Source organism: Medicago truncatula, chromosome 1, assembly GCF_003473485.1.
Source record: "Medicago truncatula cultivar Jemalong A17 chromosome 1, MtrunA17r5.0-ANR, whole genome shotgun sequence".
Lineage (NCBI taxonomy): Eukaryota > Viridiplantae > Streptophyta > Magnoliopsida > Fabales > Fabaceae > Medicago > Medicago truncatula.
The window spans coordinates 44,636,943-44,762,986 of record NC_053042.1 but is presented as its reverse complement, the minus strand read 5'-3'; the positions used below and the strand labels follow the sequence as shown (position 1 = coordinate 44,762,986).

Here is a 126,044-nt window from a genome sequence, read left to right as displayed (position 1 = left end):
CAAGCTTTTGCATTAAAAAGAAGGCAAATCATTACAGTAAACTGTTAAGCACCTATCTGGAATACAACCATCCACATCCCACTACCAACAGACTTTGACAATTGAACAAGGCTATGAGCCACTTTATTACAATCTCTACTAATACTATAAACAGAAACATTAAACTAACTTAGAAAGATGGTCTAAACAATCTAGAATCAGAGGTTCAATTTCAGCTAAAACAGGTCCGCCATACAGTCTCTTCACCGCAACTTCGGCATCAGTTTCGATAATGACATTGGAGAACTGTTTTTCCAAAACCTAAGCAAGGCACCATCTCACGCCCATTTTGGGTCTGCCATTTTGCAGAAATAAATTCCTCCACAAGCTTAGAAACCTGCTGAGACACAAACAGCAGATCAAAGTCGACATTATTAAAGACTTTTTTATTTCTATACTTCCAGATCAGCCACAAGGAGGTACCAGAAAGTTGTTTTACTCGCTGGTCAGGGAAAACCAACCATGATAAAGAGTAAAGAAAATCTTATTATAGAAAATTAATTACAATGTTTTATCCATGTTTCCGATCATACTTATTGCCTGTTTGATTTGGCAGTGCATGAGTCACACATGCGTTTCTAATATCAATTGTCTGAAAAAACATAAGCTGGAAAACATAGCTACTACTGTAACGTAATTTTTTACCGAGATTTTACATATGCCAACGTCATACCAAACATACTGTTAGTGGAATAAGATTTTGTTTTTGTACATATTTGATAAAAAAGTAGAATTGTTTCATCACTACTTCACCTTGTTATTGTTTTTTTCTTCGACAAATGTTAGTTAGTATGTTAATTGTTATGTTATTGTTTTTCTCCTAACTCAAACTTGAATTCAAGATCACCACAACTAGCTCAAACAATTTGAGCTATGGGACCCCCGCTTCACCTTGTTATCGGTAAAGTCTTTTAATGATAGAAAAAACTATCAATTGAGTTATCTAATGTGGCTAGATTCACACACCTTAAGTGTGGAGAATAATTGAAGAATCGTGGGTTCGACCTAGACATCTGCAAATCAATGTCTTTAAGCTATCAATTGAGTTATATTTATGGGCACAATATATATGATTTTTTTATAGTAACAATTTATTGGATTCTAAGTAACAAAAATGGTAGTTATAATGTAAAAAACAATAGTATCCTGCAAATGCACTGTTAGACACTTCTCTTATTGAATTTTTGGAAAGGAAAATTACTCTCTCCTCTCTTAATAAGTTAATATCTCTTTCATTTTAATTCATATTAACGTGAATGCCGGTTTTAGCAGTAACATTTCTCTTAATATTATTATTATTATTCCCAAATGCATTGTTAAATAATTTTAATGTTTTCACAATCAAAATAGATAAAAAAAAAAAGTTTGAAGTCTAATTCCAAAGTCTAATTTTAATGTATTCAAACATGTGATTTTTTATGTCAAACATGTCGTATTTTTCTCTCTCGTTGATTTATACATGACATGAATATATAGATACATAAATAGAAAAGGTGTAAATCTATCTCATAGAAAAAAGGTTTAGATTTTTTAATTTTTTTTTTTATAACATGTTTTTTATAGGGGATATATATTTTATAACATGTTAGCCTTTCTAAAATATCTCCTTTCAAAACAAAAGCTTTTCTAAATTTTTTTTTCTTTCGGTTGATTATATTATTGTTTTACTTATCTTATTTAGTTTTTTTTTTGTTACAAGGGGAAATAGAAACGAAAAGAAAAAACAACAGAAGACAAAAAAGAAAAAAGAAAAAGAATAGAAGCTAGCTAGCCCCTAGGGAAGAAAGTTCCCTAAGCATCATCTTTAATCAGCGGAATTATCCCATTAGAAGGGGAGGTATGAATCGCCAACACAGAGTCTGAAGCCGCTCTCATCTTAGCTAGAAAATCTGCACAGTAATTTCCCTCATGGAGAGTGTGAAAAACAGAAGCCTCGCTGGTAATGATTAGGTCCTTTATGTCTTGAATGAGAGTGGCATAGACATGAAACTTCATGGAAGGGCCGTTGATGAGGCTAACAAAGTGGAGAGAGTCGGAGTAGCACACAAAATCATATATTCCCATTGTTGTAACCATGCGCAGACCATGAAAGATGGCGTGAAGTTCAGCTGGAAGAATGTCAGAAGCGTTGGCAATGTATCTGGAGAAATCAGAGATAAATAATCCCGCATTGTTCCTAAGGAGGTCGCCGAATCCGGTACGCTAAGGGTTGCCAAAACAACTCCCATCAACATTGAGAATGTAACAAGATTGGTTGTCGCAGTTCCATTTAACCATAGTGTCGGCGGCCTGAGAATGAGAATTATGCAGGAAGGATGTGCGGTTAACATCAATAGAGTTATGAATATTGAAAGCAAGCCGATTAAGAGACCACTGCTCGTTGTTGAGACACATTAAACTGCAATGACGCCAAACCCACCAAACACCTCCTGAGAAACTTATCTTATTTAGTTATAGAGGCTAAAAATTCTAAAATAATTTGAAAATCGAGGTTGGATCTATAGGAAAGAGTGAGCATTTCATAACATGTTGAATTAAATATGTTTATGGAATAAACTATAAAATTTGTCTCTAACTTTGCATAACACTCTCAAATAGATAATTGACTTTATGAATATTTAAAAAACATCTTTAACTCTAGTAAATTATCAAATTGATATCTATATTTAATCACTTATTATCACTTAAGTCCATGTATTTTAATAACTTGATGTTGTTTTGGTCTTTAAATTTATCCACTTACTATCAATTTAATCTCTAACGTATACTTACAAAAACTAACATGAGAAAAATTTAACATATTTTAAAATATTCATAAAGTGAAAGACTTATTTAAAAACGTATCACAAAGTTATAGACTAATTTAATAATTTAATGATTTTTTCTGTAAAGATTAATAATTTAATTTAATGCATGTTTATACATAGTGTCAACAATTTCTCATATAAAATAATCTCGAGTAGAGGATATTTATGCTAAAACAAAAGAATTTCTAAAATAGCTGTACTTTTCAGCTTATACTACAATTGAGTAAACCTTACTTGGTTAGCTTTTACTTCATACATAGCTCAAAAAGGACAATCTTTTACCTTCAGTGTGAGTGTGAGATATGGTCCCTCTGTAAAGTCATAAAGCTCCGTCTTTCCAATTTCCGTTTAACATGTTAGATTTAGATCCGCATGTTCTCATACATGTTTTTTTTTAGTCACTGATGAATGTTTTTAACAATATTTTAATTTCACAAAAGATATATATTTTTTTTTTTTTTTTTTTTTTATAATTCGGACGGGAGATTGAACAACAGAACAAGCAAAAACTAAAAACTGAATACAGTGAGATAGTTTATCGTTTAATGTTTTTAAAATAAAATAAATAAACGATATTTATTTATCCTACGCGTCAAACGAGCTCTTATAGTACGTCAAAATCTAATACAAATTCAACATCAATAAAAATAAAAAGTATGAATTTGTGAATAAACTCACAACATCCAAGTAAATAAGATAAAATCGAGAAAATAACTATAAATAATGTGACAAAATAAAAGCGACTAGAATAATTCTGTCTCTGGATTTGCAATGTTGAAAATCAAGTCATTTGATTGAATTTAATAAATAGAAATCCTCGTGAATTTAACTCAGTTGATAATGACAATGCATAGTATATGCAATCATGAAACAAAAGTTTAGAACTATCTGACAACCACTTATTTAAATTAAAAGAGGGGAAAAACAATGAAGAATGGTGATTTTGGATAAAAAATTACTTAAAAGTTAAAACCATTGATTTAATGAAAAAGTTCGATTTAGTGGTAAAAAATACACACCTTAGATTTTGAGGTTTCAAATGTTATTAGTATCTTTGAGGAAGATAAATGCAAATACAATTGTAATTATTCTTTGAATCATAAAGTCTTCTATGCCTTAAAATGAAGCTCCATCTTCTTAACCTAATTTTTTTGGACCGATGCTACAATATTTGACTACAAAATAAATGATGATGTGCTTTCATTTTTTGTTTTGTTTTGAAAAGGGACGTCTTGCTTTTCTTAAATATAGGTTTATTAAATCAAGTGGTTGCTTTCAAGTAGTTAATAAACTACATCAATAGATGAATTATTTAGGTGAATCTGAGTTCGATCCTTTGATAAATAATTTTTTGATCAGATTGACATACTTTACGACCGAACTCTAAATTATTAGAGCACTCTTCCTCTTTGAAACCAAATGATTAACATAGATGTGACTCATATTTTCATTTAAAAAAATATTTGTTGGCACGTCAGAGATCAAATCTTCAATCTTAATGGTTTCAAAAATACAAGTGTAAGACGTCATTTATCAAAGACAACAATTAAGAAATATAAATTTTATATAAAATTTGTCAATAAGATACCTTCATTATCCTCTCAAACACAACTTACATATTTTATCCAAACTATTCTTCAAAAAACAAGGATGTAATTTACATGCACCGCAAGTGAAAAGTAACTTTACACGTACATCATCTACTCAAAAGTTGTCATGTACTGCATTTAATAAATGGACGTGACAACACATGATTGAATGCATGTGTAAATTGGTAATTTAATTCTCTATGTAAATTTTTATTTTTGGAATAATAAAAAAAATGTTTTTATGAAAGAAAATAAAAATAAAAAAAGAAATGACATGATGAAAAGGACATACTCCTAGTTTTTTTGTGTAACACATGGGACATGTAGTAATAAAAATAGAGAGAATCTGGTTGACAAAATAGAGCATTCAGACGAAGATAGCAAGACATTGATAAAACCAAACCAAATCTTCCAAATATTAATTGATTCATCATCATATTCATATTCATATTCATACAATAAATCAATGCTTCACTCGTTTTCATTCCACTCTCCAAATCATCAACAAAAATTTTCCCTCACTTTCCCGGGAAAATCCATCCACCACTAATTTTCTATGGGACTCTCTCGCACCTCCTCCTCTCAACCGGAGATCGACGACACCGGCGGCACCGACGTCGCATTCTCCTCGATCCGTGGTCGATTTCCTTTCAAACGAAACCCTAGCCACCACCGACAAAAATCTCTCTCTTCCGATCGTCAATTACCTCGCTCTTCCACTCGATCTCATCTCCATAACCGTTTCTCTCGCAAAAGCTTACTCTCTCTCTTCCCTAAGTCCGGTTTCTACGCATTGATCTTCGCTGTTGTGTTTCTCTTCGCGTTTGCTTCTATGGTTATGCAGAGTTCTATTACGTCCGTTTTTCGACAGAGGAATGAGCGTGGAAGGAATCTTCGTGAAGGTCTTGAGTTTGGTAGTACGCTTAAGTTTGTTCCTGGGAAAGTTTCGCAGAGGTTTCTTTCTTGGGATGCACTTGATCGTTTGAGGTTTCAGCCTAGGATTGGCGTTCGTGCTCCCAGAATTGCTCTAGTGAGTTTTCTTAACTTTCTTCTTTTTCGAATATATCTGCAAGAAGTGATATCAGGTGAGATAGATAAATTAAGCGTAATTTCCATGAAGATGTTGCATTGGATGTGTGGTAAGATTAGACGAGATAGGATTAGAAATTACAATATTAGAGAGAGAGAGAGAGAGGGAGTTGGGGTAACACCTATAGTAGAAAAAATATCGGAAACTACTAGGTGTAGACGATTTGGGCATGTGGAGTAGACTTTTAGTTTCCGAAGTAAGGCGAGTGGATCAGATGCAGGATAGTCAAAAATTTCTAGAGGTAAAGGACGTCCTAGAAAAACTATAAGTGAAAATAAGATCTAGAGATTAATGAGTTGGATAGAAATATGGTATATGATAGAATATTATGGTGTCTTTTGATTCATGTAGTCGACCCCCACTTAGTGGGATCAGGTTTGGTTGTTCTTGTTGTTGTAGCATTCTTTCCTTTGTTTTTAGATAATGACTGTCCATTTCTTTCTTTAGACGATATTTATTTGATAAAAAGTGGTTTTTTCTTCTGCTAATTTTGTCAGATGTAAAAAAAGAATGGATTTAATGGGCCAAAGTTAGTTATTGAGAAATATATATATTCACTTCTCAATGCAATTTCAGTTATCAAATAATGTGTATAAATAATTTAAGGGAAATGCTAAAGAGTAGGACATTGGTTAAGAGGATAAAAATAGAAATATTGCATTGAGAAGTGGTGAAAAGTGTGATTAATTTAACTTTTTAAAAGTTAAAATATTGTTGAATCCAATGCAAATCCACTACTTTTGGTTTCCTTAACAAGTGTTCGTTGTTAGCATAACCCATAATTTAATTGGCCAATGAGCATAAATAATTTGCATGCCCCTATTATCAACTAAATTTTCCATTTCAATTAAGCCTAAGAGGAACAGAAATTGTGCTGACATGTTGCAGAAATTGAATATCTTGAAGAATTCTAGGGTACTTAGTTCACTCAAACAGGGGGAAAGAATCTTCAACATTCAGTTTCCATGCAACATGCTTTTAAAATATATAATTTCATAGGTGTTATAGTCGATGTTTGGAAATCTTTATGTAAAACTAAAATGTCAGACAGAGAAGTGAAGGTTTGCTTCAATAAACTGGTGGTCCTGTAATAAAATATGCCACAAACTTCTTTAAAAAAAAATGCAACAAACTTCTAGTTTTAAGTTTTTTGTTGAGTTATTAAAAATGGATAATTACAAAAAGAATGGATAAAGAAGATTTGCTATTTTCTATTAGCACTGGATTCCCACAGTTATGATGTAATTCCACGACAAAAGTGCAAAGTCTATCTGGTTTTCTTATACCAACTTTCATTAGGGAAATCCTTATTCCTCTGTTGTTCAAACTGAAAAAAGATGAAATGTTACAAGTTGTTATTCAGAGAGAAGAATCCCTGCATATGAACTTGGGTAGTCATCTTCGTGATTATGGGTTTGCTAATTGTTAATTAATTGAGTAATGAGCACAATCACTGCTCAAAGAAAAGACTGTTTGCTTTTCAAAAACATATGGAAAATCATAACTTCTTTGCGGCTGTGAACCTGTACTGTAGCCCTTGGGCAAAAAATGCAGGCCCTAAAGATGTGGGCTAGCCAATTAAACTTTTTATGCAAACTATTTTAAAAGAAAGTTAATGGGCGTCACTTAGCATAGTATCATGTACGTAATACATCTTATTCACATTTGTTTGAATGCTTTATGTGGGATAAAGATTGGTTATTTTTCATGTTAAACGCTCTTAGTATAACTATATGCACTTGTTTTGTATGTCAGATTTTAGGGCACATGACGGTAGATCCCCAATCATTGATGTTGGTTACTGTAATTCAGAATCTACAGAAGTTGGGTTATGTTTTTAAGGTAAGTCATTTGTATTTTTTGTATGATATTCTCTTAACTTCTTTGTAGATGCTGCTTTGCTAAAAACTTGGGACTTAGATTCAACTCTCATAAAATAAGTGTACTTGAATCATTGTAAAAATATGTTTTCTCTAACATTGATGCTGTTGCTTGTTAAAATATTTGTCTGGTGTTGTAATAAAGTAAACATTTTGTAAGGCCCCTGATTTTTTTCGGCGTCTCTTGCCAGATTTTTGGAGTAGGGCGTGGGAACGCTCGCTCCATATGGGAAAACATAGGTGGTGGCCTTTCTCCTTTCAGTACAGATCAGCAAGGCCAGATTGATTGGTCAAAGTATGTGTCTTTTACTAAATTTATTTTTTATGTTTTATGTTGGGGGCAGTACAAGTTACCTTCCCTTGTGTCATTTATAATGTCTTAACATGTTTTTTCTTATGGTAAATCTGCTTTTGGCACAATTTCTTGTTTTAACTTGTTATGGTGTTTAACTTTTTCCCCCGGCAGCTTTGAAGGTATCATTGTTGACTCCCTAGAAGCAAAAGAAGCCATTTCAAGGTGGGTTTTCTTTTATTTATTAAACTGTGATCTATAGTTGCGAAATCTTTGAGCTTTGGATTAGCATGTTAGGCTCTTGGTGGGTTCCTGATTTGGTCTCCAAAAGTTGAAGCAGTGTTGCTATTTTTTGGTTGTTTTCCAGTAGTTTTTATTAGTTTGCCTACTTTTTACTCGGGAGTAAGCACTTGAAGTTGAAAATTTGTTGTATGAACTGTATATAACTCTGGCAGGTAGGTTTAGCAATTGAAATTATTCCGCAGATACCGTGAATATGTTTTTATGTTGATGGGTTCAACTTTTGCACTTAGTTTGAAATGCTTGATCAATAGGGATGTATTTTGTTTGAAATGGAAATTAGTGATCAATGTTTGTTTACTTTCTTTGGAAACAGAAAATTTGATATGAGTGAAATAAAACTGGACGAGTAATGTAATAGGATGAACAGATAGATTTTATTGTCGATACAGCCCTGATCAGTGTCAATGTGATGCTTAGGCCAAGAATGATTCAATGAAACCCTCTTTGTAATTCTCAGGTATTTGAGAGACCTGGTTTTCTCTTTCCATAAAGTCTAATTTTAATGCTGATTATATCGTTGTCAACTTATTGAACCTGTTCAATTCTAACTAACTTATTGCTGACCTATGAAGCACGGACAGTCCTCGGATTAGGCGTGTCCCGGTGTCGGACACGTGTCGTGTCCAACACCGACACGACACCGAGACTTGTAATTACACTTAATTGTGATTTTTTCAAATTATTAGCTGTGTCGGCGTGTCAGTATCCGTGTCGTGTCCGGTGTCCGTGTTTCATAGTTGCTGACATTTGGGGCAAATATCCAGCCGAATGAAAATTTGAAGATTTGTAGTTTCCTGCTTTCACTCCCACAACTTCCGTTTCTCTCTGACCATTTTTTGCGTGAAATGTTTTGATTCTACCAATGCCTAACATTTTTACGATAAAAGTTTGATTCTGCTTATGTCCTAATTATATGCAAAAGAACGAATGAATTGTTAGCTTTCTTTGCTTCCATTAGGAGTTAGGTTTTTATTTTTCATTTTAATGTTGATTGTTATAAGTTAAAATTCTTGGAGAGGCTTGTAAACAGAGTGAGCTTTTTATCCACGTCTTGATATGTAGACCCACATTAGGGTGTATGTTAGGATATAGAATAAAGGGGAAGTAGAGTAGTTAAGCGTTGTTTGAGACTTAGACAAGTTAGTTAGTTTGTTATGCGGTCGTTCTGCCTGTTAATAGTGTATGATATTTCTGTTGTTTTTTCGGTTACTCTTAGCAAGTCTTTAAAAAGCCCTCCATTGGTACGAAGGAGGATATCTCTGAGTAATTGACTTTTATGACTGGTTAATCCAGTGTGAAAGGAGAGTGCTCCTTTGAGAGTCTTCTGTACTTTCTTTCCCTTCTGCTGTTGAATAAAGAGTTCTAGTCATTCTTTTGACTACTCAAGACTGTTCTGTTCTGGGAATTCTTTCTTACTCAAAGAAACGGTCCTAACAGTTTCCTTGACCTTTTTCTTTGCTGAACCTGATTGTTTGAATTTTGCTGTCTCAAATATGCATTCTTGTTTTTCTCCCCTTGTATGTATGAGTACACATATGAAAAAAACTTATTTTGAGCAATCAGTCTGAGAAATGAATTAGAAATGCAGGATATTTTATTGGTGGTTTAGGTATTAAGAAAGGTAGTCATATGCTTTATATAATTAGGATTTGAACAACGAAGCAGTGAGCATTATGTGGCATCTTTCTGTCTCTTCACTTTGGTTGTAGGAGATTCTTCTTCTTTGAAGTTTTAGATTCTATGATTAGTGAGTTTTATATTTGTGCAGCCTTATGCAGGAGCCTTTTTGTTCAGTACCATTGATATGGATTATTCAAGAAGATAGCCTTTCAAATCGTCTTCCAGTTTACAAACAAATGGGTTGGCAGCATCTTATTTCTCACTGGAGAAGTGCTTTTAGCAGAGCCAGTGTCATTGTCTTTCCAGATTTTACTTATCCGGTAAAGATGTAGTTACGTTTGCACAAAAACTTGGACATTATTAGTATTAGGAATTAGGATCTCTTCTCAATAAGATCTGTCTCAATTGTTTTGAAGCTAGTGCTCAAAATTTGTTTTTCTTCATGTATCAGATGTTATATAGCGAGCTTGACACTGGAAACTTTTTTGTGATCCCTGGATCGCCAGTAGATGTATGGGCTGCAGAAAGCTATAGTAAAACCCACACCAAGGATCAGCTCAGAGAACTTAGTGGATTTGGTAAAAATGATATGGTGGTTTTAGTTGTTGGGAGCTCAATCTTCTATGATGACCTATCTTGGGAATATGCTGTTGCAATGAATTCCATAGGGCCTCTGCTGACAAAATATGCAAGGAGGAATGATGCAGCCGAGTCATTCAAGTTTGTTTTCCTTTGTGGCAATTCAACTGATGGTTATGATGACGCTTTACAGGTAGTCTCTCTTTTTAAGATGTACTGTGCATCATATGTTATTTTAGTGCTCATGCTATCAAAAGATAACATTAGGCTGCCGTTATTATCAATTTTTTATAAGAACTTTTAACCCTATCTCTAAGAAATAATTGAGTACAAGAAGAATTTTCCATTACATGGGAGGTAACAGTAAGAAAAGTGGTAGGATAGGAATAAGTCGGTAATGAAAGGACAGAGAAACTAACAACGAGAGCAACATAAATCTTATATATGGTCTATGTAAATTATACTGATGACATTCCTTTATTCCGTTGTGTTCAACTTGTCTTTTGCTAATTGTCTCAGCCTTCAGTATGTTGTATTTGAATTGTTTACTGATCTCATATCCTTTGGTGTAGGAAGTTGCTTCACGTTTGGGACTTCCTCATGGTTCTATAAGACATTATGGCTTGAATGGTGATGTGAATAGTGTGTTACTGATAGCTGATATTGTCCTATATGGTTCTGCTCAAGTTGTACAGGGTTTTCCTCCATTATTAATCAGAGCAATGACTTTTGAAATCCCTGTCATTGCACCTGATTTTCCTGTGTTAAGAAAATATGTAAGTTTGTTCTTGTTCTTCCTTTTGTCATTCACTGATTTCTTTAACCATAGCCATTGCTTCATTTTCATTTAAGTTTTTTTCAACTCTCAGATTCTTGATGGGGTTCATGGAGTTTTTTATTCTAAACACAATCCTGAAGCTTTGATGAATGCTTTTTCGCTTTTGCTTTCAAGTGGAAGACTTTCTAAATTTGCTCAAGCTATTGGATCATCTGGAAGACAATTTGCTAAAAATGGGCTTGCTTTGGATTGCATAATTGGCTATGCAAGACTTCTGGAGAATGTACTAAGTTTTCCTTCAGATTCTTTACTACCTGGTCCTGTTTCTCAAATCCAACAAGTAGCATGGGGATGGAGTTTTTTCCAGAATGAAATAGAGCTAGATATTGACTTGCTAAAAATGGATGATGATTTTTCTAATGGAAAAGCTACCGTTGTCCATGCCGTTGAGAAAGAGTTGGCTAGTCTTAATTATTCAACAAACTTCCTTGAGAATGGAACAGATGTTCCAATACAAGATGAACTGACCAAATTGGACTGGGACATTCTGAGAGAAATTGAAATATCTGAAGAAAGTGAAATGCTCGAAATTGAACAGGTACGAAGTAATATTGCAATTGCTGCAATTGGTTTCAACTTTTATCTTCTATTCTACCCTTTTTACTACCCCTTTATTTATTTCATCGATTTGGAATTCATGATCAGTTTATTTTAGAAATACCTGGTTCTAAGAATCATTTCTTTCTGTTATAGGTTGAAGAGAGGTTGGAGAAAGATGTTGGTGTTTGGGATGAGATATATCGTAATGCTAGGAAATCTGAGAAACTGAAGTTTGAAGCCAATGAGCGGGATGAAGGGGAGCTTGAGAGAACAGGACAACCTGTGTGCATTTATGAGATATACAGTGGTGCTGGAGTGTGGCCATTTTTACACCATGGATCTTTATATCGTGGGTTAAGCCTTGTGAGTATCTTTCTCTGAACTTATGATAATTCATAACTTTGTTCTGTTTTAGTCTTATCCTTCCCCCCTTCTTGCAAGTATATCTAAGATTTTAATCTATATGTCAATCCTGTCTCTAAATAGAGTACTGTTACAAAAGAACTGTAATTCAGAGTACTCATCTTTTATTTATCTGCCTCTTTTATCCCTTAAAAAGCAAGAGAAAAGCATGAATTTGCTATTATCTTACACTACCTCTGTCCTTAATTATAAGGTCATTTTGTTCAGTGCAAAATGTTACTTATAAAAAGGGACAGCGTGGTACATAGTTCCTTTCAGATATTTTTTTCTCTATTTCCCTTGGGGGGAGAACCACATTGTTTGAATTTAAGTTTGCTTTTATTACTCTTACATGTTAATCTGCTGGAAACATTTTTTCCATAATAATAGTAAAATATCATTTGTGGCAGTCTAGAAGATCCCAAAGACAAAGCTCTGATGATGTGGATGCTGTTGGTCGTTTGCCTCTTCTGAATGACACATATTACCGTGACATTCTCTGTGAAATGGGAGGAATGTTTGCAATTGCAAATAGAGTGGATAGTATTCACAGGAGGCCTTGGATTGGGTTTCAGTCATGGCGTGCTGCTGGTAGGAAGGTATTCCTTATGATATATTTACTTTGAGATGTATAATAGATCTGTTTTTATGTTAAACCATGTAGGTTTCAGAATTTAAAATTTTAAATAATCTTAGTTAATATAGCCTTCAGATTTAGATTAGTTTTCTATACAAAAGTTACCTCTTTTGATTCCTTAATCAAAGCACTAAGCGCACTTGTTAGCATTCTCCATATTATATTTTTTAAGTTATTATGCATCAACTGACGCACACAGATTAAGTTTTGTTTTGGGAAAACTTGGTCTTCATTTCTGTTTCATTTTTACCCTTATTGCACCTGTGTTGCTTGATTTGAGTCATTTTGGAAAAGCAGGTAGCATTGTCAGTGGAAGCTGAAAGTGTTTTGGAAGAGACAATGCATGAGAATGCTAGAGGAGATGTAATATATTTTTGGGGACGCTTGGACCTGGACGGGGGTGCCATAGGAAGCAACAATGCACTTACTTTTTGGTCAATGTGTGATATCTTAAATGGAGGGAACTGCAGGTATATAATATGGAACATAACAATATACTCTCATTTTGTCCATTGCTATCTTTCCGCTGCCTGAAAATTGCAAGCATCCCAGCCTTCCCTGATACATTCTATTCTATTCTAAAGTTGCATCTAGTGTTCTTCCTACGCATTATAATGTTTGGAATCAGTTGGCTTAATCAAGTAGAAAGTTTATGTTGAAAATATGAGACTTTCTCTATATTAGATAATGTTTGGAAGTCGAAAACGGAGTTTCTGGATGTTGGTCTTTGAGTAATATGATGTGTTTCAAACTCATCTGATATTGTGATTCCTATTGCATTAGGAATGTTTTTCAAGATAGCTTCCGCCAGATGTATTCATTGCCCCCCCATGCTGAAGCGCTGCCCCCTATGCCTGAAGATGGTGGTTATTGGTCAGCACTGCACAGTTGGGTGATGCCAACCCCTTCTTTTCTGGAGTTCGTAATGTTCTCTCGGTAATTAATTAATTAATATATCAATGTTTGCTTTCATCAGTCAATTAATAATTAAAAGCACTTCCTTGAAGCGAATGAAACTATAAACCCACAATGTTATCAATTGAATGCAGGATGTTCGTTGATTCCATCGATGCTTTTCACAGAGACTCTGGTAAATACAGCATGTGCTTGTTAGGCTCTTCAGAGATTGAGGTAGTTAACTTGCTTACTGCTTGAGGTTTCATAATTTATTGGTTTTCTTACTTTTGCTCGTCCTACACAGGAAAAACACTGTTACTGTCGAATGTTGGAACTTCTTATCAATGTATGGGCTTATCATAGTTCACGAAAGATGGTATATATAAATCCTAATACTGGTTCTTTGCAAGAGCAGCACCTAGTGGAACAACGGAAGAGTTTCATGTGGGCAAAATATTTCAATTTTTCATTGTTAAAAAGTATGGATGAAGATCTAGCAGAAGCTGCAGATGATGGTGACGATCCAAGGGATAAGTGGTTGTGGCCAATGACAGGAGAAGTGCACTGGCAAGGGATTTATGAAAGGGAGAGGGAAGAAAGGTACAGAATAAAAATGGATAAAAAAAGAAAAACAAAAGAGAAATTATACGAAAGGATGAAGTATGGTTACAAGCAGAAATCACTTGGACTATAACAAAGCTGAGACTTGAAATTTACAAACACAAGCACTTATGGACCCAATTTTGCTTCATTCGGGAAAATTGTCTTGCGAATTGGAGAAGCTTTGAGTCTAACATTGCCACATTGGCACATATCATAGAGACAGTATTCTGTTTCTTTCTTCATTAACTTAATACGTATACTCAACCTCACGTCTCAGAAAAGCTTGAGACAGAGAGCAAAGGAAATGAGTTTGACATCTGCTGTTCACTAGTTTCATGACCATTTTTCATGGTCAATTAAGCAGCATGGAAGATGCAGGTACTTCTGCTTCGAAGTGTACTCAATAGTCTATAGAAATCATTCATCAATTACATTTGATTTAGCTCAAATTTTTATTCTTTCATTTTTGTATAGTCAGGAAACATTAGTGGCAATTTTGAGTAGAATAATAGCTGGTTTTCACATGAGTAGTTTAATTATTTTCATTGTTATTATTTTTATTATTGTTGTTAGAATTGTTATTATTATTATTATTATTATTATTATTATTATTAACAGTATTACCTAATCAGTGTACTCTTGAGCTTCATTATCACTGGAAATTGAAGGAAGAATCTTGAGTTTTTTTTATTCAGTGTTGTTTTTTTAGAAATTATATCATAAGGCGATTGTAGAAGCTAATTCTCTATAAATAAATAAATAAAAATATTTGATGATATCATTTGAAAACAGTCTGAGTAGAGTAAACGAGAAAAGGCGTTTGATAAAAATTTGTTTAGAACATGCTCCCTCTGTCTTATATTAATTGACATAATTTGACTCTTACATATATTAATGCACAACTTTGACCAATAATATCTTTAGTTATTTATTAAAAAAATTGAGATAAATCGAACATATGATATACTAACATTCGTCTTGATAAAAAAAAAAAAAAAAAAATCAAAAGTAGGTTATGTGGATGTTGTGCATGGGAGGGAGTGTTTTAATATTGTGGTAGACGATGTTAGCAAAGCTTGATGATGGCAACATTGATGGACGGTGTTAGTGTTAAGATGGAAGCAAAGTAATTGTATCAAATGTTGGAGGGTGTTGATTAAGCAACAACTAGACTCTCGACCCGTGCTATCGCACGGGTCATACCGAGTAAAATAACAACAAATAAGTTATAACGCATTAAATATATAGAGTATCTGATCGAAGTAGTACGATAAAGAATGATCTTGGATATTCTACAATAATGATCTAAGCAAGAATGTAGTTTGATTGAAGGCATTTATTTAACTATCTCTAAAACAAACCAAAACCAACTACACTAAAGAGACAAATACAAATAGCAGGAGACAAATTTATGTAGTAGCCATCCAAAGAACCCAAGATTGAAGAAAAGCAAAAAGCCAAATCGAAGTTTTAGATATATCATTCAAAACTATTGTTTACTGCTCTAAAAAAACTTTAATTATGCTTAAAATAGTACATGGAGGAAAGGATCCATTTACTACATTCTTGCTTAAGGTACTGCTGACACAAAGATAAGTATGTGCATCAGTTGTAAAAGAAGTTAAATATGATCTGATACAAACAATGAAATATGACAATCCACACAAAGCCTCATTGGTGAAATCATGAATGGTTTATCAATATGTTAGTAATCATGTTATCGAATGGTTCATTTTTTTTTCTCCTAACTAACCATACTAAATAAATTGAACCTTAACATACAACACTGAGGTTGCTATTAGTAAATAGAACTCAAAATATACACATGATTTTAAAAGAGCTGTACAATTACATTTATTAAGAATTGAATTTGTTAAAAATAATCACAACATTTATAGGTATAGTTTAATCAAAACTTATGAATGATGAAAGAACATGTACTATCAGCCTTATCACAAATCATAAATCTGGTTTACGTAGATCAATTTCACCACACTTCTTTTAGCATGTATCTCAATGAACTTGCAGCAAACACTACTCAAGAGCTAATGTTAATAAATATAAAACTAATAGAACTAAAACTTATTATAATAGAGTAAGTTTGAGCTTTCCATAGGCATCTGATGCTCACAAACACACAACCCCTTGTGAGGAGATGAGAAATAAAAAGGAGAGTAAATTGAAATTCAAACAAAGGAAGAAACTCTTCAATTATTAAGTTAATTTCAAGTTTCAGTTAATAATCTCTATTAAACAATAGCCAAAAACCATTTAAATCTGAGATATGTAGCCATTGTTTGCTCAGAGAGAATGCAGTTAAATAGCTACTATAAATCTGAGGTAAGTAACCTTTAATTCTCAAACCAAATGAAAGTTCCTCTTGCATAAGATGTAGCTGTTCCAATTAAAGTTTGTGCACATGTATGTTAACTCCAATAGCAGTTTCCTTATTCTCCGCCCCTAAATGAATAAAGCAGAACACCAAAAATTGGACATCCTTGTAAGTAACAAACCAGAAGCAAATTAGCAAAAAACACATATGACAGGGGGGCACAAAAAGCAGCTCTCAAAAACTCAGCAACAAATAGTTTTTGACACACATTAGTTGATTTATATTAAATAATGATACTAATGAAAAATAAAAGCCAACATCAACCATAAACCTGAAAAGGATGAAGCAAACATATTCCAAAACATTTCAATTAACACCATTTATCTCAACTCCTCACACACCAAATCAAAATTTAACTCAATTAACACAATTAAACCTTTGAACCATTTCCAAGTATATCAACTATATGTTTAACAATGTAGGCAGACTTATGCCTAACTAACAAAGCATAAAAGGAAAGCAATTCAATGTAAGTGTGTGAAGCATTTAAAGAGAAACTAAAAAAAAAAAAAATACATTTAAGAGTGAAGACTACGTTGAAGAAAGAGATATAAGTTAGTGTTATTGAAAAAAGTTTCAAACAACAAAATTCAAAGAACCCCGTAACAGGAAAAGAAAAAGACTCAAAATAAAGACCTAGAAAAACTCTCGGTTCAGGATTAATGTCAAGTATTTAAGAGAACGGCTACTTTTAAACCCTTTTTGATTCAGTAATAAAAGAATATTCAAGAGAACAACAATCTTATGTCATTGACATTTATCCCTGTAAGAATAATTGCAACGGTATTTCTAATTTCTCATTTTCACATATAGTCAGCTTTTCATAAATCTAAGTCCAGTTATTATAGGAAAAAAATAAGTATAATGACATACTTATAACATGGTAGAAGCCCTAGTTCAGAACAATAAAAACTAAAACAATGAAATCAAACATAAAGCCATGTAAGCCATGTCACTATTTAGTTTCAGAGCTGTAAAAACAAAAAACAGTAAATAAAATAGACATCAAACATAACATACATATAGGTTAAAAAACAAAATACTAAAAACCCTAAAATTAGAAATGGTGAAAGGAAGAAGAAAACAAACCAATAACAATTACCATAAGAGAAAGTAGTGATAAATGTTCAATCTATAGGTGACACCGTCAAAGAGGCATTCAATTTCTCTTGAGAGTGAATCATGCACAGAAAAATGGAGAAGTGAGAGGATGAGGGGCGATTGTTGCAAAGAGGAGAGGGTGGAAAGGGTGTGGCTGATTTCGTGGAGGTGAAGAAGGGATTCACTGTGAGAGAGAGATAAAGAGCCGAGAGGTGAAGAGAGAATTTGGGGGAATGGATGGAGTGATGTTGGTTCCCGAGTAAGTGATGAGAGAGAGGGAGAAATCTTGACATAAGTGTTTCGCTTTAGGAAGATGAAAAGAGTTTGAATCATAGCGTAAAAGCAAATGTTCTGATTGGTTTATCTAAATACATGAAAGGTCATGAAAGCAACGGCTGAGATTTAACGTGTGGTTGGCAGATGAGATTAACATTAAATTCATGTTAGGGAGGGAAAATGAGGGATGATTAGGGCAACACTGCCAGCTCATCAAGTCTGGCTTTTATAGTAAAGGATATCGGTAGTGGAGAGTGTTGATGATAGTGCATTGTGTGATGTGAATGAATTTTTTCATATAAATATGTTAGAGAATTACTTTTCACACCATATGCTTTTTCTCGCGCGCCCTTTTTTTTTCTTTTCAAAATTACTCTCGGATCATTCCAGATTTTATAATCCGAAATGGTGTTTTCTTTTGTTAAAGGGTGAAAAAATGAGTAACGGATTTTTTAGAATTTTGCAATCCGGAAACTTCAAAAAATTGGGCGTGCTACATGATGTTTTCGGATTACATAATCCGAAAACCCCCTAAACACCCTTTTTTTAAGGTAAAACAGTTCGGATTATATATCTGAACTGTATCAGCACAAATTCTAAACATGTTTGTAACATGGATAATCATTTTAGAGACAATATTAATCTTCCTAACTCCCATCTTTCTGCTTTGGGTCATTGTTACCTGTTGTTAGTAAAAAATCGGGTTTTCGGACTACTTGATCGGATTGCTCCGAAACTTCCCCAGAAAATCAGAAAAAATTCAAGGATCATGACTCTCATAAAAGGGACTTCTTATGGGACTCCGCCCCTCAAAATCCAAAATTCCATCGTTTAGACCCATTTTTAATTTTTTTTTAAATTTTTCATATTCTCAGAAAAATCCGAAATTTTTTTTTGCATTGGTTTTATTTGATTTTTAGAATTTTTTGGGGCTATTTTTATGATTTTATTTGATAGGTTTTTAGCATTTTTTTACTTAGTTTTATTGTTGTTTTTAAAAACAAAACTCAAAATTGCTGAAATGTGAGAGAGTCTGATGACTGATTATACATAAAAATTGTCCGGATTATAAAATCTGAAATAGTAAACATGAATCCGGATTTTAAAATCCGGAATGCACAATGACATTTTTGAAAATTTTACAGGGCGCAGGAGAAGGTTATAGGGTGGAAAAAGTAATAGTCAATATGTTACATAGTGATAATTGTGACCTCGCACTATACAATAAGAGATACTCCCTCCGTATTTAAATATAATCAAAATTGACTTTTTAGGTTCATTCAACTAATGATGTATGTGATCCATAATATGAACCACATACATCATTAATTAAATGAACGTAAAAAGTCAATTTTTCTTATATTTAGAAACGGAGAGAGTATAAATGAGTGATAGTGAAACTGAAGAGTGTCAATTTACTTCAACAACGGAGATGAAATATACGACGGTGGAGATACTAGTAAGCGTTAAAAATAATTTTTATATTAATTAAAAATCGTATAGGTATGACTTTTATATATGTTTGGCCAAAAATTTATTTACATTTTTTTGGCTCGATTACTTAACAAAGTCATACTATATTTCATTTTATTAATTTCGATAATTTGTTCTTAATTATAAAAAAAAAGATGTCTCCCGCGCCCTGACATGGACCAATCACAATCGTAAAGGTATGAAACATTTCATTTCACCCCTTCTTTTTTGTACCGTCCTTGAAGTTGAAAGAAGTTGAACAACGTGACTACTACTATTGTCGAGTAGCGTAGCGTAGCGAGGGTTTGGGTTTTTGGGTTTAACCTTCCTTCCTTCTTCTCCTTCTTCACACTGATTTCACACTCTTCCCTCTTCTTCTTCTAGGTATGTTTATCAACACTTTCTCTTCTTCATTTCAATTTCCCAATTTTTATTTATTTTTTATATTTTTTTTCGCTTTAATTCTTAATAATGTATCCTCAAATTCATCTGCAGTACCCATTTTTTCTTTTTAATTCTTATTATTATTACAAACAAACCTAAGTCCCGGATACTTATTTAATTGAATTTCACTGTTTCTATGCTAATTATTATTAATTGTATGCAGGTTTGTATCGTAGAAAGTCGTTGTTTTCAAAATGATGCATTCTATTGTAAAAGGTGGTTGGAGGCCAACATTTGCTCTTGCCAAGCAAAATGATTCTGAAGGGAGAAAGACTCGGATTCGACGCTCTAAAGAGGAACGAAAGACAATGATCCAATCTTTCATTCAAAAGTAATTTATTATACTATTTATACATGCTCCAAACATGCTACTTAACTTAACACCCCTTTTACCTTTTTCAAATTTATGTTTTTATATTGCTATCAAAAGGAATGTAAGACTACATAGTGAACAATTCTGATAGATAGAAGGATATGGGAGGCGGTGTTTTCAAAAACAATGAAAACTGTCTTTCGATATTTTCAAAAATTGTACAAGAAAACAGTGGGAAAAATACTGGCTCTATATTCTCTTATGTTTATTAGTTGATAGTGCAAATGAATTGAAAGAAGCAATACCGGCTAATGTGCTATGTTTTAGCCTAAGTTTGATATAGGAGTGATAAGTTGATAAATTGTTTACATTACAATTTTACTAGCAAAACTGATACATCATTTTTTGCTAAACGTATTCACAAATAAGACATTTTGTATGTGTGTATGTTGGCTTTTATTTATTTTAATGACAAATGTTAGTATGTTAATTGTTATGTTAGTATCTTTGAACCCTGGACATTTAACTCCTCAACTCCTTTGATTCTTTAGCTCAAACTGCCCACCCCGTGCTGGCTGTTATTAATTGATCATTTAACTTCTCTTTTTTTATCCCTCCCATTGTGTTATTATTTGTGTAGAATGTAGATCTGTGCGAATGGTTGTGTCTAGACAGAGCACACCTTATTTGTATTTATAATAGAAATAAAAACAATTACAATTAATGCTAAATAGATCATAATTGATAAGATAACTAGCAAATCATAAACATTTGATTCCTAATTTATATGATTTAAGTCAAACTTTAGAAGTCTGTTGAATGTATCACTTGTATTGACTATATAGTTACCTGTCTTCAGGTACCAAGAGTCAAACAGTGGAAACTTTCCATCAATTACTCTTACACATAAAGAAGTCGGTGGCTCTTTCTACACTGTAAGGGAGATTGTACGGGATATAATTCAAGAAAATAGAGTGCTGGGTCCTGCTAAATTCAACTTGGAGGAGTTCAACACTGATCAATTTTTAGAACAAAACCCATTGGGTTCAATTGCAAGTGGCCCTGAACATTTTCTCGGTGCACCTTCAAATGAAGGCCATCCTGAACTCAAGAAAGTTCCAGATACAAATGGCCCACTGCTTTCTGTTTCTTATAAGCATTATACTGAAGCTGAGCCTCAGGTGGTTGATGATGGGCATGTCATAGATGTTGGCCATGTAGATTTGACTAACAAGGAAGCGATTGAAGCCACTGTTGTGTCTGATGGGAGTTATACTGAAACTGAGCATCAGGTGGTTGACTATGGGCATGTAGTAAATGGTAGCCATGTCTACATGACAAACAACAAATCTGCTGAAGCTTCTGTTGTTTCTGATGGGCATTATACTGGAACCGAGCTCAAGGTTGTTGACAAAGGGCGCAACATAGATGCTAGCGAGGTAGACGTGACAAAAAAGGAATCTGTTGAAGCTTCTGTTGTTTCTGATGAGCATTATTATACTGAAGCTGAGCTTGAGATTGTTGACAAAGGGCACGGCATCGATGGCAGCGCGGTAGATGTGATAAACAAGGAACCCATTGAAGCTACTATACCCAAGATGCAGGTAAGTAAGCCCACGGAACCCAAACTGAATGTCGAACAAGAGTTGGCAGCTATCACAGTACCATTAGCTAAAGTAAACGCTCTGACCAAAGACTTGATAGTAGAGACATTTCCGTTAAGATCTGTTGCTAGGAATAGCAATGGAATAGAAGGTTCAGGAGAATTGAGGGACTCTGGTAATTCCCAAGAGAAGGATATAAAGAAGTTGGCAATTGTAGATGACATGAAGTCTGAGTTAAATGATATAAAGTCCGCAGATAATTCTCATTTACTGAATGAGAAATTTGAGAGTCCCCTTGGAAACAAAAAGTTAAAGGAAATCTCCAACCCTAGGCATGATACAGAAAGTGCAAATCATTCTACCCACAAAGAACAAGTCAGTGCATCTCATCAGAAAGCTACAACTTTTGAAACCAATAACCAAATTCAGATTGAAGATGAAGCTAAGGTTAGCCTTTTTATCCATAATTTAGTTTTTAAAATTATCACCACTAAGAAAATTTGGGGGCAGTAGTTTTACTGTTTTACTGTCAGAAAATTGGATATTGCTTAGAATGTGCCGATTTGTGTTGTGTTTTCTTGATCCTCATACCTCAGTAACTGCATCAATTTATTTGCATCTGAAAATATTCAGACTCGTGGATCCCATACAGTAGAGAATCGTTTATAAGAAACAATAATTAACAATTACTTTCTTTCTAGTTATGGGAGGAGAAACTCTCGCGACATTTACAATTTTTAAATGCATTTTGACAGACTAATATTCACGGTGAAGACCTGCATGAAGCTGATAAATATAGGCTTGATGGTCAGCTTGGTGGCAGTTCCCAGAGGAGAATCAACACAACTGTAGATAGGATCAATCTGTAAGCATATCTAAACGATTTGATCTCAAATAGTGTGCCATTTAGTTTAATGAAGTAAAGTTAATTAAATTGGTTTTCTCTCAACAGCTAACTTGTCCTTTCAAATGGTTTCACTGCAGAGAGTCATGGGATGGAAGATCCAAGAATTCTGCAAAAAAGGAATCCATTCCTCTTTTCGCTCTACTGAAAGCCATTGTCAATGCCTTTGGGAAACTTTTGTCAGAATGATTGTAGTACTTGTTTCTTTTTCTTTTCTACTACGCTATTACCTACGCTGAATGTGGAGTTCATGTTTTGTGCCTGCTGAAGAATAACTTTCACATAGTCAATGTACTCACCCCCTCCCCCTTTCTAAAATTTTAGATTGTTGTGATCTTGTTTTGATTGACTTGATTGTGTGGTATGACTATGAGGGTAGGGATCCTCTCTAGTTAAAAGAAATTGAGAACTATATATTTTTTATTTTTTTTTTGGTCAAGTAGCCTATCAACTAAAATTTCAACTTTAAGGTGAATAAGTAGGAAATCTATAGTTCAAACAATGCCTGCAATATAGACATTTATTCACCAAAAACTAAAGGAAATGAAGAGGATCTCCAAGTGTTATATGAACGTGAGTTTTGTTTGGTAAGCACGAGGACTATATAAGATAGTGATGGAGAAGGGAAATTAATTAACAAAGGTGAATAAAATAAAAATACTAGTATCACATTTTTCTTGAGAGACACTTATTAATTCACCATTCAGCATATTTACATTAATGTGATTTTATGGAGTTTCAAATGCAGATAACAATACATAATGTTTTTTTTACTAGGGGTGAACATAGTTTTTTTTTTGTCTAATAACATAGTGTGTTTGTTTTTTTGAAGGAACATAGTGTGTTTGTTAATAGTTGTATTCTTTGTAAATAAATAATCTTTTATTTATAGATATTTTTAAGAGGGAATATATTGAAATTGTTTTCATTCTGTATTGTCAAAATTTCAGCAGAATATGTTGGGGAAAAAAAATTAGAGCAGAAGGATTTAGGGAGAAAAAAAAGTGGTTCAATATTAATAATTTCTGTTGACTGTTATGGTTTTAATCTGCTCATCAGAGACGACCTTATTTCTCAACACAAAACAAGTGCTAAGTGGCGCGAATAGGGGAAAATGGGACAAAATCAAAGGAAGAAAAATATAGGTAAAATAGCACAATTAGTCCCTTAACTTTATTTTAGGTAACACTTTTGTCCTTTATCTTTTTTTTGTCACGATTTAGTCCTTTATGTTATAAGATGACAATATCTTATCATTTTTTATGAGATTATTTTCAAAGAAATTTGATTTTCTATGCTTGTATGATGAAGATTTACGTTTGCCTATGAGTTTGATGATTTTTTTTTTGGAGTTTTTGATTATTTTTTTTATGAAAAAGGATAACTATGTTGTTATTTTATAACATAAAGGACTAAATCGTGACAACAAAAAGATAAAGGACGAAAGTGTTACCTAAAATAAAGTTAAGGGACTAATTGTGTAATTTTGCCAAAAATATAATAGGGAAATTTAAAAGTGGAAGGAGGAGAGTGAATATGGAATGTGTTTTTATTGAGGAGCAAAATTATTGTGAAATTGAAAGGAATCATTTAAAAATTCCAGAAATAAAAAAGGCAAAGAAATATTAAGGGAATGTAAATTGATATGTATGGTCTTTCAGAATCAATCAGTATTAATTTAACACCAAAATTAGTGGGATGTCGCAATTGTGCAATGTGTTACATATTAAAATTAAAATGTCTCCTCTCATTGTTGATTTTTGATGATGGAATGGAGGCTCTCTACTTTGAGAATTAAGAGTGTAGAAATATTGGTTTGATAAAAAGATAGGGTCTACTTCAGGTTAGTACTACTATCACTGCCTTCATCAAAATATTCTCCCATGCTCTTGAAACTTTGTTGATATTATTTGTTTGAATTTTTAAAAAACAATGGGTTTAAATAAACTTTCTTCCAAAGTTTTAAGTATCAGTCGCCGCGGTGTGAATTAATCGGTCATGCTATTGGATCGGGCATGTCAAAGAACCAGTGGAAACTGGTGTGAACCGGGGGTTTCTGCAACCCGGCCGGTCTAATACTTACCTTCTAATTTTTAATTTTATTTTTTTGACACAAAACAACACCGGTAATAGGACTATGAGAAACAAGGGTGTGAGTGTGGGTGCGTTTGTTTCAGCTTAAAAAAAATGGATTTTGGGTTAAAATAATCTTTTTTTTTTGTAGTGAGGTTAAAAGAATCTAGAGATTCTTTTTTAAAGATTTTTAAAAAAAAATTTAAAGCTATTTATGTTTGCTTACTATCATAAAAATCATTTTTTTAGAATTTGAAGCTCTTATACTTGAGTTCATTGTGTTTAGAAAAAAATAGATTTTGAAAAAGCTACTGGGAATAACTTTTCATTTTGAAGCTAAAAATGATTTTTTTTAACAAAATGAATTTTATTTTTTTAAAAATCTGAAACAAACACTACAAAAATAAAAAATAAAAGTGATTTTTTAGTTGAAAAAATAGATTTTTTTTTGAAAAAAATCCCAAACAAACGGGCTCTGTGCGAGACTCTCACCGAGAGAGAAGAGAACCCTAACAGTGCTCAGTGTTAAAACATTGATTGATTACTTCTTTAAAAACAAAAAACATTGATTGATTACTACGATTTTATTTGATTTAATTACCTAAAAATATGGAGTATGATTTTATTAGTTTTGGACTGCAATTCATTCATTTTCTTTCGTTACTAGTATTGTTTTGTTACAATTTCAATGTTAGTATTATACATTTTTTTTGCTAATATGAGTACTAAAGACATTGATTACTAATGATTTTCTTTGATTTTATTTGCTTTTTATTTCTACTTTTTTTTTTGTTGTTGCGACTTTCATCGTATAAGATTGATATAAAGATACAACTTTGACTTTGGTATTAAAATATACTGATTGCATTTACTGTTTTGTTATTTAATTAGAATTCAGACAAAACTTATTTTAAAATTTAACCAAGAGATTTGATCATTTGGCTCAACCCAATTTAATAGGTACACAATTCTATTATAAAGATTGAGTTATACGACCGAGTCATTTGATTTTATTCGGTTAGTTTAGTCATTAAGTTCACCCAACGATTCATTGGTTCAACCTATACTATTTTGTTTTTTTAGGAACGACCTATACTATTTTGTCTCGGCCATTTTTGCGGTAACAGACCGTTTTTTAAATCTTGCACTCTGCTCCATCAAAATATTTTTGCCTTGCTTCAAAAGTTTGAAATAGGAAATAGGAAATAGGAAATAGGCTACCAATGTTTCATTGCCTAGATCGTCTGATGAAACATTGGTATCCTGTTTCTATTCTTGAATTGTTTGTTGTCTTGTTAAGTTTAACCACTTCTAGTTAAAATCAAATTCATGGAGGTTAAGGATATATTTTTGAAATTTGTTTACATTTTCAATATATAGTTATTAAAATCAAATTCTAGTTAAGTGAATTACTCAATATAGAGGAGCTAAATCCATTTTAGGTTGATGCTCACAATAATAGAAAATCCACCTATTAAATTATTTCATTATAATCCACCATTGGCTTATCTCAAAAATTTCAGTTCTATGTTTAAATATCATTCGGCCAAAATGCTAGGCGATTCTAAAGTTTTGATCATCGCTGAATACGAAATTATATTACACTAATTTTTTGTGGTTATAAGTATTATCTCTTGTTTTTTGGTGTTAACCCTTCACTTAATATGAAAAGGAGATCGTAGTAATCCAGAGTTCGGAAAAGAAGTATGTAAAACTTGACAAAAAGTTATTCCTTCCAAAAACCGAACTAGGGCTCTCAAGTATTATCAATATTAGTTCGATAATGGACAAATATATTGTGCAAAGAATATTTAATATTTTTGAGATAAACTTTCTCATAATGTCATGCCATTTATTATGTATGTTAATATTTTTGGTTGCCAACTTACTGATTGTAAGAGCTTATAGTGTTTTCACCATTCAATATTTACATGAATATGATTTTATTGAGTTTCCAATGTAGATATCAACTGAGCATATTGATCACATCTTCAAGACTCAATAACTTTGCTTTTCAATGGCATTACAGCCTTTGTCTATCGTGATCTTACTGGTATATTTATAAGTTCATGTCATTTCATACATTGCTTCTTATTGTTAATATTTGTGCCATTAATCCTTATACACTGAATGTGTTTAACAAACATTTGTTGTAGGCATATGGTGCACTGATAACTCTTATCTCATTGACACCATGTTGGTATGTCATGGTAACACATATCGAGAAACAAGCGAATTTGAGCTCAGAAAATATTGTAACCCAACTCCAATCAGAAATTAAGTACTCAGCTGAACTGTTGCACCCGATGAAATCATCATCGACAAATTTAGCAAGATTGTTGAGTTCAAGACTTGATTCTACTAACATCTCTTTCTCTGATATTGAAACCAAGGTTCTCTTCAAACATGAAAATATATTACTATACTATTTGATTATTTTCTATATATATGAGTCTATATATTATATAATGATAATGATTTTCTTATGTTTTTAATTTTTGTTGGGCAGGTTGCTCCATTATTATTTGAAGCATTTGAGACAATTCCTCACTTAACACAAATCTCATACATTGGAATGGAAGGTCTCTTTTTCTCATATTGCAGTGATCATGATCAAGCTCTTGCAATATACTCAAACTCATCATCAAATAAAATCTTGTACTATGTCCATCCTGTGAATAATGAAACTGGAAAGGTTTTTGGAGAAGCCATAATATCAAACTCTTCTATCAGCACAAGTTGGATTAAGAAAGCAGCTAATATTTCAAATGAATTTGCCTCATTGGGAACCAGGTGGACCAATGGACATGATCTTTTGTTTCTAAATTCTGCTAGAGTCAACAAAATAGGAGTGATCTCTCTAGGATTTTCAGCAAAAGCAATAACTGATTCTGTTACTCGTGTCAACCGTTTAGGAACGGGCACATATTTGGCTACAAAAGATGGACAAATTCTTGTCGAAGGGATTCAACATATTCGTTTGGTTATTTCTAATGATTCGGTTTCATTCCAATCAGTGAATGCAAATGGAGATGTGATAAAGAATTATGAGGGTACTGTCACATGCAAGGATGAAGCTAATGCTTCTAGTTTGAATATTCAAAATACTCAATATCTAATCCGCTGCTCTCCGATTGATATATTGGGAATAGAATCTGTAAGTTTTATAGCGAATAGGCACTTTAGTCCTTGAAATTGTTATCCATCGGTCAAATTAATCTTTGAATCTTAAAGTTACTTCCATTAAGTTCGTCCTTTAGAGAGCATACGGACTTCACATCACGTCTCCAAAGAAGAAGTTGTCTATTATAATTTGTTGGGTAAAAGCCTAGGAGTTACTTTCGCAATGTTTTTACCCTAACCAAAATCCAATAGAAAATCACGTCAAGTAATGTGGAGACGTAACACTTTCATCCCTATAGATGTGGCAGTAATGTGGAGTCCACATGAAGTGTCGCATCTTCATATAACATGTCAAATTACGCTCTCTTAACTATTGAACTTTATAGGGGGGGTCTTTTTAATTGATATGTTACAACTTCAAGACAAAATCGCTAATTCATAATGTCGATGACTAATTTCATGACTAAATTGCCTATTCATTTTTCTAATCTTTTCTAATTGATAGGTAATAAAGTGTAGTAGTGTAGGTCTCCCTAAAAATGATTAATCATTTTATTTAGCACTGGGGGATTGGATGGTTTTTTTATGGTCTCTAATTTGATTATGTTTCAGGTGAATGTTTTGGCTGTACCAAGAAATGGATTTGATGTGAGTTACAAGAAAATGGGATTGGCTCTATTGAATGTAATGTTAGTAATGATACTTGTTGCTGTCTTAGGTTTTCTATTTATAGATGGTAGAGCCATAAGGAGAGAAATGCATTTGTGTGCCTCACTTATCAAACAAAAAGAGGCCACTCACCAAGCTGAGAGAAAAAATATGAACAAGAGCCTCGCCGTTGCTAGCGCTAGCCATGATGTTCGCACTTCTCTCGCAGGCATTACTGCTCTCATAAAAATTTCATCTAAGTTAGTTCCACCTGGTTCAGAATTGGCTTCCAATTTAATCCAAATGGAGGATTGTACACAAGACTTACTAGGTAACAACATCATTGGTTCATTTTATGCTGCACAATTTTTCTGATTGTACTTATTATTATAATGTAGGAAACACTGCACCTGGAGTACTTTAAATTAAGTTAAAGGACTAATTTGATACTAATAAAAGATACATCACTAATTATTTTTTTCTGTGTACAATCTTTCTTAGGACTATTGAACTCTATACTTGACACAAGCAAAATTGAGGTAGGAAAAATGGAACTTGTGGAAGAAGAATTTGATTTATCTCATTTCTTGGAAGAAGTGGTTGATATATACCATCTTGTGGCGATGGAGAAAGGTGTAGATCTTGTATTGGACCCTTGTAATGGTTCTGTTATAAAATATTCGCGCGTTAAAGGCGACAGGGGAAGACTTAAACAAGTTTTGTGTAATTTACTGAACAATGCTGTTAAATTTACAAATGAAGGACACATAACGGTTCGAGTGTGGGCTCGGAAGCAAACATTAAGTAGCTCAATAATCAAGACTAACCAAAATAGTTTCATGAAACAATTGTCATGGTTGTTTTCTAAGAAAAAAAATGAAGCAGATGAGGACATAGAAAAAACTATGAATTCAATTCAACAAGATCCTCCGCGTTCTATGGATTTCACATTTGAAGTTGATGACACAGGAAAAGGAATTCCTAAAGAGAATTACAAGTCTGTATTTGAGAATTATGTTCAAGTCAAAGAAACTAATCCTGTCCAAGAAGGAACAGGCTTAGGACTTGGAATTGTGCAGTCTTTGGTAGGTACTATCACTTACTTGTAAATATTACAACATAATTGTGAATTATTTTATTTTATTTTCTTCTTATTTTTTGTAGGTACGTTTGATGCATGGAGATATTGAAATTGTGGACAAGAATATTGGTGAAAAAGGAACATGTTTTAGGTTCAATGTTCTCCTCGGTTTATGTGAAGGTGAAACAGTGACAGATTTTAGCACAAAGGAAGGTCTTGAGTATGGAACAAGTAACGGCACTCAAGCTCGAGGGAGAACCACTCATGCTACTAGTTCTAGTTCAAACATTTGTTCCATGAGTCCCATGTATCATATGTGCAACTCTAGTCCTAGGCTCGAGCCATCCCGTGTTGTTCTTTTCATTGGAAATGTGGAGCGTCGGAGGACTTGTAAAAGGTTTATGAAGAGCTTAGGGATTAAAGTTAAGGTTGTGAAGTGTCAAAAAGATCTGTTTGATACTCTAGAGGAGATCAAACAGAAAGGTCGTCGTTCAAATGGCCCAAGTTCTCCAGAATCCTCTTCCAATTTGAGTTCTTCTCATAATTCATTTTCTAGAGCTAAAGGTGTTCCCTTGAGTTTTATGGATGGAACTGAGTATATGTCTCCAGTGTTCAAAAAGACAAACTTCGGAACTGTAGCATGTTTTGTCTTGATTGTCATCGATGCAAATGCAGGATCGTCATTTTCTGAACTCTTTGGGATTGTATCCAAATTCAAGAAAGGCCTTTCGAACTCTTGTAACGTTGTTTGGTTGGATAATCCACATATGCATCGTATCGATTCCAGAATAATTGATCAAAATGACATTGTCATATCGAAACCATTTCACGGTAGTCGTTTGTTCCAAGTCATAATGCTTCTTCCTGAGTATGATAATGGTAGTGTTTGGCAAAGCATTAAGAAACCTCACACTAGAAATTCTCCGGTTCACCAAGGAGAAATTCAAGAATGTGAAGACTCAAGCTGTTACAAACCTTTGCATTGCAAGAAGTTTTTGGTTGTTGAGGATACTAAAATTTTACGTGTTATAGCGACAAATATATTGGGTTCGCTTGGTGCAACTGTCGAACAATGTGAGAATGGCAAAGAAGCTGTAATGCTAGTTGTTGAAGGTCTAAAAAGAGATGATCCTAATCCTCCTTATGATTACATCTTAATGGATTGCCAGGTATAATGACCATGGACTATGGTTTGATTTCTTCTCCTCTTCTTTTGTTATCTTCATCAAACTTAGGAAATAATTGATTTTTCATTGTTAGAACAATATATGCTTTCATTTTATATGATGAACGAATTCAACAGATGCCGGTGATGGATGGATTTGAGGCAACAAGGCGGATACGAGAGATGGAGAAGCCGTTCGGTGTTCGTATTCCTATCATTGCATTAAGTGCAGATATTGATAGATCGACGACGGTGACTGGAATGGACTTTTATATAGAGAAGCCACTTAGAAAAGAGCATTTACTTGAAGCCATCAGAATCTTAAACAGTTAAGAGTAACATAATATAGAACAAGTTTTTTCTGTTATGCATACTTTTTACTTCATTTTAGCATAAATATTAGTATTAGGCTATTAGCTGTTGTCTACAACATCAACATAAGTAGTGTTTGTCTTGATATCCAATTTTTACTGGCATCTGAAAAGGTTGCTCAATCGATTTTCCGAAATTTCCAATCTTTGCAGAAAGGTCATTTTGTGGATTATTGAACATGTTCCAGTGATAAGACAAATCATGCTGGATACTTTGATGTTTTGTGTTTAGTGTCAAAACATTCACCTTTGAATTTATATTTTCTTCAATCCATGCACAAGAGTGAGTTGTTTTTCATAATTTTGAAGAGAGCTAAACTTTCAAATAGTATTAGTCATGTGACAATGAAATATTCCGATCATAATCTTTGAATGATATGTTAACCATTGATCTTGCACATACAATCTGTTGTGATTGCATTGCTTCTTAATCTCTTTCTTTCTTTCTTTCTTTGTATTCTAAGGGTTGCTATGTTACATTGCTATTCTTACAATCTGCGACACTTGGTTAATCACGTTAAAAAATGTGGTTATTTCAGTTGAGTAGATGGTTAATTTAATTCACAGTCAAATTATGGTTAATTCAACTACATAGTTAACCGCAATCTCACAATTTTCTAAGTGATAGCCATATTCTTAAGGGAATTAACCACAATTATACATGTGATTTTGTAGGGAAAATTGGGTGTTCATCAAATATTTTTGTATTTTAAAACATTTTGTTATAGGTCTTGAGATATTATTTAACACTAGTTTTTTTTCAATTTTTTGTAGGTTAAGTTATACTTCTCACATTGTAGAGTTAATTTGTTGTACCTAATTTTATTAATTTTTTTAACAATCTAAAATGGAATATATTATATCGAACAATGAATTTTATCGAGCACAAGGAGTGTTAGGAGAGAACATATAAGTTTAAACAAATAGTTACAAAAGCATAACAAACAAAAGAGAAGTAACAAAACTAAAATATTAAGTGAGAAACCCCAAGCCCGTTAGGGGGTTAAGCCACCAATTATGAAAATCAAAAGTAAAAGTAACATTCTTCCTTTTCAACCATAAAAAGAGAAAGTTTAACTTTGTCTTAACAAGTTTTGCAATGATTCCTCCTTATGTTGAAAAATACAACTCTTCATTTCCTTCCAAATTAGCCAAACGCACCATAACCAAATCAAATGTAAAGAAGACCGTAAAGATTTTGAAAAACCTCTAACAATCGTAAAGAATTTACTAAAAAGGGCATATCCAATGTCGAAGAAGATGTCATATACTCCCAAAGCATTCACATCCAAAAACCGATGTTCGTCGCTTTCCTCCATACCACAACCACTCACACAAAGCTGGAAAGTAGACTAGATGATACCTCGCAAATCCTAGTTATCCTTGATAGGAATCCAATTTTGAAGTAGACGTCATGCAAAAAGAGAATCTTTTACCCCTTGCTCAATTTGAAAGTTGTCTTATTGATATGCAGATAGTAAATTATGCATTGGCCTCACGTTCTATTTTATTAGAGTATTTTGCTCTTTATTTTATTTTATTTTTCCAGAAAACTTTGGCAAAATTGTAAGGATTAAATATATTTTTTGTCTTTGTAAAATCTCGACTTTCCAAGTTTAGTTAATCGATAATTTTTATTTACTTTTGGTCCTCTTTTTTCATTTTACAAAGATTATTTTATGCACTAAAAAAACATCAATTGTTTTAAAATGTTTTTGAAATAGGGAACTAAAAATTAATATAAATTATTTAGAGACTAAATTGAAAAGGTCATGATTTTACAAGCAATAAAAATATATTCAATCCAATTTATTCTTATAAAAAGCAAATTACAAAACCTGCAATCTGTTTGAGCAGTGATGGCTTAGGGGGCAACAATAATGTAGGAGATCATACACGAACAAAAGCGTTGGAACATAAATTTTTCAACAAAATAAACCAGTCAAGTTTCAAAAGCAACAAAACCAAAATATTATTCAACAACATTTCATCATTGACAAATCAAGTACAAATATCATGGGATTTCACATCACAACTCTTCCTCAAGTGATTTCACTAAATTAATTTGTTAGAATACTTCAATTTGCCAGATAGTATCATCTAACCTTGATACATGAACATGACATGTATTCTTGCATCTAATTAAAATTAATGATGGATGCCTCCAATAACTATTCATTTTCACATCACACGTTATGTCATTTGTGTCCCTCATAATGAATGTTTTCATTTGGTCCCATCTTTATCCACTTTATTGTATATCTTTAATCAATCGGGTTTGGGGTCACTTTCAGCATGTGCTAAGTTTGATGCTGAATTGCAACTACTTTACCCTGCTTTTTTTAATTTCTATCCCCTCATTAATGTTGATTTTGTTGCCTAATATTTATTTAATTGAATATTATTTACTATTTTCCTCCTTGTGCTGAAAAATATGCTTGTTTCTTTCTTTTCAAATAATTCAAACAATAGAGAGCTATATAATGGTAAAACTCATACGAATTTGATTTGAGAAGCAACCTAAAGTAGTAAAAGGCAAAGGTTAATATGATAGATAGCTCGGACTGATTCTTACGAATCCTAACCAAACAAAGATTAATGACCAAATTTTGCCAATATATATATATATATATATGACGAACAAGTGATCCACATCTTCATGCATTTTGTACCCTCCAATACACTAATAATATTAGTCAGGTTAAATTACATTTGTGGTCCTTTGAGTTTGAGGTTTGTAACATATTGATCATTTAAGTTATTTTGGTCACACATAAGTCCTTTAAATTTGAGGTTTGTAACAGATTGGACTTTAAGTTATTTCGATCACACATAAGTCATTTGAGTTTTTAAACGTTTTCAATTTAATTAACCAAACATTACAAAAACGATGATGTGACAGAATTATATATACAATAATGATTTTTACAAAAAAAAATGTTTTTATTTAATTTTAATTTAAAGTTTGGGAAGCGTAATTTCATTTTCTCTTATGATATCAATGTAATTGTAAGAACAATTATCCAAGAGAATTTTTTTTTACAAGTTTACTTATTATTTTTTTGGTAAAAAAAATGTAAACTTTTAACTCGTTTTTTTTTTTTTAATATCGTAAATGAATCATATAACAAGGTAAGGAGAATTACAAATTAAATCTTACATAGTATTAGTATATATTGTGTGGAAGTTATTTGGAATCCACTAGCTAGGAAACAAAAGTACGTGATGATTTAGTTTCATCGTATTAATCATCCATCATGGACCAGCTTTTAGAACCCATATCCACCTAACAACCTATTTCGAATCCAAATAATGTCGATTTATGTAGCTGGACAATTACAAGTGAACAACCTGGGTAAATGTGTTTTTTTAAGCAAAACCACTTTTTAAATGTCAATGTCACATAATACAAAAGTTTCCTTGATTGCCAATCTTAAAAAAAAACCACTAATCTTTCATTACATGACATAAAAACTATCACATGGTGAATAATAAATTAAATTGCTCCATCAAAAAATTAAAAAAATTGAATTGTCATAGAACACATTGTCTATGATTTGATCTATGCAAGTGATGTAACGAGATAAGGAATCAATTTATTACTTGATTGGAAAAAGAAAATAGAATGGACAAAATGGGAATTAAAATTGGTAAATTCATTGAAGTGCATCATGTGTCAAGATTAATTGCTAATAGTCATCCATCCTTGTCCATTCGTGCTACTTTTACACCTACCAATCAATTCATATAAGTGATTAATTAAATCTTGTAAGAAAAGTATATCATTTATTTTTCCAGCCTCTTCACTTTAATAGATTTAAATGTACTGTAATTACTATTTATTTGTCTTTGGAAGAGAAAAAAAAAACATTAGAAGATAATCGACTGAGCTATTTAATATATATGTAAAGATATGTTGTGTACTAATGAATGATCGAAAATATGATGAGCAACACGAGTGTCCATGTTATAAATGTTTGGGGATTTAATAAGTACATCTTGCTGGTTGTTTCGACTTGAAATGACTTACTAGAAACAAAATGTCCTTCAATTACTTGGCCCATTTTAAATTGCTTCACTCAACATCACTGTTTATGTTAGTGTTTATTTTCCCTACATCAACATGTCCATGTGAAACCTTTAGAAGAATCTTCAATTTCAAATGAAGTTTTCAGTTTCTATAACTTCATTTGCATATTTGCATTTGAGAATTGACTATCTTCATACATCAATACTTAGAAATTAGGTAGGAAGCACTCTTCACAAAAGTCATTTAAAATACATACACATTTATGTTTCTATTTACGCGTACCCGTGCAGTAAATATCTCACGTATCCTGATAGAATATGAAGATGGTCATGGACAATATGTATCAGGGTCTATATCCCAAATGACCATGTATCATAGGTGTATCCCATGTATCGTCGACGTATACAACTCTGGAAACTAATCCAAAAAATTAATCTCTATCAGATATTTTTTTCATAAGCATCAATTAGGGCTTCATGCACTAAATATTCATTATGTTTTTAATATGCATTATGTTTTTATTATCTGCGTTGTTAGGTAACTTTCATATATCTGTATAGCTAACTAAATATAATCAATTATGATTTTAATAAATTTTAGGTACTATCTGATCTTGTTTTTAATATAATAAAAATAACTGTTCTCATCTTTATGTTCCTTAGCTACATGCAGATTGTGTTTTCAATTGTAATTAATTGGATCAAGAACTTCACTGTCTGCATTTTCATAATTATATTTACAGCTGCACTTTTTTATCCCACCACCAATTACAGCTACAGTTAAGTGAAACCAATGGTGAAATGAGCTAATATTTTTTTAAATGTGAACTAGCAACTAGCAAGTATGTCGTAAAATTAGAGAAATAAAAAAAGAAGTAGAAGTTCTTACTTTTTCTATATTTTGTGAATTGGTAGTTTAGCACTTAAGCATGCTAAGACTTTGTGAACTTTTAGTTTTGTTTCCTTCTGCCAAATTGATGTGGGTGTTCATAGTCAATGATACAGTTATCTAGGCTTCGATTCAAAAAAATAAAAAAGGTTACATAGGCTTACATGAATGCAATCTTGAAAAAGTATTGCATGAGTGGAGTATAAATTTTTTTCCTCTTTTTTCCTTAAGAGTTTAGTGGTGAAACTAACACTCTAAAGAGTTTAATGGTAAAACTACGACATACTAAATGTTTAAAAGCAAAATATTGTGGATTTGAATCCGCTTCAACATAACTAATATTCATCCAATTTTTTACCATATGAGTTGTGCACACATGGGACGAAAACGAGTCCTTTCTATTAAATTCAGAAATAAAATTAGAGATGTCTATTATAGTTTTGACATATATACATAATATAATATAAAAACATACACGTTTTTAAAATTAAAATTATAATAATAGATATTTTATTTCTATTAATTATAATAATAGAAATTTTATTTCTATTATTAAGAAATAAAGATATCTACCGGAGTGAGTGTGAGCTTGATTCATAAAGTCTAATGTATAACCAACAAACAAACCAACATTATCACTTGTTTGATTCATAAAGTCTAAACTATGCCCGAAGATTAGGTTAGAATTTGTTTGGCTTTTGTAGTTGGTGTTACACGCCTACAAAGCTCTTCTATATATATATATAATTGAAGTTGATTTGGCTATGATCAAAAGAAAATTTATTATTAATTGAAGAAATTAATTAGGATAACATTTCTTGCACTCCACGGCACTTGCTATACACAAACCTCTTTGAAAATCTCTAATGGTTGATTATAACAGCTATTATATTTGTCAATTTATCACCCATGCAAAACATGCAGTCACATGAGGTGGATGAGAAAGCGACTCATTTGTTGGGTTAATGTATTATCTTAGGAAGTTTCTAATGTGGTTTCTAGTGATCAATATCCATGAAAATGTATGGACACACAAAGTGAATTTTTCTATTTCAACTGAAATTTTTTTCATACACAAGAGTTGGCCATTTTAATACAATCATCGAGAATTCTTATGCAACATGTGAAACACACATGAGTGGATGGAAACAAATCATAGTGTACAATGATTAATTTTTTTATGGTGATGCTAACAAGTGCCCCCTGGATAAGAAATAATAAATAGGCAATAAATAAATGAATCTTAATTGTTTTACCTAAATTAAAGTGAGATATAAGTCAACTAATTAAAATAAGATATAGTTGTATTTATTGTTTGTTTTTGTAGCACTAACATCATCAATTATGTTATTTATCATCTACAAATAAAAATAAAAATAAAAACATAAAGACAAGATGTAAAAAAAAGAACAATTTTTTTTTAATAATACCTAATAAATTGAATGTAGCGTAAAAAAAAAGATTGAATATTTTATTTTTTGAAAGATAAAAAAAAAGAGAAGAAGAGTGAATATGGTATTGATGATGGTATAGAGATATTGAATATAGCATTTATTAATTTTAATTAGTTGAAATATTTTACACTTTAATTAAGATAAATCAAGTTAGATCCATTTATGTATTGCCTATTAATTGTTTCTTATCCGATGCTCCGGAGGCACCGGTTAGCATTGCCTTTTTTTTTTTTATTAATGCGTGTATATGTAATAACATGTTATTTTTCTAATAGTAAAGAGATAGTATACGGGTACCCCAATTCAATACAACGAAATGCCCAAAACAGAGAGCCTAAAACGCTCTTTTTTCCAACTACGGCTCTGTTTGGTAAAAATAGTGGATAGCTGATAAGCTAGCTGATAGCTTTTAGCTGATAAGCTAGCTGAAGTGTTTGGTAAAAATAGCGGTTCAACTAGCTTATAAATGTAAAATGACATAAAGGGTATTCTTAATTCATAATAAAAATTATATCATTAATTTAAGTATTTGTAATTTTGTAAACTAATTTTTCTTTAAAAAAATACTTTAAATTTATTAATTTAATATATCCTATGTATTATAAATTAAATTAAATTTTATTCACTAAAATTTTATCTTATATTTATTATCATTTAAGTGTTTCTACTTTATAAAGAAAATAACATTTACCTCAAAAACAAAAAAAAAAGGTAGCACTAATAGAGTAATACTAATAACAGAAAATAAAGAAAATAACACTTACTTACCTCAAAAAATAAAAAATAAAAAAGTAACACTAATAGAATAATAGTATTTTGTTCCATAAAAAAAAAAACGAATGTATATATTTTTTCAAAAAAAAAAAAAGGCCAGCTGATATATATACAAAAATTGGAATAAAGGGATAGTAGTCTTTATTACGTAGCTTATTATAAAAATTATAATGGATAAAAATACAATTTAAATGAAATAATAAGGGTAAAATTGGAAGAAAAAGTGAGAAGCTATAAGCTATAAGCTCAAACGCTACTTGGAATAGCTTCTGAAAAATAGCTTATAAGCTCGTAAAATAAGCTATAAGCTGAAAAAGTGTTACCAAACAGAACTTTTTTTATCAAACGAACTTATAAACTAAAAGCTCTTTTTTTGGTTTTCCAAACAGACCCTACATAATCATACATGCCATGCCACAATAGAATAAAAATACTAACATTTATATAGGAGACAATGACTTGAGTTCTTTTTTCCAAGAACTGACAAATTGTTTCATACAAACATAGTAGTGCCTTTCACTACCATGAGCAAGAGGTAGCCTTTTGGCTAAAATTCTTTCTAATAGAAATGTACATATTTTATATATTTGTTATCCTAATGTTGTTAATATTATACCTTTTGCTACTTGAAACAAATTTGATGGTCCAATGAGATATAATATTAAAAATGACGTGGCATATCTATTTACATAGTCACTTATGGATGAGTTTAACTTCTTGAAGTGAGGTCGAGCTCAACTTTCTTAAATAATTATTGTCGGTTTTTATTTCTTTGTTCCTCATTCTTTTTATATAAAAAAATACAAGTTATTTAGAAAATGTAAGTTTTTTTTTAGTGGATTAGAAAATATAAGTTAATCACTTATCGAAGTAATAAATACATTATTTTTTATACAAAATTTATCTCTTTTGATTTCTTAAATTGTGTCATAAGGACATTTGTTAAGACTCTTCTTATATAAATGAAATTTGTGATTTTTTCGATTGTTGATTAAGTTTAATACTCTATTTTAATAATTTATTATATGTTTTTCCTTTATATTTTGCCCCCTTGTACATATTATAGTAGCTTCGTCACATGATACAAAAATGATATGTGGAGGTGACCGGGGACATGTTAGTGTATTCTCAAATGAATTGTTTTATTAGGACGTCATAATACATGCAACCATATGTGACATGGTATATATTTATTTATTTATAAATATATACGATGTAACATATGATTGCATGTATAAAAAAAAAAAAAAAACTATATGACAATATCATTTTTCTTCTCCATTAACTCAATTTATACTTCCTAGTGTGCCCGTAATTTCTCTTTGGAAGTATTTACTCTAATTTATACCAAGAGCGATTGATTCATAGGGTGGTTGCATGGTATTTTCTTCGAACTGCAAAATTAAATTTATTAAGTAGAATGAGAGAAGTATAATTATTAGTACCTGATCAACCAAACTGCAAACAATACCTCCTAAAAAAGAAGATAAAGAAGAGGGTTCAAAAATCATTCATATTATGAAAGAAGTATAATTAGTACTTGATCAACAAAATACTAAATTGATCAAAAACTCAAATCCACTTATTAGCATTACCCAATCAAGCCCAAAGATCATCAAATATATGTTTTTTCCATTCAAAGAAATTTCTCCGCCATTTCAAATCCCAACTCCAAGACCTCTCCACCATGTTCTCATCTCATAAATACTACAATATGATTTTTGAAGCGACATAGCAAACAATCTAGGAAAAACTTCTCTAATCGTAATACTCGATAACCTAAAATCATGCAAAAGGAAGTAGTTTTTTTTTGTGTCACAAATTGCAAGAATCAATCCTAGCATGATCCTCTCCCTCCACCTTACCACCAAGCTCGCACAACTATTTATACCTTCTTCATGTATTATTCTCTTTGTTCTCCATAAAAAATATCAATAATGCAATAGTAAAAAATATCAATAAATAACAAAGAATTAAAAGAGTGTAAAAAAAAGTCTAGCATATTTACATATTATTCCTTAGACTATATTATTTAAACCCTAGTGATCATATATTAGTATTATATGTAATTAACCTGAGCTTAGGATCCTATGCATTACCATATTGTAGCTATAGATGATCCAAGTTCTATGTCAAACTAACCCCATGACGGTTCAATTATTGCACTCTTTGACAATTTTAGTCCTTTCCTCATCAATATATACAGATGCTTACACTGATCACTATCTCACAAAACGTCATTTTGATTTAATGGGCCTCAAGATAATGTTTACATTTTTTAAGTATATTTTTTTTAGCAACTAGTTCATAGGATTCCTTTTAAGTGACGTGTCAATATGCATTAGTTTTGAGCGTTGAATACTAGCTACAGCCTACAAAGATGAAAGGTGAGACGTGGCTTAATTGAATGCACTAAAGGAAATAAATATAAAAATTACTAAATATAGGAAATAAATAAAGAAATTACTAGAAAACTGTGATAGAATAATAGAAGAATTAGAAGAAGAATTAGAGGGTTCACCTACACATATACCGCAAAGTATGGTGCTGAATGTTGTGTCTAAAGTTCTAAACTCGAGGTTGATAAACTCTGTCTCAAAAAGGATATGTTTAACTGAATAAATTAATTAAATTACATTATACTTGTATTATAGTACAAATTCAAGCTTATCATCATCATTCATCATAAACCAGTGGCTAATGTGTTATTATCTTTCAAAATCTATGATTCAGTAATTTTACAATTAAAAATTTGATCCCATATGGGATTAGCTTGGTTCTTGGAAACAGAAATTAGAAGAAACTGTGATTTCATTTATTGTGAATATTAAACTATTATATGAACATGTCTTCCGGTTCCGGACAATTACCATATCTTCCATTATGTAACTTTGTTCATATTAATTTGGATGTATTCAATTCTATGCAGGCCTGACACATGCATGAACATGCAGTTTTTTCATTTTTTTTAATCACAAGAGTAAACTTTTTATGACGGCCAGACAATTGTTTACGGGAAAAAATGAACTTCTATGGTGCAATTAGAAAATTGACTTTTTTAAAAATGTTAACTTTTAACCTTAATATTCGATTCATTTTTGAATTATTGATTGCTAATTAATGATCAATAGTAATTCATCTAGTAATGTTTGCAACATCTTGGACTTACATGTACTATTTTATCATCGGCATCTTTAACATGCAAACATAGTTGATGATATTATGCGATAGTCTTAAGTGTTACACTTTTCGGAATGTTACACTTAAAACAAGATAGGATAAAACTAGATTAAGTGCAATCTTGTTAATCTGATGAATTGAAGATACTATAGGGACTGAACTTTTGATGCCACCGTACAAACAGTGGGGTGCTACTCACTACACTTTTGATGTTATGGTGTTGACTTCACCAGAAAATTGAATTTTCTGACTGCATCATAAAAACTCCCTTATTTACGATGTGGGAAATGTAATTATAATAAAATAAAAAAATTGACAATTATAGACTCAAATATGTGAACTGTAATACTACTATAACTCTGTTTAAATTGGGAAAGTATATTTTTATGAAAGGGTCTAGGGCACCCTTTTGTATAAAAAAAACATGATATTAACTACCTCTGATTTTGGTGACAGTGGACCTTTCTATATATATCCGATTCCAAACCAATACTATTATAGTAGTACTATACGGTAATCCGATTATAGATACATCTGAATTTGACTCAATTGCCAAAAAGATGTGGTATTAATGTTGGAAGATATTTGAGAATCTTTTAATTATGAGGCTATGGTCAATTTCTGATCACTTAAATAAAATAAATTTAATACACTTCTAAAATTTAGTCTCTAATTTCCGAATGTAGGATACTTTGGGCAAAAAAAATTGACTCGTAGTATATGCTCTACCATAACAATTTACTCTTGCGATGGCTTCAAGAAAGTGAGAATTAGGGTGGCTGTTGAAAATAAATTGTTTGTGGCACTCTCATGCCAAAGGAAATGCAAACCGATGCTTCTGGAACATTGGTTAAAGAAATTAATATAAATTTTTTTATTTTTTACTTAAGATAATTATAATATGAAGTGTATATTTGCATGTTTAAGAAGAATTGAAGAAAAAAAATACAATATATGCAAATAATAAACTACAAACAACTTCAACATCCACTTTTACGTTTAGTATTGATCTAGGTTCAATTCTCACAATTCTTAACCCGACTCTAATACCATGTTAAATCAGCTTGGATTACATCACAAAAACTAACTCAAAACATATTTATATATCAAATAGCCTAAAAAACTGAACAATATAAAACAAATAACTAACTACAAACAACAATTCAAAACCAACTTTAACATCAATCATTATGTTTTGCATTTGCAAGCTGCTATGTTCCGAAAGTACGACTTTATAGTCATGATTCTAAATTTCATAAGTTGAAGGCACACTACGAACTTAATATCACATGCACAAAAAATGCAAGAAATGCAGCCATATTGTGGCTGTGAAGACCTCCAAACCAAAAATCCTTGTGATAAGGTACTACATGTCTTAATTATGTCCTCGAGCCACACAAAAACAATACTCCCCTCATCCCATAATACATGAGACAGTTGATCCTATTACGCATATTAATGCATAATTTTGAACTTAAATATCTTGAATAATATATTAAAAAAATTATGAAAATTTGATATTTTGAAAATACTCATCGAGACAAATCTAATGATATCTTATATGATACTATTTATATTTGTATATTAGTTGAAAAATATGATCAAAGTAAGTTAGGTCAAAATTTCACATTTTTAAATGGATCATCTATTGCGGGATGGAGTATTTGTGGACAAGGTGGGAAACAACATAAAAAATTTGTCCGATTTAACACATTGCTAATTAAACTAGGTCTTACGGACTAAGTCATCATTTTTAGTTCTTTGTATAGTGTCTGAAATCCGGTTAAAAAAGTTAAATACTTATTTTTTTAGCTCCTTGCTAATTAAATACATGGTGATGGTTTAGGGTGGAGTTGGTGGAGGGTGGTTTCAGGATTGTATTTTGTGGAAGGTGGGCGGTGGAGTCGATACTATTTTTTGGCATGATCCGTGGTTAGGAAGAGTGTCTTTGGGTGTACATTTTAGGCCTTTATTTGAGCTAGCAGATGATAAATCATGTACTGTTTCGCTTATGTCAGCTCTCGGGTGGGAGGACGCGGGGGCGGCGTGGAGGTGGAGGAGACAGCTGTGGGTGTGGGAAGAGGATATGTTAAGGGAATGTGTTACTTTACTTCGCAGTTTTTCTTTGTAGTTTAATGTTACAATTTCTTGGAGGTGGCAACTGGATCCTTCTGCAGGCAACACGGTCCGTAGTGCTTACAAGCTCTTAACCTTTCAGGATACCTCTCACCTCTCAGGTTGATCATGCGGCAGATTTGATTTGGCATAAAAAAAGTTCCCCTTAAAGTTTCAATTTTTGCTTGGAGGCTCTGGCGGGGTCGGTTGCCTACAAGATCAAACTTATTGGATCGCAGCATCGTTACAGACGTTGATGCGGGTTGCGTGGCGGGTTGCGATCACTTGGAGACATCACAACATTTATTTTTATCATGTGATTTAATTTTTACGGCTCTTTATGGCAGGAGGTGCGGGCTTGGCTTGGTGTGCCGGGACCGGACCCTCACAGTATCTCCGAACATTTGTATCAGTTTGCACATTCGGCGGATTGCTTGTGTGCAAGGCGCTCCTTTTTGCAGCTAGTTTGGTTACTTTGTGCTTGGACTATATGGAATGACAGTAATAATAGAATGTTTAAAAATGTAGAAAATTTCATAGCTCATTTGTTAGATAAAACACTATTCTTTATGGTGGCTTAAGGCTTGTAATGCTATTGTGTTTGGCATTGGCTAATTGTTATTTGTAACATTGACAGGTTGTAATTATTAGGGATTTCTTTGGTACACCTTGTGTTTTGGAGACCTCCTATGATTGTTAATATATACCATTTTTTTTTTTTTTTTTTTTGGAGATTTTCTGAGATAAGTATGATATATAATGTGGCTAAGATAATTTTAATATATGCATAAGCTTACAAATTATACAAAGCGCAGATAATGCCAATTTTCCAGCTGGAGAGAACATGTTGATAAGTGAAGAAGCAATCAACAAAAGGGATATATGGATTCACTAGCTAGCCAAACATGAATTAATTGTCTTTTAGCTAATTCCTTGTTTTCATTCAGAAAGGAAGAAAGAAAGAAAGAAAAAAAAAAAAAAAAAAAAAAAAAGCAAATTACTTTTTTTATTCATAAGTGTAATAATTTCAATCGGTGCTAGCTATATATAGTATACCTATTTCCAGGAATCTTCACTAAATAAAATAAGTATGGAGTAACTTTTTTGCATGTATTTGTTTGGAAATTAAAATAAATTATACCACGTTGTATAGATTCTGTGAAATTCGATTTTTGTTAGAAAAATATAAAATAATGAAAAAGAGATAATAATGTCAATGCACCGCTTCAATTAATCTAGACATGCATAGGGTTCCTTATTATTGTACAGTATAAATAAGTAAAGGGACAAAAAAATAGAACATGGTGGAGACATAGCAAAGTTGGTGCAGAAGCATGAGAAAAAGACAGATTGGAAACATGCAAAGGAAACATTAGCAAACAACAACGAGGCTTCTCTTCAACTCTTCTATTGCGCTCTTCCTTTCGATCTGGCGCAACTGCTTCATCCATCTTAGAAATATATTAAAATGAGAAAAAGTGATAAAGGACTAACAAAAGGTCACACACAATTCTTGATTAACTTAGACGCCAAGAGTTAAAGTGGTTGGCAGTTAAGTGTGTAAAGACAGACTATCCCAATAATAGAAGGAATAATCAACAACATTGAACGATATGAAAAATTATTATTTTGACCTTATATAAAATAAAATTGTGTCCACGAGATATCTCTTCCTCCACTCTTCATCAAATCGGTCCTAATTTTCTCTCTCTCTAGGTTTTCTCTTACCGTTTCTTCATTGAGGGATGGTTTTGGGTCAATTCTTGACCTAAAATCACTCATCTTCATCTTTTTCTCTCTATTTCAATCTAAATGAGTGATTTTCACTTAGATCTAGGTTTTTTTTTTTTGAGATTTCATCATCTAAGTGTGGTGGTTTGTTGTTCGTCGTCTTGTGCGGCGTTGTTTGATTTCCCGTCTTCGTGCGGTGTTCATTTGATTCATATTAAAAATCGATTATTCAATCAAAGATTTGGGCGTCAACGTTGCAGATCCGAAGGCCATGGATATTCTGGTCACTTTAATTTTATCATATATTTTTGTAGGCATTATGCTGTTATATGCTATTAACTTGGATGTTGTGAGTTTGTTCGCAGATGCATCATTTACGTTTTTAGCGGTGTTGAATAATATAATCTCTCGATTTTATATCATTTTGTTTTTGTCAAAAAAAAAAATTGTGTTTTGGTGTAATATTTTTTCTTTCAATATTAGTCTTCACTTCATTATTTTTTACTGTACTAATTTATCGTTCAGTGTCAATAAAAATGGAAAGATGGCGACACTAGTGCTCGTCTTAACACTTGTTTTTATATAAATTCAAAATAATATTTTTTATATTGTCCAATATTATACTTATTAGTGTGTATTTTTTCTATTTTAATAAGATTTAATTAATTTTTTAATTTATAGTTTCAATAATAATATAAAAATGATAAAATAGTTTAAATAAAGGACAAATATAAAAGGAAAAGATCCATGCTAAAATTGTAAATCTCCTTTATATATTGTAATAGATATACAAATATAGTTCTTTATCGATTAATTATATTACAAGAATTAAGAAAAATATATATATTTTAAGGGATGGCAGATCGGGTAGGCCCGCCCCATTTAGACACGGCTCATCTAAGTCCGTTTAAAATGGGACGACACGAATGAATTAAATGGAAATGGATCCACTCCTGCCATATTCTCTCCAGCTACCTCTCCTGTGCGGTTCTCGACCATTTGATTAATCTAACGGTAGAGTGTTAATTAGAGGAGAGAGAAACCTGAGTCCACTTCGGTTTCTTCAATTTTACAGAATAACTTCATCGTCGTTACTGTTACTACGGTGCAATCTACTCAATTGTTTTTGCCTCGAATATCATACCTATGTGCCGTGAATGTTGTATGAGCATTGAAGAAATTTAGTTTTTATAATTTGTTGAGCCAATTAAAAATTATAATATAACATAAAACAAAGTTGTAATCAGGATTTTGTTCCAGTATCAAAAGACAAACACATGAGATCCATCTTTAACCTTCATATCTATCAGCAAAAACTTGAAAAACACATCTGCAAATTGCAACATTTTCCCTATTCACAAAATCATAAAAGGAAAATAAGATTGGAGAAACGTAGAGGAATGGTCGGTGTCTCAGGCCCATCACCGCCGGCCACCGGTAAACGTCGTCATCGTGAACAGACGTCACTATGCAAACTGATCTCCCTCTTTCTTTTTCTTCTAAAACCTTTTATTTCACTCTTTGTTTATCAACCAGTGGATTAATCTAACGGCAGTAACCCAAACAATATTAATCCAACGGCTTATAACTGGGCAGGAGAGGCAGCAGGGGAGAAAACTGCAAGAGATGATCCGGATCCGAGTTAAATTAGGTGACCAAGTCTAAAATTTCACCCCCGCCCCATTTAGTGGCGGACAAACGAGTTGGCGGGTCGGCCCCTCAAACGAAAAACCTTTGTTTTATAGACAAAAATAAAAACAACTTATTTAATGCGTTTTTTTTTTTTTTACAACTTAATTGTTCCAAAAAATTATGTTACTTTTATCATAAAAAAATATAAAAGAACAGGCAACGAATAAATTTGGGGTAAAAACAAGATAATTAATAAATTATCAAACTCAACATCATATTTAATAGCAAAATAATGAAAATTTCCCAACATAAAATAAATTCAACAACCAAAATAATTCTAAAGGGATAAAATAGTCTAAAAGAAAAACGAGTTAAGCGGTCCGACCCGCTCCACCACGAGTCCGCCCCGTTTTTTCAACGAGTTAAGTGGGGCGAGCCAACTATACCAAACCGACGAGTTGGACCCGTTTTGCCACCCCTAAATATTTTGTATAAACAGAGTTGGTAGTTTATCATTTTTATAATATTATGTATTTAATTATATTCATATTTGATCATATTTTAATTTAATTGGTTTTTTCCATTCTAAAAAAAGTTTAATTGGTTTTTTATAATATCTATATTATGTAATTTATTTAAAGTTTATTTTTAATATTTACTATTTTTTTAAATGAAATTAAAATTATAACAAAAAAAATCAACTAAAATAGGTAGTCAATTTTAAATTTTTCTTTAATTAAGATGTACATATGAATTTTATTTTAAATTTGAAAAAAAAAATTTGAGGTGTCACAGATAAATTAAGCACAAAAAATGTCTGATTAAAAAATAGTCAATTGTTAATTACTTTCATAGTTGCCTTAATATTATGGTACAAATTATTCAAATATTTATTTTGTTACAAAGTAAAAGATATTCGTCAAATAAAAAAAGATAAGAAAATAAAAGATATTAATTAAAAAATGAATTAAATATTCACATGAGCATAACTCCATCAGCATGAACAATACATTGTTATAAGGTAACATAAAGATCAAAGTTCGAACCACAAACACTCTCACTTATTCACTTACAAAAATGAATTCTAGCAATTAAGCTACTTAAAAAAATTTAAATTTTTACATAATTAATAAAATTGTAAAGTATATGTTCACAAACAAAGAAATTTAAAAATTGAAGGATCTCTATGAAAAAAGAAAAATAATCAAGAATTAATATCATATACTACGATAATTTACATGGAAGCAGTTGATGAAAATGGTGTAACCATGAAAACAGTTATATGGGGTTGTGTGGAGGAGTGATGCAGTCACAACAATGATTGTAAAAGCTCTCTGCATGCACGTGCGACCATGAACCTTTACACTTACTGATCTGATCCTAGTCATAGGGATCAATGACATAACTAACTCACAGTCACAGACATATTGTATAAAGTCAAAATTTCAGAAACAACAACGTACTAGTACCCGATTTGTGTAATGCCAAAATGTCCAAATAAATACTACTAGTACTAACACCATTATAAAAATGTTACTAATACGTTGAATTTCTTTGGTTAGTTCTTGCCTTCTTCGTACTAACTGCGACATGCTGAATCACCCAAACGTAATACTTCAACGTTTACGTAATTTCCAGCAGATATGTCAGTAGTACCTTAATGTAAAATCAAGAGTCATTGTACAAAATTATCTAGAAAATTGTCAAAGCTGGCCTTTGAGTCTATTTAATTTCTTTTTACTCTTTGAGTTGGGACAGTTTGTCCTTTTTAAAATCTGACCTACGTTGTATCCTAGTGTGTTTTTAGTAAATATAAAAATTCAGATCAAAAAGAGGTGAAAGTGAAATATAGTAACGATATTTAATTAAAATTTCATTTAAATTAAGAAAAGTCAAATTGTTGCAATTGGACTATCCGCAGACAATATTTTTTTATGAAATCGGAAGACAATTATACCAATGCAATAAAAAAAATGAATTGGTACTGTAAATTAATAAACATAACTACTTTGGTTATGATTAGTGGTGAAAACCAAGCATATAATTAATGTGTAGTAAGTAGACAATGCACGTGGAAAGATTCATTTGAAGATGGGTTGGTATATTTGGTAAACCCAATCCACACAAACAAACACTATATTTTATACTTGAGGTAGAAAGAAGTAGATGGGCGTATTCAAGGCTCTAAAATGGTATCCTATGCTCTAATGATCGATATCAATAGAAAGATCACGAAGAAAAATGATAGTCCCACCACTTACTATAATCGTTTTATTTCAAATAAAAAATTATACCGTACCAAAAAAAAAACATTACTTTTATTAAAAGGTCAAGTTAATCGGTGTCCTAAGAACATTTATTAAGAAGCTAAAAATGAAAATATGTGATAAATTTAAAGTAAAACAAATCAATTTCTAAAATTTAAAGATTTTAGATGCATTATTTCTAAAATAAAGTTTCTATTTAGGACTTCTTATCAAATGCCGCCGAGGTACTTGTTAGCATTTCCCATGCCAAAATACTACTATCAAAGAATAAAGACTTAATTGCAGTTTTGGCCCCCTATGTTCCAAGAAGTTGCGATTTTGGCCCCCTAACTAAATAAACTACAAAACCGCCCCTTAAGTATTGACTTTTTTGCAGTTTTGGCCCCCCAGACCAGTTTTGACAGAGTAAATGCACACATGGACGCCACGTGTGTATATATTTTTTATTTTTTAATAATTAAAAAATAAATTATATATATATGTGTGGCATCCACGTCACTTGGTCAGAATTGGCATGGGGGGCAAAAACTACAAAAAAGTCAATACTTAGGGAGCGGTTTTGTAGTTTATTTAGTTAGGTGGCTAAAATCACAACTTCTTGAAATATAGGGGGTCAAAACTGCAATTAAGCCAAGAATAAAATATAAACAAAGATGTCATCTTGAGTATAACTTGTTTGACAGGAACACTTCCGTAGATATATAAGTCGGAGTTTGAAAAGGGGTTGAGAGGGTTAAGAGATTCTAACATTATGGACTGTTAAGAGTCCACTTTATATAGTGGAGAGGAATGCAAGAGCCATTGTATGACACACGTAGGGTTCGCCAGTTGCAGATTCGTAGGAATCATAACTGCCGAGCGAGAATGGCGGAAGTCGTGGAGGGATATGTAACCGTTCATTTCAATGATTGCTCCAAGCACCACCCCCGCAGGGATGAGGTTTATTGCAAGTAAAATTGCTCAAATGCTTGATTGCGTCATTTTGTATCAGGCATATGTAAACGGATCTTTGCATATTTGCTCGGTTCAGAGTAGTTTGTATTTGAATTCTTAAGTTTAAACTCAAATCACTACATTTTTCTTCTTTGTGTTTATTTATTTGAATATTTTGTTTGATTTTAATTATAAACAACTTTTTCAATTCAACGAATTTAAAAATTTAAAAATCGTTTATAATTGAAATCGGAAGAGTATCGGTTAGTCACATTGCAAAGTAAAAAATATATATATTAAAAAAGTAAAAGTACTCATTGTTTGGAAACAATTGTTATGACAAATACATCGATCATTACATAACCGATGGTATGATAGATATGGAAAAGAACAAGGCACGGAAAGATAGATGGGTCGTGTTCTTTGCATGCAATGCTGCCTGCCCATGTGCACGCGCATCTGGTTCGGTAGTGGGGTGGCTGAAAGCGAACACCCTCTTGCCATTGATAGGATCACCTACAAACACCCATCTTTCCGTAACAGACAACAAGATTACTAACACATGTTTATGTCAAATTACAGGGGACATTAAATAATCAATCTCTTTTGTTACTAGTAGTAGTAGTTTTCAAGATACTAGTATACTGCACTTCTTTAGCATATATGGAGTATTTTTCAGATTCATCTAGTACTTACTATTTGTTTCATTCTTGGTGGGAAAATACAAATGAATTTAATGTTACGTGATCCTAGTTTAACTTATGCTTCTTATACTAGTATCTTAAAAAAAAATAAAAAATATTGCTAACAAATGTTTTTGGAACGCTAATTAAAAAACGAAATGTGGGTCATGTATTTGGATTTGGAGCTAGCTTAGAAACTAGGAATTATTCACCTTTTAAGTTGAAAGTGATTTTTAGGTGTTGGTCAATATGATAACAAAAAATTATAATTTTAATGGGAGTGTTCCTACCTTGATTTGATGCATATGTGAGTTTAAAAACTTTAATTGGCATGTGCAAATTAATCGTACTTGGCGTGAAGACAATAGAGCCGCTGATTGGTTAGTTAACTTTAGTTAAACTTTGAAGGTTTTTGATTTCTATGTAATGGAGACTTCTCCTAGAGAGCTTCAAAATATTCTCTTTGATGGCATATTCGGCATTTGCATGCCTTAGAATAATAGTTTAGTTTGTAGTTTTTTGTTTGGGCTTTTGCCTTCTTTTGTAAAAAAAAAATACTTGAAGAGCACAAGTTCCAAGATATTCAACTATATATGGTTTCCTTAACTAGTAGGTACAGGTAATATGATATATGTCTCAGTCCCGTTGGATAACTATGGTACCCGTACCCGTCCCTATACCCGTGCGAGTATTTCTATACGGATAATCCACGAGTATTTAAATACCCACAAATATCTGCGGATACCCATGAATTTTTTTATTTTTTTACAAAGAAAAATTCAACTTTTAGAGGAAAATTGTTAAATGTTACGAGAGTTTTAATGCAAGAATGATACATGGTAGCATGTAGTTTTTTCAAATAATAAACCACCCCCGCCCCATGTATGGTAGCCAGAACCTAATTGGTCTAATCCCCTATTTTTGTGGATTTTTCTCTTTTTTGCGTAAATAATTCTTACTAAATAGCATTGCTTTTTTTAAAGATCCATACATAACATATTCCATTTAAATTTCATAATTCATACTATAATCCAACAAAAATCGGGATTCTTACATAATCCATACAAATTCTTGAAGTAAAATAAAAGATAAAAACATCCAAAATCCAAATAAACATCCAAAAAACATAAAAAAAATCTCCAAATAAAAGCTAGAAAAGAGATGAAGGAGAAAATGAAAACCTGGCCGCAAAAGTTAAGGAGAGGAAGAGAAATTTTTGACGCTCTTGAGAGAAAGAACAGAGAAAACTGAAAAGCCGTACATTGAAAAGTCGTGCAATAAACTAGGATTTTTTTAGACACCACACTCTTATATATACACATGGATATTTTAATAATTTACGTAATTTATTTACGGGTATCATCAAATCCGTGTCCGTGTCCATAACGTAACGGATAGTTAAATACCCTTTTATTATATTTGTGGGTACCCGTTTAACTACACGCCCAAGGTCCACGGCGGATTTTATCCATGAATACTCGCAGGCACGGATTTTTTTGTCACCCCTAACTAGTACGTCTGGAGAACATTTTCCGAAATTAGAACACTTTTTAAGTTTATTAAATAACTAATACATCTAATACTACGTGATATAGATTAAATATATCAACTATTCGATAAATCTAAAAAATAGTTATTTTGGCTTATAATCAGTAACCGTAGGAAATACACTATAATATGTAACCATGACACCCTTAATCTAATTACAAAATATTGCTTTCTCAGTCTTGAAATGAGAGTCGTTCATTTTATACATAGAGTAAGAAACGAGAAAATTTCATTCACTATTCATGAATTTTTCTCAAAGAAAAATACAAACAAATCTCCTAATGACATTTTAAAGAATCAAAAGAATTAATTTTTCTATATTATGGTCAACGTCTTGTACGAGTACCTTGACTGAATACATTACAATCAGGTATATATACATCAATTATATTTTATCTTAAAGGAGAAGAGTGTAATTTTCTCCTATGAGTTTTGCATAATATGGAAGGAGAATGTATATTTTAACATAAGATAGAAAGGTATTGTAATTTAAGCATTTATAGGGAAGTTTAGTGTAATTTCCTCATAATAATATACCCCATTCAATCATAAATATAAGAGAATAATATTTTTTTAGGTTCATTGAATAATGAACATATCTAGACTATAATATAAAAAAAATATTCTCATATATTTAAGATCAGATGGAGTAAAAAAGATCATAATGATGCAATTGTTTGAATGGTTATGTTGTTTGATGTATTAAATAATGGTCATAAGTTCAAGTCCCGCAATTAGGCTAAACTAAACAAGGAATTAATCTACCACCAAAATAAATACTAACAAAGTTGTGTCATAAGAGGTTAACAACCCCATGCGGAGGATGACTAAGAACATACATGGGTGCCCGTAGATAGATGAGGGGAATAACCCGTAAGCCGATCAACGAAATTGGTTTGCCTCCCTATAAACATGATTGAAGGAAACCTTCCACTCCTGCTTCTTGAGGCGATTGATGAGGGTAATGATTGAAGTACATGGGTGATGTTGAGGACACTCCTTCACAATAAGATCTATCATATAACGCTGAGTGGGTTTCTGTCTAAGTCATTTCTTGATATGAAATCAATAATCCCAAATTTTTTGGATCGTCCAAAGTATTTATAGGCCCACATTATGCATTTACTAATTCTGACGTCCAAAATTTTGAAGGCTTAATGTTAAAACAACGCCTCCAAAATATTAAAAAAGTCCATGTTAGGATAATTATTTGTTGAATGGTGTATGGTGTATGGTGCGTACTCAGGGGCGGATCTATTCAATGGCTATGTGGGGCTTGGGCTAAAGCCCCACATGCCACTTCCCTATTTCATTTTTATATATATTATAAAAAAGGTAATAACCGTTTTGGTCCCTGAACGTGTAATAAATAGTCATAATAGTCTTTCAATGTATTAAAATTTTAATATAGTCCCTGATTTTGTACTTTGTTAGTCATAGTCCTTGAAGTGACAATAAGTAAGTATATTATAGGGCTAATATGACAATATTAATTAAGTATTTTAATGTAACGAACTATTTTGACTAACGAATTGTACAATTTAAAAAAATTTAAAATTTTGATACATTAAGGGACTATTTTAGCCTCACATATATCAAATGTCTAAATTTGTCCCTGTACGTACTTAGTTGGAAATTGATCCTCTGCATTTTCTTTCGTATTTTATCAAGTCTCACGCCTTAACCCTTAACCAATCTTTCCCACCTTTTTTAAAATTCTAAAACAATCTTTTATTTGTATTTCAACTGTCTAAATATTTCACATTATTTTCTCATCCTTTTTTTAGCATGGGAGGATCTCGATCATAGTTCACTGTTTTGTTAATGTTAATCGTGTTGGGTGGTTTTGAAACATTTATTTTCTAGATTTCTTCAAGCTTTGAGAGAAGTGAGAATGATTTCATATTATTTTTTGAGCTATTCAAACCTTGATAATTGACATTATTCAAGGACTTGTATATAATTTTTTTATTAGATATAAATAAAATGACAAATGACTATAAAAAATCACACACATAATTAAAAAGATCGGTGTTCGAACCCCAATCATACAATCTGACCTAAGAATTTCGATTTTTTATACATAAAATTTCAGTATTTTAACAATTGGTCCGAGACTTGTGACATTTTAAGATTTTATTTTTACACACCACATAAATATATCAAGAATACTTCTACCTAGTATCTTTGGGTGAATAAGTCGAAATTTCAGCACGCGCTTTGTATGCGCGTGGTATAGAACCTATAAGCTGAAATGCGCCTGCTGTAACGTAAAATGAACGTTCCATACTCAGAATCACTCTTCGTAAAAGCAATGGACCGTGATGTCCCGTGAAACACTTTTATCTGCTACAATCGAGTGTATCTTAATTCCTACACCCAACATGCAAAAAGACAATTTTACCCAACCAAGTCAAAATAACTTTTACACGTGGAACAGTTCAATTTGTCGTTTACCGTAGTACTTTGTTAATATTTCGTTGAAAAATAAACTCTCCCAGATATTGAATTTTTTTGGTTTCAGCATCAGCATCGGGATTATTCAGGACCATATAATAAAGGATGGTCCAGGATTAAATAAATTTTTTTTTTCTAGAAAAGATTAACTTTATTCTTATTATTACCATTATTGCTATTATCTACCTCCATTTACTCTGGATCAAATAGAAAAAGAAAGTATCGAAATAATTTAAATTATGCAAGTAGTAGCTTGTTACAATTATAAACTTCAAGATTGTAAAATAAAATATATACCGATCTGGGAATCCATTTATGTAAGTAATTATACCTAGTTATGACTTTTTAATATAAAATTTTACTGTAATGGATTAAAATATGGAGTACTAATGAGTAATGAGATTAATTAAAGTTTTCTATAGTGCTCCCATTATCCCAAACAGATCTTCTGCATTTTCTCTTTCTTTAATTTGTCAAGTCTCTCTAACTCCACCAGTTGTACCCTCAAGAAATTATTACTATTAATATACTACTTATTTTACTAATTTTGAATAATTTATTATCTTATTGTCAAAAAATAGTACTAATAATTTATTATCTAGGTAAGGTAACGTAGAAAATGAAAAATTAGTCAGCTAGAAAGTCCAAGTCCAAACGGCCGTGGCCGGTAGCCAATCTACACTATAGTAAAAGTATGTAGGAGTAATAGTTTTTCAATTTGTGTAAAACTTTGCATGATTGAAAATTGAAGTTTATACAAAAAATTCAGACAATTCAAAAGATGCATGATTTTGACTCTTTTTTACAAGACTGAAAAATTGTAATAAAATACAACTCAAATAAATGAAACAAATTACTCAAAAAAAATAAATTAAAATAAACATGATGTTGGAAGATTTGACAACATAACTACACATCACACAAAGAATCGTATTTAAACGACATTTATTTTAAAACAAAAAGAGTAATAAAAGTATGATCTTAATGATAAACTAAGCATAGAAAAAATATCTTAAAAAACAAAATCACTACATTTATACCCATGTAGTTGAAAAATTGAATGGTAATAAAAAAATACAAGTAATGAATTAAGGTATAGTGTGAACTGTAAAAATAAACAGGTTATAATACCACTATTGTAGTGATAGCGATACCTCACCTCCATCCAACCAAAAACCCATCACATTCTTTTTCTTTTTTCTCTCTCAATCTCTTATTACCTTCGAAAGCACGCTTTCAAAGCTTTCCATAAAGTTTCTCATTACAACTCAACTATCTATATATATACACTAACAAACACACTTTCTCGCACATCACGTTAAGTAAAATTCTCCTTTCTCTTCTCTTCTCTTTCACAATTTTCCACCATCCAAACACCGCTTAAACCATGTCTACTGATCTTCACCTCCAGCAATTACCAACACTTCGAATCTCTGCCGCCGTCGACAATCTCGACGACGACGACGACGTAGTCACTCCTTCCTCCGATCAAGTCCCTGATGTGGCCGACACGATGTCGTCGTCGGCTATAATAGAACCTGAAATTGAGAAAGAGAACGTTGACGGTGCTGTTGTTGACGGTGAAATCGATGAGAGTTACCGGACTCCGACGTCGAAAGAAAGCAAGATACCGGAGATACATGATTGTCCGCCGGCGCCGAGAAAACCGAAGCCGTTCGTTTCTTGTAAGAGGAAGCTTATGGATGATTTTCAATTTTTTGAAGTTAAGAATAATGAAGACATGGACGCGTTTTTCAGATCCACTTTTCCCAAGAGGACTTGTCCTTGTACATGAAAATTCATCATCATCAACCTCTCTGCAATTCGAGGATCGAACACTACCTTAGTGCTCCTTCATAATTACGTAAATTAATTAATTACACGATTTTTGTTCTTTTCTTTTTCTTTTATTCTCCAATTCTCCTCTTCCTCTTCTTGAAGGATGATCAATTTCTTAATTGATTTCTTTTTCTTTATGGTTTTTTTATATGTTAATTATTATTATATAGTATATGATATCATATGATGAATATTTCAGATGTGAAATATTGGATCTGAATCGAATATGTGAATTAATTCAATGGAATCGATCAACTTAATGTTGAATTCTCCAGCTTCATACTTATTTTCCTTTATTTCATTTACGGTCTTCTTTGTTTATTTGTGTGATGCGATTCTCGAATTATGGATTTTTCTGTATGAATTATCATGAATGATTGATGTTGTTCGTACCAACCGATTTTATTTTAACACAGGCGTACCAACCGAATATATCGGTGATTTTATCAGAATTTAATGTTTCTTTGTTTTTCTCTTATTCCACCTGGGTTTTCTTTCTTAATTAGTAGATAATTTGTTGATTTACGGTAAGTTCTAGCTCAATTCGAAAATTGTACAGTTGTATGTGAGTTTTAATTACTTGAAATTCATTGTTTTGTTATCAAATTTAACCTTTCATCAGATACATCAATTTTTATTACTTTTGTTTAGTAATTTTTTTGTGAACGAAAATTGATGATATTCTCAAAAATGGAAGAGGATAGGGGTAGATGGGGTTGGTTTGGTGGCTAGCTAAGCTAAGTTGCGTTACGTAATGGAATCAAACTCTTCTAGCTATTTTTGGTACAGGTGACGAATGGTTATTAATTTGGTAGGTTGGGTAATATTTATCTACGGGATGAAAATGTTGATTACCTTAGCATTAATATCTTAATGGAAATTGCTAGCTAAGTATAGAATTATATCAAGAGGCATCTATTGATTATATGGTTGATATATTTTGACAATTATGCATGAATTTGTTTGATGCGGTTTGTTTGAGAGGTTGAGAATGAAATGGAATATAAATTACAGGATTACTTTATGCAAAAGTAAATTACAGGATGAAAGGGTGGGCGATGGAGACGGATGACATGTGTCATGACTCATGAGACCCAGTGTGTTGTTGTTGTACTTGTACATTGTGATTTTAAAATATAGCTAACTTTTGTCGTTTTATGATATAATAAATAAATAAATTTGAATAAGGATGTGAAATTTGAATTTCATAGACGCCATTTTTTAATTTTATTGGAATTTTAAAATAAATATTTAAACTAACGAACGAGGTGAAATAGTTTTCTTTTCTTAATTTATGGAAGCAAGATATTTGTTTAATAAAAATATAAGGCAAATTCTATGGTACATTCAACATTTTGAGTGTACCGGTACACCAAAAATTAAATTAATAATTAAATTGATTGTTTTTTTTGAAGAAAAAATAATTATTTTCTATCATTGACAATTATAATAATTATATCTTATTTATCAAAAGCGTCCATGAAATAAAATTTACTTTTTTTGAATTTTTATTGCTCATAATGAAGAATATTGATTATTTTTTATGAGAAAATGTTAAAAATTTAATATAATTCATATAAACAATGAAATGGTTTTTTTTTTCTTATAAGATGGTGTTTTCTAAAATATAAATAATGATAAATAACAACTTATTTCAAAAAATGATCATTAATTTATAAATTTATGAAGCAGAGTATCGGTACACCTCAATTTATGAGGTGTACCGTAGAAGCTCCCAAAATATAATGAACCTTCATTAAAAGTACCTGATAATTAGATAAGAAATTGCTTGCCCTTGATTTTTTTAATAATATTCCTTTAACATTATCAGAGATATACAATTTTAAAGGTAACCTTGATTCTCTTGCGCATTTATTTTTATTTTATTAAGGAGTTTTTAGTAGAGCTCAAAAGTTTTTTTTGTCAAATAATTTATTGATTAGAGAAATTTACTTTAAAGATGAGATGGATAAATAAGGTGTTTGAGATTCAAACTCCAAACCCTACAAATATTATGCATTATCCTCTACTTTATCAGGTGAGTTAAGCTTATGGGATCGAATGAAGCTCAAAAGTTATGTAATGTTTTCTTGTTAGAATTATAATTTTATAGAAATGGTAAACTTGCCGGGGAAAACATTTCATACTTTTGATTTTAAAAGTTGAGAGTGAGCGTATGATTTTAAGTTGATTTCTCTAGTGGGTTGTATGTATACGATTTTGGTTAAGGTGTTGACTAATTGTCTTCAAAAGGTAATTAGGAGTGTTATGTCTGACATCCGATCAACTTTCATTAAGGAAAGACAAATTCTTAACAACATTCTTATAGCAAATGAGGTAATTGATGAAGCGCATAAAATAAAATAAAAGAATTGTTTCTCTTAAAGATGACTTTAAAAAGACGTACGATTTTGTTAACCAAATGTATATAGAAGCGGTAATGGTGAAAAAGAATTTTCCAGTTTTGTGGCAAAAGTTGATTGTAGGTTGTGTTTCTACAGCCATGGTTTTGGTGCTTAACATATGAGTTTCCTTTGGGAGGGGGATGAAGCAAAGTGACCATCTCTCTCTTTTTTTTTGTGCTTTTTATTGCAGCGGAAGGGTTGAACGTGATGATGAATGTGACAGTTATGACGAATTTATTTTTAGGTTATACGATGGGAAGAGTTCGCTGATATCAAAACTATGATCAGAATTTAAGGTTAATTTTTATAAGAGTATGTCGGGTGGTGTTGAATATTTTGAATTCGTGGTTGAAATGAGACGGTCTCAGTGTTAAATTGTAAAACTAGTGTTAGGGCCAAATTACATGCATGTTGTTTCATTGATCAGACACATATATTTAATCCTATGACTTCATTTTTACGTTGCTTTATTTTTACTCATTAAGATGTACTAAAAGGTGGGCGTGACTAATACAATAATGAGAAAAAAGTTTATAGTCATCGTGATCGATGAACATGATGGATTGATTATAAATCTCGAAGGTAATTAAGTAAGAGTGAACCAAGAATAGTATAAAGAAAGAGAACTTGATCTTGAAGCCAGAGTATATAAATATAGTACTTTATAGAGTAGTAACTTGGATAAGGAATAAAGATTGTGGCTCATCAAATTGAGGAATATACACTATGCTGCAGGGTAATGTACGCAAAGAAATAGAGATGCTCACTAATTAAGCACAAGTTTCAACGAAGATTATAACTTTTCACAACTTAGTTAGGAAATGGAAAAAGAATATAATTATGAGAGAGGTTACAACTACAAGCACAGGATGCGTCATTGTCACGAAAATGATTCCAGGATTACAGATCAACCGCCAGGTGGGGGCTACAGCCAAGAGGATGTTCCTCGTGGAAAAATACTTGAATGTACAGTTACTATATGGAGGATAAATATATATTTTGCCGACCCAATAATGGAGATATGCTTTCTTGGATCTTAAGGGGGGTCGGTCTCATATCAATGCATTAATTACTGAGTACTCAAATATTTATAGCTAATATATAACCTGCCTATATTGTGTCAAAAAAATAAAATAACCTACCTAGCTATAAGATGTACCAGGCCCTGTAAAAAAATAATACATAATTTTGATATTCACTAATATATTAGAAATTAATTTTGTAAAAAAAAATCTTAAAAATTAATAAATAAAAGATCCACGTCTTTAATTACACCGTTCTTAAAGAAAAAAAATGTTGTTGGTTTCGACATTTCGACTATATGTGGTCTTTGAATGACCAATTCAAATACATGTTGACAAAATAATAATATAACAGACTAAGAAGCAAAACAAAACAAACAAAAAAACAAAAAAAATACCCCAACACAATTATTAAATCTCAAACCAGAATGTTCTCAACTCTAATTCTACTGTGGCTTTAGGAGGGAGTTTGAAGGTTCTTTTTTCAATTGAAGTTGCAGTCATAGAAGTCAAATCTAAAGAAGGTTTATGAAGTGGGGGATCGATCAATCGGGGAGAGACTTGTAATAATGAGGTTGGCACATGGAACACATGAAATATTGGACACGGTGATTGCCTACGAAAGAACTAGGTGGAGCAGTGACTTAATTAGGGTTGGATGTGGGTTGGTGGGTGATGAAGCGGTTGTAATGTGGGTAGTGATGGTGGTCGAGGTCTAAGCATTAAACCCCCTTTGGTGGGAGAGCGACCACCACAAAGGGAAGAGACGACAAAGACATGGCAATGCATGAATTGTGACAACGGAAAAAACAAAGTGCAACTTATAACAATACCAAGCTACAAATCAAGGTGCAGAATAATATATATATATATATATATATATATATATATATATATATATATATATATATATATATATATATATATATAGTGAGAGGGAGATAGAGGAGAGGAGGAAGGCAACCATACAAAAAATAAGAGACGCAGACAAGTGGCTAGAACCTATTAAGCATGGGCAGATTTACCGCCTGGCGAGCCTGGGCTCAGCGGCGGATTTTCTCCTAGACCCATGGCATCCCTAGTGTTTATATATATCTGGCAAATTTATCACACAAGTTTCCCTCTATCTTGGTGGTTAGGAAGCGCAATTTTATTCTTGATGTCTTGTGTTTGAGTCTTGCTTCCTCTCATTTTTATATTAATATTATATTTTTAATTTTATTAAAAAAACACGCTAAATATATATTCCACTAAAATTAGTTTAATCTATATAATAAAATATTATAATCAATGTCATTGGAATTAGAAATTGATTACTATAATCAATTTTTAGAATAAATTCTTGCACTGACTTAACTAGAATAATTATCCCTAACTATGAACAATTATACCATTCACCCAAACAAATACTCAATACTCACATAAATCAAAATTTATATATACTCCATTGCTCATTTAATTTATGGTAACAAAATTTGAATCACTATTCATAATAGTTTATTAGGCAAAATGAAATAATATCAAGTTACAACTTATAATCACTTCATAAGCTCGTAAGAAATAATTGTTACCAACAAGATCAACGATGTGTGGTTCAATGACTTGATGATATCTTACACCGAACGAGGGATATTCAAGTCACTTGATAATGTTGATATTATTCGAACATTCACCGCAAAGAGGTTTTAGAAAGGGCATTTACCTCCTAATTTTATTTAGCACACTATTAACAGGTTATGTTACATCTCTCTTATTTCAAATTGTACTTTTATCGACAAAATGACGAGTCACTTTTATTTCGATTTTATGACTATTTATATATTATGTCACATGTAAATTTGCGGTCAAAATTTTGTCCAGACACGATAAAATTCCTGACTCCACCACTGCTACGAAGAATAAACTCTAGACATCGTAAGAGGAGTATGAGACACCACAAGAACTAAACATTAAGATGAAAAACTTATATGGGGTGAGCAACTGTGACAAGAGAATGAGAAAGATAAATTATGGTCATGGAGGTTATATTTTCAAAAATAATGAAAATAACATTTTGGCTTTTCCAAACTAAATTTGTTAAAGCTGTAAAAGAAAATTTGAGATAAATATTAAATCTATGTTTTCTTAGATTTAAATGTTATCATTATGGTTCTCTTGACCTAAATTCAGTTGGTAGACTAGAGATATTACATAATATATAGAGGTTGAGGCTCGAACCTCGTACACTTTATTTATTCATTTTACAAATGAATTTTTCGGACACTAGACAATTTAACCGAAAAATATATTATCATTACGCGTCCATCTCAACTAAAATTACAAATAATGAAGAAAATAGAATTCATTTAATCTGAAATATGATTTAAAAAAGATAAATTGTACATTAAATACTTGATAAAAATAAAAATTTAATATGGAGTATAAAACCAATCTCATAAAATCCAATCATAAGAAGACAGAGCGTGCGGATAATCTTGCCATCTACATGAGATCGGTAAATCCCATCACTCATTCTACTCTGCAACCAATCAATCATAACAGGACACAAACTTCACCTGCATTTTTCATTTATACCCACAAACAAACATGTCAAATTTCCAACCTGAAATGCAAGATGTCAATCTTTTTTTTTTTTTTCCCATTGTCTCCAATGGTTTAAAGGATGAAAAGTAGTTTAGTTTTACTACAGTTTGTAAAGGTAAACTTTGAATGTGGTGTTTTCTAATAACATAATATATCCACATGGTGATAATAATCATAATAGTTATAAAGAAAGGTAATTATAATAGAAGACTCTCCTCACTTTTAGTTTGTAAAGGCAAAATGAATGAATTGAATAACCATACCCAAACACAAGGTGCCCAAGGATAGAACAGTACACACTAGAGTTTTAAGATATAAAAAAACGAGACTTTCAAATTCTGAATATACAAAATATGATAATTAAGTACTTTTCCTTATCTATATTTTACCACATTCGTCAACAATTTATATTTATCTATATTGTCAAAAAGAAAAAGAAAAAGAAAAGACACAGAACAAAGCACAACCAATAATGATACCAAGCTACAAAACATAGTGCAACCCATAATGATACCACATTCGTGAATTATTCGAAGTTGGCTTTTAAATGTTCGTTTTTTTTTTATGCTGAAAGGTTCGGTCAAACAAAAACTTGTTCGGTCAAAATTAAACTTGATTATGTGGATGAGCTAAACTCAAGCCTCTAAGACACGATCTTAAGAACGTGTGAATAATTCAAAGTTCAAGTTGAGAAAATTTTGACTCAAAATATCGTATGACAAGAAATTTTGTACTCTTTTATTTATATTACGAAAAAAGTTTGAACCTTCAATGAAAACAATCCCTACTCTCTCGCTTCTTTTCTTAGTAAACTCTAGTGGAAGAGAGAATGAATGATTTAGAGAGAAATAGGAACAAAGGCATCCAAGGGGCTACCCAACTCTAGTCATCACCACCTTTCTTCTTTTTGTTTAGCAAGAGGAGGCGATTTAGGGTCAATTTTGACCCAAAATCACCTTTCTAAATAGTTTTTTTTCTTTTTTTTTAGTTAAATTAGTGATTTTCAGCCATTTTTAATCTTATTTCAATTGTTTATGTGAATTCGTCATCTTTGCATGACTCTTTTTGTTTTGATTTTTCATCTTTGTGCGTGTGTTTTTTATTTTTCATCTTAGAGCGATGTTTATTTGATTCAGATTGAAAGATTAGTTTTGATCAGGTGTAAATGCAATCAATGATTTTGGCGTCGTCAACGTTGCAGATCCAGAGACATGAGTATTCTGAAGACTAAAATATAGTCATATTTGTAGGCATAAGTACTCTGTCGTTTTATGCTATTAACATGGATGTTTTGAGTTTGTTCGCAGATTCATCATCTTTGTTTTTAACAGCTTAGAATTTGTATTATATTGTACTCTATCTATTTGATTGATTGGATGAATCTCATTTATTTTTGTCAAAAAAAAATGTTGAATTCTTTTGAAACTTAAGAATATTAAAAACACTTTTATTATAGAGAACAAGTTATACATTGTTTAAAAAAGATTATACACTGTTTACTTTAAAAAAAAAAGTTATACTACTTCCATCCTAAAATATAAAAGAAAAATGGTCAGCAAATTTTTTTATATTTAATTCAAAATTTACACAAAATACATTAATTTATATTAACCTATTTTTGAAAATATCTTGAGACAGAGAGTGCATTTTTTATTTATTAAATTATGATGCAGAGTAAAGTCTAGAATCTTTAAGAAAAATTAATCTCATTTTACAAACTCAAACTTTTAATGTAAAATAAATATTCTCCATGCGTAAGTGCATAGAGGTTCATCCCTCAAACCAATAAGATCATATATTGAACGATAAAACTTCTTTTCAAAATTTTAATTGAATTAGTTTAGCTTGAACCCTCTCTATAATTATATTTTTGGTTTTTATAAATAATATTTTTTGAATGATGGTTCTTATAGATATATTAACTTTTCGTTTTAGTCTCGTTAAAAATTTTCTTCGACTTTTAATCCATATTTTTAAGTCAACTCATGTTTAACATTTGTATTTATTTAATGAAATTGTGCAAAAATATGTAAAATATTATAAAAAATTTCCCAAAAAAATTAGAATTTTTTAAGAAAACATGAACTATATATGATTTTTTAACGGCCGAAATTATAAAAATTCATATTTAATTTATGTTTTGTTAAAAACATCTAATTTTTTTCACATAAATTCTTATAATATTATATACTTTTATGCAAAATTTTATTCAAAAAATGTGAAAGCTACATATAAATTTACTTAAAAGTAAAGATTAATAGTGGTGATTGAAAATTTTATAGAAACTAAAAATCGAAGAAAAATATCAAAGAAACTAAAACAAAGAATTGACATATTTAGAGAGATCATAAACATATTTAATCCTATTTTTAATATTTAAATTTAAGGAACTGTCATTTGTTTTTTTTCACACAAGGAGCTGTGCTGTGAATGAGTAAATGTAACTTAGATATTATTGATCATAAAAGTTCTATAAAAGTTTGATTTGGCTTCAAAAAGAAAAGTTTGATTTGGCATAAGTAATATCAAAACAAGGACAATCTAAATCTAGAAAAATGATATTTGAACAACTACTTTTTATAATTTTTGTGATAATTTTATCTCTCATATTCACATTATCTTTTTACTTTCTCTCTGTTACTTTGGTTTTTGTGCCACTATCTTATTTCCTTTATAAAATTTTAGTTGTCACAAAAGTTGACACATATATAGATGTTCAAATAACACAGCTGCTAAATTAAATGGTGAAAAGGGTCATATTCCATATTTGGTGTGCGGCAGTGTGGTCCATTTAACTGACACGAAATCACATAATTTTTCAAAAGGATCAATAGATTAGGAAGGGGTGATATTCCAAATTAAGATACTTTTAGGGATGCTTTTTTCTTCTTCTTAAATCCTCCATTTTATAGGGAATAGATCTTGATGCTTAAGAGTTCAACTATACAAACTAAGTTAATAATTGTTCCGTACTGAAATTTAACTCCAGTTTTTTCAAACAATTTATCATTTGATATTTTAGAGGTGGTTTATCAATGAAGATATAAGGAACAATACTTGTCATAAATTTTCTGATACGTTTAGTGTTAACTTTCGGTTTCAAAGAAAAAGGACTTGATAATCTAAAATTCGGTTAAAATATAAATAAAATTATAACCAAAAATTGTTTGACGCCTTTATTTATCTCCTTGAATTTGAATTTTTGTAGATCGGGGTATTTTTTTAATCCGATAAATGTTATTTTTTATAATAAAATAAAAAACTAAAGTGATCATCTTTTCTCCATGGCTAGCGGTTAGCACCATATGTTGTTTGATGGTGAGAGTGTCTCAAAGTAGTTTTTAATAATAATTTTTAAAGAAAATATGGTCGAACGAATGCCAATTATTGAATTGGCAATTGCACCACTTGCAAACAAATGATCCCACGTTCTAGAATTTGTTGATAGGATGGTATTAAACTATTAAATAGTATTTCATATTATCAATAGTTTCAAATAATCTAAACATTGGTCAATTTGTCTTTGTCCAAATTTATTATCAAATACAATACATCCATGTAAACTATAATTAGCAACTTAATGTCATTATATATATAGGCACTACAAGTAACAAGATGAACATGTCTTATTAACATTTTTATAATTTCAGAAAGAAAGAAAATACAACTATACAATAACATAGGTTAATTTGGAATTACGAATTATACTCTCCTCAAGATTTGTGAGAATCAAACAACACTTCTTCTGCATAAACTTGATGTTGCTTAACCGATTGACACTCAAGTATTGAGTGCATTCTACATTGTTATATTATATGAATGGTATTTTATAACAAAGCTATAAATACAATAAATAATAAAAACATGAGATAAAAAATAAAAAACATATGGGACAACATTAATTTTGTGTTGTTAGGATACAAGTGCACGATATGTTATTAATTGGAAAACAGAACAAAATGTACTAGCCACAAGTGACAACTGTATAAGTGCTGCTCAAGAAACGTGGTGATAAAGTTATTGATTATAAGAATGGCATTGTTACTTTCTTATGGGGCTGCCTAGCTATATTCTGTTGGATCTCTTTATTGCGTAAGAAAAGAAGATGAAGAAGAAGAAGGTATCATCCAAGTAAAGGAGATCCAAGGGAAAAGACAGTGATCAGAAAACACATGACATAGTAAAGAAAAGGCAAATCAAAATCATTGGAAAGTTAAAGAAAAGGTGTCTCTAAACTTGCCATGTTATACTTACTCATGAATGATTCCTTTTGTTTCTGACTAGCCAGACAACACATATATATTGTACCATTATATCTTAAAGAAGAAGAAGCTGGTGGTACCTTCAATAGAATTGATTTTTTTTTTTTTAAACGGTACAAATTTATTTATAGAACACTAAATATCCAAAGCACATGTGGTAAAGATTACTAACTATTGCCACCTCCTATAGGATTGAATTTAAAGAGTGAAGCACAACAATTTTCCAATTTTCTTTTGAAGATTTAGGTTGTAATGTATATATTGTCGGGGTAAAACTATTTTACACATTCATTCAATCCAATCATGTCATGCAGGTCAGGTTAGGTCGAACTTTGTTTAAATAAGTTAGACTTGGTTTAAAAAATTAATGTATGAGTTTGACTTATTACTCGCTAAAGAGTTTATTTAAAATTTGATTTGGTCTTTTTAAAAGTTTGATTCGATCTATAAGCTTGTTTAAAAGTATGTTAAGTTAAGACTTTAAAAAGAACATTTAACTCACTTCTAAAATGGTTAATAGACCAATAACTACCTTGAATTTTGTGTCAATATTTTCTTTTATTAATTTTTTTAGATTTTTTATTTTATTTTTTAGAGAGATACTATATTTTAACTACATATATAAAAGTCGGATTAATAGACCTAATACACTTTTTAGAAAGTCCAAATCTTTGTCTATTTAAATAAATAGGTTTAAAAAGAGTATGACCTTAGCCTTTTTACTCCCCGCGAGTTAAGATAAAGATGGACTTTAAGTATGCCATGTCATTGACCCCTGCCGGACGACCTGATTTATTCTCAACTCTAATGGTATGTAGAGGTATTTGTGGAGGTATGTAAGAATTAACCTTAAAAAGGAGTATTATGATGTAATTTAATTGGATTCATGTATAAAAAACTTTTAGGTTGTCGGTGCATATAGCTTAATTTTGTTAATAATCACATGAAAGTAATTGTGCTTCGCTAAGTAATAAGTTTTGGATTCATGTAATTTATTTATTTTACTAAAAAAATATAAATTTCCACTCGACCAAAAATTTAATGTTTTTCTACAAAAAAAAGGGTATATAATAGAGAATTTCTTTTTAAGCTTCTTCAATATCTCTTAGGCCTCCAAAAATATGTTTTTACCCCTAATATATATGTCTAACAGGTATGTCTCGAAGTGTTAGGGAGTTATCTTCCAGAGAACTATTTTATATGACAGAGTCGTGAGCAAAACTGTCAGATGCGTTATTTTGATGTTTAAAAAATTTCAAACCACCCATTTGTTTTCCTAACCAACTTTTTACCCAATTATTGATGTTAAGCTATATAATTTGCTTGGTTATAAACCTATGTATTTGATTTAAGTAATTTATGACAAATATTTGTACTTTGTTTATACAATTTGTTCTTTTAAGGTCCTTCTTTTTTTGGTTGTTGAAGTTTGTATGTTTAATATTTATACTTTGTTTACATAGTTGAACTTCAAGAATTGGATGAAAAGTAGGTTTGGAGAGCAAATGAGGTGGTTTGGAACCTTTAAAACACCAAAATAATATAACCGATATACGCTTTTGTCATAGAAAATAGTTCTCCGAAAGATAACCCCCTAACCTTTGGGAAGGTAACTCCCTAACCCTTCGGGACGTATCTTCCGGGCATATATATTTGGGGTAAAAATAAAATTTTGGGGATCTGAAAGATATTGGGGGCATAAAAAGTAATTCTCTGAATAATATTCTATATCCTAAAAGAATGTAATTGTACCGCCAAATTGGCCCAATCTGTTTTTCAGACTAATAATTAAGCCCAGACTGATACTGCTGTTCTTAGACCCGTTTTAGCTTCTTATACCTTTTTTTTCTCGAAAATGTCTTTGGGGATTTTCGGATTACATAATTCAAACAAAGTGTATTTTTGAAAGAAAAAAATAAGACGCACGAAAAAGACATGGGGTGGAAAAAATAACAGTCGTGATCAAAAGACTATACAGATTGAACTTGAAAGACCGTTGGGTTATTTATTTGTGGAATCCAAGACAAATTCGATTGGAAGTTACTATTAGACTAAGTAAATTGCTCTATAGACGACGTTTACCCATTCGTTCATGTACGGCAGTTAAGAACTGTTCAAAAATACTCATTAAGGGAAGCCTGGTAACATATGATCCTACCAAGTATCAAGAGGTAGAATTTTCAATGACTTTGGAGGGACTTTCATTTAGTCAATGCATCAATGATTATAGAAACAGAAATTAAAATTAGTTTAGGTATAAAGTTTTAGTCTCAAATTTTTCAAACAGTATGTGTGAAATGTAACATCTTGAAAACTTCATAGATTTTCAAACTTAGAACAAAGAAATAGGGAAGAAAGAGAATCCGAGGCTCGGAGCTAAAACAGGAAGAGACAAATTTATTTTGCCATCCCGCGATTAAAGCCGGATAATATATGCACACTTTCAAACTTATTTTGCTTTCTGAGTAATGACTAAATGTGTTCAAACTTTGAAATACTATCAAATAAGAAAGACTTATAGAGTCATGAAGGTGGAAGCATTCTCAACAAAAGAAAAAGTAGATAATTATTTAGTTATTGTTATGAATATTTTTGTCAATCTGAGGTGTCTGTGAGCAAAAACTAAATACCACCAAGAGATTAAACCAAAAGGGCAATGTGTTACAACACTTGAAATCTTGTTCATTTGTGGCCGATCTTAGGCATTCCATAAAAACACGATGATAACTTTAATCTTTGCATAACCAGCTAACAACAACTTATGTCCAAATTCTAGAGATTTTGTTTGGCAATGTCACATTTCAAGCTCATGTAGCTTTGGTAACATTTTCCTTACGAGCTTATAACTTATTTGGATAAGCTAATTCAACCAGCTTGTTATTTTTTCTCTCTTAATTTACGCCGGTCAACTTACTTAAAAAAAATATACTGACGAAACATATTTTTTATATCATTTCATATTTATAAGTTAGTTCAACCGCTAATTTTATCAAACATCATAAATTCAATTAGATAACTTATATTTGCTATAAGCTCGTCCATTATACAGTAGCTGGATATCCAATACCTTTTACCAAACAAAGTCTAAATGAGTCCAATTTTTTTGTCCTGCACACCAAAAGATTTAAAATGTATATAATGAAGAGAATACACACGCAGAGAGAGGTCAATTTTTTTTTTCTTTAACGGATAATAAATAAGTAGAGAATTGATGAGTACCTTTGTAAATGTTTTGAACCTTGATGACCGTCCCACATTTAGGGTGCGTTTAATCTAGTAAAAAATGAATGACATGACATGGCAACTCTAATTGTATAATGTTTAATTCGTACAACTGTTTATGGATAGGATAAACTAAAGGTTAGGACATGACAAAAAAAAATTATCTCTCTTTAAACCACAACACAACTTTTTGTCTCACATATAAATTATCTAAAATACAAAAATAAAAATAATTTTTTATCCATAAAAAATTGTATAAGACCAAAAATAATTCAATATGATAAAAATTTATCATATATTATGCTGTCTTATATTGTGTCGTTATGATCAACACCTATAATTCACCTAAATTTGTGCATATTGAAGAAAAGAAGAGAGAGGATTTGAACTCAAAATGCATGTTACCACATCATTTAAAACTCATTACACCACATGGCAACATATAATTGGATAAACGACTAAAATAAGAAAACTTTGTAAAAAATATTTTGTTGTTAGAACGAAGAAACTTAAAAAAAACGTTATTATTTGTAAAAACAAAAAATAACAGTATAGTAAATCGTATATGCTCCCGAAGAGGGTTCTCAGAAGGATCTCTCATTCTCATTCTCATCACTACTCAGATCTCAATCTCCTTCTCTTTCTTTCTTTATTCTCTCTCGATCTTCATTATCCCATAACCCTAATCCCAAATCACACACATCACCATTAACCTCTCTCGAAGATGTTGACGAAATTCGAAACCAAGAGTAACAGAGTGAAGGGTCTCAGTTTCCACCCTAAACGTCCATGGATCCTCGCTAGTCTCCACAGTGGCGTCATTCAGCTTTGGGATTACCGTATGGGAACCCTAATTGACAAATTCGACGAACATGACGGTCCTGTTCGCGGTGTTCATTTTCACAATTCTCAACCTCTCTTCGTTTCTGGAGGTAAAATAATTCATAGATCTAATCTCGTATATGTTAAATTACATTAGATCGTTATTAATTTCTATTAATTTTGATTAATTCTAATTTTCAGGTGATGATTACAAGATTAAGGTTTGGAACTATAAGCTGCATAGGTGTTTGTTTACTTTGTTAGGTCATTTAGATTATATCCGAACCGTTCAATTTCATCATGAGAGTCCGTGGATTGTGAGTGCGAGTGATGATCAAACGATTCGAATCTGGAACTGGCAGTCACGTACTTGCATTTCTGTTTTGACTGGACACAATCATTATGTGATGTGTGCGCTTTTTCATCCCAAAGATGATCTTGTTGTGTCTGCGTCGTTGGATCAGACTGTTCGTGTTTGGGATATTGGATCCTTGAAAAGGAAGAGTGCTTCTCCGGCGGATGATATATTGAGGTTGGGTCAGATGAATACTGATCTTTTTGGCGGTGTTGATGCTGTTGTTAAATATGTTTTGGAAGGTCATGATCGTGGGGTTAATTGGGCTTCTTTTCATCCAACATTGCCCCTTATTGTCTCTGCTGCAGATGATAGGCAAGTTAAGATTTGGAGGATGAATGGTAAATATCAAAACATTCTTTAGTTGTTGATTAATTGAGGCATAACATTATTGACATATATATATCTGACTTTACATTTCTTGTTTTAAATGCTATGTTTATTACATTCATATGGTCTGGATGTGATTGTGGTTATTATATTATGTTAACAAACATGTGGACAAACTTGTATTACATATATTTGTCGGTGTTAAAGTAAATTTCGTGTCAAGTTAGTTCTTGTGTTGTAATTTCTATACATTAAATGTTGTGGCATATGGTGAAAATGCAAGTTTAGATTTGGAGGATTAATGGTAAATATCAAAACATTCCCAAGTGCGTTTAGAAGAGAAAAAAAATTCCTAAGTTATCGATTAATAGGACAAGGCTTGATTGACACATATCCGACTTTACGTTTTTTTATTTAAATGCTATGTTTATTGCATTTTCAAATAGTATTTGAGGTGTGACTAGTTTCTGCTGCTAATGAAGTTTCTATTTATTTTCAGATACAAAGGCATGGGAAGTGGACACTTTGAGAGGGCATATGAATAATGTTTCATGTGTGATGTTCCATGCCAAACAGGATATCATTGTGTCAAACTCTGAAGACAAAAGTATTCGCATATGGGATGCAACAAAGCGGACTGGAATTCAAACATTCCGCCGAGAACATGATAGGTTTTGGATTCTCTCTGCACATCCTGAAATGAATCTGTTAGCGGCTGGTCACGACAGCGGCATGATTGTTTTTAAGTTGGAGAGGGAAAGACCTGCATTTGTAGTTAGTGGGGATTCTTTATTCTACACAAAAGACCGGTTCTTGTGTTTCTATGAGTTCTCAACACAAAGAGATGTGCAAGTACTTCCATTTCGACGACCGGGTTCTTTAAGCTTGAATCAAAGTCCAAAGACTCTTTCCTATAGCCCAGCTGAAAATGCATTTCTTTTGTGTTCGGATGTAGATGGTGGATCTTATGAGTTGTATTGCATATCGAAAGACGGTTATGGCAGGGGAGACGTGCAAGATGCAAAAAAAGGTCATGGTGGATCAGCTGTCTTTGTTGCTCGTAATCGGTTTGCTGTGCTTGAGAAGAGCAGCAATCAAGTCCTTATAAAAAACTTAAAGAACGAGATTGTTAAAAAGAGTGCCCTTCCAATTGCCACTGATGCTATATTCTATGCAGGAACAGGCAACTTACTTTGTAGGTCAGAGGATAGGGTTGTTGTGTTTGATCTTCAGCAAAGGATTGTTCTTGGTGATCTCCAGACCCCCTTTATCAAATATGTTGTCTGGTCTAATGATACGGAACATGTTGCTCTGCTCAGCAAACATGCCATTATAATAGCCAGCAAGAAGCTTGTGCACCAATGCACTCTCCACGAGACAATCCGTGTAAAAAGTGGAGCTTGGGATGACAATGGTGTTTTCATTTATACAACACTAAATCACATAAAATATTGTCTTCCCAATGGAGATAATGGGATTATAAAAACCCTGGATGTTCCAATTTATATCACAAAGGTTTCAGCAAACATAATCTTTTGCTTGGATCGGGATGGAAAGAGCCGAGTAATAACTATTGATGCAACTGAATATATTTTTAAGCTTTCCCTCTTCAAGAAAAAATATGACCATGTTATGAACATGATAAGGAACTCACAGCTCTGTGGGCAAGCTATGATTGCTTATCTTCAACAGAAGGGCTTTCCCGAGGTTGCCCTGCATTTTGTGAAAGATGAAAAAATTCGGTTCAATTTGGCTATAGAAAGTGGGAACATTCAGATTGCAGTTGCATCAGCTACTGCAATTGATGAGAAAGATTACTGGTATCGCTTAGGAGTCGAGGCTCTTCGCCAAGGTAATGCTGGCATAGTAGAATATGCATATCAGAGGACAAAAAATTTTGAGAGGTTGTCTTTTCTTTATCTTGTAACTGGCAACTTGGAGAAGCTTTCGAAGATGTTGAAAATTGCTGAAGTGAAGAATGACGTGATGGGCCAGTTTCACAATGCCTTGTATATGGGTGATGTTCAAGAACGTGTCAAGGTTTTGGAGAACGTGGGTCATTTGCCTCTTGCTTATGTCGCTGCGTCAGTGCATGGGTTGGATGATGTTGCAAAACGGCTTGCAGCTGAACTAGGAGATAATGTCCCATCTTTGCCTGAGGGGAAAGTACCGTCTCTCTTGATACCTCCTTCACCCGTCATGTGTGGAAGTGATTGGCCCCTTCTTAGGGTTATGCGAGGCATGTTTGATGGCGGGTTTGACAATACAGGTCGGGGAATTGCTGATGAAGAAGAGGACGAGGCTCCTGACGGCGACTGGGGTGAGGAGCTTGACATTGTTGATGTAGATGCAAACGGAGATGTTACTGCAATTTTGGAAGATGGAGAAGTAGCTGAAGAAAATGATGAAGAAGGTGGATGGGAGATGGAGGATTTAGAGTTGGGCCCCGAAGCTGACACCCCGAAAGCATCTGTTGGCACACAATCTTCCGTTTTTATCCCCCCAACTACTGGCTTGCCAGTAAGCCATATATGGACGCAGAAATCTTCACTTGCAGCAGAGCATGCAGCTGCTGGAAATTTCGATACTGCAATGAGGTTGCTGAACCGACAACTCGGGATAAGAAATTTTGCCCCCTTGAAATCCATGTTCCTTGATCTTCATACTGGCAGTCATTCCTATCTGCGTGCATTTTCATCTGCTCCAATCATATCACTTGCAGTTGAAAGAGGTTGGACTGAGTCATCTAGCACAAGTGTGAGAGGCCCCCCAGCACTTCCTTTCAAGTTGTCTCAGCTGGATGAAAAACTTAGAGCTGGTTATAAGTTCTTTACTGCCGGTAAATTCACCGAGGCTCTTAAGACATTTGTTAGTATTCTTCATACAATTCCTTTGATTGTGGTGGAGTCAAGGAGGGAAGTGGATGATGTGAAGGAACTGATTATCATAGTCAAAGAGTATGTCTTGGGTTTGCAGATCGAGCTGAAGAGGAGAGAAACTAAGGACAATCCGGTAAGACAGCAGGAGCTTGCTGCTTATTTCACTCACTGCAACCTTCAGGCACCTCATTTGAGGTTAGCACTGCAGAATGCAATGGTAACCTGCTTCAAGGCAAAGAACCTTGCCACCGCTGCTAACTTCGCTAGGAGGCTACTTGAGACAAATCCCACCATTGAAAACCAAGCGAAGACAGCAAGGCAAGTGCTGGCAGCCGCGGAAAGAAATATGACTGATGCCACACAGTTGAACTATGATTTCCGAAACCCATTTGTTATTTGCGGTGCAACCTATGTGCCAATCTATCGAGGACAGAAGGATGTTGCTTGCCCCTATTGTACTTCACGTTTTGTGCCAAGCCAGGAGGGGCAGCTTTGTACTGTTTGTGATATTTCAGTGGTAGGTGCTGATGCTTCTGGACTGCTCTGCTCACCTTCCCAGGTACGCTGATTGAGCTATATGGGGCCAGGAGCATTTTCTCAAATTTTGTTTCAGGTCAATTTTCAGCACTAGATAGATCCCTATTGTTCAGTTAAATATTTTCATGGGACTGTGGTAGAAGCATGAAATAGTCAAGTGGAATTACTTTTTGCTCTTCAGCTTACTCTTTTGTTCAGTTAAAAGTGATTTTCAATGTAATAAATCAATTTCGAATCTTTGAGGGTTGTTAGTTTTTCATACACAAGAAAGTGAAAGGTTGTACTTGGATCAAATTTATGGTTATAGGCTATATGCAAGACTTGATTTTGCATTTTTGTTTGTCAAAGTACATATCATGCCTGTTCAGTCGGGGGCTTCAGTGACTTGGTTGCAAGAAACATGTTTCTTTTGTATATTTTTTATTTGATCGGCAGTCGATGCAATTTACTCATGGCTTTTAGGTAAGGTTAATCAGTTACCACCCGCATGAATTCTTTTTCATATTGCTACTTCCTAATCCTATACCTGCTTTTAAAAAAGTAGCGGGTATGTTAAAAAGCGTAAAAAAATCATGTTCAAAAGAGTATTTTGGTAGCATTCCTTCACCTTGCACTGTTAGCCACCTGACAGAGATAACTGGTTCGAACTATGGCATTTTAGAGTTATATATTGAGAAAGATAAAAAAAAAAATCCTTATTAATTCTATCGTCAATTAAAATATTTGTGAGCTAAGGGGTGCTTCTTACAATTTAGAAACATTTTGAATGAGCAATGGCTCTCTTGGTAAGTTCTGCTCTTCGATTTTTTTTTTTTTTTTTTGTAATCTCATACTACTCCAGTCTATATTTTTAAATTCATCCAATAAATTATGTATTTAGCTTATATTAGAAATTGGATACATTATTTATTGAATGAATTTAAAAAATGAACTTTCTCTTATCATAGTGATAGTGATTGGAGGTAGTAGTTATTTTCTGTTTTCCTGAATGTATTAAATTTTCCTTTTTGACTGATAAAGATATCATTCAAATGCCATAGAAAAAAGGGAACTTCTATGGTACACTCACAATTTTGAGTGTACCGGTATTCTTGTTTCACAAAATATATAAATTAACGATCACTTTAATGAAATAAAAAGGTATTTGTCAATATTTATATTTTAGAAAACATCATTTCATAAGAAAAATCATCATTTCATTGTTTATAAGGATTATACTAAAAAATCTACATTTTGTCATAAAAAATAATCAATATTCATTGTTATGAGTAATAAAAATTCTTAAAAATTAAATTTTATTTCGTCGAAGCTTTTGGTAAATAAAATTTAATTATCTTAGTTGTCAATGATAGAAAATAATTATTTTTCTTAAAAAAAAACTCATTTATTATTAATTTTACGACTTGGTGTACCGATACACCCAAATTTATTGGATGTACTATAGAATTTGCCTCGAAGAAAAAATGCAATCGGTTGGTCAAATATTTTCTGACCAAACTAAGAATTGTTAACTATAATCCTAGCTAAAGAGGAGCATTTGTATTAGCTTCTCCTCTAATATGATTACAGACAAATGTGGAATGACCATAACACCCTTTATTCATCTTCATTCCACCTCCTCTTCATCTTCTTCATACCAAAGTTAAAAAAATTCAGAGAAAATTCCAAAAAACTAAAAAAAAAAAATCATATCAATTTCTTCTACATCAACGCTTTCGTTTCTACACTATCACGATAACTCATAGTTTTTCACAAACTTCAATCTAGATTCAAATTTTTGAAATTTGATTAAGTAATGACCTAATCCTAATCTAAATTCACTCACAATTTTTTGTTTGAATCGTAATAAAAAAAAACAATGAAGAAAAACTTTGAGCTTTGAAAAAGAAAAATAACAAATCCAAATGCTCCGAGTGGATTTCTAAAGAGCATTTGAAGAAGAACATTTTTTGATTTATGGATTTTGAGTCGATTTATGGATTTCTTCTTCACTCAGAGCAATAATTCTAGATTTATTTTTATTACGATCCAAATCCAATTCCAAAGCAGTGAAGAAGAACATTGTGAGTGGATTTGAATCGTAACCAAATGCTCTAAGTGTGTTCTTCTTCTTCACTGCTTCGTAATCAATGTTCACTAATTTTGATTTTTGAAATTCTTTTAGATCTAAACATTTTTAATAATAATTTTTTTATTATTTGAGCTTGTTATGGAATTATGTTTCCAGAATGAGATTATAAAACTGAATTCTGATGATCAAACAGAGAGAGAGGGAGATACATATCAAATTAAACAGGGAGAGATGGAGAGAGAGAGAGAGAGAGAGATGCGGACGAAACATAGTGAGAGAGAGAGAGAGAGAGAGATAGAGAAAACATATGGCACGAGACAGAGGAAGAAGATGAAGGCTACTGTCTCGTTGAGGAGAAATGAATTGAGGGTATTATGGTAATTTCACTTGAGTTTGATAGAGCCAGGGGATTTTTCGTCCGTTCACCTAAGGGCGGGACAAAAATATAATATTCGGCCCAAACTGGCCGAATCGTATGAGCCGAAGGATTTTGGGTCAGGTCGAACGGTTGATGCGAGTTAAGCGGTACAAATGAAATGGTTTGGTGTGCGTTGTTCATGTTGATGTTGATCATGCTCCGCAAACACATAGTTACCAATGTTATTGCTATTGCCTGCATTTTCTTCTTCAATTGCTATTGATTCCTCATAAGTGACCATGACCTTTTCTCCGATCTGCATTCTCTTGATTATATTCCAGATGCAAGGATTCATAATCAGGGACTTTCTCATCATTGGGTTTTCTGTTTAGGGATAAATTTTGGATTAGGTTTTCTGGGTGCAACCTTCTCCACAATCTTCAGTTGATCATTCGATTTGCCATGGATTTTACTGCATTTATCAATCGAATGACCAATACATCAACAATGTTTACAAAATTATGGTATATTTTCATAATCAATATCAACAAAGAAAACACACAACATTTTCTCTCAGCTAAAATATGTAATGCAACTCATTAAAAAATTAATATCTACTAGTAAGCATGTAAAATATCCCATGGTGCAATGTTCAACGACTTCATCCAAGGATAAAGACATACGTAATGCATATGTATGTATGTATATATTAAAAAATATGATTTATTTTAGATATTTCTTAAAATGAATGTTAACACAACCAATTTTGATTATATTTTTAAAAATTATTAATTAAATAATTTATATGGTCTCATTGAACAACTCGTGCGTACTCTTTAAAAATAGGTTCTAAAAAGATTTTACTAAATAAAAAAGTATTTTAAATAATATTTGCTATTTGCTAGTAGTTTTTAACAGATTAATAATTACATTAGATATATGAATATTGGAACTTCCATAAAAAATTTAAAATGGAAGAGACCATTAAATGTTTATATATTTTTTAAAATTATATTTGCTTTAATTAATTAAAATTTATGTGATGGTGTTTTTGAAAAGACAATTGTCTCTTAATATTGCCAATGGCCACCTCTAAATTAAAGACCAATAGATTACCTAAACCAATAATTAAAAAAAATAAAACAAATTACCACCTCTTTATTATTCATTAACCAAGCCTTCTATATAAACAGTTGATGGTTTGTAAAATTGTAGTATTCAAAAACTCCAATTCAAATTAAAAGAAGGAGAAAAAAGAGAAATATGGGTTTCACTGAGAGACAAGAGGCTTTGGTTAGTAGCTCATGGGAAACCTTCAATCAAAACCTTCCTTTCTATAGTGTTTTGTTCTACACCTTGTAAGTTTGACCTCGGTATATGTATTCATTTTGTGTGACTATATATATATTTGTTGTCTATTATGTTTAGCAAGTGATGGTTTAAACATGAGTATCTCTAATTGATTTTATTAAAATAGTATATTGGATAAAGCACCTGCAGCAAAAGGCATGTTTTCTTTTCTAAAGGACTCGAATGAGGTACCTCAAGATAACCCTAGTGTTAATGCTCACGCTGAGAAGGTTTTTGGAATGGTGAGTACAGCTGACGCTCACAAGTTTTTTACGTTTTTCATTTTCATCATGCTAATTTTTTATATTTTGATTTTCTAACCAAATTATTGAATTTGCCTCACCTTTACATAACAATCATAACAGTTTTTGCACTTTCATATTATACAAGGAAACACAAATGAAATTTGTCAAGAGAGAAAATACATTTTAGACCATAAAATACAAAATCATGGTCATTAATCCAAAAAAACAAAGTATACTTTAACCTACTAATACATCATATGCCTACAACTTCTCAAACAATGGTTATGATTAAGAAAGAAGTGTCGTCAACAAATCACTTTTTAATATTAATGTTGAATTCATGCTTTGTTGTATATGAATATAAAAACAACAAAAGATTGTTATACTATTCAAATAGAAAGACATACAACTTAAATTATAAAATACATATAGAATGATGTGAAAATTTAAGGAAGAAAAATTATTAACAACAATTGTGGTATTACCTAAAACATTGTTTGCTCTTCTTTTGATCTATCATATTGAAATCTCTAAACCCTTGTTAATACTCATAATGTAAATACCAAAATCAATACTATATTCGAATAATATTTTATTTTCAATATTTAAAAACAATGTAATATAAATATTTAATGATGAATTTCCCTAATAAAATATTTGATGGCGAATGTCTATTTTTCTAGATAAAATACAATTTGACATGGTTCAAAGTTCAAACAATTGTATCCAATTACATTATTTCAACTTTTTTATTGTTGACATTTTTTCTTATTATAACTATCATTTCATAATATATATTTACTTTTAGGTGCGTGATGCTGCCGTTCAACTCCAAGCAAAAGGAGAAGTTGTATTGGGAGATTCCACATTGGGGATTGTTCACACCCAAAAGGGGGTTGTTGGTCCTCATTTTACGGTATGAATATCATAAAAAATGCTTTCTTAAATTTAAATGTCTGAGAATGTCTTGTTTGGTAACACATCAATATATAATAAATTTAAATAATTAACGTAAAACATATGAAGTTCAATTTCAATATGTTTTTGTGTGACATATTACATTTTCATTGATAAAAATATGTATAACTTCATATATTATAGGTCATGTTCATAAACATAAGAGTGTAGAAAATTAAAGATATTTTTGTTTTATAGGTTGTGAAAGAAGCATTGCTCAAAACAATCAAAGAAGTTGTTGGTGATAAATGGAGTGAGGAGTTGAGTGTTGCTTGGGAAACTGCTTATGACGAATTGGCAGTCGCAATCATAAAGGAAATGAGCTGATTATTAGATCTATTACAAACTATCAATAAATAAATATATATTTTCCTAAAACTTTAAAAAAGTTTTTATAATAAATATTCAAAAGAGAATTAGTTAAGAATTTTCAGGTATAATTTCAGTATATTTGTATAATAAGTTGTCTTCAATTTTTGGAAGACTAATGTATTCGAATTTTAACATATGGTATATGAAAAAAAAATCACAATAAGCTGTGTATTTAAAAATATTAAGCATATTGGCAAAAAAGTATGATCACCCAACCCAATTTTAAATGGAGTCACTTTAACTCGACCTAAAATTTCATAAACCATAAACATCATAGTGATAGAGCATATCAACAACAACTCAACCACCAACAATATAAACATTTTACTGAACCGCACGATAATAATCATACTCTATCATTTACTTGTCTCACATTATATTCTTGTTGAAGAAAATTTTTCAAAAGGTTCGAGAAGATGTGAACCTCTAAAATTATGAAATTGCCTTTAATAACATATTATGTAGATAATTACGGATGTTCATTTTAAAAAATTCATTTTGTACATCCGGTAGATAACCACCAAAGGTTCGTTTTAAAATTTTTCATTTTGTATATCCGGTAGATAACTACCACCTTTTAAAAATTTCCATTTTATACATCTAATAGATAACTATCGGATGTTTATTTTAGGCTTAAGTGCAGTTTTGCCCCCCGTATTTTGATTAAATCGGAATTTTACCCCCTATTTTAAAACTCGGAATTTTACCCCCCCCCCCAATTTAATGTTTTTCGGAATTGGATAATGCTAACCATTGCCCTTGAGACATTGAATAAGGGGATAAAAATAGAAATATAGTATTGAAAAATGGTGAAAAGTGATAAATTTAACTTTTTAAAAATCAAAATATTGTTGAAACCAAAGCAAACAAACATGCTACTTTTGACTTCCTTAAATATTGTAAACAACTCATGCGACAATTATAATTTACAAAAAAAAAAACTAAATATTTACACGGAAATCATTCAAATATCATTTCTCTAAAATGAAATCTTCAAACAAAACAAAACCCTCCCATCCCAAAACTTGAGGAAAACAAACGACACTATCAGTTTCATTTCAGTTGTTGTCGCCGTTCCCCCTCTAACCAACCGCCGCCGCCCCCAGCCACTGCGCCGTGCTTCAACCACATCCGTACACGTTCCGCCGACGCTCTCCGACGATACCTTGAGGTTTAGGTCGACTTAAGGTTTAGTTCCCTTTTCTCTCATCTTCTACTTCCTTTCCTCTTTCTTTCTTCGATGGCTGTTGATTCCGCTTTCACTGATTCCAAACCCAATTTCAAAATTAGTTGTGGAAGTGATGATAGTTATTATTACCAAATAACTCTAAAGCGGAATCAAAAAGCCATTGAATTCAACTACCTTTTTTATTTGTTTCTGGTTCATGGTGTTTCACTCTCATGTTTTGTATGGTTTTGTTATTTGTTCTTGATAGTGAAAATGATAGCAATAGGGTTTGAAGGTTCAGCAAACAAAATAGGTGTTGGTGTAGTAACCCTAGATGGAACAATTCTTTCAAATCCACGTCACACATATATAACACCACCAGGTCAAGGTTTTCTACCTAGAGAAACAGCACAACATCATCTTCAACACATTCTTCCACTTGTCAAATCAGCTTTAGAAACAGCACAGATCACTCCACAAGACATTGACTGCATTTGTTACACAAAGGGTCCTGGCATGGGAGCTCCGTTACAAGTTTCTGCTATTGTTGTTCGCGTGCTTTCGTTGCTTTGGAAGAAGCCGATTGTTGGTGTGAATCATTGTGTGGCTCATATTGAAATGGGTAGGGTTGTAACTGGTGCTGATGATCCTGTTGTTTTGTATGTTAGTGGTGGGAATACTCAGGTTATTGCTTATAGTGAGGGAAGATATCGGATTTTTGGGGAGACTATTGATATTGCTGTTGGGAATTGTTTGGATCGGTTTGCTAGGGTTTTGACACTTTCCAATGATCCTAGTCCTGGTTATAACATTGAGCAGGTGATTTTTCTAATTATCTATTTTACAATGTTTATGATTGCTGTATGATATTTGGATCGTTTTTTTTTTGTTGTAATTTTGCATGAGTTGGGTTGTAACTTGGGAGCATGATCTATTTCGTCTTACCTTGGAAAAAGAAATTGAATGTAATGTAATTACCATCTTTTCTTTGGGATTTCTGATATCAGAGTTGATGTATCTTCTGATTCTGTTATGTAGTGTACAGATTATACACGGATTAATTAGATGTTCCTCTTCAAGCTCTGACCCAGCAATTTCTTTTTAGTCATTTTCGGGACTTTTATTTCAGAAATGTTTTCTATTTTTGCTTTTCATCACTCATGACAAAATAGCCACTAGTGTTCACTTTGTTTATTGTTTTTAAAGTCTTATTTTGCACTGAAAAAGTCATAGTAAAAGTAGTTGTTCTTCAGTTGTCTATCCATACAAATATTTGAAAACGAGAAGTAAAATGAAAATGAAGTGGTAGTTTTGTAATTGAAATTATGAACACGAGGACCGAAAAGGTTCTCTCAAACCAAACAGGCCCCAATTTTTTTTACCCTGTTTATTTACCGTTAAAAAAAATGAAAAAAAAAACACTGAATGTATAGTCTCGCCATTTTTTACCATGCTTAGCTGACTAATGTTATAATGAGTTATTTTGTAGTAATTAATGGTTGTAACTTTGGAGTATGATGTGTTTGGTCTTGCCTTGAAATAAAGAAATTGAATGTAATTACCATCTTTAGCTTGGGATTTCTGATACCAGAGTCGATGCTTCTTTTGATTCTGTTATGCAGTGTACAAATTAGACAGCGATTAATTAGATCTCCCTCTTCCTTTCCAAGCTCAAAACCAGCATTTTCTTAGTTTTATCCATTTTGGAATTTCCGAAAATGTTATCTATTTTTTGCTTTTAATGACCAAATTACCACTAGTTTTCTCTTGTTTCGTATCTTCGAAGACATATTGTTCAACGGAAATGTGAAAACAAAAACTGTTGCTCTTCAGCTGTCTAGCTGTCTATCTGAACAAACATTTAAAAAACGGGAAATAAAATGAAAATAAAGTGACCGTTTTGTAGTTAAAAATTAAAAACATGTAGACAGAAATGGTTCTCTCTCAAACCAAACAGGACCCGTGTTTTTTGCATGTTTATTTTCTGTTCAAAATGATAATAAACCAAAAAAAAAAAACTAAATGTATAGTTTCGTCATGTTTTATCATGCTTAACTGACTAATGCTGTCATGAGTTGATCTGTCTCAAGTTGCCTTATATGGTTTTCTTATCCTTCAGCTTGCGAAAAAAGGAGAGAAATTTATAGACCTTCCTTATGTTGTCAAAGGGATGGATGTATCTTTTAGTGGAATATTGAGCTATATTGAAGCAACTGCTAATGAACAGCTAAAGAATAATGAGTGCACACCTGCAGACTTATGCTACTCTCTGCAGGTAAATTTTATTTGTGTTGATCCCTTTTCCTCCTGGTATCTTGTACAGTTGTGTTCATTAAATAAATGAAAATTTGTGAGTTGATAGTTCCTATAATGCTGTAGGAGACACTGTTTGCCATGCTGGTGGAGATAACTGAGCGAGCCATGGCTCATTGTGACACAAAAGATGTTCTTATTGTTGGGGGTGTAGGTTGCAATGAACGCTTGCAAGAAATGATGAGAACAATGTGCTCAGAACGTGGTGGAAGGTTGTTTGCCACTGATGATAGGTACTGCATTGATAATGGTGCAATGATAGCTTATACCGGTCTCCTTGAATTTGCCCATGGTGCGTCGACTGCACTGGAGGATTCTACATTCACCCAGCGGTTCCGAACAGATGAAGTCAAAGCAATCTGGAGAGAAGCAAATTTGGCAAAATCAAATAGTCTGGCAGACAAAACCGTTTGATTTTCAATCTTGAGGTGCGCTAGTTTCCTTGTGCACACAATTATAGTCAATTTCAGTTAGCTATATAAATAGTCTGTTTTAATTATGTAAAGGATTTCTGTTTCTATTTCTATTCCACAGTCAAGGTTAGGCGGGAGATTTCTAAATGCTAACAAGTTAAATTCATTTATTGAGTCCTGCAACCTTTATTTTTGTTTCTTAAGTTTTGTATATGTCAAAAGGACCTAACTGCATCTTTTAAAACTTACAAGGACAACATTTTAACAATTACTACTAGGGAACCAGAGCTGAATAGAAACGGAACTATTTTCCCACGAATTTTACTGATTGAAAGAAAAAGGTTACACTGAGGAGCTATACTCCCCTAAACCAGAATATTTCTCTAGTCCACAACTCACGAAGAAATCTTCCTAACTCTCCTTAGGAAAAGCTAGTCCTAGTTATAATCTACAGGACTTGTAGAAAATCAGTTTAACAATTACAGGAACTAACGACCCTATCTAACAACTAACATAACTAGCTATTGGTTTTACAACTTTCCACATTTTCTTGTAAATCTTCAGGATTCCGTCTCTTGTTATAGGCTCTTCTTGTTGCCCTACAGCTCCCTCCAATTTTCTGCAATAATTTGCTGATTTCTCGACTTTAATTTAGGCCTTCCAACTAGTGCCTGTCCACCCATTTTGTCTTGTCATCTCTACAGCATGCCCAACAATTTGTTTTCCTTAAAATGAGGATCTTTGTTTTGTGTGCTCAAAAGCAGTAGTTGTGATCTAGGCTCCATTAATCCCAAAATTGAGTCAGACATTGCTGGTTACAACTCTCTCATAGATTCCCTTGCGAAGGTGCGTTTGAACTGAAGATGGATATTAAACCCACAAACTATCCTCAATTTTGCTTTGGCTCATTAGGTTTAGAATGATACCTGATTTCTGCAATGTCCATTTCTACTCAACATAACCATTCATACTAGCGGAACATCACTATCGTTGTCAACCGTGGTTGCTCTACCTTCAGCGACCAACTAACTGCCACCTGCAAGCTGATGTCTGGCGGTTCAGCGGCGGTGGTGGATTGGTTAGAACCTGTGTTAGTAGGGTCTCCACATTTGCCGTTTGAAAATTGTGATCTGGCTGTTTTGGCAATTCTGGCGACATGAGTTTGTTGCTTTGAATGCAACTCTTGAACTGCACGATTGCACCCCGCTTCACCATTGTTCTCATTGTCATTGAAATGTTGGCTACCATACAAGCACTATGGTTCGAAATTTTTTATGTTACGCCTTCTGCCTACAACTCTATTTGTCAGGCCTACCATATGACTGAGCCTTTTCTGAAGATTATTAATAAATCTATTTTGTTCCTGTTAAAATAACTTGAGAAATAAGCTATATAATTGAAGGAAAATGCCCTATCTTTACGAAAGAAATAGCACAAGAAACAGAGGAAGCATTCATACTAATTTTCTTTTTCACCCCTACCAACTTGTTTTCCGCCAAATACGGAAATAACATGTTTCCCCTACTTATAAAACAGACACATTGCTAGTCTTGCCTTTTTTTTTATTCGTAAAAAATAGCATTCCTCATAATTGAATATTGTTTGTTTCACAGGGCTGAGTACTCAATTGTGACAGATGTGAATGAAAAACCCATGGGACAAATTGATTTCCAATTCAGCCATCTTCAAGTTTAAGCTTGTAGTCATACTCAATTACAATTAAATTTATTAGCATGGCAACTTTATGTATGAAGAAACTCTTCATTTTGTTTGATGTTTTGTAGAGTTATGTGGCGCAATAGTGTCATCTGCGCCAAGATATACCAGGGTCCATGGTTCTGAATCAATGGCATTTTCCCTGTACCTAAGGTCCTGGTATGAGTGATGTTGTAACAGATTCCTTTCCTCCTCTCATAGGATTTACTAATTTATCCATGTGATCTATTGGCATTAAGGTAGTAATGATCTTGTTGGATTTTGATTATGTATTTGTCCACGTGATATCCATGTAGAGATGCACATCCTCTTTATTCTACCACTGTCTTATCAAAGTCTCTTGGGATCCAACCTTATTGCCCATGATCTCTTTTATTGCTTATGGTCTTTCTGCTTAGCTTGATATTGATAATGTGGTAAGCTATAATGTAACAATTACATGTCACTGTATTTTCCCTGTAATCTTCATTTTACGCCAAAGTTAACAACTCCAAATACAACCGCAAGTTTTATTATTAAGTTTTTTTTTTCTTTTTCTTCTTCTTTTCTACGCTGAGTCGATACTGCAGCCTTGAGTCCGACATCACGACTTTATGCTACACTGCAAGATGCTCCAAATGCTAACTGTTAGAAGCTTGAGAAGCCAAACCAATTTTTTGAACTATTACTATTAGTTGAATGAGAGTAAGAGAGTTGAGACATCCTAAATGTGTTTAAAATCCTCTTAAATTCTGCTCGACTCTATTTAAGATCAAGTCTATTAAAGATGAGATTGAGTTGATTCAAAATTTAATTAAAAATAAAATTATAAGTTAATCATTTGGTTATATCTAAAACTAAATAGTAAAATATCGTTTCAAAACAAAAAGTAAAATATCAATATGTGTTAGTGCAAAGGGACTCAATATTTTAAGTAGGTGGTTTGAGGTTCGAGCCTCAACTCTTTTTTATGTATTGAGAAAACTTTATTTAAAGATGAGAATTAGAACTTTGATCATACCTTTTACAATATCTTCACCAGAAAAAGGAAAAACATCAATCTTAGATGAGTACTTTGCTAAAATATTACCAACTATTAACATAAAATTCAATATTAATATTTTATTTATAAATGCTTTACCACAAACAGATAGAATTTAACATATGAGAATAAGACATGTTTTTGAGTTGGATTGAGTCTTTGCTAGCCTCTAAATAATTAAATAATGTGCTCTTAGCGTACTTTTTTAAGTTTTGATAGCTACCATTAGTTACATGAAAAACTGAAAAGAATCATATTCAAGTTTCACAACCACAGTCTAACGCAAGTGATTAATGTGCGGTGTCTGTTGTAAATCTTAGAGTATTGTGTTTGATTCTTGATTAATATTTAAAGTTTTAAATGTTTTGAATTATTTAATGAGTTTAATCTTTTAAATAAATTATTTAAGTATATATTATCTCTTAATAAAGGTTGCCTCCTCTCAAAGGCCAAGAAATACTTCAAATAGCAATCACAATAAAACCAACATTAGCTCTTCGTTGTCTCAAAGCCTTTTTTATGAACAAGTGTTAGATGTTGCGTAAATTGTTGCATTATAGAATACAAAAGAAAAGCAAAAAACACAAACACATGGATGCTTTCACTGAGAGGCAAGAGGCCTTGGTGAATAGCTCATGGGAAGCTTTCAAGAAAAACATTCCTCAACTTAGCATTCTATTCTATACCTTGTAAGTGTCTTCTTTGTCTACTATGGCCTCTCCTTTCGTTCGTTGATTTTTTCACCTATAGTTTGTTTAAATTTCTGATATACGTATATGGTTTTTTCACTTTAAATCAAATGTATCCATGTGACACTCTTTGGTTATGGTTTGATTGAAAAAAAAAAAAAGGATATTGGAGAAAGTACCAGATGCAAAGGACATGTTCTCGTTTTTAAAAAACTTTGATGGAATACCACATAACAATTCAACCCTTGAGGCGCATGCTGAACTGATTTTTGAAATGGTTAGTACAATCATTCGAAACTTCAACCATGATCGAAGCTGACGTAGAAGTAAAGGTTTATTGTCTTCATCGTTGTAATGTTTGTGACAATGGCTTAATTGATGTTAGTTTGTCAAAAATAAGATAAAACATATGTGAGCGCCTCAAAACTCAACTCATATATTTATTTTATATTTCTTTGTTAAATCGACACCAATGTCTCAATCATGAAAACGAAAAAGATGTGAGCTAGAACTTCTACTTGTAGAAAACGGCACCAATCGTCGTTAGTATTTTATGCAACTTTCTACTTGCCTAATATCCTATTAATATGTGTCCAATTGTTATTTCATAATTTTGACTGTCTTGATTATCATGCCTTATGATATTTATGAATTTTGGATTGTAGACCCGTGATTCAGCTGTTCAACTCCGAGCAAAAGGAAAGGTAGATGTGGCGGATGATGTTACATTAGAATATTTGGGTTCTGTCCATGTTCAAAAAGGTGTCATTGATCTCCATTTCATGGTATGCTCCTTAATTTTACACAATGCATATAAGCATTAGTAATTTTAAAGTTTCATGTGAATAAGTCATTTGTTTGTTATAAAAAGTTATTAAATTTTGAGAAATGCTACGGACACTACACACTAGTATGATGAACTATAGTTTTGATTTTGAAGAAGAAAAAAAATGCATTGAATGATGTTTTTTCAATAGAATCTTTTTTGTTTGTTATTATTTACCTTAAAAAAATTGTTCTGTCATACCAGGAACTAATTAAATTAGTCTGTCCTAAACCAACAATTATTTTTAATCATAAAGTCCAGTATATTGTTAAGAGCTAACCAACACTAATATTATGTAGGTGTTTAAAGAAGCAATGCTGAAAACAATAAAAAAGGCTGTGGAGGACAAATGGAGTGAGGAATTGGATTGTGCTTGGGGTATAGCCTATGATGAACTAGCAGCTGCAATTAAGAAGGCAATGGGATGGCCATAAACAAGTTTAATAGATGCTTTTGGTTCCACTAAACTTGTTAAACAAGTTTCTCTTAAAAATGTCATTATAAATAAGATTTTCGCAGATAATCTCTCTCTTTTTTTTTTTAAAGTTTTCCAAGCACTTGTGTAAGTAAATTTAAATCTGTATTGTAACAAAAAAAAAAAAATGAAATTTGTATATATAGTTTGTAAAAATAACTTTATTTTTTTTTTAATATTTTTTTTTTATGTATTTTAGTTGGGGATAGAAATGTTTTTACTTTTTTTTTTTTCTTTTTCCATCAAGTAGTCTATTGACTAGAACTAAAGTAAATACAAGTTGGATATTTTGGGTTCGAACTCCGAATACTATATACATTATGCAATGTCCCTATCAAAATAAAAATATTTAAATACGTTAAAGTCTCACTAAATGCATTTTGCAACCCGTTTCAACTATCTCTCCAAAAAATTATGTATTGACCTAGTTAATAGAATGTATGTAAACTTGAGTAAGAAAAAAGTGTATGTAAAATGGAGTATGTTTTACCAACTTTGTCAAATCTTGTGTCTAAGGCATTCGTATCGTACCGTATAGCTAACTCTTTCTTTCATCGATATTGTAATGTCCTGGATTTTCGGTCCAAGACATTACTTGAAATATTTCTTTTCTTAGAAAATGTGACGCTCTTTTTTTTTTTTTTTTTTTTTTTTAAATTATAAACTATTAAAAGGAAATTAATAGAAAGCATGTCTAGAATGAAACTATTAAAATTAAATAATAAACAAATAAATCCTTAAATTCCCCTCTCCCCCGCGCGCGTACAATTCTTGCTTCAAATCATCGAACTCATTAATACCTAAAATGTTGATTGTAAGGCCGATATTCCGTACAATCATGTAGTCATAAACCCATAGACTAAGTTGGTAGCAGAGCTATTTTCCTAATAAAAGATGGAAACTTTAATATAAATAAAAAGATGAAGATAATTTTTATTGCATTTCATGTAGGTATTCATGAATAAGTTTTTATTTTTCGAATTTGTAAAATGTGTAGAGTTTCCAAGAAACAATTGTAATGCTCTGTCCATACTCAAATACATCTTATCTTTTTTGTTAAATTTAAAACTTGAGAGATTAGACCCGTGAGTTTAACTCAGTTAATATGGACAATACATAATATATATAGAAGCTAATGTTCGAATCCCAAACACTCCACTTCTTTATATTTAAAATGTGTGAGGCTTAAAGTGTTAACTCAGAATAGTTGCATAATGTTTTTTATTTCTTTCAAAATATCAAAACCACTTATTGTAATATTTACCATTCCTTCTTTTGCTAATCAATTGGTGTGACAAATACAAATGAGAACATTAACAGGCCATACAATTTCAATCATATTTACACAAGTCATTGTCAACTCAAAATACAAACTTCTCATTTCATTTGTGGCAAGTGGTACGATATTTAATTTTGGACTGCAATACTATTGATCCTTCAAATGAATGAAATGGAAGAAACTTAAGTAGTTGACCAAAGCTGGTATATAATTGGACCGCATAATACCATAAGTCAAAAAGCACTTTCAAATTATGATTTCCAAAATAACCTTCTCAAGAGAGCAAAAAGCTCTTAAAAACGAAAATTCAAAGTGCTAGCTAACATAACACCATATATATATATATATAAGCACTTCATTTTTCTTGGAATATGTTACGTATATCTCTTGTGTTACTTTTTCTTTACTGCATGCATATAGTGGAAGAATGGCCATGTCAAGGTAAATGTTCCCTTTTGTTATTTCATAAATGATGCACGTACACAAGTGATTTTAACAATAAATATTGTGACATGATATTATGATTGAATGTGACAGTGACGAAGCTTATCATGAAAACGAGAGAAAATTGAAGGATAGAAAAGAAAAGAGGAAGTTATGTCGTTCTAGTCGTCATAGCAGAGATAAATTTCAAGAAAGATTGGATTTCAAGTTCTATGATTTCAAGGCTCTTGAGGTTTTTCTCTTAGTCTCACTCTCTCTCTCTCTCTCACAATAATGGTCATTTTTACAATTATCTAATAAAGTTATTTTGGCACCTTCATTTCCATGATCAAAATATGGTAGTAATTGTTGAATGTTTCTTTTTTCTGGATATGATGATTGTGATTTTGTCACATTTCAAATTTAGTAATCATATTGTCTATACAATTTATTTATTTATGATGATGCAGATTGAAAAAGGGTGGAACCAGCTTTTTGTTTCTATTATTTGTATAGAAACTGGGGAAACCATAGCCAAGTCTGGCAAAGCATTAGTAAAAAATGGAGAGTGTGATTGGGAAGACTCTATGTTAAGTACCATTTGGATTTCTGATTATTCTCTACAAGATAATCAAGCCTGCCTTCTTAAGCTTCTTGTAGCAATGGTTTGTTTTTGTTCATAAAACTTCACATTTTCTTTTGTAAAAAAGAAAAAACAACTTCAAAAATAGAAGGAACACTAAATATATTCTGAAATGAGTCGTATCGTATGGCTTTGTGATAATGCAGGGATCTCCCAGGTTTGGGACCCTTGGCGAAGCTACCATTAATTTATCAAGTTACATTGGGCAAGAAACATTTACTGCATCATTGCCTTTGATACATCATTGTTCACGTGGGGCAATCTTACAAGTAAGGATCCTATTTCTTGAATTATATTTGACTATATATATTTTTGCCACTATGGGCTATATATACCAGTTTCCAGCTACTTTTACTCTTAAATTATTAAAAATATTGGAATTGAATTAAATGCTGATGCAAATGCACCAAGTCTGCAGTACAAGAAATGTTTTATGTTTTAATCCACTTTTTCTACCAATTAGTAAGGATTTTTCTAGAAGAAAACTCCTAGCACAACTGGCATAGAAGGAAGGCTATTGCAATCAACAATTATGACACAGAAATGGAAGGCTAACTAGAGAGCTTGCATTTTCTAAAACATGGAAAACAATTACTCCAAATTTCTAACTAGAGCAAATGGAAGACTAATTGATATCTTCCAAATATCTAGAAATATTGGATCAATGTTACAAAATGCATATTAGAAAGTTTCTAGAATGCATTCTCTAATGCAAACTTGTTGATGAACCAATCCTCTGTCATTTTTCAGGTTAAAATTCAGTGTTTGACACCAAGAAGAAATTACAGGTCATTTGTTTACAGAATGACATTATTCTATTTTAACTTTGCGTATGTATACTTATGATCATGAAATATGAAGTCACACTTATGACATATTACAGGAAAGATGCGAATTCATATGGGGAGGAAATGAGTGTTGGCTATGATGATGTGGACAGTATATCCAATGCATCTGACACTACATTCAGCAGGACTAGTATCTCCTCCTCACATTGTGACCAGTCAGAAAATATATTTTACCTAGGAGAACTTGGCAGTAAGGTATGATGATTATTCAGCTATATGATTTTTATGCAGTCAACTTTCTCTACCTATTACAATCCTATCCCTCAGCCTTCACTCAATAAATTGTACAAGAGTGGAAACTTACATTGTTTGGATAAAAGTTTAATTTAACACTTATAGCAAGAGCTTATGTATTTCTATAACGAGAAAGATAAAATAAAATCAAACTGTTTTTATATAAGCTATAAGTTATTCCAGAGAGTTTATAGACAGGTTATATATTGTTTTCATAGATTCTCTCAAACAGTGTCACAATTACTTATCTCAATAGATAAGCTCAAATAAGTCTATTCGAGCAAACCCTATACGGTGTTCCTACTTAACGTCTATATGAAAAATATATATTTTGGAATTAGTCATCAATGCTCTAAAATTTCAGTGACGCTCATTGTTCAATAAACTGATTAGTGAGCATTATAAATTCAAATACTTTCTTAATTCCTTCATTTCATTTGCTTCTCTTTCCCCTGAAGTAATGTGTTTCCTATTCAGACAAAATACTGAAAGCACACTGTTTATTGTATAAAGGAAACTTACAAGTTGCTTCATATCAATAAACATGGCACCATCTCTCTCACTATGAGTAGTACTGATACTTTTACAACTCACACTCACTCCTCATGTGCTCCTGTGTATACCATTAGATAACACCTAGTCCCACTCTAATTATTTTTATCAGTTCTTTACATGCATGCACATAACTTAACATTGTAATAGTATATTTTCCCTTTATCCGAACACATGTTTGGAATTACCGTAAACAACTGCTGAACGGACGGTAGCTCAGCTCTTACGAGAGTAGCTTCATGATCAACTTGAAGAGCTATTGCGAAATATGAAACTTTAAAACACAGTTAAAATATATTATTTTAGATAGTTCAAACAGCTTCTCATTTTTCCTCCAGTTACAAGTTCTTGTTCAAATTGGCTTTTTTTCAAGACAATAAAATTACCTTCTGATGTTTCAGAGAAGAGGTCCACTGACAACATGTTCAGATCATGACATTGGCTCTTTGGAGAGTTCCTTTCCCTCTTGGATTGAAAACTTAACCCAACAAAGTAATGTCAATGGATGGAAGACTAATGTACAAGAGAGGCAAGACTCAACCTGCTCTAAGGATGGCCCCTATTCACTCGATGATACTTCCACGCTGAAACATGCATCCTCTACTTCAGAAACCTCGAATTTAGGGACAGAACTTCAACACGACAAAATGGAAGACTTTGGGAAAGTTCCGCATGCTGGTGACACAGCATCAACATCGAGTGTTTGTTCATCTAAGGATATGCTGGGAGCAGCGCAAGTAACAATCGAGTTACTTCATGGTGAGGTGAAGATGTGGGAAGAAGGTTCTAGAAAGCTGATGACTGACGTGGACAGACTGCGGAAGGAGCTACAGAAGAAGTCAAAGCATAAAAAAGATCTTGAAATGGAGCTATCAGCATCGCGCAAAGAGAGCAGTGATCTGAAGGAAGAAATTCAACGGCTAACCGCTATGGTGAAACAAAATGGCAGCAGAAATCACAGGCTTCAGATTGAAGAGATGGATAATATCATAAAGGAGTTGAAAGATGAGATCAATTATCAGAAAGGTCTTAATCATGACTTGGAAGTGAAGCTAAATAAAACACAGGAGTCAAACATTGATATTGTTTCCATTTTCCGGAATTTTGAAAAGAAAGTAGAAAAGCAGAAAATGGAGATTGCTCGTCTATCAAGGATTAGTATTCAGTTTCAAGATGCTGAAAATAATAGTCGCGGGATCGAAGACAGTGAGGAAGAGGACTTCAGTTTGAGCATAGAAGCTATGCCACAGATAACGAGAAAGGAGTTCTGTCATTCAGGTTTTGATTTCAGTACTAATGAAAATGCAATAAGATGCCTTCATGAAGGAATTGAACTGCAAGAATTTAGGAACATGGAGACAGAACGCCAAGTCATGCGAGAGAAACAAAAAAGCATGCAAAGCACTATCCAGTTTCTGGAGAAAACTCTGGATGAGAAAGATCAAAAGATGCAAACTGCAACAAGACATTTTATGGCTCAAACGCTTGAAGAAAATGAAGCAAAATGGAGAAATAGACTGTTTGAGAAAGAGAAACAAATCGCAAACTTCGAAAAGAAGTTATATGGCAGTGTTAATGCTTTCAGCAATGAAATATTAGCTTTAACACAAAAGGTGCAAGATCTTGAAGCAGAATTTCGCAAGAGGCATGGAGAGTCCAAAGAGGATCTTGTCGTTTCTGGTTCCTTTCCTTCGAACTCTCTGCTCTATCACTTTGACACTGCTATCAACATCACTGAAGCATTCCTAGAGTTATATAAGCAGCTTCTACTTTCAGTAGAAAACCTGAAGGATCAAGACTCCCCCAAAAATGAGAGTTGTTTCAATATGTCAGAGCTTTCGAAAGTTGCCGGTAAAATGGATTTGAAGGAATTGACGGAGGGAATCTTGTGCACCATTATCCAGTTAACTAAGCTGCTAGAATCAAAGGCTGCTTCCTTTGAAAATGAGATGAATCCTCAAAATGAAGTAAGGGATTTGTCTGAGTTAGAAAGTTCATATGATAACCAGCATGCTATATTTGAACTAGAGGCAGAAGTTGCACAGTTATCGGAACAGATATCTGGCTTGGAAGCTGAAGTGAGACATCTGAATGAAGAAAAGGCGTTGACTCATTTGGCCCTAGAGAATTCCGAAAATATTGTCATATACCTCCAGGCTGAGATCAGGAGAATGGAAAATATAAATGAGGGCCAAAAAATAGATTTAAAAATAATGGGAGAGAGCATACAGAAAAAATGGACAGAAGCTCAAGAGGAGTGTGATTTTCTGAAAGGATCCAACTTAAAATTACAAGCTACAAACGAAAATTTGATTCAAGTATCTAAAACCCTTCAGATGGCAAATGGTGAGTTAAGAATGCGAAACTTCGCGTTGCACAACCGATATACAGTACTGGAATCTAAACTGGGGGAATCACAAATTACATTTTCTGATATAATGAAATTTATTGAAGACTTGGAATGCAAATTTACTTCAATACTGGAAGAAATTGCTTTGAAAGAAAAAACCATAAATGTAGACCTAGAAGCACTTCTTCAGGAAAGCATAAAGCAAAATGAAAGGTTTACTATAGAAGAGAGATTTTTAACACAGATGTATATGGAAAAAGCAGCTGAAGTGAGCAACTTGCAGAGAGAGGTTGAACACCTAACAGACCAGATATCTGACATCTATGATAGACACAACATAATTGCCTCTAAAGTTGTACTTGATGTCTATGATTTATGCGCTGATAAAGCTATTACTGAATCTGCTCTTCAAGAAGAACAGGAGAAAGTAAAGCTATATGAAGCAAAGCTTGATAATCTTCAAGCAGAATATGAAATCACAGTGCATAATTATAATAAAGAGTTGGCTGCTATGAGGGAAAAACATGAAACTCTGATGGTTAATCATGAAAAAACAGTTGTTTTGTTGGGAAGCTCCAAATCAAATGAAGAGAAACTGGAGGGCATTGTTAGAGGGCTCGAGGTGGAGCTGAAAGACTCTGAACTAGAGAGGCTACAAGCAACAGAAGAAATTTCTGAACTCGAAGTTCAACTTCAGAAAACTGTAGTGCTTCAAAATGAACTCTTCATCCTCAAGAAATCACTATATGAAGCAGAAATTGAATACAGAAGACTGGAAGCTTCATATCAGATGCTATCCTTAGAGTATGATGTGCTGAAGGCTGAGAAAGTATCCTACATGCAAAGACTCTTAACCACTGAGAAAGTTACATCAGAGTTCGAAGACTGCAAGCGTACTAAAGTTGAGCTTGAGGACAAAATCATTCGGCTGGAATGGGATCTAACCACAAAAGAAGCTTCTTGGCGTAATAATGCTCGGTTGAAGTATGAACTTGCCCAGGTGACAAGAGAAAATGGTGAGCTATTTAAGGAGAAAGATTCTCTTCGACAAGAGAATGAAGAATACCAAAAGAAAGTTAAATCTCTTGAAGAAAAGCTGAAGCAAAAAGATGATGAACAAGAACAATTTATAGACAAAGATAGAATGTAGTACTACTACAACTGCCCGGGATGATTTGAAGCTGTCACAGGTATGTACAAACTACAAAGAACTGACTTCTAACTTATTTTGTTTAAGCTATTAAAATCGGTATCCAAAAGGGGGTTCATATTTTCGGCTTCCATTTGCAGGAGGAGAATAATTGCAGCGGCATCAAATCCAGCAAGATGCAAGTTTTACTGTCACATATTTCCAGCGTCACAACAAGCTTCTGGCTGAATAATATCCCAAGCAGTTTACACCGACACCAGTTTCTTTATTCATTGTTTGTTTTGACGTATACTACAAGTCATAGGAGTGTTGCGAAGTCATAGTTTATTCATTCATTTAAAAGACAACGATTCTAGGAAATTTCAATTCATATAAGACTGTTAGAGATTTATTTTCATGTACTTAAAATTACGATCATTGTAATTCTTTGGAAGTTGCAGGAGATCCGTATTCTCTTTATCTTTGACACCTGTTTATAACTTGTTGTATTCCTGACATGGCCAGTCATCTAGAATTATTCAGCAGAATTTAAACAGAAATTGTCCAAGTTAAATATTACTAAAGATTATATATATTTTTTACACAATTATTATACAAGCTAAAGTAAGAGGAAGCATCCAAAATTCATTAGGTATGTCAAGTCATTCTGAATTGATATCTTTGCAAGGTTCTGGTTAGATAATATTTGCTTATTCTCATTGTCCTACTTGTAGCGTGCACGTCAATAGCCAAAATTACAATCATCCTGGTGTGACGTTGTTATCCTAACAGATTTTTTGCCTACCAAAAAAAATCCTCTCAAATCTTTTTCCCAACATCACGACATCAAGTAAATACACAAGAAATTAGCTTTAGATGAGATAGTAACCAAACAGCTTTCAATGTGTGTTATTTTTTTTTTTTTGTTTGATGATGTGTGCTTATTATATTATCATGGGTTAAATCAATGTCATTCTAATTTCAGTCAAGGTTTGCTCAGACATGTATTATTTCTCCACTTTTTACATGATTAATTGAGCCAAAATATCATAGGTACAGAATGACCAAACTACATTTTCTAGAGCTCTCTGTTTTAGTTTGCATGTGCAAGCTCGGAATTTTCAAAGAAAAATATATCTACAGTAGAAGAAAGATTTGTAAAGAATAATTGGGCCAACTATTTATTTACGCAAGAATGATGAATTAACAGAGCCATTTGCTAATCCAATTATACAATTCGTGAGGTTCCATATGTAATCAGAAAAACAAGGCATCTACCGAACACCTATAAATAAGAACCTCGAGACATCCAGAACTGAGATTAACACCCTCGAGATCTTTTCTTCTTTTTCGTGTCCTTCCAATTTTCCTTTTTACAGTATGGAATATGCTCTGACCACCTCAACAATTGGCGCTCGGCATAAAGGACACTTACCTCCTCCACGAATTAACTCACTGGCACATTTTGAACATGTGCACATGTGTCCACATCTGCAAGAAATTGAAATTTGGATTAGAGAACTGATAAAAAAAAAACTAATATATGGGGTTGAATTTCTTTCATTAGAACAAACTATGTGTAAATACCTGTACAAAAGCGAATCAATGTGGTTATCACAACATACACAGCAAGTTCCTTTCTTCACATGCCCCCATTTAGACCCATCATCAGATGTCCCAGCAGCCAATCCTACAAATAGATTAATATACAATGAGCGACGAGATAAAAAAAAAAGGTCAACAGAAATAAGCAACAAATGTTTGAATAAATGAAACTAATACAGTTGCACTATAACCAAAATAATAAATTCATTCAAACAAAACACAACAGTGGCATCCAATAGCAATGAATGAAGCAGAAAAAAAATCACACCATTTTCACCAGCTGAGCGGTTGAGAGCTGCAGAGACCTCCTGTCTGACAGATCTCTGCAATTCCAATTGCATATCCATGCAGGCCTCCAACATCCTCTGCATGTGATTCATGCCTTGCTGAAGTCTTGCCATATCTGATCTTAAATCATTCATTATCTCCCATTCCTGCTCCCAGTCAGAATCAAAACAGCAATTTAAAAAGTATTCTAAAAAATATAGTATGAAAGCATAGAAGGGTACACTTGCATAAGTAAAGGACTAGACAAACATAAGAACACAAAATAAATGGAAGAAAAGAGTAATTAAAGTGGCCTGTTGTCAGAAAAATGTATCATTAGCCAAGACCTAACAACAAAGATCACAAACAGCAGACAACCCAGAGCTTTAAAACTATTCATAATTTCTCATTTCACATATTCAACTAGGAGCTACTTAGCTTGTTAAAAAAAAAACTAGGAGCTACTTAGATATCTTATGAAATATATTTTTAATCATTTAGCATGGTACTAATCAACATAAATATTATGACAAGTAAGCTTAACTAACATCCTGAACCGGATCAAATTTAATAATTTTCTAGCTTCAACTGGTACTCTTAGCAGCAACAACTAATGTTTTTGCAAAGAAGCTTAAATCGATTACATTACATGTTAAAAGAATGATGATGAGACGAAATATACTACTATATTCTGTATGCAAATCCCTAGGTAATATTTTTTTGTTAAGGATTCAAAAGTGCTATCTTACGAACACAGGAAAGTTATATAAGAAAATTGCTTACAATTTCAGAGCGGTGCATGGTATGACGAGACCATCCAGTTTGATGCAAATCTTGGTGCCAAAGTGGTTGTGGCGGGGGCACTGGTGGAGAAGGCAACACCGGTGAAGGTCTGTTAATGGCTTCATGATGTCCCTCATTACGTTCATCACCCTGCTGATCAGGGTCTCGTTCCGGTGAGGCAGGAGTCGGCATAGGCAAGTTTCGATGCAAATCCCAGTCAATTGGTGCATGACCTTGCCTTTCAACATATGACTGTATTAGTTGATCCAGACTTTCACGGAAACCACTCCGAAGAAGGTTAGATACACTTCTCCTGAAACATTAATAAAAAGATCCATAACTATCACAAGGCATGGTGCATGGAAGAAATGAAAGCCAGTAAAAGAAGTATCAAGCAATGTTCCGTACAATATCAAGGTAGAAATAGGTCATTTATTTTAGATTTTGGAAAGGGTTAAACAAGTTTTTCCAGAGAAATCAAGACACGTTTGGGAATGCATCTTCTAATTCCATCTCTCCAATGCCAGTTGGAAATTTGATAAATATAAGAGAAACAGGCTCAAAGCTGTCTGTGATGCAAAATATCCAAAAGGGAAGGATTACCTGCTCAGAAGTTCTCTAAGCTCCATACTGTATACATTATCATCGTCAGGAGGATGAAATCTATTGAACCTTCTAAAAGGAACACTACGGCGATTCCTTGAAGCTGCAGAAGGTCCTTCAGACCAATTACCAACAGCTTCCCTTGTGTTATCGTCCTGCCAAATTCTTTGAGCTTCCTGTGGATGAGGATCATCCCCAGCTGAATTTCTGGGAGTTTCTCGTGGCCAATCACTGGCTTCCCTTCCATCTCCAAGATGATTTAATGTACCATTAATTCTCTGCGGCCAGTTTCCTCCCCCATTTTCGGTAATTTGTTCCTGCCAATTCCCTCCTTGATTACTAGCTTCTTGCCAATTAATAGGTTCGCTTGTGCTACTCTCCGAAGTTCCTGTTTGATTAGGAAACTGACGTGCATCAGTTTCCAGGCTCCTAATCTGCTCTTGGTCATAATTTTCTTGTTGGGCATCTATGAGATTGTTTGATTGGTTCTCATCATGTCTTGTTTCATCAGTGTTACTATTTGATGTGGCATCAGGATTGGTGCTTGATTGACCACGGACAATATTCTCTAATCTTGAGCGAAACCCCTCCCTGAACACCATATAAGTGTTGGTAATAAGCACAAGTTGCACTCAACAAAAATCATCAACATACCATAATCTAATAAATGCCTGATCATTAACACATATACCACAGATGCATTGGGTAGCAATATAAAAGATTTTTTAAAAAAGAGAAGAAGCAAGCCAAGGGGACACACTCAGTGTAACCCCAATTCCTTTTGCAAAATAATAATAACAACAATAACAATAATTCATTTGAAATCAATAATAATAATAAACAAATAGCTAAACTTAAAATCAATAATTAAATAAATTCCGATATCAAGATCAACAATGAATAAAATGATGAGTAAAAGGAAGATCCACCATTGTGCATCAAAGTTACATATTATACAAAGCACAAGGGTCAAATAAATATCCACCAATGTGCACTGAAGTTACTTCTCCTTGAAACAGATGTTAGACCAACTAAACCACTTCTAATCTTATTTCTAATTTCTAATATTGGATATAAAAGACAGAGGCACAGCCCACAACATAGGTTTACAGTTAAAAATTAATTTTATTAAAATTACAAGATAGCATGATAATTTCCTTCTGTATCTTGGAGGTGTCTAAGATACAAAATCAAAGTTTTTCTACATCATATCAGTTTAGATTCTGAAAAAAACTTCAAAAAAATTATAATCCTAAATAGATTGAAATGATGAGTAGAGTGAAAGGAAAATCTGTGGAAGCAAGTATTAAATTACATACCTTATGCCAGAGACCGTGTGCCGTTGTCTTAACTGAACTAATTCACTTGCAGCTGTAGAAGGAGGCCTCTCATCTTCAACAGTTTCGTTTCGGAGGAATCTACCTCTGAGCAATGACTGAAATGATAATATTGCATAAATAGTTGATTTAAAACTAGAAAATATATATTTTGTGAAAAAGGTAAAAACAACCAAGTTATATGCACACAGGTATTTTCGAGTCTCGTGATTTATTAATTATTTGGTAACGAAGTAATTAAAGATAAAGGAGTCAACTGATGAACCAAAAACCAAAATAATGTGCAGTAGCTCATGTAACAAAAGAAGGAGATATATTATAATAAGCATTCATAACTCAGCCCATTTTCCACTACAACGAATAACTGAACAATGAATAAAATATTCAAATTTTGTTATTCCTTTCTATGTAAAGGTTTGATAATACAGAGCAGAGCACGTGAATACCTCTTGAATTATAGTCTTGAAAAATCTTGAATTAGACTAGAAAATAACAAGCAAAAGTTCTGAATTTTATAATGCAATAAAATATCTGCCACTCTGGGCAGGTGATCTGTACTCATCCAAAAAATATTTCACGCTCTATTTTTTAAGGAACATATTATAGTAATTTTCAAGTGATTTATAGTGATTTTCACGCTCAACGTCTTAAGGACACTCTATGTTTTAAGGAACATATATCTGTAATCATTCAAACAGTTTTTCACGCTCAACGTCTTAAGGAGCATATTATAGTGATTTTCAAAGAAATACTACATGGATGGTTTCAATTAATAAAAATAATTCAATGAAACAAATTAGAGAAGAAACACAAAATACATTTTATCAAATAGGAAACACATATAGCAACCTTAAATACTGAAAAACCATTAAAAATCTATAACTATATCCAAGGAGAGAAAAGCCACAGTCCAAATCAGAGTACCAGACACATCAGAGAACAGAAGAACACAAATGCAGATCATTCCATATTAAGGAAGAACATAATGCATAATTGAAGAGTCTATTTAAAGTCGAAATCGCAACTATAATATAAATTATAGAAGCCTTGAATTAAACATAAGTTATTGTAAGACTTTGTTGCTTTCATAATTTGCTCAGGTTTTCCATTAAGTGAAGTGAAAACACCATGACCAAGGTAAATATAAATTGCAAGATAAATCTGAATTCTGATAGGGTACACAACAGACCTGAATACGATTGCGATGAGCAAAATCAGAAACAGCTCGATGCTCCAACAAACCCTCAAGCTCTCTTTGTCTTTCCCTTTCTACCCTAACAAGCAAATCAACTAGAGCCTGTCTTCCACGCAACCTCAACATGTCCCGCCGAACATGCTCTGGTTGACGTTCATCATGGTCAGCTGCAATATCACGAGTCCGATCAGCTGGAGCAGATTGACTTACTTGAGCATCCCTACGGCTCCCACGTGAACCTCGCTGTTGGCTAGTCATTTGCACCCATTCCCTGACAATTCTCACCCTCTCACGCTCTGTTTCTCCAAGCCATTCTGATCTGTGGTTGGTGTTTCTTTGGCTCACATTAGATGAACGATCACTAATACCACTTTCCATCCATCCCCGAACAATCTGTCTAACTCTCTCCCTCTCAACTTCGCCAAGATCAGGAGATTGCTCCCTGCTAGACCCATCACGATTCCCAAGTGCATTCCGTGATCCAATCTGATCATGTGACCAGGTACCATAATCATTTTCACTTTCACTTGCATCCCCCAGACTCCCTCGATTCTCACTTCCTCGGCTGTCAGACATAGTACTTGACACATTGGTATTAGCATCAGAACTTCTTTGCTGCCTCAAACGTTCCCTCATCCTTTCACGTGCCCGATTCAACATATGTTCATCCTCCAATTCACGCCACATCTGCAGAATGGAAGATGCCTGAGTGCTCGGTCTCTCCACAGCCCCCTCCTGACCAGAAGTAGGAGACTGCGACCCCCTCAAAAAAGAGGAATCCAACATGGACACCGTATGCAAACCAGCAAGTGCCATCAACTCGGACTCACGATTCCTCCTCTCAATAGTAGTTATCATCTCCTGCGCCTGTCTGGCAGCCCATCTGCTCAAAATTCGCGAATGGCGCCTCCGCGCAGCTGATGACTCTGCTAAATCATCTCCTTCAAGATCAGACCTCCGTCTCCTCCGAACCAACTGATCACTCTCATCATCCTCATCATCTTGTACACGGGAAGAACTACACGAAGCAAATGACATACAATCGTCCAAATGACCACGCATAAAGTCATCCAATCCATGGTCAAAATCAGAATGAGCATCAGCAGATTCAGGCTTCTGCTGTAGTGATTCAAAATCTGTCATCCTCACACAGAATCTCCACCACTATACAACAATATATAGAACCCACCCAACCTAATAAATACAACCCACGGAATTGCTAAACCAACATTTGAAATTGAATCTCTCGGAAACCAAAAAGGAAAACAAAAAAGAAAAAGAAAAAAGGGAAGCATAATCTGAGAGTCATGAAAGCCATAAGAAAAAGAGGAGGGGAAAGCAATAAAAGTGTTTCCCTAATAAAATTGAAATTCAAATCCCGACCAACACACATGCCACCTGATAAACGATAAGAGTTATTAAAAACAACAAACACAATATCGAAATTCAACGAAATACAAGGAAATTGTGAAAATGAAGCGCGTAATCTGAATATGAAAATGGAAATTAGGATAAACGGAATGGAAGTAGGGTACGAAATAGACGTACCTGAGAGTGGGTGTGATCGTGAATTGAGGAAGAAAGAGGGGAAAATGAAACCCTAGAAAAATCGTGGGAATGGTTGAAAAGAGAGAGAGAGAGAGAAAAAGGGTGAGGTGAAAAAGAAGAGCGAAAGACGCAGAAACAAATAAGGAAGGAAAGAAGAAAGGTGAATAGAATGAGAGGATCATATGATATGATATGATATGATGTCAGAATTTATTTATATTAATTAAAGAAAGATGAGAGAGAAAGATAGTGGTGTGGTGTGGTGTGGTGTGGCGATGCGTGGTGTGTAGTCTTCTTAATTAATCTTGTCTTAACATCTAGTAAATCAAAATTGTGTTTTCCACTAATATTTTTTACAAACATAAAACCAAATTAAAAATAGTATAAAGTATTTCCACTTGTGTTTTATTTTAAATAAATGTAAAAAAATGCAATAATTTATTATATAGATTTTTTTTTTTAAACTAGAAGTGGACATGCTAGTACTAATGCTACTAGCAACACAAACACGTAAATTTCAACACATTTTCATTGGAAAAGTAGTTATATGACACCCAAAATTTAATTTATCACAGCGAAATAAAAAAGAGGTGTATGTTTCGTTTGGCGGTGATAATAATTGATTTTAGTTAAGCATGTGTTTGGTATGACGTTGGAACTTACAAAATTACGGTGGAAAATCACATTTGGGTAGAAACCATGTTTTCCAGCTTCAGCCAAATCACGGTGAAATTGCATGAGAATTGGTTTTGGGCTTCCAAACTTGTTTTCAAACACACACTAAAAATGAGTTGAATGTGAATTGATTATGTTAGGATACACTTTAACATAAGTGATTCTTATTTGTTGATGTTATTTGGATAATTTGAATCAAAATTGAGTTTGAATGTGCAATGACTAAATTATCCTTTTAATTAAAACTAAATATCCCATTTTTAGTTAAAATAATTATTTAACTTATCTAAAATTATAAATGAATTTTTATTGGTTCACAAATTTATTTAAAAATAATTTCAGATTATAAGAGTTTTTTTTAAGAAAATTTATGAGTTTTTCTTTTAATCTTTTTTATCAATTGAGTTATTTTTAATACTCCCTCACGTTTCCCTACTATTTTTCCATAAGCTTCATTACACTTCTTCACATTTCCATCTATTTCTCCATCTCTCACTAATCTAACTCTTCTAACCTTTCTTCTTCCCCATTTCATTTCACTATTTTTCTCTCATACCATTTCTCCATCACTCACCATTAAGAACATATATGCAGTCTTTCGGTTCCTGTTGTTTGTTTTAAGTTATATTATTATTATTTATTTTTTGTCCTCTTCTCTCTGTTTTATCTGCAAATCCGACAAAATTAGGATAGATCTGTAAAAATAAAGAAGAAAAAAGATGTTCTTTTTAAGGAAGAAGAAGAAAGATGTTCATTCGTAAAAAATTGGAGAAGAAAACATGGGTATATTGGTAACTATACATGTCATTGAAATGAAAATCGAGTTTCCCAAACGCAATAGCTAGGAATACCAGCTTCAGTTGTACACGCGTTTTGAGATCAAAACTGAGTTTCCTGGACGCACTTTTCATTCACCCAAACAAGACAAAAAATCTAGAAACTGCGTTTGAAAAAGTAAACGCACGTTTGGCTACTAAAAACGTGTTGCCAAAATAAGGCGTTAAATAAGCGTATTGAAAAGTAAATGTGAACAAGTATACATGTTGTTATCGCTAATTAATATATTTGTATGGTCCCCGCGAGTTTCCTTTAATTGATAGATATATTACATAATATATTCAGAGATTGATGTTTGGATCTCAGAAACCTCACTTATTCACCTTTAATCCATAAAAAAAAGACTCTACACTCGTTAAAAATCATATTATTTCTCAAATGTTATCAAAAGCAGTTTCTCATTTTAACCATATTTTTTTTATAACATTATTATGGTCCTTTCAAATAATTTAAATAATAAACATTATCAAGTAATCTATGAGGAATTGGCTCTCATTGTATGATGTTGACAACTAATAATTTTATTAATTAAAAACCTAAAACATTTCCTGTAACAGCCACGTGTCTAAGTGGTTAACAAAATAAATGTTATTGCTATCCTTCTCATATGATCTAACCTAATTATTTGAGTCAAATAGTGGCTAAATTGGTTTGTTCAACTATCAATCATCAATGTGTCAAAAAACAAAAAAAAACTATCAATCATCAAAATTAGTGATAGAGATTTTTTTTGAGAGAAAAATTAGTGATAGAGATGACCAGTTTATAAAGTTATAAGTGAGATTATTTATAAGTTTTTTTTTTAACAGAAGATTGTTTATAAGTTTTTGTGTTCTAATTGAAGGGAAACTTTAGATGTTTTCAGTATTCCACCAGCAAGTTTTTTATTAAGTGCATATATATCATGAAAAGTACTTATAATCATTTTAAAACGGTTTCGTTGATATGTCAAATTGGAATGTTTTTTTATTTATGTAATTAGAACAAAAATTAGTCACAACTAACAAAAATTAGACGAGTGGTTTTACCTAGAGAGAAATTAAATACTACTAGGCAACATGAATCTTCTAATGAAAATGGCGTGGAACAGCTTCCAATTTGTTTATGACTAAAGATTCTCACTATGAAAACTAACCTAAGACCTAATTCTTGGTGAGAACCACGTTTTCAAATTAACAAAATTCTCAAACATGATGTTGTTTTATTTATAGACTATGATATGATTTTGGTTTCTAAACATAAAGTATAGAATTGCTTATTCCTCATAATAATAAAAAAGATTATGTTTTTCATATATCTTCTCCACTAGATGTAATCTTATTCGAGTTATATATATCAGATGCTATTTCTCATTGTCGGGTCACAAATTTTAGCAACGGCGGCAAAGACTAATTTATCAGTTTCAAATCACAACGGCGGCAAAGACTAATTTATCAGTGAATTTTCAAATCAGTCACCAATTTATCTTTAAATAAAGCACTAAATAATTTTGTGACCAATTTTGAGACTAAATGTTCCCCTCAAGAAAAAATGTAAAGACCAATGTTTTTTTTTTTGAGGGATGTAAAGACCAATGTTAAACACTTATTTTTCTTTTTTTGGATGAGACTTTTATCTAAAAATTGGTCTTTAGTCGCTAAATAAAATTAAAAAAATGTAGTAAGTCATAAATTATCTATAATTTTAGGATTCATAATTTACTTTGCATGCAAGAGGGTCTATATCACAAAGTTTGAACAAAATAGTTAATTCCAGAATTTCCGTCAAAAAAAAAAAAAAAAAAGTTAATTCCAGAAAACTTGGATTGAGGTTAGGAAAAAGAAGAGTTGAAAAGTTTAAAATCTAGAGTCACTACACCAATAATCTATTATAAAAACATTGCTTAATTCTTTTCCTTGGAATTAAGAATGATATATATCTGATTCTAATATATGTTTGTGATAGACGTCCAAGGAACCAAATCTCTACAGTTGTTTTTAAATTATTGTCTCACCTTTTAAGCACAAATACTTAAAATTCCTAAGCATCCATCTCTTTTGTTTGGCCGTAAATGTATGCATTTTATAGTTCCATCTGTTTTTCCTCATAAGCATACAGTTGCTATTAAAGTATCTCAAACATGGGGTCTTTTACTTGATATGTACTCCATCTTATTAAGGACCCATCAGAGGAAGAAAAAATTGGTAAGTATCTATTAGTTATCATCATTTATATAAGAACTTTTTTTTCTGTTCAACAACAAACAAGTTCTACGATTAAATAAAATATGAAAGAAAATATATAAAAGTCGGTCTCATCATATCAAACTCACGTGATTTTTGCTCTCTTCAATTTCTTTTTGTTTATTTTCTAAATACACGTATTAAAGTACATATTAATGAGATATATTTAAGGATTCTTTCTAGTTTATTATCATTGGAGTCATTCAGTTTTTAATAGATGTTTTTATTACAAAAATTATAAATAAATTATGTGTAGACACCTATTTGAAAAACTCTTTTTAGTTTTTTTTTGTGGTGTCTAGGGTTTGAACCTCAGACCTTGCATAACTTATGCATTGTCTCTACTAACTGAGTTAAGCTCACGAGGACAAACTCGTTTTAGTTTAGTATCATTGTGGATGTTGTATAACAACTTTAAAATTTAATATGATGCCTATTTTCTTAAATGTGTGTCAAATATATTTATATTGAGGAGCAAATAGAGTAACAATAGAGTATTTTATACTAGGATTGTCTCAGTAAACAGTACTAAACAGGACCACCTCTGTGTATGAACTCAAAGTAGGAGTGGTTGGAGAACTCTTTCTTCCAGGTGAAGGACCAGTACTATGAAATGAATGAATGTGCATGTATGGAGAGGACAGTGGACACTAGCACGAGTGAAATCAGGCCCTTGTCTTACTCCGACGCTTATTGGAGATTGGGTCATTATAGCATCTCCAATGGAGTGTGAATCAATATATTTCTTTTTTTCCTAGCCATTGGAATTTGGAGGAATGTGAGATGTTAAAGTGGGGTTATATAGATTTTGTTGAAGTGGCTTAATTAATCAAGACAAGGGTGGCAAAGGAAAAATGGGTTGCTTAGGAGTTGTAAATGTTATGCATAAAGGAAAAAGGGTAGCAAATATTTTTAGGGATGTTTATGGTTCAGTTTAGAAAGAAAATCGAGCTGAAACGTTATCATGGTTTAGATGAATTGAATCATTTCATTAATGTTTTTTGAAGATGAGAAAAACTCAAGAAATGAGCGTTGAAAATTTGTTGAGTTTTTTAAAAAACTTTTTCTAATTGTTTATCAGAATCAAAGTATAAAATCAGAAGGTGAAAGATAAACACAGACATAAAGAGATAAGGAGAGATGACACAAGCAATTATCTTTGTTCACCTCACAATCCAATGTTAGTCTAATCCCATTTGCACTTCCAATGAATTTTTTCACTATAATCACACAAATATTACAAATGTTCAAATACACAAGTAAGAGACTTTCTTACCTCACACAAGAGGACTTCTACAGTCAGAGTTTAACAATAAGTTTAAATGTGTTTATACTTTAAGAAGTCAAGAGAGTACTAATTTTAAGAACAAGAAACTTCTAACACTAGAAATTCTAAGATATTAAGTTCGTAAGAATTTTATAAGTGCTTGAATGCTTTTGAATTTGAGAGTTTGGGCTCTTGTAAAATATGTGAAGTCTAATTTCTTCAAATTGCTCAGGTTGGAGAGGAAAAATAGAGCCGATGTTTGAAGATTGCTAACTCATCAACTTCATCCTTGAGAAGTTTGATCATATTTGAATTTTTTTTCCTCAATTGGGTAATGTCGTTAAATAGTACTTGAAAACAACCTTCCCTCAAAAGATGACAAAATTTATTAAAGTCACCCAGACTGTTGACATCATCAAAACTTATTTCCTTCAGAGGTTAAATCCATCAGAGCTTGTTCTCGTCAGAGTCTTCAAGACATCTTCTGATCAAAGCTTTGACTTTTTGTTGATATTTTTTCTTATCATCTTTTCAGTTTTCAGAAACCCCCTATGTTTTTCTTGAGTACCAAAATACTTTCCTTTGTATTCAGAACTTGACCTTGAAGTCATAATTTAATTATATAGTCATACACACTTAAAAGTACATTAAAGTACCAAATTGTTCTTTTATACATTGTTATTGTTGTGAATTCGGACAAAAAACACACCAATGAATAACAAAGATGTGTGGAGCAAAGGAAGTGGTAATCAATAGATAAAGTGTCTCCAAGCAACAACAACAAAAAACAGACCTAAATCTAAGTGTAGAGCAACACCACGAGCATAATCAAAGCAATAAAGATAAGTAATGAAAGAAAAGATGAAAGTGTTACAAAAGAGTTACAAGAAATTAGCTTATAAGCTTACAAAAGAACAAGACCTAATTTCTACTCATTTGTGTCACCCACACTCTCAATGAATCCTAAGAGAAAACACAAAAGGAAGCTTTTTGATCCTTCCAATGGTGAAATCTCACTACCCAAGGTGTTTACAATGTTTCCCAACCCTCAAGAGAACCTCACTACAAAGACACTCAACCCTCAAGTTACCTCCTTTGTATTCCCAAGTTTCTCTCTCAAAGCCACACACAAAAGATGAAGAAAGAAGCCTTAAATAGTGCTCAGGAATACGCAGCATCGTGCCACGTTACGTGCCCATCGTGCCACGTTGGAGCAGGTGACAGTACAGTACTATACCTTATCTGTTAGAATCGTGTCATGTTCCTCCTGCATCGTGCCACGTTCCTCCTGGATCGTGCCACGATTTTTCCAATGACAAACCAAACCTGAACCATCCAATCGTACCATGTTGCCCCTGCAAACATGCCACGATTTTTCAGTGCTTCAACATCCAATTTTTGAGTCAATTTTCAACAATTATCATCAGAACCTTATGGATGTTATTCTAAAACCCACTTTAGTTCAACAATTTTGTTTCCAACAAAATCCATCTATTATAGAGATTCAATGCACCGTAGTTCCGTACCAAACTAAAACTACCTTTGCAAATAATCAAAATGTGTTTTACTCGAATTGAACTAATTTCTTTAACCCAATTGTAACAAATTGTTATTATTAACTAATAACTAGGATCACTGAAAAAAACAAACTTAATTAAATATTAGAACTATTTAAAAAAAAAATTGAACCGTCAAATAGAACCAGACTCCTTAACACCATTTTAGTTGGGTTTCATGCGTGGATTTAAATGGTAGATGATCCGACAGCGAAAACTTATTAGGAAGTTGTTCAACAGATCTTGGATGATGCTTTGATACTATCTTAAAAATCGTGATTGGATCTAACATAATTCCAGAAAACCAGCATAATTAATTGGGTTTGGTGCGTAGATTCAAATGGTGGATGGCCCGGTAGCGGAAGTCTGATAGTAAGTGGTCCAAAAAATTTTAGATGATGTTCTTATATCATCTTAGAAATCGTGATTGAGCCTAACACAGTCTTAAAAAACCGACTTATAAAATAAAGATTGTTCCACTGATAAATATTTATTTAGGTCATATCTCAACCAATGTGAGACTCTTTAACAATATGTGGTGTTGCCATTTGCCTTAATTTGTTGATATGATGTTATTTTAGCATTGTTCGTTGGTTTTATTGTTTGTTGGTTTCATTGATCTTCTAGTTGAAGAACTCTTGACATATCCTGTGGTCTTGTTCACTTGTTATCTCTTTTCAATAAAAAGTGTTGGCTTTAAAGAAAAAAATCTATAATGCATACATATGCACAGCGGCAAAGGCACGTTGGAGTGTATAAACATCAATTATTTCTGCTATGTTTCCATCAAATGACTTGTTTGTATATGATTAAATTGGTCATCTCAAAGATCTAATTAGTCGATTTAAACAAACATTTGCAAATATATATTTTCGTAGTTGAGGGAAATTAAAGAATATGGATCTCGAATTGTTATTGATCTTTGGCCATTTGTGAGTGAAGTTAATTTGGTTGTTGTATTAGAATTGGCTTAATTGCACTTTTGGACCTCTATCTTTTCAAAAGTTGCGGTTATGGCTCCCTAACTAATTTAAATACAAAACAGTCCCCTATGTTTTGATTCTTTGGCAGTTTTGGACCCCAGTCCATTAGTGAAGTGCCACGTGGCCCCCTAAATAATACACGTGGCACCTCAGTAATAGACTGGGGGTTCAAAACTGCCAAAGAATCAAAACATAGGGGGCTGTTTTGTATTTAAATTAATTAGGGGGCCATAACCGCAACTTTTGGAAAGATAGGGTCCAAAAGTGCAATTAAGCCATTAGAATTTTGATATGTCAGTCCCGTGAGCATAGCTCAGTTAGTAAGACAATGCATTATTATATGCAGGGGTCGGGGTTCGAAACCCGGACACCCCGCTTGCTCACCTTATAAGGTAAATTCTAGCCACTAGACTATCTGGCAAAAAAAAAAAATTGATTTGTTAACGCCCTATTAGAATTTTGATTGATTAGAATTTGGTTGTTAGTGTGTACCAAATTACTATCTTAAATCTTAATCACTAGTCCTCGTCTCAAATTCCCCATTCATGATCAAGCAACATAAAAAAACTCACACATAAAGAAAAAATCTTAGATTCATTAAATATTGATGTATCTGTTTTATATTATAAATGAATACATTAACAAGACAAGAGAATATCTTGCAAAACAACCAACACATTGCAACAATAAGATGAAACAATGGTATTAGTTTGGGATTCAGGAGTGTGCTCATCCTTGAGGTTTCAGGTTCGATTCTCTCTAGTGTCAATTTAAGTGGGCTAATTTAGCTTTTTTTTTTTTTTTAAATGAAACAATTACAGATAGCATGCTAGCCACATGGAATCCATATATCCATACCAATATGGAGATTAGGTATAACTTTAATTAAAATAAAATAAAACATGGGCAATCATGTTATGTTCCACTTGTATCAAGACAAAGACATTGGTATGTAAAATTGAAGGCGTGTTGGTTATGTTACTGTTAGGTAAACCATCATACAAAATATTTTTATCTTCATTCATTTTGTCCCTTTTCCATCCTCTACGATTTTTCACAAAACTCCATCACCAAGAAGCCATAACATCATTTCACCCATTAAACTATGTTCCCTTGATAGTGATCCAAAGTAGATTTTTATCAAACAGGATCACCTTAGATCGGGGTCAATTGGTGGGCTCCTAGAGAAACGAGTAGCATTGCATGTGTCCATTTTGGACTTGCATGAATGTTCTTTGTAAAATTTTCTAAGGTTTCAAGTTTGAAGATGGTAGCATTTAGAATCCCATGTTATTGATAGGATCTTGTGAATTGCTAAGCACTTGGGATATTTTGCTAAGGTCTAATTCCAGTATGGAAATTATATGCTACCCTTTTTCGGTTTCTACCCGTTCCTATCGAGATATACAAAGAGAAAAACCATGGGAATAAGACAGAGAAAAGTGAAGCCAATTGTTTTTGCATTATATAAGTAAAACAAATTAAAGGTGCATGTGCTAACTTGCAAGCTAAGGAACGAAGAGAATGAGAAGAAAAAGAAATAGGGGAATGCGTGGAATTCATATTGTTTGCAATATATAATCTCCGCTTTTACATGTTGATACATCAGTAGTAATCACCATCAAGATCAAACAATTCATATTTCAATCTAAATTTTGATTAAAATAAACAAACTAAAATATTGATCTTTTGAAATCTTAAATGTTTAATTATAATCTAACAATCATAGATGTATCGACTATGTGAATGCAAAAAATTATCGACTATGGGCATTCTAAATTCTATAAGAGACGAGAACTAATGAGTAGATTTTGATTTTATTTTATTTTTTGGTATATAAAGAAAGGTGGATCTTTGGTTAGGTTTTTGAATGTATTTTTTTTTAAACAACATATTATTGAAAGCTACACTACACAAGACAAACAGTGAAGTGAAACAAAGAAACTATAACGGATACCGTAAATATGCGGCAATCCAACCTCCAAAAAACACACCCATCAAACAATGCACACAAAACACCCTACAATCATAACACTTACAAAACAAAAAAGCTATCTAAAAAATAATCCATGGGGTTCCAACACCACTCATAGAAAATGTGAAGAGAAAATGTTTGGTGCTTATAGAGAAGGGTGGCTATATAAGCATCCTCTATCTTTAATTTTCGTGGGACATATGTAATAAATTGTACACAAACCAATAAACTTTTTTGAAATACAATGACATTGAGTTATTAATAAGATCTATTTATTAACTTTTTTTATGAGGTGATAGGTTGGAGAGATTGAAAGCTTATTAAGTAATATGAAAATAAAAAAAAAATAGATGATGTGTACATGCATGACCCACTTAAGCACTCAAAATGAAGTGCTCTGTTGCTGATGGTCTTGGTGGCGTATAGTCGTGACAAGGTCCAAGGCATGATTTTTTTTTGGCTTAATACATCCCGGTCCCTTAACTTATTTTATTTTCCTAGTTTGGTCCCTTAACTATTAAGTGTCTCAATTTGGTTATATAACTCTTCTGCCATTTACTATTTTGGTCTTTTCTGTTAGTTTTTTTCAAAAACCGTTAACCTTTTGTCCACATGTCAGTTAAGATGGTGATCAATTGTTGGATTTAGAAAGCACACAAATATACAATGAACTCACAACATAGAATCATTTCTATTGAATTTTCTACAAATAAAAATTAAAAAAGAAATAAAAAAAATCTCTTCTCTTCTCTGTGTTCCCTTGATCCTCTTCTATCTTCCTCTTCTCTTGTTCATTCTCTTCCCTCTTTGTTCCTGTTCTCATCTTCCAATCTTTCACAAAAAACTCATTTTCGAATTCCAATTCTTCATCATCAACATCAATCCTTTCACATTCCAATCTAAACCTATTTTTGGATCTAATCTAAATCCTTCCAAATCCCAATTTAAACCCATTTTTTTATGAACATTAACCATTTTGCTGTTGTTGTGTTGTTGTTGGGGAGCAGATTTGGACCGGATTAAAAGGGAAAAATGAGTTTAAACATCTCAAGACATAATTTTTTCACGCCTCACATACGTGCTGATCGAAGCCGAACAAATTACCACGGTTACAAGATGATGGAGGAATAGTTATGGAGGGTCTTTTACTCCTCCAACAAAAGGCACACAAGTATTTTGACGAGTTGTTTGCTCACAAAACTAGTGATTATGTTCATGTGTTTGGAGGCTATTGGTTCTTGAATCTCATCAAATGATAACGACTTTTGGTTAACACATTTCTCTAGTATGGGATTTTTTGAGATTTGAAAGAAATGGATTCATATAAGGCTTATGGGTTTGCGTCTGATATGGTTTTTATAAAAATTATTGGCATATTTGAGATTTTGGTGAGGATATAATTAATTTTTCTGGGTTTACAAGAACATAGTATTTAAGATGATGAAGATCATGAGAAAGAAAAGAGAGGGAGAATGAGAATGTTTTTTTTTAGAATGATTCTGATAGTAATTTTTTTTAAGAATGTTAAGGAAAATGAAAGGAAGATGATGATTATAGTAGTAATTTTGTTTTTCTGGTTTTTTTTTCTCTCTTTTAAGATGATTATTAAAGATGAGACTTTTATTTGGAGATGATTTAGGGAAGATGATGGAGGAAAAAATTAGGGGTTGTTATTCATTATAAGTTACAATAGATCTCTCCTTGATCCAACGGTCTTCATTTAAAAAAAATATCAAACGGTTAAAAATAAAAGATTTAATAAGGTCTATGGTGGACCACCTATAAACAGTTTTATAAATCAAACGCTGGACAACTAAAGTTGTTTTGTCATGTCCTTCATTTTTTAGCAAATCAAACGCACCCTAAGGTTAAAAACTAACGGAGATGACCAAAATAATAAACGGCAAAAGAGTTATGGGATCAAATTGAGACATTTAATAGTTAAGGGATCAAACTGAGAAAATAGAATAAGTTAAGGGACCGAGGGATGTATTAAGGCTTTTTTTTTATTAGGGAAAGTCCAAGGCATGTGTTAACCACCATAGGTGGCATACCATCCTTATCCACCTTCATTTGTAAGAGCTGAAATCACACAACAATTTCAACTATTAAGCCAAAAGCTACGTCTTGCGTTTATTCAAAACTAAAATGTAAACATGAAAAAGTTACTTTGCACAAAAAGCAACTACCAGGTGAGCGTAACTTCAACCAAAGCTTTGAAACATGCCCTGTTAATAGCTCAGAGAGCAAGAATGCAATGGAATGTAAGGAATAACAGCACCAGAAATGTCAAAGAAACATACATTATTGCACAAAGGCATAACAATCAAGCCAGGAGAATACTTTCTAAGCAGATGAGAAGTGGCATTCAAAAAGATAAACAACTCAAGATAACTACTGAAATACACGCATCACAACCAAGTGCATCACGTTAAGACCCTAGTAACACAATTCCTTCTCTGCAGACCACACCAGAAACAATTAGATGCACTTGACAATTCTGATGTGCATCCTTTTGCATTACAACTTATGTTAAGAAATGCTTTGTATGCCAAAAATATGAAGGCCCAATGAACTTCAAGAATCTTTACACAGTTTTTTTTTTTGAAGAAGCTAAACTAACCCTCTCAAATTGGCACCAGAGAGAATCGAACCTGAGACCTTGAAGAGGAACACACTCCCAGATCCCAAACCTTTGCACATAGTTATAGATAGACAAAACTATGCAAAACATAAATTAGCATAATTTTAATGAAAATAAACTAGTTTCGATGACTGATTGCAGCAAAATTTGATAGCAGCAAGCAAGGGTGGGCACAGGAGAAGAAGAAACGCAACAATTATCGAATTTGGTAGCATTTGATCTTTTGTGTCCTCACTAAAGTAGTTTTCTATTCTTAATTAGAAGTACATAACTACATAAGTAGTAGCTCTGATCTCACTCATTTGATCGCTGAAATACTCACAGTTGTTATACTCTATAATCCTACCAAGTTCACTACTATCAGCTATAACCAACCAGCTAAATAACTAACATAATACTCAAAGGTTAAAGGCACTAGCATATAGATTTGCAAACTAAGCATATATCTAACTATCTTAATTCTATTTGGTGTTCTGCACCGATAACTACAGTAATATAAAACATCAAAGACTAGTTGAAGATACACGTTCTTGCATACATACAACAATCTTTTTCCGTTTACCAGTACCTCATTAAACCACTTAACAACTCAGTAGTTGTACAAAAGAGAATTAAAATTTCTTTACTCCAAAACTTTCTCCATCCAATAGAAGACATCATGTATCTTCATTCTATGTGCAATATTGGAGTTTGAATAAATCAAATAATTACTGGCAAATTAAATGACACAACAATAACTGTAATTGTGATCATTCACACAAACAGCGGCTTGTAACTTTATAATTGGAGTAGGCGGATCGATAACGTGGATGTTTCATTTTGGGGGGAGATTTTTGACGTCAGAGTCAGAGTATTCGGCGCTACAAAAAAAATAAGAGGAATGATATTTGTACAACCAATCCTAAACAACTATTGTGACAACCACTTTTCCTCTCTTCTTAGATAAAAACAATAGAGAGAAAGAAAAAGAGAGAATAAAAACACATAAGTATGAGAGAGATGGTTGTTTCAAAAGTTGTCAATAAGTATTGTACAAATATCATTTCTAAAAAAAAAAAAAAACTTTACATTTTCGTTTTGTTAAAATTTTTGGTGTACATTTTCGTTTTGTTAAAATTTTAGGTGTATTTTTTTAAAAAAATAAAATAATAAATTTGGGGGTTAGACATCTCAATTTCTTTTATTTAGAAAGAGAAAAATAATCCAGAAGTCCTAGCTCAACTGGCAAAATGCCGAAATTGTTAGGCCGGATGTCATGACCGGGGTCCCCGGTACCTCCACTTGTGTGTGTGAGTTTATAATGGCTTTGCAATTTCGTCTATCTACCAAAAAAAAAAAAAAAAAGAGAAAAATACAAAAATTTGCAAATATATATATAATACTACCTATGTGTGTAGTAATTAATAGCGATAAAGTTTATTATCTATGTGTGGAGTACAAAGAAAACTACTCCTTTCAGCTCTTTTGGGCTCTATTTTTATTTTCAAAAATGCCCTCAATTTTCTACTCCTTTCAGCTCTTTTGGGCTCTATTTTTATTTCCAAAAATGTCATCAATTTTCAATACAATAACACATGTAATAAATAGATAAGAATAAATTTAAATATTAAAATAAAATTGTAACAAACATAAATGTTCAATTTTTTACTTTATGATTTAAAAAGTGTAACAAACTAGATGAATGTATATATACTTACTTTTCATTTATCCCAATTATACCCTTAAACAACAACTTTTTCTATAATAAAGATTGTTGTTGGTGTCATTAAAAAAATAAGAATTTAGATTAATTTTTTTGTTATATTGTTGGCTTCATTGAAATAGATAATCATGATTTGTTTGATTTGTTATAATTTGAAAGCAATAAACATTTATATTATTTCTTTTAATCAAAATTAAAATTTCATAAAAAATATGATGATCATAATTTTCAAACGTTAGCGTAATAAAAAGAACGAAAAAATGGGCACGTGAGCCCATCTTTTTCGCTAGTACAAATAAATGAAAGATGCAATTTGGAAAGAGATAGACACAAAAAATATGTGGTGGGTTCCACCGAGTTCAGATCCTCTCCATTTGGAGGGTAAATGACCATCTCCCTTTACTTTCATATCCAACTGACATGTGGTTTAAATGAAAATCAATGGCTCAAATTTAAATTTATTTTTTTCATATTAATAAATAATTAAAAAAGGAAATGAAGAGACGCACGCGGGAAAGGAGTGTAGAGTTTCTAGGAAAAATAAATTTCCTTCATCAGTGCAAAAATCACTCTCCTTCAATTTGCAGAGTTTCCAAAATTCACTCTTCTTCATCAGTGCAGAGTTGCTAACCTGTATCTCCATCTTTCTCTACAATTTGTCATTCTATCTCACTCCGACGCTTTCCGCATCGTCGCTTTGGCTCATGTATGCTTCATCAATGGTTATTTGAAACATTTATCAAAGCAATGAGTGGAAAAAAACCTAAAACAATTCTCACTGATCAAGATGCTGCAATGGCTAAGGCTATTTCTTTAACTATGCCAGAAACATTTCATGGATTATGCACTTGGCATATCAGAGAAAATGCTCTAAGACATGTAAATCATCTGTATCAAAGGAGTCCTAAATTCTGCTCAGATTTTGAAGCATGCATCGATTTACATGAAGAGGAAAGTGAGTTTTTGAGTGCATGGGATGGTTTGCTTGTTGAGCATAATGTTCCTGACGATTCTTGGTTGCATACAATTTTTCGAGTGTCAACATGTCAGTGCAAGTCTGCATCTGAATTTAAATGAATATGTAGGTGGAAGTCAACATGGAAATGCAAATCAACATGTCAATGCAGACCAATTTAACACTTTAGGGATGTTCAACTTCTTTTGATTATTTCTGCAAGATATGAAGATGAAGATCTTAAGACACTTAGAATGTTTGCTTTGAATTTCAATTTTTGTGAGACTTTTGTCAGTCATTTTTTGGGGGACATGTAATGCATTTCTAGCACAAGCTTTAGACAAAATTTACTAGATGAAATGATGTACTGGTTTGAACCATTTGCTGATGTGAAACATCTGTTGTTTAAAAGCATTTCAGAGGTGTTATTTTAGTTTTATGTTGTTATTTCTGATGTGTATGTATGTTATACAATTGCATTTTCTACTGTCAATTTTCTGCTGTGTATTATGCATGTCATATAATTTTTTCCGCAGATGGTCTGTCAATTTTTGAGACTGTTTTGGCGTCAGTTTTGGTGCTGGTGGCTGCTGGTACAGCAGCTGGGATATGTCCCTGTAGGCTGCTCCCTCCTTGGTTTGTTAGTGCCTCGCTGGGTTTGGTTTTAGGGGCTTGTTCGGCTTTGTTTTTGGCTGTTTGGGCGTGACAGATGGCTGCATGACAGCAGCTGTTAGTGCCTTATGCTTATGCTTTTCAATTTTCTGTTGTGTATGTATGTCATATAAAACCAACAGCTACAAGTCTTTTTTGCTTCATGTGGCTGTTTTTTGGTTTGTTCACAAGTTAGTTTAGCCTTATACTTAACAAATATATTTGAATTCACACAAGATCAATAGATACAATGAGTTTAGCTTTATGTTCAATTGCAAAATTGCTTAACAAGTATATTCACTACAACACAGCAACACAATTCAGGACATTGAATTCAGAAAAATTTATTAATAATAGGTGCCGCATATAGAAGGAACACCGCAACCAAATACAACATTACAAATAAACACCTCAGCTGTGACAGTAACAAGTTACAAAACCATAGCTTAAACTAGCAGCAAACAGACCCTATACCCCAAATCAATAGTCCTATGTTTGATTACAATTCACTACATCTATAACTCCAATTCTTCTATAGTATATAGTAGTCTTCTCCTTTCTTGTCTTCTTCCAAATTATGCTGGAATCAGTCTTCTAATCCCTTAATCCATCTTCTTACATCAAGTTAACTAAAAGGTGTGCTTCATAATCAGCTACCTTGTTAAACACCTGTTACATCAATACATTAGGCAAAATAGAGAAAAATTGATCCAAATTGAATTCACTCAAATTTATCTCAGCCCCTTTTATACGCGACAACAATAACCCACACAGGTAAAATAGAGAAAAATAGAGAGAGGGAATGAACGAGAGAGGCAATAACAATGGAAAAATGAGACCCACACTAGTTGTAAACCCAAATCGAAGTTTTACGCTTACCACCGACCTGTTCTTCTGCCGTCGCGATTAACAATCACTACACCATAAAGAACCCCGTGGTGGAATTTTACGACAACGACAAAGAATTGACAAGACACTTGAGCGACCTCCGTCGTCCGGTGAGTCTCGTGCAGATGAAAGGAACCATGTTTTATGGCCGATATCATGAAGAAGAATAAGAAGAAGAAGATAAAGAAGAAGAAGAAGAAGAGAAATGGTTTCTAGGGAAGAAGGGAAAAGCGTTTTACGAAGATGATGAGAGAGGATAGGATCTGAAAAAATTCGATTTTTAATTTTTAAAATAAATGATTTAAGTTGATTATTAAATCTGAGCCATTGATTTTCATTTAAACCACATGTCAGTTGGATATGAAAGTAAAGGGAGATGGCCATTTACTCTCCAAATGGAGAGGATCTGAACTCGGTTCCACCATCATTAATTATTTTTCACTTTTTGTGTGTCTTTATCTCTTCAAATGGAGGCAATTATAAATGGAGAGGATCATAACCCCTATTTGTGTGCATCTCTCTTTAAATGATATCCTCCATCTATTTTTATAAATTGTGTTTAAGTTTAATTAGGGAAATAACAAAACCCTAATGGATCGAAAATAACAAACTGAAAACAAAAATAGAAAGTTACTAAAATTAGACTAAAATAAAAATACTACAAAATTAATAAGGAAACTATCCTACATCAGTCTCCTCCACCTTTAAAGAAGTCGACCCCGAGTTCTTGTTCTGATAAGGAGTTTCACATGCATGATGACTCCTCCGATGAACAAGGGATCACCCTCCTGAATCTCATTGAATGAAATGCAAAGATGATTTGATTTGGAGAATATAGCAGTTGTCTTTATCCCATTGAAGAAATGTAGTAGCATGCTGAATACATTCTAAATCCATCATTTTAGCGTCTGCCATATTTTTCATAATTACGTACTTTTCAGCAAAAGACATAGTTGCGACAGTTTTCTTTTGGGCATATTTACCATGAATTATCGAGGTGTAATCTTCTCTTTTGTGCTTCTCGACAATATTCCATACTGTTGAAACCCACTCACAAGTTGTATCAACAATTTGAACATTTTTCTCACTTAAAGTCAACATCTCATCGACTACAGCTCCAAAAGCAGGCAACATGACTACATCACCCTTGTTGACAAACTCAAATTGCTTCTTTCCTTCGGCAATAGGAATATTCTCCACTTTCATCTCCTCTAGGCACTTATTAACAATTGTGTTGTGGATGATTTCATTGGTAATCCCAATTTTGTGATTAGGAAATTGTTCTATAACCTCATAAGCTATTTGAACATCCGCACCCTTTTTGGTTGCGGTCGCTATCTTTTCTTCGTAAGAACTCGAATCCTCAATAATTCGATTGTCTCCATCATGTGGAACCCAAATTGGTCCACCTTTCCTGTTCTGATTGTTTTTGTTGATGATGTCGTCAACCTTAATTGTTAATGTTGTTGTCGTTAACGCTGCCATCTGAGCAGTTGTTGTGGTTAACGTTGCCATCTGATCTGACAGAGTTTTGATCATCGCAGTTAAAGTCGCGATTTTAGTCACTGGTTGATCTCCCATGGCTGATCGCGTTAGGAAAAGAACAGGAGAAACATGGACTGATACCAACTGATCCAGAACGGAAGCAAGAGTTAGCAAGCGCTAACATAAAAGATAAGCAAAAAGATTGCAAGCGACAAACCTATCAAATACGGGTTTCCAAAATCCACCAGAATTGAGAGAAAAGTCTCGAATATATTATTGAATGAAAAAGTTGCCTCTTAGGCTACAACTGTTAATCTTAAATAAGGAAATAACAAAATCCTAATGGATCGAAAATAACAAACTGAAAACAAAAACAGAAAATTACTAAAATTAGGCTAAAATACTCATAGATCAGGCCTCGTCACTTATATAGCCTACTTAAGATGACTAAACGCGGCATGAATGTTATTTAATATCCAACAAAGTAAATAAGGGGTTTCAAATTAGGGTTCATCAATCATCACCTTAAAAATCTTCCAAAACAATTCATCATCTTCATCGATGAAGATTTTTAATCAAACCAAAAACTTGATACCAAAATCATATTTGAAACGATTCATCATACAAAAAGTCAACATTCATTCTTATCATCATCTTCTTTATAAAATAAAATAAATAAACCAGAAAACCATCGTACAAAAATCCTGAGATTGTTAATTTTGTTTGTTGGTTTTGTGTTATAGAAGATTAATTCACGTGAGATTTTTACAGAAAATGATGATGGTGATTTGGGTCGTGATTTTGTGTTGTGAGTTTTAGGTAGTTGGTTGGGTAGGAAGACGATAGAGATGAAAATGATGGTAGGATGAAACTCAAATCATATTTCCCCTCTCTTCCCTCAACGATTCAGATTCCCCTATCTCCCCTCTCTGTATTGGTTTTGGTTTGGTTGAGGAATCTAATACTTGAAATCTAGGTAGTTTAGGTATGGTGGTGGTGGAGCCACGACGGATAACAATGGTCCGTTTGGAGGGAGGCGATGGACGATGGTGGCGATAGCATGTGGGTTTGTTACGGTGGTGCGGTGGTGGTTGTTGGGATGGTAAAGAGAGAAAGTGAAAGAGCTCTCGAATACTAAAACGATATGTGTACCACACTTAACGTTTTTTATTTAATTTAACATGAGGGACCAAAACATCTCATGATTCTTAAAGTTACACGCCTCTGAATTGAAAAAACAAAATTGAAACTAGAATAAAGTTGTTTTTATCTTTTAAATCATATACAAATATTGCGATAAATTCTTATTTTTGTCACATTAAAGTATCAAATTCAAGGAGGATATCTTGATAGAAGAGTTATGAAGACAAGATATTTAGCAAATTTTATTTGAATCCTTGAAATTTATTTAGGTGACCAGATGATAAAGGCATCACAATGCTCCCAGAGCGACAATAAAAATTACGATTAAAATAACATCAAAATCACAACAAAGATTTCATGTTTCAATTGCATTAATCTTATCATCTTCCTCTTTCAGCTTCTTCTCAATAAACTCATCCAAATCTTTCAATTCTTCAGCAGTGAGGTTGTCCACCAAATTTTTGTTTTGCATGCACTCATGCATAAGCAGATCTATCTTTTTCTCAGGTTTCTTGTTTTCCAACTTTCTTAGCCGGTCTCTAGCTTTAGCAATATTTTGCATGATTAAACCCTCTTGGTTCAAATTCTTGGTTTCATCTTTAGCAGATGAATTATGATACCTCTCAATCACCTTTTTTGCTCCCTCTCGATCTGGCCAGACCTCTATTTGAGAATTAAAAGGATTTGAAATAATAGCACAAGCAGAAACTCCACAGAGAGTTGAGAGTTCACTCACCTTCTTTATGATACCCTTCTTTCGTTTGTTGTAGGTTGCCTTCCTTGCCGCACCATTGGAGATAAATGCAAGTTTCACCTTTTGTCTCATGGCTACGGCGAATTGTGAAGAAAAATACGAGAAATAAAATGTGCTTGTGTTGTCTCGCTTTTATAAATTACTTTGGGCTCAAAATTGAAGCATATCCTGGAATATATTATTTCCTTATTTTTACAATGTATAAAATTCTATATTATATTAAAAATTAGTTAATTTATAATCATTGTTATTGTAAAAAATAGTACACCGTCAATTAATCATAATCGTCTGATTATTAAAAATGTTCAACTTTAATAAGAAATACTCCATTCGGTCTCAATTATAAACATCGTTTCACTTTTTATATTCAATGAATAATTGATGTATTTGGTCTGGTCTATATTATGGACCAGATACATTAGTTATGCAAGAAATCTAAAAAATACAAGTTTCCTTATAATCGAGGCTAGAGTACCTCTAAAAACACACACACACGATTAGTTGTGATTTACTAATAGTGTAATATTATACTATAAAAGTCTATTAGATTCCAAAATTAAATCAAATACAGTAACTTCGTTTGACCCATTTTTACTTATACTTTTAGGACGGATGGAGTAGTACAATAAGTGAAATATGTAACTTCTACATCGGTAGTATTCTGATTTTGTATGAGTCAACATACTATTTGATTTAACCCATTTGGGGTTGGCTTTGTGGTTGGCTTGAGATATTGGAGTTTGCTCATCTCAAGGTCTCATGTTTGATTCTCCATGGTGCCAATTTTGATGAGCAAGTCCATACAGAGCTTGCTCTGACTTTAAACGGGTCCCCGCAAGTGGGTGGTGAGATTGGTCCTCTAGAATTAGTCGATTCTTGAATCGAATACCGAGTTTTTAAAAAAAAAAAATACTACTTAATTTATAACCGTGAAAACTACATTTGAGTCGAAACTGATTTAACAAAAAACTTTTAAAAATTAAAAAAAAAAATCTTCAATATTAGATAATAATAATTATGTTTTTTTTACGGTCAAACTTTCATTTATTATGACTATAATTTATTTTTTTTGGTAAACTAAGATATACAGGCAGCCCCAAAGATTAATCTCTTAAGATGGCTAAGATTTACTGTTTTTTTTTTTGGAAGTATTGGCTAAGATTTAGTACTTAATAGGTGATATATGACAACCCGTGTATTTCCTTATGCACCACCAGTCAATGATCAAACCTTGACTACGATCCTTTATTTCTACCTTTCCTTATTTAATATTATGATCATATTTATGCTCTACCTTTTCTAATATTTATTTGATACTATTTATCAAATACTTTTTCATTAGTCAATAGTCAACATAATATCCTGTTTAATATTTAGGAAATTTTCATTTGCTATGGTCATAATTACAATTGTTGGTTTTTATCTTATTTTTCATATGCTAACTATAAATTAGTCAACATAATAATCTCTTTAATATTTAAAAAAATCATTTTCTATGATCATAATTACAATTGTTAGTTATAATCTTATTTTTCATATTCTAACTATAAATTAGTCAACAAAATATTCTCTTTAATATTTAGGAAATTTTAATTTGCTATGGTCATAATAACAATTGTTAGTTTTTATCTTATTTTTCATATGCTAGATATAATTTTCTATTTAATTTTAATTTTCTAAAAACAAAAAGATAAATCTTTTTAAAAGAATATTTCCTTTAAATGTATGCTTTATTTTGTAGATATATTTTATTTGTATCTTTAAAATAATTATATGTTTTAAGTCTATAACATCTCATTTTCGATTGTAAAATTTTTAATTTTAATTTTGTTTGTTTATAAACTAATTAAATTAGAACTAGTGTATTGACATGTGCTAAGTACAAGATGGATCGGCATAACTAGACGATTTTTTTTTTTGAAAGGGTGACTCGACAATGTTTCTTTTAGCAAATAGAAAAGATCTTAACTCGTTTATTATTAGAATTTTTTTTTTTTTAAGAAGAATTTTGTTTCTTTGTTACATATTACAATTTTTTTGCTTCTAAATTTCCATTTCATCACAGTTGTTCATTTTAAATTTGCATTTATGTGATTAAAAATTTTGGTTTATTTTACTATGTTTCTTTTAATATATTTATTATTTTCTATTATTACTTAAATCAAAAGTATTATTCTGTCAAAAAAGTATTGTTTCTTTATTTAGTTAATTATATTTTTGTTTGCTTTTGAGTCACAATTCAATTTGTTGTATTATATTTTTAAATTATTGACACGCATATATATATATATATCTAGATACATACATACAAACATGTACTCTCTCCATTTCAAAATATATGTCGTAATTTTACAATGTGCATTAATCACATAACTTACTTTGACCATATTTTTTTAACTAATATATAATACAAATGTTAGCATGTAAGATGTTGTTTGATTTGTCTCGATGAATATTTTTAAAATATCAAATTTTTATAATTTTTTATTATTTAAAATTAATGAT

At 32.4% G+C, this 126,044-nt stretch overlaps 11 protein-coding genes and 1 long non-coding RNA gene across 14 annotated transcripts; 9 read left to right on the top strand and 3 right to left on the bottom strand.

Moving 5' to 3' along the window:
- Positions 1 to 4,761: 4,761 nt before the first annotated feature.
- LOC25484854 (uncharacterized) lies at positions 4,762 to 14,655 on the top strand. 2 transcript variants are annotated; one of them, XM_013613861.3, is made up of 14 exons: positions 4,766 to 5,465; positions 7,281 to 7,367; positions 7,597 to 7,700; positions 7,872 to 7,922; positions 9,769 to 9,940; positions 10,072 to 10,392; positions 10,772 to 10,975; positions 11,069 to 11,575; positions 11,731 to 11,940; positions 12,390 to 12,578; positions 12,914 to 13,086; positions 13,400 to 13,552; positions 13,666 to 13,747; positions 13,818 to 14,655. In XM_013613861.3, exons 1-14 carry the CDS (start codon positions 4,992 to 4,994, stop codon positions 14,205 to 14,207), a joined length of 3,117 nt encoding a protein of 1,038 aa, XP_013469315.1. In that variant the 5' UTR covers positions 4,766 to 4,991; the 3' UTR covers positions 14,208 to 14,655. The 2 variants fall into 2 exon arrangements, with proteins under 2 accessions (XP_024640348.1, XP_013469315.1); XM_024784580.2 differs by lacking the exons at positions 13,400 to 13,552; positions 13,666 to 13,747; positions 13,818 to 14,655 and having other exon boundaries at positions 4,762 to 5,465; positions 12,390 to 12,570; positions 12,914 to 13,075.
- Positions 14,656 to 15,914: 1,259 nt separating this feature from the next.
- Positions 15,915 to 17,957, bottom strand: LOC25484853 (uncharacterized). The gene is made up of 2 exons (XR_003012423.2): positions 17,611 to 17,957; positions 15,915 to 16,576 (listed from the first exon to the last, which is right to left on the bottom strand). It is a non-coding gene; the product is annotated as an uncharacterized lncRNA (long non-coding RNA).
- A 1,577-nt stretch (positions 17,958 to 19,534) lies between these two features.
- Positions 19,535 to 23,046, top strand: LOC25484852 (uncharacterized). The gene is made up of 5 exons (XM_013613859.3): positions 19,535 to 19,742; positions 19,966 to 20,133; positions 20,975 to 22,166; positions 22,475 to 22,584; positions 22,704 to 23,046. Exons 2-5 carry the CDS (start codon positions 19,997 to 19,999, stop codon positions 22,810 to 22,812), a joined length of 1,548 nt encoding a protein of 515 aa, XP_013469313.1. The 5' UTR covers positions 19,535 to 19,742; positions 19,966 to 19,996; the 3' UTR covers positions 22,813 to 23,046.
- Positions 23,047 to 26,713: 3,667 nt separating this feature from the next.
- Positions 26,714 to 31,046, top strand: LOC25484851 (histidine kinase CKI1). Its single transcript, XM_013613858.1, has 7 exons — positions 26,714 to 26,749; positions 26,853 to 27,089; positions 27,206 to 27,853; positions 28,432 to 28,798; positions 28,969 to 29,552; positions 29,632 to 30,717; positions 30,852 to 31,046. Exons 1-7 carry the CDS (start codon positions 26,714 to 26,716, stop codon positions 31,044 to 31,046), a joined length of 3,153 nt encoding a protein of 1,050 aa, XP_013469312.1.
- Positions 31,047 to 55,938: 24,892 nt separating this feature from the next.
- On the top strand, positions 55,939 to 56,895 carry LOC25484850 (cyclin-dependent protein kinase inhibitor SMR2). Its single transcript, XM_013613857.3, has one exon. The coding sequence runs from the start codon at positions 56,164 to 56,166 to the stop codon at positions 56,569 to 56,571; it is 408 nt and encodes a 135-aa protein (XP_013469311.1). The 5' UTR covers positions 55,939 to 56,163; the 3' UTR covers positions 56,572 to 56,895.
- Positions 56,896 to 70,656: 13,761 nt separating this feature from the next.
- LOC25484848 (coatomer subunit alpha-2) lies at positions 70,657 to 75,446 on the top strand. The gene is made up of 3 exons (XM_013613855.3): positions 70,657 to 71,041; positions 71,133 to 71,627; positions 72,116 to 75,446. Exons 1-3 carry the CDS (start codon positions 70,834 to 70,836, stop codon positions 75,061 to 75,063), a joined length of 3,651 nt encoding a protein of 1,216 aa, XP_013469309.1. The 5' UTR covers positions 70,657 to 70,833; the 3' UTR covers positions 75,064 to 75,446.
- A 3,212-nt stretch (positions 75,447 to 78,658) lies between these two features.
- LOC25484847 (leghemoglobin 29) lies at positions 78,659 to 80,564 on the top strand. Its single transcript, XM_013613854.2, has 4 exons — positions 78,659 to 78,819; positions 78,939 to 79,053; positions 79,865 to 79,972; positions 80,212 to 80,564. Exons 1-4 carry the CDS (start codon positions 78,725 to 78,727, stop codon positions 80,338 to 80,340), a joined length of 447 nt encoding a protein of 148 aa, XP_013469308.1. The 5' UTR covers positions 78,659 to 78,724; the 3' UTR covers positions 80,341 to 80,564.
- An 801-nt stretch (positions 80,565 to 81,365) lies between these two features.
- Positions 81,366 to 86,373, top strand: LOC25484846 (probable tRNA N6-adenosine threonylcarbamoyltransferase). The gene is made up of 5 exons (XM_013613851.3): positions 81,366 to 81,573; positions 81,822 to 82,372; positions 83,673 to 83,828; positions 83,933 to 84,294; positions 85,893 to 86,373. The coding sequence occupies exons 2-4, from the start codon at positions 81,827 to 81,829 to the stop codon at positions 84,278 to 84,280; spliced, it is 1,050 nt and encodes a 349-aa protein (XP_013469305.1). The 5' UTR covers positions 81,366 to 81,573; positions 81,822 to 81,826; the 3' UTR covers positions 84,281 to 84,294; positions 85,893 to 86,373.
- Positions 86,374 to 87,508: 1,135 nt separating this feature from the next.
- Positions 87,509 to 89,051, top strand: LOC25484844 (leghemoglobin). Its single transcript, XM_013613849.3, has 4 exons — positions 87,509 to 87,705; positions 87,868 to 87,982; positions 88,371 to 88,490; positions 88,831 to 89,051. The coding sequence occupies exons 1-4, from the start codon at positions 87,551 to 87,553 to the stop codon at positions 88,963 to 88,965; spliced, it is 525 nt and encodes a 174-aa protein (XP_013469303.2). The 5' UTR covers positions 87,509 to 87,550; the 3' UTR covers positions 88,966 to 89,051.
- Positions 89,052 to 90,588: 1,537 nt separating this feature from the next.
- LOC25484843 (GRIP and coiled-coil domain-containing protein 2) lies at positions 90,589 to 97,079 on the top strand. The gene is made up of 8 exons (XM_013613848.3): positions 90,589 to 90,726; positions 90,823 to 90,961; positions 91,179 to 91,373; positions 91,498 to 91,620; positions 92,102 to 92,139; positions 92,235 to 92,394; positions 93,387 to 96,525; positions 96,626 to 97,079. Exons 1-7 carry the CDS (start codon positions 90,713 to 90,715, stop codon positions 96,483 to 96,485), a joined length of 3,768 nt encoding a protein of 1,255 aa, XP_013469302.1. The 5' UTR covers positions 90,589 to 90,712; the 3' UTR covers positions 96,486 to 96,525; positions 96,626 to 97,079.
- Positions 97,080 to 97,474: 395 nt separating this feature from the next.
- On the bottom strand, positions 97,475 to 103,973 carry LOC25484842 (uncharacterized). 2 transcript variants are annotated; one of them, XM_013613847.3, is made up of 8 exons: positions 103,803 to 103,973; positions 102,249 to 103,652; positions 101,042 to 101,157; positions 99,723 to 100,313; positions 99,120 to 99,432; positions 98,338 to 98,503; positions 98,052 to 98,154; positions 97,475 to 97,955 (listed from the first exon to the last, which is right to left on the bottom strand). In XM_013613847.3, the coding sequence occupies exons 2-8, from the start codon at positions 103,395 to 103,397 to the stop codon at positions 97,838 to 97,840; spliced, it is 2,556 nt and encodes an 851-aa protein (XP_013469301.1). In that variant the 5' UTR covers positions 103,398 to 103,652; positions 103,803 to 103,973; the 3' UTR covers positions 97,475 to 97,837. The 2 variants fall into 2 exon arrangements, with proteins under 2 accessions (XP_013469301.1, XP_024640300.1); XM_024784532.2 differs by having other exon boundaries at positions 102,249 to 103,973.
- A 19,167-nt stretch (positions 103,974 to 123,140) lies between these two features.
- LOC25484840 (MADS-box transcription factor PHERES 2) lies at positions 123,141 to 123,611 on the bottom strand. The gene has a single exon (XM_013613845.1). It carries the CDS (start codon positions 123,609 to 123,611, stop codon positions 123,141 to 123,143), a length of 471 nt encoding a protein of 156 aa, XP_013469299.1.
- Positions 123,612 to 126,044: the final 2,433 nt, after the last annotated feature.

What these genes read in the sequence shown, in the direction of transcription:
- LOC25484843 (XM_013613848.3), top strand. An exon ending in ACACCAAGAAGAAATTACAG is followed by an intron (nt 92,140 to 92,234) that starts GTCATTTGTTTA and finishes GACATATTACAG; the next exon opens with GAAAGATGCGAATTCATATG. An exon ending in TAGGAGAACTTGGCAGTAAG is followed by an intron (nt 92,395 to 93,386) that starts GTATGATGATTA and finishes CTGATGTTTCAG; the next exon opens with AGAAGAGGTCCACTGACAAC.
- LOC25484846 (XM_013613851.3), top strand. Translation starts at nt 81,827, where the DNA reads ATGATAGCAATAGGGTTTGAAGGTTCAGCAAACAAAATAGGTGTTGGT. An exon ending in CTGGTTATAACATTGAGCAG is followed by an intron (nt 82,373 to 83,672) that starts GTGATTTTTCTA and finishes CTTATCCTTCAG; the next exon opens with CTTGCGAAAAAAGGAGAGAA. An exon ending in ACTTATGCTACTCTCTGCAG is followed by an intron (nt 83,829 to 83,932) that starts GTAAATTTTATT and finishes ATAATGCTGTAG; the next exon opens with GAGACACTGTTTGCCATGCT.
- LOC25484847 (XM_013613854.2), top strand. Translation starts at nt 78,725, where the DNA reads ATGGGTTTCACTGAGAGACAAGAGGCTTTGGTTAGTAGCTCATGGGAA. An exon ending in CTGAGAAGGTTTTTGGAATG is followed by an intron (nt 79,054 to 79,864) that starts GTGAGTACAGCT and finishes ATTTACTTTTAG; the next exon opens with GTGCGTGATGCTGCCGTTCA. An exon ending in TTGTTGGTCCTCATTTTACG is followed by an intron (nt 79,973 to 80,211) that starts GTATGAATATCA and finishes TTTGTTTTATAG; the next exon opens with GTTGTGAAAGAAGCATTGCT.
- LOC25484851 (XM_013613858.1), top strand. Translation starts at nt 26,714, where the DNA reads ATGGCATTACAGCCTTTGTCTATCGTGATCTTACTG. An exon ending in TCTCTGATATTGAAACCAAG is followed by an intron (nt 27,090 to 27,205) that starts GTTCTCTTCAAA and finishes TTTGTTGGGCAG; the next exon opens with GTTGCTCCATTATTATTTGA. An exon ending in TTGTACACAAGACTTACTAG is followed by an intron (nt 28,799 to 28,968) that starts GTAACAACATCA and finishes AATCTTTCTTAG; the next exon opens with GACTATTGAACTCTATACTT.
- LOC25484848 (XM_013613855.3), top strand. Translation starts at nt 70,834, where the DNA reads ATGTTGACGAAATTCGAAACCAAGAGTAACAGAGTGAAGGGTCTCAGT. An exon ending in ACCTCTCTTCGTTTCTGGAG is followed by an intron (nt 71,042 to 71,132) that starts GTAAAATAATTC and finishes TCTAATTTTCAG; the next exon opens with GTGATGATTACAAGATTAAG. An exon ending in TAAGATTTGGAGGATGAATG is followed by an intron (nt 71,628 to 72,115) that starts GTAAATATCAAA and finishes ATTTATTTTCAG; the next exon opens with ATACAAAGGCATGGGAAGTG.
- LOC25484852 (XM_013613859.3), top strand. Translation starts at nt 19,997, where the DNA reads ATGATGCATTCTATTGTAAAAGGTGGTTGGAGGCCAACATTTGCTCTT. An exon ending in AGATTGAAGATGAAGCTAAG is followed by an intron (nt 22,167 to 22,474) that starts GTTAGCCTTTTT and finishes GCATTTTGACAG; the next exon opens with ACTAATATTCACGGTGAAGA. An exon ending in ACTGTAGATAGGATCAATCT is followed by an intron (nt 22,585 to 22,703) that starts GTAAGCATATCT and finishes GTTTCACTGCAG; the next exon opens with AGAGTCATGGGATGGAAGAT.
- LOC25484850 (XM_013613857.3), top strand. Translation starts at nt 56,164, where the DNA reads ATGTCTACTGATCTTCACCTCCAGCAATTACCAACACTTCGAATCTCT.
- LOC25484844 (XM_013613849.3), top strand. Translation starts at nt 87,551, where the DNA reads ATGTTGCGTAAATTGTTGCATTATAGAATACAAAAGAAAAGCAAAAAA. An exon ending in AGCATTCTATTCTATACCTT is followed by an intron (nt 87,706 to 87,867) that starts GTAAGTGTCTTC and finishes AAAAAAAAAAAG; the next exon opens with GATATTGGAGAAAGTACCAG. An exon ending in CTGAACTGATTTTTGAAATG is followed by an intron (nt 87,983 to 88,370) that starts GTTAGTACAATC and finishes TTTGGATTGTAG; the next exon opens with ACCCGTGATTCAGCTGTTCA.
- LOC25484854 (XM_013613861.3), top strand. Translation starts at nt 4,992, where the DNA reads ATGGGACTCTCTCGCACCTCCTCCTCTCAACCGGAGATCGACGACACC. An exon ending in GGCCAGATTGATTGGTCAAA is followed by an intron (nt 7,701 to 7,871) that starts GTATGTGTCTTT and finishes TTCCCCCGGCAG; the next exon opens with CTTTGAAGGTATCATTGTTG. An exon ending in TAGGCTCTTCAGAGATTGAG is followed by an intron (nt 13,748 to 13,817) that starts GTAGTTAACTTG and finishes CGTCCTACACAG; the next exon opens with GAAAAACACTGTTACTGTCG.
- LOC25484842 (XM_024784532.2), bottom strand. Translation starts at nt 103,397, where the DNA reads ATGACAGATTTTGAATCACTACAGCAGAAGCCTGAATCTGCTGATGCT. An exon ending in CCATGCACCGCTCTGAAATT is followed by an intron (nt 98,504 to 99,119) that starts GTAAGCAATTTT and finishes GACTGGGAGCAG; the next exon opens with GAATGGGAGATAATGAATGA. An exon ending in CCGCTCAGCTGGTGAAAATG is followed by an intron (nt 98,155 to 98,337) that starts GTGTGATTTTTT and finishes ATCTATTTGTAG; the next exon opens with GATTGGCTGCTGGGACATCT.
- LOC25484840 (XM_013613845.1), bottom strand. Translation starts at nt 123,611, where the DNA reads ATGAGACAAAAGGTGAAACTTGCATTTATCTCCAATGGTGCGGCAAGG.